This window comes from Vipera ursinii (assembly GCF_947247035.1).
Source record: "Vipera ursinii genome assembly, chromosome: 4".
NCBI lineage: Eukaryota > Metazoa > Chordata > Lepidosauria > Squamata > Viperidae > Vipera > Vipera ursinii.
This window is the reverse complement of record NC_139514.1, coordinates 35,618,399-35,762,577: the sequence shown is the minus strand read 5'-3', so window position 1 is coordinate 35,762,577 and position 144,179 is coordinate 35,618,399. Positions and strand designations below refer to the sequence as shown.

The following is a 144,179-nucleotide window of genomic DNA, read 5'->3' as shown; positions in this document are numbered from 1 at the left end:
CCAACTCACCCAACAAGTTCTGAGGAAAAATAGAAATAGAAAGCAACATGTAGGCAACCCTGAATTGCTGAAAGAAAAAAAAAGAGAAATACATCTAACATAACAATAAATAAAACGTACAAGAGCACTTAGGATCCACCTATTTATTTAATATTTTTATCTGCTGTGTCCTTAAATCTTCACACTTTGCCATTGAGAATATTCTATTTTGAGGAAAGCACACTTGATTCACAGTATGATGAAACTAATCAATTATCTGCGGACACAGTACATAGATAGAGCAGACTCTTGAAAAGCAAAATTAGAAATGGAGCTGCAGTGGTTGGATTTGGCTTTTCTTTGCCAGCTCTTGCCAGTCATAATGTTTTCTTCTTTTTGAAATAAATGCAAATGGGATTTGAAAACAGAATAAAGATAATCATATATTGTTCACCATTATAACTAACACATTAATCAGAAACACTAGGTAGAAGAACCTATTCACTTCATTTGCTTTGAAAGCATCATCATTAGCTACTGCCAAGAAACCCTGTCGTTCTTTTATTTCTTCTCTGCAAGGCTCCAGTAATACGCATCTCTTCCTGATAATGTGATCTATAATCTCTTGTCGGCATCTTCAAAATTTCATTGTTGAATGGCTTTAGTCTACAAGAATGTTTAAACAGATATCTTAAAAACATGATGGGTGGACTTTATGTGTGCTTTCAGATCAAAACTGTGTTTATCCTCATGGAATTTTATGTAGGCAATCATTCAAATATTGTCTTCTCAGATTTGTAGTTCACTGCTACTTCCATGTTAATTTCCCCATCGTTTTGCTTTCTATATAAAATTTGTTAAGAACAAAAAATGTAATAGCTATGTAAAGTCTTTTGTTTGGTTGCTCATCAGGAAGCCTTTAGGTCATGGAAGTATTTGTTTTCAAGAACGGCAGTGATTTTGAATATCTACATCTGATATTTTTATCATTGTATCTTAGTTACAAATTTCTTAATCTACTTATTTAATAAGCCAATTCTTACAATATGTATATTAGACATCTATTAATTGAACCAAGAAGGAAAGTTCAAGTGATAATCAGTGCTTTTTTTGTAAAAGAAAAAGGTGACGGAACTCACACATGTCATACAACCCGCCTTGCCTACCCTACAAGGTTCCATCCAAAAAAGGTGCCAGAACTCCATTCTGAGCGTTCTATGAGAAAAAAGCCCTGGCGATAATAATGTCATTCTAAATATTTATCAATCACGAAACAGCCACTCTAAATAAAAAAATATCTTTTTATTATGCTGGTGCAGCTAAGTGACAGCATGATCTCTGGGAGTAGGAAATATTTCACAGCCTTATTTCCTTTTCTACCTGATATGTCTGAAAGCACAAAATAAGGAACAGAGATCCATAATAACATACACATTTCAGGACATCTTTTTTCTCCCTTTCACCACAAATATTTATGTAATAAATAATCCCACTTATAGAGGCAAGAATGTGCATAGAATTTCATTAAAAGTCATAATTTAATTGTAGTAGGGTGACAGCATTAGTTCCTGTGTCATCTTCTGAAAAATGGTTTATGTTTGAGCTTAATATGCTTCATTGAAGACTGACTGAAAATCCTACAATATAAAATCCCCTGACCCTATTGTGCATACAGTTCTGAGGATGAGAAGTGAAATGTTTTCAAGGAAAAACTAAGGAAGTCCAGTTGCCTTTTGAAAAGCACCTTTGGGGCAACCATGGACAACTATGACCTGAATGACTGAGAATCTCCATAAGATCATTTTTTTTACACATTTCATCAGTAATTTGTTAATATCCTTCCATTTCGGTGTGCAGCTATCTTCTCTCTTCTCCATCTTCCATCCAGAATCGATTACGTGCTGGGAAAAGACTGGGCTTTTTTTCTCATAGAACGCTCAGAATGGAGTTCTGGCACCTTTTTTGGATGGAACCTTGTAGGCTAGGCAAAGTGGGTTGTATGACATGTGTGAGTTCCGGCACCTTTTTCTTTGACAAAAAAGCACTGGTTTTACAACCATAACCTCCCACTTGTGCACAGAAGACAATAGCATTTGTTTGAAGCCATAATTCTGAGTACCATAGATTGCAATATTATAATCTTGGTATCTCTGGCAAAATACCTTAAAATATGTCATATGTTCAAGTTAAACATAGAAAAACATTGACACAAAGACATAGATGCATAAAACCTTCCAGTGCTACTTCATTAAGACTGTTTTTTTAAAGTTTAGTTTCTTTTTATCCTGCTTTTATTATTTTTATAAGTAGCTCAAAGCAGTGAACATACCTAATACTCCTTCAATCTCTTATTTTCCACACAACAACCCTGTGAATTGACAGAGTGACTGGCCCGAAGTCACCTAGTTGGTTTTTCATGCCTAAGCTGGGGCTTAAATGTGTGTCTGGGTCAATAATTAATAGATTAATAATGTTTCTTATAGATAGGGAAAAAACAGCCCTCTATTGTTAAGTGAAAAGGTGCTAAAAAGCTTTAGTTTGCAATCACCTTTACTGCTAACCACACACACACAAAATCTTTTCCCCCCAAAAAAGTACACATAAAGAGAAACATTCCCAGGTGTTTTGTCACACGCATACTTTCACATTCAGAGTGAATTGTTACAGGTCATCAACTAATGATTACTACCTTGACAGACACTCATAGAGAAACCCAATTGTTCACAATTTACATAATTGTATTGCAAAAAGAGAATTATTTTTCAAATATCTAATTAATAGCTGCTACAGAAATGCATAGACAGCATTTTTGTAAACAAAGGTCATCTAATTGTTTGAATTCAAGTCAGTACAATGAATACAATCTTTCAGCATTCATGCCATCAGAATGAAAACAGGAATTACAAAGATTCTTAACTTCATAAAGTATGATAATTGGCGTATGTTAGTTCATGCCAGCTCTGATTTAGATTGGGACAGTGAAGAACATAGCCCCTAATAAATTCCCTCAAGAAACATCACTAGAGAATGCCTTTTAACCAAGATTAGTTGGTTGTCTGCTGTTGAATATTTCTTTCCTATCCCAACTGTGGAGCACTGCCACTGCATTAGCTAAGCCCTTGAGTATGGAGCTTCTCCAGAGCATAGGAAGCATAGAAGAGACATACAAAATTTATGCACTGTGGAGAGAAAGTAAGAAATTATTTTCTCTCCCTCTCTCTCTCCCTCTCCCTCTGTCTTTCTCTCTCTCATGATAAATTCAAGATGGACAAAAGAAAACAATTCTTCAAGTAAAATAGCATTTAGCTGAATGGGGAAACTGAAATCCAAAAGCTATTCTCATAAGCAGCTTTTTGAAAAAGGTTAAAACACTGATGAAATAAAGATTCTTATTGCCTATATATTAACTTCAGAATCAGACAGAAAATGCACCTAACAATTAGTTTCTACAAAATATTAATGGCGAGGCTTCCAGGTTCAGATTCTGCTTATGAGTTTGCCATAGGCATCTGGTTCATATTGCTGGAAAATAACATGGGACATATGAACTATTTCTTGATTTTGAAAGTTTTCTGCTCAAAGTAACTTCAATTAGACAATTTAAATGAGCTCTTAAAACCTGACTCTTCCCTTAGAGCTTCAGTTTGCTTTTTATTTTTTTGGATTGTTTGCTTTGCATTGTTTCCAATGGTTTTATATTGCAAATTGTGATGTATCATGTGGCCTATTAAATAAAACAAATATCCTAAGATTAGAAGAGCTCTCAGATTTATTCTATGATGGCCACAATTATTGGATTACCCTGGATGGGATTCTTGGGAAATAGAATAGAATAGAATAGAATAGAATAGAATAGAATAGAATAGAATAGAATAGAATAGAATAGAATAGAATAGAATAGAATAGAATAGAATAGAATAGAATAGAATAGAATAGAATAGAATAGTTGGAAGGAATCTTGCAGGTCATCTAGTCCAACCCCTGGCCCAAGCAGGAGAGCCTACACCAGTTCTAATAGATGACAGTCCCGTCTCTTCTTGAAAGCCTCCAAGATAGTAGATAGTCAAAATAGTTAAGAAAGCAAATGACAAATTCCTAGACTCCAGAGCTCTCTCATAAAGTTTGAGTCACTTTCTCGTTCTTCAATGCAATTCCCCCTTTATCTCTTACCATCTTGCCTTTCACCTCCCTATTTTGAAGATGCTTGTTAAGGAAAGCCCAAAGATGCTGATGAAGAACTGGGCAGGAGAATACTACTCTTAGGAGGAAGGAAAACTTGAATATCCACCTTCGGGAGGATTGGTCGCCATCAAGATATGCAGTGATGAAGTTCACTGCCTTTGAAGGGCAGCCTCACCAATTGCTGCACCAATTGACCTTCCACTTAGCTTGCTTTCAGATGCAGAGACAAGTTCAAATGCCATAATTTCCAGCCATTTATCTTGGGGTTCAAAAATCGGCATCTTGAGCTTCTGGAGTATGGTTACACAAATGGAGAAATTTTAATTCTTTCAGCAGAGATTCATATCAATATTACATTATTATCACTATTGTCTTATTTTTATTCTTTGTTACCATTACCATTAATATGTACTTTAGAGGGTTATAGTACTGCAATATTTAAGAAGTTCTGAACTGAGACATATTGCTAAGGTGAGGTCAAAGATTTGTGATATAAGAATGGCAAATATCATTATTGTGGTATCAACAATAACTGAATTGCAAGCATCATACATGTGCAGTTATTTGTCAGAAGGACACTGATAGGCTAACTGGCCTTGAGAAAGATTACTACACTGCTACTACTAACACACCTTTAAGATCTGGATTGCAAAAATCTGGATAGTTACTACATTGCAATAGAGTAATACATAAAACAGATATGGAATTTTTCTAGTCCAGATTTAATTACCCAATTAGCAGTAGAAGGGCAGGTGGATGAGAGTCACTATGCCAGACTGAAGCCGAGTAGAATTTCTGGCCACTTTCTGAAATGAAGGTTATAAGAGTTATTTCTTAGAATGCCTCTTTATTTTTATGTGGAAGTAGCATTTTAGACATTTTTGCCCTTTAATTAAGGATTATATTCAGGTAAAACTTAATACAATTTCACAAAACTAAAAAAATTTGAAAGTTAAAAGGCAGCTTTTTGGCTGGAAAACTCAAATTATATTTCAAAAGTTTATTGCATCAATTTAAGGCATTGCATTAAATTACTAATTAAATACCTATAACTATATTTGGTAATGATCATGTTGTAATTAATATCAGTTCTGATAGGTGTTGTATAATGTAAGTTGTATCTTATGATACATGATTTATGAAATTTCATATGTGAAGCTTGCTAACTTCAAAATTAATTAACAGTTGCTAAGAAATTGAACATATTCAAATAAATATTGGAAGTTTCAAAAAGCAAACACCCCCCCCCCCGAATTCTTGTTAAAAGAATTTCATTTAATTTTTATGGAGTTTCATTAGCATGTTCAAAGATAGAATTTTATCTCATGTTCGAAAAAATGAGATGAGGATGGAATGTCTATGAGGTTTCACTGTGGATTTATAAAAGGTCATGTTACATCCAGAGAATGTGCTGCATATGCTCCTTCATCCCAGCATAATGGGGATGTCAAAAATAACATCAGCTGTTTATGAAGATACATACAAGTTCTTCCCACTAGCTCTTTTATTCTTTTAGGAATATAGCTCATCACTTGAAATCAACTTTTCTAAAACCAAGGAACAGCTGGCAGATGGTTTCACTCAACTGAAACTTCTACGTGACAAACCTTTCACCAATAATAACATGTAAGTATTCACAGATGCCATGCATGAATCTACAATTTCTGTGAGCCATCAGGGGTGGCATTAGCTTATAATGGATACACAACTGGCTTAATTTAAAGATTCAGGAAATATTTGCATAATAAGTTAGGTATTTGATGAAAGCTTGCTCTAAGGTGTTGATAATTCTTGTAGAATTGAAAAAAAAAACATTTTAAGCCTCTGAATCCAACTTCCTGTTCCATATAGGGTGCTAAGTTAAAGTATTCCTCACAAATGTTTATCTAACCTTTGCTTGAAGATATCTCAACAAGAGCTACTATCTTTCTAGGTAGTTGTTTCTGTTGTCTAAGTCAATAGATTCTTTGTTCCTGTAACTTAAGACTATTGAGGTTGCAGGCTACACTCTTGAGATGGTAGAAAACAAATCTTGGTGTCATCTGGTGGTTTTATATCCCCAACTGCATTTTCTCAAGACTAAATATACCATGTTCCACAGTTTTTCTTCCTAAGGCTTAGTCATCTGCTCATAAGTTATCCTTCTTACATATGTTTAGTTTCTCTGAACCGTCCCTGAATAAGTTTAATAAAATATCAAAACACTAAGTGCTGCGGGAGCTATAACAGGAGAAGACGGGAGCACCATAGTTTCTCTTCTCTTTTACTCAATAAGAGGTAGAAGGAGAGACAAGAGCAACAAAGTGGAGAGTAATAAGTGTACTGTTGGGAGACTTGAAAGAACAGGTTAGGGATATATTATCATGGAGAAAATCTATCTATCTGGTCAGTAAGAGTCTAAAATGACTTTTTGGCACATCAATCAATCAATAAGAACAACACTGCTAACCATCAAGGTTACCCTATGTTAGTTCATTATTGGGGAGGGGAAGGCATGACATGACAGCTGAAGACAATGGATAATATCCAATAAGAACATTACATAAGAATAGTGCCTAGACGTTTACATGGATTCTTGAAGTTTGCTTCTTAATAACCATAATAAAAATGATCTGAATATTTTTGTTTCGTATTACTGCAGAAAATCTGTATGAAATTATTACTTTGAGATTTATTGCCAAATTTTGATAACTCGCTTTTAATGGTAGCATTTGGTTCAAAGGTCCTTGCTGCTGTAGAGATAGCTGGATTCTTCTGTCATAACTGTGAAAGCAAAACATGGGAGTAAGATTCCCAGTATTATGTAAATAATACTGTAAAATACAATTGCAAAAATGTAGTTCAGAATAATGCACTGCAGTACAATCCAATAAATGTCTATTGTGAAAGAGATTCAGATGACCTCTGTAAGAGTTATTTCCAGGTAAGCATGTGTAGAATTGTAGCATACACAAATATACATACATTGAAACTAAGGAAAATCAAACAAACAATGTGATAGCTGTAGGGGATAAAGCTGATAACTTTCCTGGAAATATAGAAAAGAACCATTAACTAAGGAAAAGAGGCTAAAATGTTTTGTTTTTTTGAGTCCAGAGAAATAAGACAACTAATATAATGCCCCTAACCTATGAGTCATGTTAAGGAGGAGAAAGGTTACTAATGATTCAGATGCTCAGGTTCAACCCAAACATCTACACCTGGAAACAAAACCATCCAGCCCATAAGAACAATGCCAGTTTCAAACAGAAAACCAAAAGGCAAAAATACAAAAAGACTAAGCATTTAACACACGCTGGCTTACTCAGGGGTACATTGGAGTCTCATGTGATTGCTGCCTGGGATCAGGGCTAACAGAAGCATGCAATGTTGAAAGTACTATATTTAAGAATCCCCTCAAATACAGTATGGTACTGAAATAATGAATAATTTTGCATGCTTTGCATTTTCCCCTTAATTATAAAAGCCTTCTTGAACACTTTGATCTTTGCTGATAATGATGATATCCTCCCCCTGCCTTCCCCCCCTTGATTTCTATCTTTGATGGATGGGAAGAGTTTTGGCTAATCAAATGTAGATTGATTTTGGATCTTGTCTCAAGAACTCTTTGCTTCTGTTTTTTAAAACCTTGAACTGCTGTCCAATTACCCTTATAATAATTTAAGATAGTAATCAAATCATGCATCCATTTTACACTCCATTTAAATTCACTTTGGGTGATAGGAGATTTTTAGATTCTACCCGACCATATCCATTTATTAATGAAAGAGATGCCACTTGCAAACAGATCAGCTTTAATAGGTGGCAGATCCTCCAGAACAGATATGAGGAAGGGAGTAAAGAGGAAAGACTTAATATTTGAATGTATAAAGCAACATAAGAGTTACTTTGATTTGCTAGTTAAGAAAAAAAACCTGGGTTTTATCCTGCCATAGACACAGAATCCAGGTGCATGGTCTTGGATTAGTTACATTCTCTCTGTCTTGGGGAAAAAAGCAAGGTTTTTCCCTGTTTTAAAAAGGCAATTTGTAAAATATCTGGGCAACTTGTTAGAATGGAAATAATACAAACTAAAAAATCTACATTAACATATTCAGAAGCAGCAAATGGCAGATAAGAGAAAATGTGCTCTGTGCTTTAATCGTATTTGTTTCATTTATCTGACATACAGGATACAAACCCAAAAGACAAAACATAAATCAGAAGCTTAGACCTGATGCATGGCAGCTGAAATCTGTTTTTTTCTTATTGTTTTTTTTATTAAAGAGTTTTACAAAAAAAAGATTTTACAATACATCCCCAAAACCCACCCACCCCAAACCACCCCCTTCCCCCCCACTTCCCAGAGCTAAATACAGGGTTATAGTTATCTGTTTTATGATGGTACATATAAAGAATTTTTTAAAACTTAAAGAAATGCCAGGAATATTTTCACATTTTTGTATTGTGCAAGATGGAATGAAGCTCCTCTTCTGAAATATAAAATGCAGTTTTAACCACACTTGTACTTCCTTCTATAATAATCCGTGAAATTTTCCTTATTATTACACTTCAAGATATACAGTACATTTAACACTAATATCAATATTCTCCAGTAAAAGCAAATCAGTAGGAACTTTATAAAAGTATTGCATTCTTGTTTCCAAAGTTTACAGTTGAGTATGTACAGTAAATGTTTTAATCCAAACTCCACATTCATCCTTGCATTGTAAATCTGATGGACCTAGGGTCACCAATGAGTAAATGGCAATCTAAAGTTAATTCTCCCAAGTCCTATTTATTGGTCAAGCAAGAAATTCTTTCAAATTTTACCATCAGGATATTGCTCTTTGTAACAAGAGTGTTGCAATCAAACCAGGGAACAACTGTTTACTGTGGTCAAGATACCACGTGTGTATCTATTGCTTGCAATTAATTGTCTAGCAGTTGTGGAATCACAGGGCCTAGCAGGATCAACCAACACCTGCTATAATCCTGGATTTATGAATTAGAAAGCTAAGTTTCCATTCTAATGTCCTGCAGTACCCAAGACTGACACTAACATAGATACTCTAGCAAATTTTAAGAAATGTAAATGGTAGTTCCTAGCCATTTTTGAAAGGCTACTGCTGTCATTATGAAATCAGTGTAAAAGGGTTGATCAATATATCAAATATCAGCCTTATAAGATTGACCAGCCCATTGGAACAGTTTGGAAAACTAAGTGTACTTCTCCCTTTCACATTTTATTCTCATGTGAATTGGGATGAATTAGAAATGGGCTTGACAGAGATTTTTTCTCAAGTCATCTTCTTAGAAAGGACCCAAGCCTCCCTTGTTGTGAGTCTTGGTAGTGGCTCTTTCACCTGCCCTTTGAGGCATTCCCTTTGTCCTTTACAGCAGGGATCCAACTATGGGTAACATGGCCAGCACCTTCTCAGAACAAGATGAAATGCTCTGAGGGATAGAATCAAGATCACTTGACATGTTAATACCACTCTATAATGCCTTGGTAAGGCCACACTTGGAATATTGCATCCAGTTTTGGTCACCACGATGTAAAAAAGATATTGAGACTGCAGAAAGAGTGCAGAGAAGAGCAACAAAGATGATCAGGGGACTGGAGGCTAAAACATATAAAGAATGGTTGCTGGAATTGGGTATGTCTAGTTTAATGAAAAGAAGGACTAGGGGTGAAATGATAGCAGTGTTCCAATATCTCAGGGGCTGCCACAAAGAAGAGGGAGTCAAACTATCCTCCAAATCTCCTGGAGGCAGAACAAGAAGTAATGGATGGAAACTAATCAAGCAGAGAAGCAACCTAAAACTAAGGAGAAATTTCCTGAAAGTTAGAACAATTGATCAGTGGATGCTCCAACACTGGAAGAGATTGGACAATCATTTGTCTGAAACAGTATAGGGTTTCCTGCCAAAGCAGGGGTTGGACTAAAAGACCTCCAAGGTCCCTTCCAACTTATTCTATTCTATTCTATTCTATTCTATTCTATTCTATTCTATTCTATTCTATTCTATTCTATTCTATTCTATTCTATTCTATTCTATTCTATTCTATTCTATTCCACGAATTGTAATCTGGCATCTTAAAATTAAGGAATAGAGGTTTGTTCAAATTTATGAATGCCATTGCAAAAATTGTTTCTGGGGGGTCTCTTTGTAGCCTTGATAGGTTTTGATTAAAGCAGCTACTGTTTGAAATCAGCTTCAACTAATTTTTAAGAACATGTATGTGTTTGTTAAGAAATAAATGATTACTGAAAAACTAAACTGAATTATTGCAAGAACCCAATGATTGTACGAGATACCAGTATCACACAACCAAATTTCCATTTCTCAACAAATTATTAAATGACTGAATTATTTTACAATAAATGTTACTAATAAAAAGCTATAATGATGACATAAATAATGATGACAATTTGTAAATTGTGCAGCAGAATTATTAACCAGTAGGCTGCAATAATGAATCTTAAGCTATGAAGTCAAAACTTTAAACTATTAAACTATCAATTAGTACCATGCAAAGAAATCTGAAACCAAAATCAATTTTAGCCAAGTTCTCATGCCATGGTGATAAATCAGTCCCACCAAATAAAATTGGTTTAATTATTGAATCTGCTATACTGGATGAGCATGGTAAATAATTGTACTTTAATTACAGAGCAATAATCTACAGAATAACAGAAGGCAACTATAGCTGAGAGACATGACAAGCAAATAAGAGGAACCATAAATTATAATCAATGCATAAAAAGGGAGTTGAAACAAATACATTAATCCATTTAAGTAGTCTGCTGTCAAATTATTTAACCACAGTTGATTTTAGAAATCTACTCATTTTTTTAAAAAATGGTATGACTGGTAATATATCATTTTCCTGCTAAGTAAATATAAGCCTAAGACCCAAATACTCTCTCTCTGTATCCATCTTTATTTGAAGAATTTTTCTTTAGAGATTAAGTAAGACTGAACACAAAATATCTAAGCCTAAACAGAGTTTGGAAGTGATTAGTAACTTCTGGATTCAATTTCATTGTTAAGGATAACCGTAACAATGGGTTTTACAATGATATTTCAGTTTTGTTGTATGATTTTAATGGGATGTATGACAGGCAGGCAGCCATGCTTTGCTGCTACCTGGTTTCATTTGTGTGAATCCCTGGGGTGGGTATTGGGAGAAAAATAACTGGGAAAAAATCCTCTTTTTTAAAGGAGTTGCTGATAGGAAGTTGGGAATAGAAAATGGGTTTCTTCTCATAAGGCAGATAATTATTGGAATTTACAAAACAAAGGGATAAAAGCAACATGACATGGACTGTATTATTAAACAAATGAAAGCAAATATACATGTCTCAGGATAATGTTGCAGGACCCAATCTGGGTCGGTCACCGCGACCAGAGGTTCAGTCTTCCCGAGCTTTTGGACTCATGGAATCTTCTCTATATCAGAATGTGACACTTGGAATATGTGTGAAGACCACACTTGATGATTGGAAGAGTTTCGTGATAATCCCTTACAAAATAAAAATTAGGAATGGAAAAAACACAAGATGAATTTGTTAAGTGAATCTAGGGAAGTTGTTGTGTTCTGACTGAAAAAATATGAGTTGGCAATAAACAGAATTTGAAGTGCAATGCCAGTTTATGTAAGCAGGCAGTATACAGACTTTTTTCCTTTCAGCAAGACAAATGGATGAATGTTAAGAAAGTTTATTATATATTTATTTAATTAATTCCAATATTTACAGCCCATTTTCCTATGGAAAAGGAAGAACAAAGTAAAAAAGAGACTGCAATATATATATATAATAAACAAAAAAAATTACAATGGCAAAACAGCACATAGATTGAGTGACTATGAAAAAGTAACTCATACTTCTAAATAGATTTTATTGCTGAGCATTGCAAAGTTTGAACAAAAATAAAAACATACATAATAATGATAAAAATGAACTACTTTAAAAAAAGATCTATATAGAGTATAGAACCCACTTAGTCTTTTAAGAAATTATTAAACCTAGGCTATAAAGAAACATGATAGTATAACATATCAAAAATGAGCACAGAATATATCTCTTGAATTAACTCTAAGAATTGGAGTGTTCTATTTCTATTTATGTAAAATAATTCTCTTAGCCAAACCCTAACCTTGATACAACTAGAGTTCTTCATAAAATGTCAAAATCCACATTTTTGGAGTGGAAATGAAGATCACATTTTCTGCCAGCTGAATAAATAAATGTGATAAATGTTTCAACTGTTTGGTTGTGCTAAGCAGGGGTGTCAAACTCAATTTCATTGAGGGCCACATCAGCATTGTGGTTGCCCTTGGGAGGCCAGGTGGGTGTGGCCTGGGTGGGTGTGGCCTACTGGGTGGGTGTGGCTAGAGTGCGTATGGCCTACTGGGTGGGCATGGCCAGCTCTACGTCGTTCGCATCAAGGGTGCCTATGGGGGCCTGGGCAGGAGTGGGACAGATCTGAGGGTCTCTGGCAGAAGGGGGGTCTCTGGGCCAGGGCCAAGGCAGCGGGGACCATTCCCTCACTGTTCCCAGGATGGCTTCAGGGGCCACATGAAACCACTTCGCGGGCCGGATCTGGCCCCTGGGCCTTGTGTTTGACATGTCTGTGCTAAGGCATCCAAACCATATTGTTTTAACAGTACATAAACAATACAAATTTTAATGATACAATTTTTAATTGGGCACACTACAAAGTAGGTGTAAAAGTATGTGAGAATGACCTTGTGAGATGGGGTGGGGGAGGAAGGGAGAGATGCTTCCTAGGAAACAATCAGATAAAAGATGGCATAGCCCTTAGCTGCATAATGGACAGAGAAGGAAACATAGAAAGTAAGCTAACTTTTCAGGTTGTAAAACAGACAGTGATGATTACTTACTTTAAGGCTACCTTAACAAAATCTTGCAAGTATTATCAGATTTGCAGGATTCTGTTAAAGTAGTCGTAGAATTAGCAAATCTGGTCTATCTGAAAAAGCTGACAAGAGATGATTCATATAAATTACACTGAAAATGTAACCTCTCAAAATTTCCTAAATAGCCATTACTATCAATTGATTCAAGCTGTGAATTCCTTGATAATTTCTGGAATCCATTAAAACATTTTCCTCCTTTTCCAATTAAAAAAGTGAACAAGGATATTTTTTATGGTGAATCTGGGCAAAAATGTAACCACTTCCCTATTAATACCCAGATATGTCTAGTAATTCAAACCTGGCAAAGTCCTTCTCTCTTCACTGTAAACTGACCCAAGGACTTGCCAAGGAGTCATCTTTCTGAAGGAGCCCAAAGGAGCACAACAATAATAATTAAACATACATCCTCATAAGGTACATCAATTTTGTCAAAGTAAATCAAAGTTATATGTTGTCATAATAACTTGAGAAAGTTTATTAATAGCAAGTACCCTTCTAACAGCAGATTAATCTTATGACTAAAAAAGGATAACACATGCACAAAAGGCAGAAGTTAGTTGGATTAGAAAAGTTTAGTATCCTCAAAATGAGAGATTTAGGAAAAAAGATATGAAATAAAGAAGAGAATCTTGAATTAGCCTAATTGAGCCACATATGCTTACTGCATGCAGCTTGCTCACATGGGTTCAAAAACATGGGGGAAAAATGAAGAGAGAGACTGGCAACTAAATCCCAAATTCAAATATGTAATTGAAAATCCAATTTATTCAAACTCTTTTTTAAAAAACTTTCCCCTTCTCCAAGATGCCACCCAAATCTCTCTTAATGCAAAGAACTGTTTCTTTGAACTGTATGTGCAAATTCCACTTATAAAAATGGAATTTTTATTTTAAGTCCTTATAAAAATGAACATACTCCATTTTTGCATTTTGTATTCAGGCACTCACATTTGAGTGTGAAAGTTCTCATAAGCATTTGAAATGGGTATATAAATTACACTGCACTACACAGCATTTGAAATGGGTATATAAATTACACTACACTATTAACTTTGACTCAATCGAGTTGCTATTCTTCTCTTAAGAACTCAATTCAGGAGACAAGACCACGTGTTTGAAGACCTCTTGATAACTGAGTCTTAAGGTGATATATTGCACATTTTGACAAGATTCAGTTACCTCTAATTACTATACTGGCTTTAGGAATTTTTTCCCCACTGGCTGTTGAATCTAGTGGTGTTTTCATTTTCCAGAACTGAAGGTAAAAAATAGTTAGAGGATGTGTCAGTTATTTACACTGTTTTTATTAGTTTTTTTTAATTACAAGACATAAGATAAAAATGTATCTAGTAAAATGCACATGGTAATAGGCGAAGAAAGCCAAATAGGAAAGAAATGCATTAAATCAGACTTTCTTTTTCTTAAATGACTACATTTTATTTAATTTGTCAGAAACCAGCTTTAAAAAATTTAAAATCCACATGTGTTCCTCATAATTTTTAACTGTAAGGGGCTAACATCAATTTATTTAAAAATATATAGAGATTTCTCTCCATTTTAACTAGAGTGAAACATTTTCCCTTTCTCTTTTCATAGGGCAAACATTGTGTTCCAATATCAGCCTTTCCATCTCTCATTATCGCCTGTGAATTGTTTTTTCCCCCTCAAAGGAAACCAAAGGTAATCTGTACTGTCATTATTTCAAATCAGTTTCTGCATCAGATGATGCCTTGGCTTACCCAGGACACATCTCAAAAGAGCAGCAAATGAAATTAAATGACACCCTAGAAAGATTGGATGATGTGGCTATTCACGATAGCATGTTCTGAAATCTGGGCCTGAGAAATAAAAGCAAAGTTCATACAGTAGTTAGGAACAATTAAAATTGCCTATCGATAAATTCATTAGAATGGTTTTCTTTTAAAAGAATATACTATATGTACATTAAGATTCTTTTTCCCAATTTTGTCTGTTTAGCAGCAAGGATATTTTTGTAATCCAAATCTGAGCAGGGACTCTAGGAAAAGTGGTCCACTTCCAGTGGAAACTGAGACATACAAGTCATATCATTGAAGCCCACTTTGCATTAGTGCAGGACCTGTCCTGCTATACAACTTATTTCCCCATGGCTTTATTGCAGGATGACCTGATTGGTTCAAAGCTGAGAAGATTTTTTGTTGTTCATAGTTTTTGACATTCAAAAATAGCTTCCTAAGATAGTGCAGAAAAAATGGAGTAAAATAATCACAATACATTAAAAGTTTGAAGAATAAAACAACCTTGAGTTACCTATAGAAAAAAATAAGGGATATTAATACAAAAGATACGTAGAATACTAAACCATAAGAACCAAAAATATTTACTGAGGCTCAGATAAGTCTTTAGAGATTGATTTAATCTATTTATGTGGCTGCCCTATATAGTGTATAACTCGGGCTAATATTCATTATCAAAAAACAGTGAGAAGTCCATAAAACAAAGTTTAAAAATGTAATCTCAAGCAACATCATACAAACTCATGAATGCCATTTTTTTTGGGGGGGGGGGAATCATTATATGGTTCATACCAGTTTCAGTCCAAAAGGCTGATGAAGAAAACAGTCCATGCCTTCTGAAAAGCAGGAAGGGTCAGGACCAACTAATTATCAATTCCCAGAGACAGATCTTTAACCAGCTTGATTTGTTCAGGGATTTCAAAACCATTAGAAGCAGTTGGATAAGTGAAGACTGATAGATAGATGGATGGATAGATAGATAGATAGATAGATAGATAGATAGATAGATAGATAGATAGATAGATAGATAGATAGATAACTTTTATTGTCATTTTTACTGTGGGCACAATGGCACACATTAAAAATGAAATTTAGTTGCTTGCTCTCAAAAGTGTACACATACATAACACACATTTAAACATGTTATATACAACATATGTATATACCTACACCCTTACATATAAATAACATATAAATATTAATCACTGTCCATATTGAATACATAGCAGAAAGAGGGAGTTTTAGAGTTCACAAGATTAATACTGTATGGAACAAAACTGTGACTGAATCTGGATGTTCTGCTTTGAATACCACGAAGCCTCCTCCCAGAAGGTAGCAAGGAAAACAGGTCATGAAGAGGATGTGTAGTGTCCCAGACAATTTTGCGGATCCTGCTCAAGCAGTGCTTATATGCTATGTCCTGGATGGAAGGGAGTGAACTGCCAATAATCTTTTCTGCCATCCTCACCACTCTTTGCACCACCTTCCTGTCTGAAGCAGTGATGCTTCCAATACAAATTGTAATGCTGTATGACAGGATGCTCTCGATCATCCCTGTATAGAGAATAGTAAGGGCAGTGGAAGGAAGATGTAATTTTCTCACGCAACAGAGAAAATGCAGGCGCTGCTGTGCCTGCTTCACCAGTGTCTCACTGTTGAGCAACCAAGCCAGCCTATACTTGTTAACTGCACATTGAGGAATTTGATGCTGGAAACCATTGCCACAGGTGAATCATTAATGCACAGAGAAGTGTGGCTGTGCCTGCCTTTTCTGAACTTGACAATGATCTCTCTGGTTTTACCAATGTTTAAAACCAGGCTGTTTTTCTTACACCACTTCACCAAATCCTCAACCTCCTTGCAGTTAAACACCCTCACTGTCATCTTGAATAAGGCCCACTACTAGTTCAAAAAACATAATCAAACTTATTGTTAAATTATTATTTTGATGTTATCATTGAGAATAGCAAATCTCTGTCACTTTGCTTCTTGAAGATCTACTATCTGAAATCATCACTTGGATTGTGCTTTTGTAATGGGGGAACAATTTGACAGCTCTGCTAATATTAAAATCACGCAAGGAAACCCTTTTTTTAAATTGTTGAGCTCTTTTAAAAAAAATCACTCTGATAGACAGTGATTGGATAAAGAATGAAGAACTGTCCATGTTTCAATCTATAACCTTGCCTTTCAGCCCTTGAAATTGTCATTAGATTATTTATCTCATTTACGAATGCCTGAAGTGTCTTTAATTAGTGTTTCAATTATCATTTAAATATTTGTACATCAAGTTGAATAAAAAGCAGACAGCTGTTTTTTGAGGCAAGTGGCAGTGGCATCAGCAATTCCCCAAGGGTTAGCTTGTCTGAAGGTTAACAATTCAAGCAAAAGCCGTTAATCAGCATAAGTACTTTTGGCTGGAGACATCCACACTGAGAACAAATGCCCGGTTTCTTTGATCTTAATGAACTAAGATGCATTTCACATATCACAGCAGCTGCCAGATTCTAAACTGCAGCAGTTGCCAAAGACAAGGGCAAAGAAGTCACATGGTTCTCAGTTGCTTGATTGTACTTGCTGGGTTGCCCTCATTTTTTATCTGCTTGCTTACTACTTTTTCTTCAGGAGTTTAGATGGTATATGCTTTCCTCCAGTTTTAGCACTAATATTAGTCCTGTGAAGGAATGAAAGATAGTGAAAGACCCAAAAGCAACCAGTGAACTGGCTAAAGTCCGGATTACCTACGGAAACACCTGAGGCCGGCGTCAACTTCCCTCCATCCAGTGCGCTCCCACAGAGAGGGCCTCCTCAGGGTGCCTCTGATCAAGGAATGTCGATTGGTGGCCCCCAGGAGGAGATCCTTCTCTGTGGGCGCGCCAGACCTTTGGAACCGCTTGCCGGTTGAGCTCTGGACGGCCCCCGACCTTCGCTCCTTCTGGCACGATCTCAAAACCTTTCTCTTTGAACAAGCTGGCCTGGTCTGATGGGTTGGGGTTGGGTTTTATAATCGGTTTTAACTTTTAATATGTATTAATTTATTACGGGCATTGTTGTTTAATTATTTTTTAATTTTTGTATCCTGTTTTATTATGTATTGCCCTGTTCACCGCCCTGAGTCCTTCGGGAGAAGGGCGGTATACAAATTAAATTATTATTATTATTATTATTATTATTATTATTATTATTATTATTATTATTATTATTATTATTATTATTATTATTATATTATTATTATTATTATTATTATTATTATTATTATTATTATTATTATTATTATTATTATTATGGACTTTAGTTCATTATAGAGCTGGAAGGGACCTTGGAGCAATTCTAATTCAAACCCTGTGCAAGCAGGAGACCTTTAAAAGACCTCCAGTGATGAAGTCCACAACTTCCCAAGGCAAGCCGTTCCACTGATTAACTGTCCTCACTGTTAGGAAGTTTCTTCTTAATTCTAGGTTGCTTCTCTCCTTCATTAGTTTCCATCTATTGTCCTGCCTCCAGGTGCTTTGGAGAATCAGCTGATTCCTTCTTCTTCTTCTTGCCTTTCCTAGCCCAGCATCTTAGGACTATATACCACATTGGTTCTCAGTGATATCTGTAATGATATCCCCAGTGCTTTTTTTGTAAAAGAAAAAGGTGCCGGAACTCACACATGTCATACAACCTGCCTTGCCTACCCTACAAGGTTCCATCCAAAAAAGGTGCCGGAACTCCGTTCTGAGCGTTCTATGACAAAAAAAGCCCTGGATATCCCATACTACTACTGTAGGGCTTAGAACCTACATTATACAATTGTTAGAGAGATGGGTTGAATAGGGAACAGCCTGACTTCTTTAAATTCTTGCTCAGATACAAACTGCAGATAGATTAGCTTATATTAGCATTTTTGTCAATAGAGTTGAATGAGAAACATTTGCTAACTTAATGCCCTTTAGGTCTGAACATTTGGAAAATGTCAAGGCAATCATTCAGACATTTGGTTTAATGTTCAAATACTAGTCTTTTTGTGGTCACAACTAGTCCTTCATTTATCAATATTTAAGGGCTAATATTGAATAGTTAAGGCTGCCATGGGGTTCAGGGATGGTGATAGCCCTAGGGAACACATTTTTTTTAAATTTGGAACAGTTGTCTCCTTACGTATATCAGAAAAGACAAATTTTGCTTAATAAGTGAACAATGATTTTTAAATGTATTATACTTTTCAATTTGCCACCAACCTGTTTTCATTTGCTTAACATATTCAGCACTTAGCTCTACATAATACTTATTCTTCTAGTTCTATTATTTATCTCAAGGTTCCAGATCCATTTATCACTCTGCCTTGAAGTGGAACTTTTTTTCCCCAGGACTGGTTGCCCTTGATACTGCATAATGGCACTAGCTCCAACTTCCATACAAAGCTCTCTTTTTAATTCTTGCTCATCTCTTTTCTATTCTGCTGCACTGGCTGTGAACATAACAAGACATCTGCAGACAACTTGGAGCATGGGTCTTTTTCTCTTAATTCCCTTTCTCCTTTTAGGGCACAGCCAATCACTGCTGAGCTTCTTGCATCTTTGCACCTCCCCTAAATGCTCTCCCTCTTGGTTCCTAGGATAGCTCTCCAATCTAATTTTCATGAGGTTGTTTCAGGTTGTGATTGCTTCTCCTGACACGTCTCCTGACAGTATTACATTACAGAGCCTTTCTAAAGGTATGATAGTAAAGCCGGCAGGACAGGTTTTATTACAAAAGAGTGCTTTATTCTGCAAACTGGGTTGATATACAGTAAATAAACTGGGATCTTGTATTAAGCAGGTTGTGAGTTCTAATGGGCTATATGTTTAGGTGTTATCTCTTTATACATTTGGGAGTATACAGGCTTACATATTAATTTTACAACTGAATCTATTTTGAAATTAATAATAATAATAATAATAATAATAATAATAATAATAATAATAATAATAATAATATAGAGTTGGAAAGGACCTTTGAGGTCTTCTAGTCCATGCCCTGCTGAGGCAGAAAACCCTATACCATTTCAGACAAATGGATGTCCAGTCTCATCTTAAACACTTCCAGTGTTGGAACATTCATTGTTCCACTGATTAATTGTTTTAAATGTCAGGAAATTTCTCCTTAGTTCTAGGTTGCTTCTCTCCTTGACTAGTTTCCATCCGTTGCTTCTTGTCCTGCCTTCAGGTGCTTTGGAGAATAGCTTGACTCCCTCTTCTTTGTGGCAGCCCCTGACATATTGGAACACTGCTATCATGTCATCCCTCCTCCTTCTCTTCATTAAACTAGACATACCCAATTCCAGCAACTGTTCCTTACATGTTTTAGCCTCCAGTCGCCTAATCATCTTTGTTGCTCTTCTCTGTACTCTTTCTTGAGTCTTAACATCTTTTTTACATCGTGGCGACCAAAACTGGATGCATTATTCCAAGTATGGCCTTACCAAGGCATTGTAAAGTGGTATTAACACTTCACATGATCTTGATTCTATCCCTCTGTTAATGCAGCCTAGCACTGTGTTGGCTTTTTTGGCAGCTGCAGCACACTGCTTGCTCATATTTTCCACTAGGACTCTGAGATCCCTCTTACAGTTATTACTATTGAGCAAGGTACCACCTATACCTGTGCATTTGGTTTTTCTTCCCTAAGTGTAGATTGCCTAAATGTAAATCTTAGTATTCTCCTTCTAGATGCTCATTAGCTTTTCTAACCAACTCCCTTTTCATCTTCAACCTTCTTCAGATTTACCCAAGAATTTCATGATATTTTCTGAAGCCTCTAGGTCTGCCACTGTCATTATACTTGCCAGACTTTGCATAACAAAGGGTTGGAGAAACAAGACTGTCCCCTATCATCTTCTCCAATTTTCCTCCCTTCCCAAGTTCTCAGCCTGAATCTTTTAAAGTTACCATTTAATTTAATTTGACTTGGGCATTACCAATCTTCAAAACAACTTTGGGCCCCTTACAACATAACAAACAGAATACAGTATGAAAAAGGAGGAAAAGGCAAGTAGACAATAAGTTTAAAGAAATAGATAACAAAATGAGAAACCTGGCCAACAACACAGAAAACACATATACATACCCCACAAAGGATATGAGCCACCTAGTCTAACCATGAGAGAACAGCAGAGGAGCATTCTTTAAGATCCTCCAGAACATCATCAGGTTCTCAGAGGCAATTTCATTCCAGAAGACATGCACCATGACAGAGAAGACACACTTCCTAGGTCCCAAAATATGACTCTGTAAATGCTGGGCAGACATCATGGGAGATAGGCATTGTTCAAATAACTGAATCCTATGTTATGTAGAGTTATAGTTATAACCAGCACCTTGAATCTTATCTAAAGGAAATTTACTGAAGTGTTGCTCACTGCTTTTTAGTTTCTCACATGCCTGCATGCAGCCTCATCCAGGATTTCCTCTTTAATCTTGGTTGCCGTTACCTAGGCACTCCAAGCATTTCTTGAAATCCATGCAGACTCTTACTGTCTCTTCTCTCAGGGCAGTTAGCTTCAGAATCCAAGCAGCTGTTGTATCTAATTCAGAAGACAAAAGAAGCAGCTGTTGCTGAATCTTTCTGTTCCCCATAACCTTGCTTCCTCCAGGTTCTCCTTTGCTCTGGAGCTTCTCTGTATCACCTTATTTTCCACACATGCACATAGCTATTTTGGTTCCAACAAAGGCTCTACTGTGCGTAGTCCTTCATATTACTGCTTTGTTTTGCTTTATCCTCTGGAAGTTTTCAGGGTATTTGTGTGCTGGATTTTTTGGGGGGATTTCCTTTTTTGTTCTCTAGCCACTGCCAACAAGCCACTCACAAAGAGTTGCCACCGTCCTCCTAAAATAAACCATGTGCCTATTTCAAATCTATCAATTCCACCTTCTAGAAAAGTACTTGCTTCCATGTAGCTCATGTTCCTCTGGGGGGAGATAATCACAAACAGCTGATGTCCTTGGAGAGACAAATAGCAGACTCTGTCCTCCCAACATAAGATAAAGAATGAAGCATGCTAGCAATCAAATCATCCATTGCTAAGCTAGTTGTTCTTATCCTCCATATGCCTAAAGGCTGTATCTGTTTTTTTATCACCTTTTAAAGTGACTTTACATTTTTATATTGTTTTATATGTAGTTTTATCTGTATGTTCAACTAAACCAAATCTACACCTTATGTGCCTGTCTCACTGAAGTTGGCTTAGTGAGATTGGTAGCTCTATAAATTTGAACTATATCCATCCAATGTGATTTCCCATCATAAAATCAAGATTAATTTAAAATGTACTACTTATTTGCAAAGTAGCAAATAATACTTTCTCCCCCTGTTCAAGAATGGTGGCTCATGGTCATGATAACATAACCCCGCAGAGGTCCACGCAGAGGTAGAATGGGACTGTCATTTTCTTACAGAGATGCATGTCCCTTTGGGAGTAACCTATTCTATTTTGGATCCAACTGCTCAATGTGTTAGAATTACTTATTCTTCTTATATTCTTTTTCCTCTGCCTTCTGATTCTATCCCCATATAATACACTGCTCAAAAAAATAAAGGGAACACTTAAACAACATAATGTACTGTATTTAATAGTAGGATGTCTTATTTTCTGTTCCCTTTATTTTTTTGAGCAGTATACATTGCCAGACCAATAATTTTGCCAGCTATTTAAAATGACCACATGTAGAAGACTGTGCAATCAGGTAAAGTGACTTACAAAATTAAGCTGAGGGCTGAGTGTGGACTTAGGAGTCACAGATTTAAGGAAATGTCTTATTTTGAATCCAGAGATAGTACAAAAACAATGCTATCGTAGCCTGTCTTCCCTTCTCGATGGCCCAAATATGCAAGCATCCAAACCGAGGAAACAAAATGAGACATTTTGATTCCTATAGATAAAACAGACTCATAAAATGCAACCTATAAGAAAATCAGCAGAAACTTCAGACATTTCCAGAAAAGCTAACATGAGATGAGAATTGTCCATTTTCACGAAACAGATGGAGTTGTCAAATCCCAATAACATATTCGTGCCGAACATCAAACCTACAGAGAAAGAAAGGATAAACTTGTGCAGAGACTGCTGTGCTAAATGAGCCACTTTAAAAATGACTCACATTGGAATACAGATATTTGCTTAACTGAGCTGCAATCAGACAAAAAAGTAGCAGCAATTGCATTCCTAATTGAAGGACCTTTTGCAGCCTGCAACTGCTTTCTTTCGAGAAGGAATATTTGCCCTCATCCAAATCAGTGACATATGGAGAGGACTTTTAAAATGTGTCAGACTGGAACTAGCAAATGGATCTAGAGAAGCTAATCTCTGAATTTCACTGATTTTAAAATGTCTATAATAACATTTTTGGAGAAAAAAACAACCCTTTCCTTGATTTTTTTAAAAGTAATTTATTTTAATTGAAAATAATTAAACATATTTACAATAGACACTGTAGAACTTATAAGATGCTAACAGGCAACATTATAAATAAGGTTGATAAAATCTGGAAAAGCCTCTGTTTTAATGAGCATTTCCTTTGGCTACACTGTTGGTTCCAGTATGACTTTGTACAATAATTGAGCTCAAATTCCAGTTAGATGAGTAACCAGCTTTTCTTCAGTTATTTTTTTATAATAAGTGTGTGTTCCAAAAGTGATGGCTAAAAGAACAGAGACTATAGTTAATCTTAAAATATAACTAAGAATCTTCAGTGACATAAATTTTTGAATGATCAAAAATTAATAAAATTAGAAACTACAGTCATTACCACACTAAATAAGAATCAGGCATGTTAGTTTGCAAAATAGTATCTACGGTACTTAAGAGATACTAAGTTCTGGCAGGTTATAAGTAGTTTTAACTGAGTAGAAATGAATTTTGCTTGTGCTTAGGGCATGGGTAGGCAACCTCGGCTCTTTTATGACTCATGGACTTCATAGCTGACTCAGGAATTCTGGGAGTTGGAGTCCATGAGTCATAAAAGAGCCAAGGTTGCCTACCCCTGGCTTAGGGCAACCTACCAAAGATGTTTCAAGCAAGGAATTGTGGGAAAGGTATTTATGTGGTGTGGGTATGACTAATGCTGTAACCTAGGTTATATTTTCTCTGTTTTACTAAAATAGTGTTACAATCAAAACAATGATGGCTAGTAATTTTCCTGGCTGGGACTTATAGCAATGAATATGAACATATTACCCAGGATAAACTTGTTCATTTTAAATAATACAAATCCATATCCCACGCAAAAATCTACAGGATTGGCAAAAAGCAACCAACAGATTTATATGGAGTGAAACAACAAAACTAAAGTAAGATTACTAAATTTGCAAGACTCAAGAGAGAGAGAAAGTTAGACTAGCATTTTTCAGACTATATTATATAAAAAGCTGTCTAACCTGGACAGAACAGACAGATAACATTTCCTAACAGCATAATATTAACTATCAAAGAAGCAGGTTAACCAATGGGCTTCGTAAATATCTATGTTATATAGAAACAACATAAGACAAGAACTTAAAGAGATACAAGGAAAAAAATTGTTAAAAATTTGGAATCCCTTGAAAGTAAGGCTAACCCAAATGATTCATACTAATATCACCATCAAACCATTTTTTTAAATTTCAAGGTTAATTATAATAAGAATGATCTGATCTTAGATGCCAATATGATACATTTTGATTTGAGAAATAGACTAAAGACACATAAGAATTGCTTAATGAAGGTAGGAATCCACATGGTTAATGTAACTGGAAAAATAAAAAGCAATCTAAGTGGCAGAATTTGAAACGCTTATATAGAACCAAGGCCATTTATTATGACATATTTATAAATTGTTACTGAAATATCATAGGGAGACAGAACAAATCAAACACTTCATGATAAAAAATGGATGGAACATTTTAAAAAGTAATAACAGTGGAACAATAGGAAAAACTGTGCAAAAAAGCAATAATATTTACATCAAGGCACAATCTGGTGGACAAATCATACAGCAATAAATCTTGGGAATACTATGTCAAAGAAGGAACATTTTACTATATATAGTGGCCATGTAAAAAGACTTAAATATTGGAAACAAATATACCAAAACACCAAGAAAATTCTGAAAATAAAATTCAAATTGAAACCACAAATATTTTTACGATGCATGATCCTAGAAAGTACCAGTGATAAAAATCACAATTTATTAAGATATTTATTGACAATGGCATGAATTAATCTGGCATGATGTTTCATTTTGTGCCTTCATTTACTTCAGAAAAAAGAAAAAAGAGGGAACACAATACATCAAGACATTATATAAAGGCTTCTCTTCCTAAGCAAACTGTTGAAATACTTCCAAGCCAGTCTGATGCTGTCTTGAAATAAATATAAAGAAATATTATACATATTTTAGTTCACCAATGTCACTTTTGAGGATATTCAGGGGGAAAAAACCAGTTCTTTCCTGAATTCTCTGCATGCCCATGTCTGCATACACCAGGAAATTGACACAGCATGAGAATTCACTCCATAAGCAATAAACAGTTGACAAGCCATAAAGACATATTGTGACAGTCCACTGAAATAATTTTGAATGGGTAGGACAAGATGATGTATATACACTGTGTGGAATACTAAATACTGAAACAAACATGGTATTGAGTGAGAAATCTCTACCAGTATTGGTATTGAGCCTGGGAATCTCTACCAGTTTGGAGATATATTGTGAGGTCAAGGTCAAATATAATTTGTAATACAAAGAGTCAATGACAATATTGGAGCAAAGTAAAATCAGGTATAACTAACAGCGCTTTAGTTTACCTCTCTTGATTAGATCATTTGTTATAACCTGCAGTGACAGCAAATTTGTGACAAACTTTCTTAATTTGTGTCCCTCTCATATCTGTTGTGATTCAGGGCAAGCCTGTGGGTCCGGCAGCCGGCTCGAATGTCTCGGATGACTCAGATGAGGGGGAGGAGGTGGGTGTTGAAGATGAACTTGCTGATGATGGCTTGGAGGCTTCGCAGAGCCCCCAGCCAGGGCCCTCTTCTCAGCTGCGCGAGCCCGAGAGTGCGGATGATGATGACCCACAGCTGGCCCTGTTCAAGGACGCCTGACGCAGGAGGCAGTCAAGCAGGAACAAGCAGAGAAAGGCTGTGGGACTCCTCGGAAGGAGGCACAGGGAGGCCACGCCCTGAACTCTAAATAAAAGGAGTGTTTGGGGAAGGGCTGGTTGCTGAAAGCAACCGTTCCGTTTGAGGATTCAAGTTCCAGTGTTTTGTTTCTTGTTCTGTTGTTTGTGTAATAAATCTTGGCAGACGCTTTCCAGCCTCAGACGCTCTCCAGTCTCTACTGTTTATACAGGGGTTGCCTTTCTGCAAGGCCGGTAGCAGGCTGGTTCAGAATAATATCCAAAGTAGGCAGGTTAAGGAGTAGGGTGCTTTGCTCAAGGACCCCTACTGTTAAGGTAGGTATCAGGAGGGATTTGAACCAGGTCTCCCATATCAAAAGGTGACGCTCTAAGTAATGCATTATCCAGCTGCTTGAATATTTATTCCCACTGCCATTTTGCTGATCTAGATTGACATTCTCTGCTGTCAATCCACCTTTTCTTTTCTTCTTTAAAGTAAAGGTTTGCCCTGCCCAGTTGTGTCCAACTCTAGAGGATGGCGCTCATCTCTGTTTCTTAGCCAAGGGAGACGGCATTGTCTGAAGATATTTCCATCGTCATGTGGCCAGCATGACTATATCCAGAGGCAGATGGAATGCTGTTACCTTCACACCAAAGTGGTACCTATTTATCTACTCATATTTGCATGCTTTCAAACTGCTAGGTTTTACATAGCAATTCAACTCCATTTGGTTCCGTAGACATTTTGTTGTCTATAAATAAAAATATGTTATTTTTATACTTCATTTAATATTAAATGCTGCATCTATATATAGAAATGCAGAACCTAAACCAGCTTCAATAGACTAGTTTTGAAGCAGCAAAGACCACATTTCCTACTGAAACCTTTTGAGAACAATTTGAATGGAGGATTTCAGGCACTCTGTCCAGGTGTTGCTGTTCTTGATTTTAGCTGAAAGAGTCAAAAAAGAATACTAGAGCAGCTGAGCATGTTTGTATTGATTTTAGGTCTGCAGTGAGATTTGCAATCCCTTTGGGGCATTGTTTCCTTTTCTGTGTAAGGTTGCATTTGAGGTGGATGGCAACATACCCATTTATACTGATCCCAGCCATATTAAAACGAAATTATCAGTTTAAAGTATCTTCTCAGCAGGGTCAGTGAGATATTTCCTGACAGTTATATGACTATTTTTTTATTATGATACTAATATGTCTCTGTCTTCTTCCTCTGTAGCCATTCCATTCCATTTTATAGTTTCTCTCCTTACACTGATTCAATTTGCATCACTGAGGTTTCCCCTTGGAGTTTATTGTTCAACATCTGCAAATTTCAGAATGCTGGTGCTTCCTTTTTGGGCTTGGATAATGCAATGTTGGCTACAGTTCCACAACCATAGAATAATAAATCAAAATTAGAAGTAACAAACATAACAGACTGTTGGCTTATAAATATTAAGTTAAATTAGTGTTAGAAACCATCTCTATTCTTTTTAGATATTATATGAGATAAATAATATCTTCACTGGTAGAAACTTGTTTCTTATTCTTTTTTAAATTTCAGGATGACAATAGGAATACCTATTATTCTAATATTTTAGTTAGATGAATCTACCAATGCTCTTGAATTTCTACCCCCAAATTAGCATAGTCTATTCCCAAGGCAGCCAATCCTACAAAGACTTTATTTCTTTGCATCCTTTTCTTGAAGGTGTGAATGCAAGACTAACCGTCCCATGGGAGCTGTATAGAAATATAACCTTCTACAAATCAAGTTCCTTTTCTACAAAGACTCCAAATACAGCCTGACATTGGTTTAGATATGCACTATGACTTGCATAGTTATTTTTACACAATAGAAAAGAGACATACTGCACATGTTAACAACTCAACAGCAAGTAGATGCAATGACTGAACATTAACAAGCTGATATATTTTTTCCTTCAAATTCTCTGATTCTCTGTCTAAGGAGATTAAGCATTCTGCTACCTCATTGCTTTTGCTTTTAAATTACAATGACTTTTGTTTAATTCTTGAAGGTCAATTTCAAAGCACAGAACTATAATTACAGGGAGACACACAGGCTGAAATAGCATGTCCCACACCAATTTCTTTGAATTCTTATGACAAAAAATGCCAAGGAAAGGTAATTGTAATTTTTAATATTTTTTAAGAAAGTAAGGTGACACAAATTGTTTATAGTAGTACAAAAATGTAAGAAATAAACAAATGTGTCAATAGAGTTCACCCCTTTTACTTCTCTCTTTCACTCTCCCACTATCAATACAGGGAACACCTATAATTTTGGTTAAATTTGCTTAGTGATCTCAGTAAGTGAGTTAAAAGCTGATGTAGATTGTAGAATACCAATTCCTGAATAAGTTATCCGAACTTAAGAATTATAGAAATTAAAGTAGAAAGATAAGTATGATTAAGCTATGCCATTTATTGGGGTGGGAATTAAATAAAATTAAGGTAAGGGAATCTAATGAAGTAGATAGGATTGCTGGTTACATGTACATGATGATTATTCTTTGAAAATATATTGTTTAGAAGGCTTGTTTATACTGATTTCTTTTTTAAAAAAACCAGCAACCACATATAGTTTTATTCCTCCTTCACTCTTTCATCTACTTCAGATATCTACTTCACACCAGCCCACTCAGGAAGATTACAGATAGAATGGATGAAGACATTAATGATAACATGCGGCCAAAACATGGCTCCATGTGTCTGTCTCCTTTATATACTGCTTCTAGGCATAGTTAAGGAATTCCTTTAGACAAAGTTATTGCATGAATCACTAAAATCAAGCCACAAATGTGTGTGCTTCAGCTGTAAGTCAAAACAAACATATCAAAATCAAATCAATCTACAGATCTGCGCATTATAACGTAACATAATGTAATATAACATAATATATACATTTTCATATATTTAATTTGAATTATTACTACAGGCATGTATACAAATATAATTTGCTATATATTTTTGTAGAATCATCCTCTACATATTCATAAATCCAAGATAAAGGCACTGGACTGCACCTAGTAGGCTAAGTGCTAATATTCAATGAATGAGTGATAACCATTTGATAGGAAAGCAGTGTCGAAATGATCAGAAGGAAAGAACTGTACATCCATAAAGCCCAATCTCTTCAGTGCTGAATATGGAGTGAAAAGAGAAAGGATTTCTGGAACATAACTAGAAATACCAATTTTCTTGTCTTCTATGCTTGAAGGTCACATCTGAATAACTTTGTAGTTCTGCTGCACACAGAGAAAATAAATTTCTTGTTTTTTGGTAACAACAACAACAACAATAACAACAACAACAACAACAACAACAACAATAATAATAATAATAATAATAATAATAATAATAATAATAATAATAATAATAATAATAATAATGTTGGAAGGGACCTTGGAGGTCATCTAGTCCAACCCCCTGCTCAGGCAGGAAACCTTATACCATTTCAGGCAAATGGCTGTCCAGTCTCTTCTTAAAAACCTCCAGTGTTGGAGCATTCACCACCTCTGGAGGCAGGTTGTTCCACCGGTTAATTGTTCTAACTATCAGGAAGTTTCTCCTTAGTTCTAGGTTGCTTCTCTCCTTGACTAGTTTCCATCCGTTGCTTCTTGTCCTGCTTTCAGGTGCTTTGGAGAATAGCTTGACTCCCTCTTCTTTGTGGTAGCCCCTGAGATATTGGAACACTGCTATCATGTCACCCCTCACCCTATTACAATGTTACAGTCTTAATTTTGAGCTCTTATTTCAAGACAATGAGGCATTTTTGCTTTTAGGTTTTTTGCCTTTAGTTTTTGCCTTTAGTCGTTTTTTTGCAAAAAAACAAACAAACTCTGAGCTTCCCATGTAACAGCTTATTTTCTGAGCTGAATGTGCTAATAAAAGGCATGTAATGCTATTTTAATATATCATCAACTAGTAAAGGAAATAAAGCAATTCAATTATTTCTGGCAATTGAACTATTTTGATTCCCAACTCCAGTGTGAATAGGCATTTTCTAATTTTGCTAAATGATGAAATTTTAAACTACTTTGGACAGACTGGCAAGCATAACTGAATCAGCATATTCATATTTATTGGCTACTTTAAGGATATAGATGTATTATTAATTTCCTGGCATCAAGCTGTCAGAACTGAAGAAAAACAAAGAAAGCTGGGTTTCTTGCCATGGAGTCATTAGTAACATTTCTTTATAGCACTTGGACCTGAAAACTGCCCTTCAGGCTACCAATTTGTGAGTTTAGACAGTTGTGTAGAGGATGGGGCAGCTGTGACTTTGAAACCTAATAGAAAACTATTAAGCAAACATCCAGACTTCGTGAAGATTCCCTAGATTAACTGTGTCTTTGGGCCAACAACACCTTTCCAATTCAGAATGCTTTTTCATTTGCTGAATTGCTCTGGATTAGAGATGTATTTTTTAACATGGTGTCCAAGTTACATGTTATATGTTAGATCCTTAATTAGCTGGTAGGACTGTAGTGCATGCAATTACTTTGGAAGATAAATTTTAGTGAAGGAAGTTCTACAGATATAGCAGATAAATGTACAGGTTTCTTAATGGATTCCATTGACTATGTCTGCTCTGGAGTGAATAACAGATTCAAATAGAGTCTATTATGATGAAGAAGGCAAAGAATCTAGGACCCTTTTTGAAATTTTAGAAGTAGAGAAAGTGGATGTAATTACGGTATCTATAGACTAAATTTTGTCATTTATCTATATACATCTCCCTCTTGGCTCCTTCAGGTGGCTAGATAGAGGCTGAGCAGCAGGATCAGGGAGAAAGTCAACCCGTCTTTGAGGATGAGCATGGTGCCACCTGCCTTTAAAGAGGTGGTGACAATGCAAATTATCCTGTATAAGTCTTCTTTCAACTCAGTTGTATTTAACAACTTTCTCCAAGGGGAAGATTATAGACTGTGGCAAATCAGCTATAGAAATCCTATAAAAATGACTTGTCTGGATCCTATTTAGTCAGGATTCAAGTCTGATTAGGACAAAAATATAATTGATTAGTGGCACCCAGAGAGAAAGTCTTTTTGGACATGGATGTTAATGCATGTACAAAATAGACAGAACTATAGTTCCTTTTTATTTATTTTTCACATTTCTGAACCATCCATCCTCCTCAAAAAGTTGTGATGGCATGACTGCCATTTTACCATCCTGCCATCTTGTTTCTTTAACTGCAGTTGGTTGTTTTTGTAGATTATCTTTGTTAAAAATTAGATGGAGGGCTGTTCCCCACCACTTCTTTATTAGAACTTTTATTAATGTTCAATACCATTAACCATATTATCCTGGACCATCTCCAAATGCTGAGAGTTGGGAACACAATTTTTCTATGTTTCTCTCTTACATAAGTGGACAATTCCATTTGGTTTTAATGGAGGAGGACAATGTTGAGTGCTTTGGAGCTTAAATGTGAGGTTTCCCAGGCTTGGCTGTCTTTGCTATATTATTTAACATACACATGAAAAAAGTGGGAGAAGTTATCCATTGGTTTGAAATGAGGTGTTATCAATATGCTGATATAACACCCAACTGAATATCACCATGCTAGGCTATGTTGGACACATTACCGAAGTCTTGAAGCATCAAGAAATATCAGATTTCTTGTTTTTCTTAAAACATATAGGGAACGGTTGCTGGAATTGGGTATGTATAGTTGAACGAAGAGAAGGGTGAGGGGTGACATGATAGCAGTGTTCCAATATCTGAGGGGCTTCCACAAAGGAGAGAGAGTCAAGCTATTTTCCAAAGCGCCTGAAGGCAGGATAAGAAGCAACAAATGGAAACTAATCAAGGAGAGAAGCAACCTAGAACTAAGGAGAAACTTCCTGACAGTTAGAACAATTAACCGGTGGAACAACTTGCCTCCAGAAGCGGTGAATGCTCCAACACTGGAAGTTTTTAAGAAGAGACTGGACAGCCATTTGCCTGAAATGGCATAGGGTTTCCTGCCTGAGCAGGGGTTTGGACTAGATGACCTCCAAGGTTTCTTCTTCTTCTTCTTCTTCTTCTTCTTCTTCTTCTTCTTCTTCTTCTTCTTCTTCTTCTTCTTCTTCTTCTTCTTCTTCTTCTTCTTATTATTATTATTATTATTATTATTATTATTATTATTATTATTATTATTATTATTATATTTTTAAAGTTCTAGTACTGTGTCAGGATGTGTCAGACAATATTAAATATTCCGGATATGTGGACCAGTGTTGTCTCCCACTTTATGTAAGTCCTTTTCCAGAAATATACATAGCTCAAATCCTCCTTGCTATTTGTTAGCAAATTAAAGTCATAGTATTAAGCATGTTTTGAGCCCTTAGTTAAGCTGGGCATCCATAATAGGTAGCCTGCATGTTGACTTATACTGTTGCTACCCAGACTCTATGGATTTGGGCAGTGCTTTTTTTGTATAAAAAAAGGTGCCAGAACTCACACATGTCATACAACCTACCTTGCCTACCCTACAAGGTTCCATCCAAAAAAGGTGCCGGAACTCTGTTCTGAGCGTTCTATGAGAAAAAAAGCCCTGGATTTGGGTAGGTTATAAATATTGTTTAAACAAACAAACAAACAAATCTTATCTTTCTTTGAAAAAGAAAGTCTATCCCTCCTTCTGAGCAAACATCATTAGCAAAAATGATTGTTTGATCTAATAGCCAGGCATAATATCAGTTGTCATGAACTGATCAGAGATACTTAGATTTATTTTATTTTATTTTATTTGAAATATTTTTTTAAATCCTTTTTTTGGTGGGAGGAGTAGAATATCAATGCAGGGTAATTATACTCAACAGTTGTGAGATTTTAAAAAATCCCTTTAGCTACTCAGAAATCACTGTAATGTATATGTCTTCTTTGCCACTGATATTACAGTGGTGTAATGTTGATGTTGATTTACTTTCTATGGCAATAACAAAAAGAGCATGAGAAAGTAAATGTAATGTTATGTCTTTAACTTTGAGCATACAGGGGCCAAGAAAGTAGCTCCAACAAACTGCATACACTGACATCCTGAGATCTATGTTAGTAAGTCAGTAGCAGTTTCTGTGTTCATCAGATTTAAAAAAAACCAACAGAACTTGAAATGCACCATCATGACCCTCACTTTCACTTTTTTGACCACACCCTGAGGACACTCTTGGCTGACAGTTTCCAACCTTTACATTTTCCAATTTTTAAAAAATAAAAAAAATCCTTACCTTTACCAATCTTTCCCTTTCAGTTTGTTTTTTGTATGCAATGAATATCTGCTTTGGAGTTAGAAAGGATCATTTTTACGTATTTTGACAGTAATATAGAGTTACACAATTTTTATTTAGTTGTGGGAAGGTCAAAATATTTCTAAATCCTGTTTCTCTTCAATTGGACTCTTTGAACATTTTTTACTTTCTTATTTGCAACCAACAAGCTAAAAAACATCACAACTGCACTATTCAATTGCCTGCCACCAATTTCAGGCAGGGTCAAAAGCCCCCTCAAAGGAAATGGGTGACTGCTTTTTGACTGCATGTTGCCAAATTCTTTAGGAGTAGTAGAGGGCATACTTTTCAAATCACATCACAGAGGTATTTCTAACAACATACAAGCTTTGTGAAGCAAGATAAGATAATATTCTCTATTGGAGTTAATCCAAGTTATTGTAATGACTTGCTTAGGCAATTTGGGAGGAAAGAACAAAGGGAAAAAGGTAAAGGTAAAGGTTCCCCCGCACATGCGTGCTAGTCATTTCCAACTCTAGGGGCCGGTGATCATCTCCGTTTCAAAGCCGAAGAGCCAGCGCTTGTCTGAGGACGTCTCCGTGGTCATGTGGCCGGCATGACTAGACGCCAAAGGCACACGGAACGCTGTTACCTTCCTACCATAGTGGTCCCTATTTTTCTACTTGCATTTTTACGTGCTTTCGAACTGCTAGGTTGGTCTCTATTTTGTACTCCCAGCTCTTCTATTAGATGTCAGCCCTACATTTATATTGGACTAAAATAGTGCAAAAGGTTATTTATACAGTGAGACTATCTGATCTCTTTCAGCTCAATGAGCACTACTTCAATTAGTGCTCTGTAAATTACTTCAACCTAAACCTAGAAAGATGGTTGGGTACAATAAGTGGCAACATTATTATGTTACCCTGCTTCCCAATTCTTCATTATTCTACTTTACAAAAGTAATACCAATGGAAAACAAAGTCCAATATAGCAAGTGTTAAAAGGGCAGGTTACACCTGTTCACCGCAAAATAAATCAGATGAAGCTAAAAATATTCTGAAAAGGTAGGTGGTTTCATGCTTTTGAGACATTGTAATATCCAGATAGATTCATTGAAAGATTCAGTTTAAAGACAATCTGACTCAAAAATGAATTCAATCAAGTATTGAGAGATTTTCACATCTGTAGCTGGTATTGTCTTAAACTACAAAACGTACACAGACAAATCTATGCAGTAGTCTGTTCATGCCCAAACATACAGTATATATTTCAGTCTAGGTTCTTCAACAATAATACATGTTCGTAGAATACTTGGTAAACATGACCAAGTTCCCATTAGATCAGGGGTCCTGGACCCATGAACCATAGCCCACTACCTAGCTGTGGCCCATTCAGAACAGGGTTGTGCAAGTGGCAGGTGAGCGTGCTTGCGCCTGCAACTTCACTTATGTGTGCAGAGGGTGCTTGCACTCATGCATGCAGCTCCACTCATGTGAGCAGTGGGAGCTTGTGCTTGCACAAATGGAGCTGTGCGTGCATGTGTGCATGCCACTTGCCTCCCCTCTATGCAGGGCCATCAAGCCGGAAAGGTTGGGCACTGCAGCATTACATGGTCGAACAATATTTATCAAATTTGACCAAATCTCAAATTGTTCTGGATTTGCAGTATATCAAAAATAATTTTCATATCCGTATGTTGATAGTCAACAACTCCTGCTCAATTCACCAAAAGCTCAGAGCAATCTGTTATCTGCCAGATGTCTTTGACCATGCTTTTTGGAGATGATGGGAGTTTTAGCTCATCATTCCTGATAATACCATACTAAAGAAGTCCAGTATTAGGGCTGGTGGGGGAACAAGGAGAAAATGCTAGCTGACGAGTAGGAAAGCAGAGATGAGAGTTATGGTAAGAGAAAGGAATTAAGATTTTTTTTGTTCTTATACTTTTTAGCTTTCTATATGTAATTTATTCTGTTCTATTTTTATGATTTATAATTTTTGTAGCCCAACATCCTTATGCTCATCTTTGACAATAATGAAGGTTTGATTTGATTTTTTAAATCAGTGTATAATCAGACACTGTATTATTATTATTCACTATAGTTAATGCACAGTTAAGCTTCAAAGACTGAAGCTTTGATTCAACATTTCTACTCAGTCTGTCCTACTATAAGAGAGAAAACTCATGCTTAGAATTTAGCAAAGGCATTAATGCCTTGAGGGGCTTTTCTTTAGATCTTAGAATTGTACTAATTAGTAGGTAGATGATTGATCTGAACTTCTTTCAACTCATTGACTTGATTGAATTGTAAATGAGGACTTTCTTACTGTGCCATTTGATCTTTGAAAAATCTCAGTTAGTGTGCTGTTGGACAACATAAACTTATTATTTTATAACTAAAAGAGTAACATCATTTGTCCTCAAACCAGGGCTCTGCTAAAGATGCTGAACTGCAGCAAAACATCTGCTCAAAATTAACAGTGCAGTGAATGTGAACCATGTTTCATCTTATTAATTAAAGGCAAGTAATTAACAAATATACAAAACTGTAGTGAAGTGAAGTAACAGTTACAAAACACATATGACTCAGTACTGCATTCACAATATATTTCATGCCCAAAATATCTTTGCTTCTGCTTATTCACTGAGCAATCTTATAATTTCCTTTTTTCTCTCTCTCTTTTTCTATGATCATCTCTTACCTATTTACCTGAAAGTCATGAGTTGTGAGATGATGGACAGCCTCATGAACATCTTGTAGGGATAATAGAACAAAGAGTGTAATAATGAAATAGTAGCAATTTCATTACATTTTATTTAGTCTGCTTATGACATCTCCATCGCTAGGTTCCACTAGCCTTGTATTTCCCAAAATAAAAATATTTTTACAGTTGGATAACATCAAGCATGGACAAGTTAAAAAGGTGATCAGTAAAGAATATATTCAAGATGAGAAAATCAAATGGTGGATGCACCATCAAAGTCACCAATTATTTGGCTATACCAGTAATATGATACACTTCTGGAATTATTAATTGGACAGTTTTTTTTATTTGAACTGGACAGTTTGGCCTGAAAAAGAAGGAAACAGATAGGTGTTCACTGTATATTACATTCCCTTAATGTTATTGATAGATTCTACCTGCCCTACAGAAATGAACAGGAGTTTACTAAATAAACTGTCAAAGAAGAAAAGTGTATATTGTATGATTATATAAAAATCAGTCAAGAATAAGCCTTGATGCAACTTAAAAATAGCAACTTATGAAATGTACAGGAAAGAAAAAGTGAATATTAAAATAATGTAAAAAAGTGAACAGAATGGTGGCAAGGACAAGCATTACACAGTCAACTTCTCCAAAAGACCAAGGTGAATGTGGATAAAAATGAAACCTGGCAATGACTTACAACTGGAACATTAAAAAAATAAAATAAAACTAAGGCTTAATTTTGGCTGCACAAGAGCAAGTATTCAAATTAATGCAATAAAGGTCAGAAATAAAAAACCATCAAAGAATTCAAAGTACAGATCGTGGAAAGAAGAAACAGCCAATCATATATTCAGCTTGTCCAAGAAGATTGCACAAACTGATGATAAACAATGATATAATATAGTTGCCAAAATGTTTCACTGGAACATCTGTAAAAATTATCATGTACCACAAACAAAATAGTTGAAAAATAATTGAAAATGAGCTGGTTAAATGATTATCGGCTTTTTAAATACAAACAGATAAAGTCTTGGGTCATAACACAGAGATATAGCTGTGTTTTAAAAGAAGAAAGTGGATAATTGATGTAAGGCAGTAGAACAGAAGACAAAGAATTTGAGAACATCACAAACTCTCAAGATCTGAAGACAGTAATTGAAAGATTATTGTATAAACTGGTTGTGGTGGTCCCAATGATTATTAGTACTCTGGGTGCCATTCCAAAAAATCTTGGATGGCATTTAGCAAATCAGTGCATTGACAACTTTTCCATTTGTCAGTTGGGAAAGGCCACACTCCCTGGATCTGCACATATACCACATCACTACTTTATGACATCCTAAATTCTCGGGAAGAATTTGATGTATATGAATGTCAAAGCAGCTAAAGAAGTGTCAGCTGTGACTCCATGCTTATTTTCCAGACATTTCCTCTTTACAAAGAAACCAAAGAGAAAATATAGGCCACTGAAGTAAGTGGATTCTGTTGTAATATTCAGAAATTAGAAGCAAACAGTAGAAACTGACTTAAGGATTTCAAGCGTCAGTTTATAAAGCTTCACCAGATAATGATTTCAAAAACTGTTTGACCATAGAATATAATAAAAGAACTAATAGTTAAACTAGGCTTCAGTGCTTGATCTTTCTTAAAATGCAACCATGGGTGTTACTAAAGGCATTTCTGCAGTCAGATGTGGCTTCTTTTGCTTCTGAAAATGTTAAATAAATAGAGTTGAATTGAATGTACTATGCATATTGAAACTGCATCACTTCATTGTTGGGTTTATTTTTCCCTGTGTTAATAAAGATTATCTTTGTTATCTTCCACATTTAAATTAACTAGATGTTGTTCAAGTAAGGAAGCACTATACCAGACATGTCAAACTTGTGACATCACTTGACAACGCGCATCGTATCAGGACGGTTTTGCCATTGCCGGCAATGGGGTGGGCACGGCTTCCAGATGATGTGTACGGCCCGCGAGCCGGCAGTTTGACACTCCTGCACTATACTCATTCATATGTCTTTCACACCGTATCATCATGGTCACTCTACCAATCTTCCTATTTAAATCTGGGATATCGTATCAATTTTTTTTGCCCCCAACAGTACTTATCCTGGAAAAGAGATTGGCTTTCATACATTATTTCTGGCTACTTTAGAATTCATTTTTGTAAAATTGTCCAGCTTGCTTGGGAGTTGTAGACAGGTGTGTCAGTGTGTGTGTGTGTGGGGGGGGGTACATATTACACTTAGAGGCTATAGGAAAATGCATTATATTCCCCAACCTACACCAGTTTTCTTCTCCACCAAACTATCGTAATACATTGTTGTATTTATTTAGATACATATTCTCATTCTTCAAATATATTAGGTGACTTAACAACAATACAATACAATACTGGGCTAGATGGACTGATACAGTATTTGTTGCTTTCTATGTTCACACATTATATTCATAAACAATATAAACATGTTCAGTGTCGTAAGTGTAATGTGGAGCCATTATACTAGAGAAATCTTGATGACTAAAGGATCATATCAATCCCAAAGCTGGTATACAGGTTCCAAACCTTTATACAAACAATATTAGCACTGTTAACCCTGGCCCAGATTGGTTTGAGAATGGAGTTGTCCCTTGCAGAGTGTTACACAGAGGATTTTTTAAATTAATTTTATTAAATTTTTTAAAAGTAAATACAAACTTACCATAATTCAGAAAGAAAGAAAGAAAGAAAGAAAGAAAGAAAGAAGAAAGAAAGAAAGAAAGAAAGAAGAAAGAAAGAAAGAAAGAAAGAAAGAAAGAAAGAAAGAAAGAAAGAAAGAAAGAAAGAAAGAGGGAAAAAAAGTAAAGACAAAGGGGCAGAAATAAAGGATTAAAAAAAAGCCAAAACAGAAAGAAGGTTCCAAATTTATTGGTAGCAAATACAAAAATGATTATAAAATTACCTCTTACTCCATGGTTATAAAACAGCTCACTTTATTCTATTATTTGATTTTCCTCCCTAAAAAAAATTGAGTCTGTTTTATGCAAAAAGTCTACTTAAAAATCAGCTCCAGGCAGCCATATATGTAGATTGTCTTTTCTCTAATCTCTTTGTGAGCATAAAGAGATTAGAGAAAAGAGATATACATGCACACACACACACACATTTCATGGAATTCTTCTAGCTGTCTATCCATTAGTCCCAAAAGAAAAGCCTCTGGATTCAATTGTACATTAGTGCACAGAGGAAATTTTAGAGAATAATTGCAGTAAGATCAAGATTACAGTATTTGCAAAATGTCCCAAAGTCCAGAGATGGAAACTAAATGTATATAAGCTACAATATGTCCAATTATTTTAATAATCTAGAATACTCTTCCATTTTACAGGAAGCCACAAGGCACATTTATAGGACATTATGTAAGATGCAAAGAGGTCAAGCTTAGCTATTCAAGCCCTTTATAAATCTTGAGGAACAGCATGTACCCAATGATGATAATTTAGCAATTAAACTAATTTTTGTTAAATAATGAGTGCAACTTCTATATGGAATACAGGTAGGATTTTGTAAAAAAAATATACCACTTCTTGTGTGAGGTACTATAAGGAAAAGGGCGGTATATAAATCGAAACAAATAAATAAAATAAATAAATAAGTATGTAAATTCCCAATAAATAGCTTTCAGGCACTTCTATTTTAAAATATTATTCTGCTAAAAGGTGATGTAAATAAAACTGAAACTGTGCTGAGGCCTAACATACCAATATACTAAATTATTGCCTTCAATTTCATCTGATAAATGGAAGACACCTATTCTGCATATTGAATCACTGGGGTTATACATAGCATCACTATGATTATACACATCTGTAGGACCCGACTCTGCCAAAGTCTAGTTAGGCAGAGAATAACATGTATAGAAAACCAGAAAACTCCATCCTGGGTGCCAATAGGAATCTACTTTGATGTTCAACCTTCTATTTATACAAAACAGATTGAAATAACTAAATACAGGCATGCTATAATGTTAGTACATTTTAAGGTTTAAGCAATTGCAGTGTTGGAAAAGAATTGCATTTTTTAAAAATATAATTAATGGCTCTACCCATATAGAATGGGCAATGTTGAGACTACTGCTCACTTTTTTCTGTGCTGCCTTATTACAGGAATATCCATGTAGGCTTTTTAACACTACAATTAGCAAAACTGAGAGTGAGAAATCAGTATAGAGCCAAACCTGGCTCACCCAGAAAGTGTACAGAGTAGATTAGAAGTACACATTATAGAGGCAATGCAATTCTTTTCAGAGAAATGAAGATGGGATATGTCTCATCTTGGTGAAGCATGGATGTTGCATTTAGCTACTTTAGCAATAGCAATAGCACTTAAGCTTATATACCACATCATGCTTTACAGCATTCTCTAAGCCAGGGGTGTCAAACTGCTGGCCCATGGACCGGATGCGTCATGCCGAAACCGCGCCCAACTCATTGCCGGCAATGGAAAAAAAGTCACGATACGTCGTGACATGTCACGTGATGTTGCGAGTTTGACACCCCTGCTCTAAGCGGTTTACAGAGTCAGCATATTGCCCCCAGCAATCTGGCTGCTCATTTTACTTTTTTTTACTTACTTTTATTAAATTTGTATACCGCCCTTCCCCCGAGGGACTCAGGGCGGTGAACAGGGCATATATAAATAGAGAATACAAAAATTAAAAAGAAATAAATAATCGCCCAGATAAAAACAATAACAGTATAAAAACCCCATTAAAACCCTAACATCCCCCATCAGACCAGGCCAGCTTGTTCAAATAAATGGGTCTTCAGACCGCGTCGGAAGGAGCGAAGGTCCGGTGCCATCCGGAGCTCAACCGGCAGCTGGTTCCATAAAGCCGGAGTGCCCACAGAGAAGGCCCTCCCCCTGGGGGCCACCAGCCGACATTCTCTGACCGGAGGCACCCTGAGAAGGCCCTCTCTGTGGGAACGCACAGGGCGGAGGGAAGTTGAGTCCCTGAGGTACTCCGGACCCATGCCATGTAGGGACTTAAATACCATTACCAAAACCTTGAATCTCACCCGGAAGACAACTGGTAACCAATGCAGCTCGCGGAGCAAAGGTGTAACATGGGAGTACCGGGAAACTCCCAAGACAACTCTCGCGGCTGCATTCTGTACCAGTTGGAGCCTCCAAGTGGTCTTCAAGGGAAGCCCCATGTAAAGAGCATTGCAGTAGTCCAGACGAGAGGTCACGAGCGCATGAGTGACCGTACACAGGGCATCCCGGTCCAGATAGGGCCGCAACTGGTGCACCAGGCGAACCTGGGCGAACCTTACTGACCTTGGAAGGATAGAAGATTGAGTAAATTTTGAGTCAGTCATGATCAAACTCCCATCAGCAAGCACAGTTATCCTGCAATTCTTCATTATGACCACTCTGCCACCAACAGCTCCACTTTAGACCAATACTGCAGATGGCTTCTCACCTGTCTCTTCCAACTGTGGCTGAAATGCTTTCAGGCTTGAGAGCTTTGGGACATATGAGAACTGCAGTTAACGCTGAAGCAGTAGTTTCCTTTATCCTTCAGTGTTCATTGTAGAATGAGCCTTTCAGTCCTCCTACAAAATACAGGTTCTGCAGAAGGTGGCTTAGAGCACGGGTGTCAAACTCGCCCTGTTAGTGATGTGTCATGATGTATCATGACTTTTTTTGCATTGCCGGAACTGAGGTGGGTGCAGCCTCTGTATGATGCAACTGGCCTGTGGGCCGGAAGTTTGACACCCCTGGCTGTTCTGTTCTAGCCTACGACTGGCCCTGTTTCTGTGTCAGGGACAACCACTTTTTCCTTTTTACAGTCAATAGGCTGGAAAAACCCAACCCAAATTTATTTACAGTTCAAACAAAAAAGCAACAGAATAGTTCCTTCAATAAATGAATCAAAATATCAAACAAGAGTCAACAAACAAGGGTTAAACAGAAGTAGCAAGAACAGACCAGAATTTCTCTTAGAATGTATCCAAATGGTTGCCTTCAGCAACCAGCCTCATCCACACTTTCCCCTTCTATTATCAGTCACAAGGCGTGGCTTCTCACTGCCTTCTCCTCCTCTCACTGAGTTGCCTCATTGATTTTCTCTGCTCTGCTCTGCTGGATTGCCTTCTGTGACTATTTTGAGTCTGACACCTCGTACTCACACAGCTGAGCCTCATGAGGAATACGACTGAGGGGGCCAGGCTGAGAGTCCTGCAGAGCCTACCTCTGACACCAAAGGCTCTCCAAACCTCTCCTCCTCTTCCTCAGATTCATCGGACTCAGCTGTTGGGAGCACAGGCTGACACTGAATCACAACACTGGCTTAGAGGGTCTGCAAAGCTCAGTAACATAAAATTACATAGACATTCCACTCTTCAAAGCAAGATGGCCACATTGCTACATGAAGCAGCTTTGAGGAAGTGCTTTGCTTCAACCATCAGGGTGAAATGGTTCTTTAAAGTTTTGCACAGACTTACTAGAAAGCTAGTCAGGTTGGTCCCAGGGGTATAATTTCCATTAAGTGAATTCCACATTTTTGCTAGGAGCCACCACATTGCCTAAACATTACCTAAGCTTTCTTCCATGCTGTAGCTTACTCTAAATACATAATGATGTTATGTAGAGAAAGAGGGAAGGATGAGTCAATGCAGAGAGAAAGTTAAATAATGAAAGAATAACTCCAAATGGGATGAAGCAGCTGTGACTAGAAAATGCTATAATTTCCTGGCCATCAAACTAAGCAACAGAGTCCAACAGCTGTCTCTAATATAGAAAGGCAGCAGGCATGATTAACTTTTTTATTGCTTTAACATGTTTTCTTGCTTCTTAGAAACATCTTTAAATTTATCTTTGTGGGAAAATGACAGGATTATCAGTTTTCCTGGTTGAATGCATGGTTTTCTGGAATGAGCACAAGCCTAATGTGCACAATATGGCTTCCTCCTCCAATATTCACTCCTTGGATGTTTTTAGACTGAAATTCCTAAATCTGTCATTTAAAAATGGTTTGGAGAAAGTTCCGATAAAAAAATTGGGAGCTGCAGTTCCAGCTCATTCAGGAATAAGGGTTTGGGGAAATTGCTAGCTATTCATCCATTTCCTTTTATATAAAACTGTTTATGACTTTTAAAGAGATTCTGACATTTTCATCAGGACATCTCTTACCTGCAAATTATTTCTAGAAGCATAAACCAGTCAGTAAAATAATAATTGTTTCAACAGAAGAGAGTAGCTCAGGGTTGAATTATTGAATCCTCAGTGCTCTCTGAACTTGTTTATTTGCAGATGTAGGTAGCTTTGGGGCAAGTGAGTGTGGGATTTGCTCCCTGTTAATAGATAGTGCCTTGTCATGCCACTATTGGTGGGGATGTGATTTTCTCCTTATTGGTCCCTTAATTGGAGCATGGTTTTCTGCCTGAATTTTTGTCTAGTATTGGATCCTTGCTTAGCTCAGTGTTGGTTGTTGGAAGAGATGTGTTGTAGTTTTTTTTCTTTTCACTGTTTTTTTTATTGTCACTTTTGCATGACCTTGTCTGAATACCAGATTTCTAGGATGTTAGGGATAAGCAGTGATCAATACCAAACTTGGCTCTCTACCTCTTCTTACTTGTTTAGTTTTGGAAATCCACAACAAATGTAATAAATAAATAAATATTACTTTTGGATTTCCTTCCCCCCCCCTCTGTCAACTCCATACATACTTATGTAGGGGTCAGGTGGAATGAAACCTCTGTGAAGCAGAGGATTGCAGAGAGATTGAAGCCTCCTCTCTATGTGTGGAGTAGCTTGGATTACACCTAACCAAGTGTAACCAAAACTGAGTGCCTTTGCAGAACCACTGCATACAGTTATTGGAGAAAGAAGCTATTCTGTCATTACCATCTTTGGTTTTTTTTCTTCTGAATATCCAGACCAAAAACAAACAAACAAAAAAAGCTGTGGTATTTAGAAGGAAAATGAAGTTAAAAATTAGATTATTTGAATAGAATAATCTAATATCTCTCTCTGTGGAAAATAGGATGTTTTACGTTGTAGGACTGAAAGATCTAAGTCACTTTGTTCGGTATTCTCTCCTACACATTTCATTTTTTAAAAGTGACTAGAGTGGCAAAGATAAAGCCAGATAAAAACTGTGAAACTCTGATTATAGCAGTATAGCTTCTATTAGCCTGAATATATGCATCCATTAGACATGTAATGGCCAACTCATTATGTTTGGGAAATTATAGCTCTGGCAAAATTGCTGGCATTACATTGTAAGGATGTGCTGAAATTACATGGGACCACTTTCAACAATTAGTTCTGATATTTCCTGTTAGACATCCAATTACGTGCTTGGCTACATGCATTTTGTTGTTCTTACCAGATTGCTGACTTTTAATCTGCACCATGAATCAACATCAAACACTGGAATCAAACAGAATAACTAATCAAAAAATCTCCTATTTTTCAAAAAGAGGCAAAAATGAGTAAAACATGTTTAAGACACACAGCATATTCTTTTGTTGATTAAATTTGAATTAGTGATTTTGTGGAATTATTTTGTAGAATAGAACTTTGAGCATTCTGCAGATTACGCTAATATTTGTTTAGGCACTAGTGCACATCATTTGAACATAACTATAAAAAAAGTGACGTTAGAAGTTGTGGGTGCTTCATCAGTTGAGGTTTTTTTTAAAAAAGAGACTGGACAGTCACTTGTCTGAAATGATATAGGGTCTCCTGCTTGCGCAGAGGGTAGAAGATCTCCAAGATCCCTTCCAGTTCTATTCTGTTTGATTGAAATGAGTCATTTGCTTTTAAGTGGATGCTTGGAGTATGAAAGCACTTATTAGAATTGCCACTAATTTTATTTAGATGTACTCTAAGATTCAACACAGATTGGATGTTTACTCAGAGAAGCTGATCATTCACCAGTTTGTGAGAAATTCCAGGCAGGAGGATGTGTCTGTGTGTGTGTGTGTGAGAATAACTTTATATCTATTAGGCATCCAATTTGCTAAGAGGTATGGCGGCTCAATGGCTTAAAGATGCTGAAGATGATTTCTGCTTCAGCGGTTTGAATTCTAGCAGTGTGGCAGGGTGAGCTTCCATCACTTACCTTAGCTTCTGCCCCGTTACATGAACCTGCTTTCCACATTGATTTTGCTTGTCAGAAGCTCCCTAGGAAAGTTTCAAATGACAATTCCAGGACCCTGAAATGCTACAACCATTGTAAATGCCAAACGTCCAAATTCTGAACATTTTACTATTGGGCTACTACAACAGTCGTACGAATTGAGAACTCGTCATAAGTCACTTTTTTCAGTGCCATTGAAACTTCAAACAGTCACTGAACTAATGGTGTAAGTCGAGGATTATCTGTATTGGGCTACAATAGGAAAAGAAAAAGCAATTGGAAATCGAGGATGTGATCATTCAGCTGAAACTCCTTCTGTCTTATAATGGGTGTTTAGAGCCATCTTAAGTTCATTTCCAAACTCTTTAAAGCCCTGCCTCTCTCTGACCTGGTTGATTATCAGTAATCAATGCAGACCATATGCAATAATCAGAATGGGAAGAAGTAGAGCCATTTATTTCCATCATCTTTTTGACTAAATCTTAACATTGCATGGTCCTCAACCTAAGAGTCAAAGATTCTATAAATGACAGAGTGAAGGCTGTTTCATTGATGAACGGAGAGATAACACAGGATTTTAAATGAGGAAACAAATAATTCGGAAGTTAAAGCAACAAAGAAATGATAAAGGCATATGGCAGTTTCAACAAGTAGCAAAGCTATAAGCAGAGCTACAGACAACAGCTAAGGTAATTCCACTGTCTTCCACTGTTCTATGTAGCAAGGGCATTTATTTGGTGCTTAATGCACATTTTCAAGACTGTTAATGGAGACAAAAAGCCATGAAACACTTGTTAATTCACATGCTGAGCTGTTGGTTAGCATTAACAAGGAATTATACAATTACTATGAATAAGATCTACAGGGTTCTTTGCTATTTTACATGGCAGCAATTACATACAGAGCTTTAGAAAATCTTGGAGAAAATTGTTTTTGGATAGAAATTATGGCAGGAATAGGTGCCACTTTTCTAAACTAGATGCAAAACAGCTACACTTTATTATATTATTAAAAACTTAAAAATTCATTGCCCTGGTCCTAATTAGAATAACATTTATTTTAAGATGAATTTCACTTCATTTCATTGTTAACTAAGCTCTGGAAGACTGTATTCATAAAGGTTCATTTAAGTGTGTGTCCAGTCATTGTAGTTAGCTCAATGTGTACACTTAGTCTTCAGGACTTAATGCATAAAATATTTTTTTATTATGATTTAAATTCCATCATTCCTCCAGGATGGTATGCTTACAATTTGCTTCTTCCAATTTTATTCTGATACAATTCTGTGAAGTGAGATGAGCTAATTAATTGCTCCAAGGGTAGGCAACCTTGGCTCTTTTATGACTCATGGACTTCAACTCCCAGAATTCCTGAGTCAGCATAGCTGACTCAGGAATTCTGGGAGTTGAAGTCCATGAGTCATAAAAGAGCCAAGGTTGCCTGCCCCTGTCCTAGTCCATTACTTTAGCTGCTCCGTACCCAGAGTATCCTTTCCTATCAGTGTGTGTAATGTAGGCCGGTGTTTTTGGGACAAAGTGGTCCCTCAGGTAACCTTGGTCCTATGCCACATAGAGCTTTAACAGTAACCATCAGCATCTTAAATCACACTTCTGATGGGACAAAAGAAAAGATTGAATCCCAGCAAAATCAAATTGCACTTTGCTGATTATCAATCTCTCAGTTCTCAATTTGGCTCTTGATCTGGTTGCATTCCCCCTAAAAGGGCAAGCCTCTGAACTGAGGGTTCCATTAGATTCTGAGAAAATACTGCTTGTTCTGTCCTTTTAAAAGACAAATATTCTGAAGTCAAGAAGTAGAGGCACTCTTTCTCGGGACTGCTCTCACTACAGAACTCTTGAGATACGTGGGTCACCTATTCTGCTAATCTTCCAAACAGTTGTGGACCATCCTACTCAAAAGAACACTAGATGACTAATGGATCTAAGCTTACAGACAGGCAAAAATGTTTTATTATATTGTTATTTACATTTATACATTGACAAAGCCTTAAGAGTTTCAGCAGTTTGTAGATAATATTGATTTTATGAATTTTTCCCCCTTGGTTTTAATCTGTATGTCAACCAGTCACCATTGAGAGATACAATACACAAAATGTATACAATTAAAGGATAATAAAGTATTGAGAAACAGAATAAAGTTAAGCTAAAGAAACCTATATATAACAAACCAAGAAAGAATCAATGCTCAAATGTCCTCAGATACGAGTTCTGCTTTGAGCAATTTAAGGAAGGCAGTGAGAGTGATCAGAGGCTTACACGGAGGTTGCTCCAAAGAACCAGAACAGCTACTGGGAAGAATATTGACAATACTGAACCCCTTTAGATGACCTCTCCCAGCACATTAATGTAAATATTTAAAAGGAGGGAAAACAGTACACGAGTGACATTCAGTGATCTCCCCCCCACACACAAAGAAGGAAGGAGCATGACGACTGCAATACAGTGCCCCTAGTTCATTTGGAAATTGTTGATGTGGGACTTTTTCTTACTGTAAATATCATCTTTAAAGTTGGATAGCATAGGCATCAGATAAATAAATGAACAAACACATTCATACTGATTACTGTGTTACTACAGACTAGCAATTTAGAAGGGAAATAGGAAGTTAAAGATTTTGTATATTTGCAATAAAAACAAAATGGGATTTCCAGATTTGGAATTAGCCTTCATAAAGAGCTTATGTTTTTAAATGACAATTATTTTATTTAATTTTATTAAATAATTATAACACATTTCTAGTTCTTTGATAAATGGTTTTGGAGTGAGCAGAGGGGAACAAGTCAAATTATACAATAATAAGATGAATTAGAACTTTTCTTCTTAAAGTTGCTAGAAACAGTTAAGGTTGTTTAAGATTACTAATAGAGCTGCTAAGTGAGACATTAAGAAACTACTTTATCAAGGAAACAGTTTATGTGCAACCAAAGTCAGAGTTCAGTCAGCAGTCTTTTATCTAATATAGTTTATTATAGCCACTGTACATAGAATTATTACATATAGAGCAAATAGGTATTATCCTAAAAGATCATTGCTAATTCAACTTTGTTCTGAATTCTGCTCAATGGTCAAAATAAGGGGTTTGCTCTTGTGAAATGGGTATCTGCATAAGAGCTTTACTAACATCAGTTCTATTAGTACTACTGCAAGATGACTTCTTCCACCATTGTTATATGATATCCCATCTCCCCAATATTAATTCATGGTTGTCTAAAATGATTCACTCAGTGACTGTTCAAAGTTACAAGGGCACTGAAAAAAGGGACTTATGACTGTTTTTCACATTTACAACCATTGCAGCATCCCTGTGGTCATGTGATCAAAATTCAGCAACTGGTTCATATTTATGATGGTTGCAGTGTCCTGGGGTCATGTGATCACCTTTTAAGAACTTCTGACAAGCCAAGTCAATGGGGAAGTCAGATTCACTTAACAACCGTGTTACTAACTTAACAACTGCAGCGGTTCACTTAACAATTGTGGCAACAAAGGTCATAAAATGGGGTAAAACTTGCTTAACAAATGTCTCGTTTAGCAACACAAAGTTTGGGCTCAATTGTGATTGTAAGTTGAGAACTACCTGTACAAATTATAAGAAAATACAATGTACTTGTCAAAGATGTGATATAGATTTTAATCATTAATAGCTGAGAAGATTTCTTAATAGACTGTCTATTCTGGCATTATCCATAACATTTATCATTATTCTCAGTTCTGAAACATTTGCTGCAGTTAGAAACACAACTATTTACAACTCATGCCAATTTCTTGGACCATTGTTCATTGCTAGTCACATATTGGATCCAAAAAACAATAAAAATAAAGCAGAAATTGTATCTCCAAGATGTGCCACAATTGGAATGGAAGACAACATGATAATCAGCTTAAAATAAACAGAAAATGTTTTTTTAATTCTATAGAATTATTTAGTGTTATGATGGAAGAAGCTTATTCAGTGATGTTATTTTTTAACCAGTGCTATTAGTAGCTTTTTTTAAAAAAGAAAATTATTAAATTTATATGGCTGCCCATCTCATATACGGTACATGACTCTGGGCATCTAAGAGTTAAAACACGCTAGAACCAAAATTAGAAACAAAGAAATAGCATAAATCAGCCAGGAACACTCATAACAAAGGTTCACCCACTCTTTCAGGGCCCCGAGTTCCTTGTAAAAGGACCAGGATAGGGTCAAGTTTGATTATGGGGGGCAGGGAATAATGTCCCAGAGAGCGGGCAGCACAGCAGAAAAGCTTCTCCTCCTTGGTTGCAACAGAGGACTCTCTCCCATGGATGGAATCTGGAATACATCTCTCCTGCCAGATCTAACAGGATAGACAGCCACCACTCATTTGGTAAAAACAGATGGATAGAGCATATAATTTTCTGCAAATCATCTAGGATGTGTAATAATACCCTTGAGTTCAACAATATTTAATGCTTTGCTCATTTTTATACACAATTTTTAAGTCCAGTTTAATTTTTAATTTTTCTGCTTCAGTTTAGTTGATGCATTCCTCAGCTTCTAATTCAATGCTCCACAGCTGCAAACTATACTGAAAAATGGCATTTAGTGTTTCTTACAATTGCATACCAATTAGGAGCATTATTTATTTTAAATATTTATATGTAGTCTACTTACCTACAAACCTCCAAGAAAGCTTATCATTTAAAAAAGTGCAATAAACATTGTAGGAAAAAAAAGTGTTTAAAAGGGAGCAGATTCTACAAGAATAATAGTAAAGGTGTGGCTTTTGAAATTCTTTCCAATCCTTTATCAGCAGTAGTAGTAGGGGATCTGCTTGTATTTTCTTCTGTGTAATGAAATAATGTATTTTGTCTTTGCATTTTACTGCTTTTCCCTCAGGTTGTACCTGGATATGCGTGCACTGGGAAACACGAAATGGGCTGCAAATGTTTCATTCTGGATTACTTGTCTAGGTGGCCTTAGAGAGAAGCAGTCAGCAACATTCAAGTAATAACATCTTCATTAAGGAAAAGCTTTTTTTTTCTTCCAAAATTTCTGGCCAATTTTTGAACTTTTTACTTGCTGGATTCTACCACCGTATCAACATGAACCTGTTCTGTTCAGTTTTTGGAAGTGTCCTACTGACAGACAGGAGTCACATGTTCCTTTCCCCCAACTCTACTTTTAACAAACGTTCCATTGAAATGCAAATTTAAAAATTAATAGAATTTACCAATTGCAAAATCTACTAAAGAATTTAAGATTGTTTAAATATGACATAAAATGAACAGCAACTATGCTTAACAATGTGTACAAGCTTTTCTTTTCATATGACTCAAATCCATAAAATTCCACATTATCCAGTTAATTTCATATTACCCAATATTCCCAAAGTATTCATAATTATTTTAACTTATAAAGTTTTAAAATACAGCAGCAGATAAAATTCATTTTAAATTATTGTACTACCAGCAATGCATTTAGTTTCCATAATCTGGTGTGAACTTAATATGTATTAGTTCACACCAGATTCAATTATATCTATTCAAATACTCAAATTAAAACTCAAAGCCACTATTTCAGCTTGAAGCATACATTTGTGATAGGCCATTAGATACAACATCGTCTTACATACTAGTAGGTATAAGATTCTACTCAGCCGGGAGATAAGGTTGCACAAAGCTTAATGATGCTGGAACTGCCAGCCAGAAATGGTCTGCATTCTGGTGGTTTGAATCCAGCTCCGTGAGATGGAATAAGCTCCTGCTGATCAATCTCTAGCTCCTCCCCACCCAGTAGTTTGAAAGCATGCAATATTTCAAGTAGATAAATGGGTAAAACTTTGATGGAGAAAAACTGTGTTTGTATTTGAAGAGCAGAAGCTGGCGCTGGACTGTGTCAGAGAAGAGGCATCGTGACATAAACTGAGACCAGTGGAGGAGCCCAGAAGAGTCAGCAACCCGAGCATCGCTAGTTAGCTAGTGTAAAGCTAGCTCACCTCCTACAGTGCAACAAGGACAGGTGCATAAATGCTAAACAGAATGAACTAGCATTCTAGGCTACCAGGACTGCATTGTGTCTAGCATACGTAGATTTCCCTGATGTATGCCAAACGCTAAATAAATAAATAACTCTAGTCAGCCATTCCTCAATACTGTATGCCACCCAGTCACTTGCTTGGTGAGATGTGTGGCTATAGAAATTTGACAAATAAATAAATACTTGATTCCCCTTTTATTTCCCAAAGCACACATTTTATTCACACCCTCTTTTTCTCTGTCTGAAATAACACTGCTTTATTTGGGTCACACTGGACTGCTTTCTTTTGGGGAGAGTGGGAAGTTTTTCCTCTGTTTCCTCTCTTCCTCCTTGCTTCTCAGGGGTTACATTTCTTTCAAAACAGATACTGATTACAAGGTATAAGAAGCTTCTTGAACAATGAACATTGGGACTTCTTAGTGTCAAATATGTTAAGATAAAGGCTGAAGAGGAAACATTAGGAATTAGCATGTGAACAAATTTGTACGACGTTGTTACTGAAGATCAACATGTTGAACCATGATAATATGGTTCAACTGACTGCTCCAAAATGAAAAAAGAAAATGCAAAATTAAGTAGATCTACTAGTTGGCACACAAAATCAAGAATTAAGTAACAATAGAGTGCTGTGTCATTCATTTTTAAAAATATTGGGCAATGTGAAATTTGTGCACATGCAACTCATGTCTTGAACTGAATGCTGTGATATCTGCCCTTGCATCCAAAATGCCATTGCCTTGCTTACTCAATTTACCTAGTAGTAACAAGAACATCATAAGCTCTATTCAGCTTTAGGTATTATTGTAAATCTTCATTATTCTCATCTTGCTGACTATAGAAACAAAGAAAAGGTAGGACTGAACTGGTCCAGAGAGACAAAAATCAAAGGTGCTTTAGTGGATTGGGAGCATTTCCCAAAACATTTCCAACTTTCCTTTCCCCTCATTTGTGTATAATGAATGTATACTGAAACAATTCATTCTGACCATGTCAATTTAGAATAGTTGAATTAAAAAGCTCATCTAAGCATTTTGTCTTTAAATAAATTATATAGATGCAAATTCATATTCTTGATTTGTTTAATTCAGAATCAATATTACACTTTCAGGCTACTAAAATATGAACATCTTTTTAATATTTCAATAGAATGCCAGATAACTCCCTTTTTAATATATCAAATTAATGTTTTTTTGATAATGTACATTATGTTCTGAATTCTCTTACCTCCCTATATCTTTTCTATACATTTTTCCTAAGATTTTGTACTGTAAAATCATGTAGGCAAATAGGTAACCTAATAGTTACTATAGCACTGTTCATGCCTTTTAACTGAACACCAGTAAACTCATATAATTATGTTATCCTTACATATACTCTGTTAGTACTTGATTTATATTTCAAAGTTACTTGTAATTTATTCTATAGTTATCTTTAGCAATACACTCAAAACTGTTCAAAAGCTATTTGCATTTCTTAAAAACTCCATGAAACAACATCACAGTAAGAAAACCAACAAAAAAGCAACATAATGCAGGTGTCTGGATCTACTTTTCTCTCATTACCCTGTTACTATCAGCATGAAAAAAACTTCCCCATTTGTGTTTGCCAATCTAAAAGAAGAAAAGGCACACTAGGTGAAGTTAATCTTAAACTATATTGAAGAAGCAAGCAAAGTAACTGCTTGATGTATCTTGCAGTGGGATGTAAACACTGAATGTGGGAGCCTTTTATGCCTATAAGATTATATACTATTGTGCTAGGATTAGCACAGAATAGTTCATGCAGAAAACACAGAAGAAACACTGAATGAAATTGGGCTGCCCATTAAACTGTTTTCCACCCTCAGTACAATGAAAGCATAAACAAAAACAGCTTTAATTCCCGTTATCCTTAAATTTTGCATATATAATTCTTTCTGGAACACTTAAAAGTTCTCTTTTAATCTCCGACTGTTATTTCCAACATGGGCAATACACGAGTTTTTAAAAATCATTTGTATTACAACTAATCCTAAGTTTCAGTCCATAGTTAGGGACAGTACTGTATTTTTTGAAGATATGACAAGATATGTTAGACAGTGGCAACCCTAGACATTAGCAAAAGGGAACAAGTATAGTTAATATATGAAGAGGGCAGCACTTATCAACATTCTGCATGAGACACAAACCATTTTTTTCTTGAAGCAAAGCTCTGTGATTAATGCTTAAACTAATATCAAAAGAACCTCATGTGGCCTTTCCTTACTACAAAATGGAATAAGCAACAACTATGGGAAATGAGGAAAAGTTAAGTATTGGGAAGAAGATTTCAGGTAAATTCAGAAGAATAGGTAGAAAAGATTCTAACCATTATTATATGCCCATCTAATTAATAGTTAATAAATTGACATTTCTTAAACTGCATAGAGAATGGTTGATGACATATTTTAAACATTTATATTTTTTCACACAAAAAAGCAAGCCACTAACTTGAACACAGATAAGATTATCAGAAATTATATAAAATTATGATTAGACAAAGTAATATATCTTTCAACATCAGTTCACAAACGAGAGATTGAATCATACATAATGTTCCCTGGGATTGATATATATTCTTCCATTGCCTGTATTTGGATGCTTCTGATTGAGCCAATCTTTGCAATTTCTTTCTTTCAGTGCTGGGTACATTTGTTGATCTCTGTCTTGAGATGCAGGGTTTTCATCTTCATAGCTAAATTGGCTGCAATTTATCATTTTCTAGGGGGAAAAAAAGGACAAACGGGTATCATAAATCAATCTTCTTTGACCTTCCATGTTTCACTTTTATTTTTAGATTTTGTTCATGCACCACAATAATACTGTTATTGGATTAGGTGGCTTTTAAGAAGCTTAGGACAACTAATGACAACTAAGAAACTACTTTTTTCTCTATACGAGCCTATCTATCCTTGCATTTGCTAAAGAGTGCTCTCCCAATTTCAATACTTCCTGATTTCTCTTAGTAATGCCATCACAAAAGGCATTCTTAATTAGGTCCATTAAATAATTTGTTTCCAAAGACAAAAAAAAAAAAAGAAAAAAGAAAAAAAGAAGGTTCAGACCTTGCCAGGATACAAAAATCACACCAGGGTGCAACTCCTTAAATCAAATGCATATTTTCTCTGGGATCATGTGACAGATGCATGTTCCTGGGAAAGGCAAATCTTCCTTAAAGAAGTTGCAATGAAATGTTATATTGAAAACTGAAATGGCGCACTGCCGTATTTTCCATTTATAATTTTCATCAGGGAACCAATCTCACCATTGAGATTAGGAGGGCCATATCAGTTAGACATCTAATCCTACCATCAGTTATAATTTTTAACTTATTTTAATACTACTAAGATCACTAATATGGCTTTCTGTCATGAATTTCTAGTAAAGCCCCTAAAACTTGTTTTTTTCCAGCAAGCCAGGGAATCCTCTTATAAGGAGCCCATGCGTTGGTTGTATTATGTGTAATATTTTCCCACATGGTTTTGTTTCTATTTGTTTATAGTTTTAATTATTTTAATAGTTTTGTATCATGTTTTAATAGATACACTGCCAGAGTTACTTAGTCTAAGCTGGGTGGCTATATAAACTTGACAAATAAATATTTTTGTTATTAGAAGCTAATAAAAGGTCTTTTTAAAGATTTTCACACAAAAATGAAAATTTAAAAAATGCAGAAAAAATTATGTATCAGTAAGTTCAATAAATGAATACTGTTAAGATACTTGGCACTCAAAATTGGGTATTTCAAATTTGATGGCTTGATTAAAATATTTTGCACACTATTCTTCATGCCTGTTTGGATTTTAGTAAACATAATTGTAAAAATGTAAAATTATCAATATTAAAGTACTAATTTATAACTTTATCAAAGCCTTTAAAAAATGGCTTATTATTAGTAGTACATATATGTCAAATCATAGCTGCCAGTTCTTTAGGTGGAGCCAGCTTTCATTCCCATTCAGTTCTTCCCAAGAATTTAGGATGTCATAATGTATTGGCGTAGTATATGTGTAGATATTAATCTGCACTTTAAATCATTTTTAAATTCTGACCTTGATTGCATTAATTTGAAGAGTTTGCTCTTTGGCAGCCAAAATCAAACCTTTCTTCCAGCTGTCATTGCCAGGTTTTATCCTTATTCACTTTCCTTTTGTAGAAATTGATCATGTAATGCTTTTCCTTAATCAGCATTCTGTTCGTGTTATTATAATGGACCAGTCAGCTTGATGTTTTTAGAGATGATACCTATGAAGTCCTTCCAAAGAATCTGCAATACGCAGATGTTATTTGATGGTATTAAAGATATTGTTCCAGGATGTATACTGTTCCAAGTAAAGCTGTCCTTTACAATTGATATTACTATCTCATCTTTTAGATATATAACTCAGGGCAGGAAATTCTCCTACTCTTCACATATAAGCTCATCTCTCAATAAGCTGACCTTCAACTTTTTTACTAAAACATTGTGCTCACCTGTGGATAAACTGAGCCTTGAATATTTTAATGTTTAGAATTGGTTTAACAACTTTTCATAGTATTTACTTAAAAACTGGAGTCAGCTTATCCATGGATAGGTCTACCCATGAATACATATAGGATATTATGTGTACTTTTGATAAGTATTGCCATATAACCTCAATTGGGGTCATATTTTGCCATCTAAAATTATCTTATTTATATGGGGTTTTTTTTGCAAATGTGCCAGTTACTAACACATAGGAAAGGTGTTTTCAGTAATACAAAAACTTCAGAAATAAGATATTGATGAAAAATATTACTTTGATAACATTTGCTTTACAAGCAATCCTACCTACTGAAAAAGTACGCAATTCCCATATCTTTTCCTTTGGGCTCCAGTTTTCATTCAGCCAACTGGCTCTCTCCAACGAGCTTGTCCCTTGCACACAATCCTGCTTGGAGAACTGATTTTGTAAAAAGATGTCTGGATACTTCAGTGGCCCATGGAGTGGGCTTTCATCCCACTTCGAGATCCAGGAGTTAGTCTGGCTAACAGTGTCTACAGCAGGGGTAGGCAACCTTGGCTCTTTTATGACTCGTGGACTTCAACTCCCAGAATTCCTGAGCCAGCTGGCTCAGGAATTCTGGGAGTTGAAGTCCATGAGTCATAAAAGAGCCAAGGTTGCCTACCCCTGGTCTATAATATGAATTGCCTGGCATAGTTGAGTTGAAATGTTGTTCCCTCAGCAATGGGGGTGGGAGGAAATTAAGCACATCTGGTGTTGCTGGTAGCTTCTACCCTTCCTTTGCTAGTCTGATTCTTTGATAGGAGAGAAGTGACCCCATTAGCGGCCACTTTTTCTGGTGCTGCAGCTATTCTAGGTAAGAAATTAATCTAGTACGCCTAAAAGCTACTCTTTCCAATCCTGACCTTCCATGGTTGGTTCACGTATAGAGTTCCTCTGACATATTAAAAGTCAGTGTTAGCTATGTAATTGTATCAGGAGAAAAACGGAAAAGATGGTGTTAACCAGACTTTATGAACATATTACATCCCTCAGTAACAATTCTTCAAATAGCTTGGGACAAACCAAGTGAGTCTTTCACAATCTAAAATTTTAGTTAATCAGCTACAGACTGATAGTAGGTATATGTTTCATCAACTATTATCTACAAATGAAAATAAGAATTCCAAATATGGGATATTATATACAGTAGGAGTACACTGAGTCTTTGATTTGGAACTGAGACCTTTAATTAATAACTTACTGCATTGATTATTTCTTTCTGAGAATGAGAAATCTCATAGGAAGATGTAGGCTTGTGTGTTGGTGGAAGATCAATCCTAAATTTAAAAAATGTATGATTTAGCAATTATCACTGCCTGATAAAAATAAATTCATATTAGAGTTGAAGTTAAATAAATATACCTCTTTTCTTAGGTAGTAGTGTAATTTTACATTGATGGAATCTTGCAAATTCTGTATTTGAGTATTCTTTTAAAGTGGTATAAGAAATATCAACCAAAACAACTGAAAACAATATAAGAAATTAATGAAATTTGAGAAAATGCACTTTAGAATTTCATCAGAAACATTCTTATATGTTTTCAAAAATTATAGGTATGGGTTTATTTATAATGCAACTGCCTCACTTCATTTAATCGTAACATCTTGGAATGATACTATCTTGTTATTTAACAGTAGATATAACCACTTGGCTGAAATACTTCCTAAACCAGTAAAGCAACACTCACTCACCTCTTCCATCGTCACTGTACTCTCCTTGTTCCATACAATGGCAACATGCCGTAAAAACTTTTCAAAAGATTGCTGCAATTCTGCCCTTTATACTCGTCTAAGAATTTCTCATCTTGTGAGGCTTCTTTCATTAGTTTTTTTTATGGATCAGAATAATGATTATGTGCAAAGAACTATACCCATTAAACATTTTTGGAAATAAATTACTAATTGCCCAACCATTTCTTATCTAATACAGGCAAGTAATATCAATGTCAATATTAGTGCTAACAAAAGGAAGCAAAATTCTGCAGTTAAAAAACCCTGCAAAAGCTAATTAAGGATTTGTGCCTAGACTTCTTTGTTGTTTCATCGTTTGATAATTATTTTTAATCTGTTTTTAACAGTGTATGCTGTTCCAGAAAATTTTTTGAATTGGGTAACTTTACAAGCAATCTAATTTCTGATGGCTAGTCACTTTACTTTTATAACAGATTACGTGCACATAGTACTGTAAGTTTTTTTTCCTCCCCATTTCTCTGAACTTTTTTGTAAGATATATAAAAGGCTAATTTTACATAGAATGGACAATTAGTAGCTGGGCTTCCAAACCCAATATGAATTCAGGATAAAAGTAAAATCATGTATTTATATCAAAGCATAGTTTATACTTTTACAAACCAAGAACTTGAATAAAGTTTCAAACAAAATAGCACAAACAACTTACATTTTGTCCAAATAAGATGATCGCTTTTTTCTAGAAGTCAGTAATACTATTATAAAGATGGTAATAATAAAGAGAGCAAGTACTGCTCCTATTACAGCCCCAGCTACAGCTACTGATGATGACTGCTTATATGGCACATCTGAAATGTAAGTCACCAATTGTTACAAACAATGTGGTTAATATATCTTAAATTATATAAATAAAATGTAGTTTTCTGCCTTTAAAAATATTTCACAGAAGCTACAGTTCTTTTTGTTGCATATGCATTAATAGCCTTGTAGTATGAAAAAACTGTTTATTTAGGTCAACAATTTAAATATTGGAAATAAAAAATGGCATTTTCCTTCAGTGCCAGGCCTAGAAAACATTGAGAAAATTGCCTTAACAAATTTCTAGTACATTTTAGCCTAGCAAAAGATTTGATTTTTAATATATGTACTGCATATGACACTGAAACATTTTAGAAATCATTATCTGAAAGTTTATCAACAAAAGTATATGAAGAACTAGTCTTATTTAACCAACCAACCTTTCTTGTTCTTTGCTAGCAAAATCACTGTTATTGTAACTGAATTATCTATTTTCTATCATTGTGTTTCTCCATCCATAATAGATATGGATTTTCACAAATTAAGCTATTTCCATAAATACAAGTAGTACTGTAATTCATTTTGGTAACAAAGTTTGGTGCTGCACTACGTAACTGTAAATATGGATTAACTTTACAGTATTGCACCTAAGTAGGTAAATTATAAAACAATATTTTTAAATATAAATAGGTAAGTTTGAAAATATGAGCCTAAGTAATTTATTAGAGAGCCTTATATTTATTAAATGAACACATAATTTTGAAATCATTTTTTCCTATCACTCTTCAGAATATTTCAGTACTTGCTCTAATTTTGGATTATTGAAATAGCATATTCTATTAAGCATTATATAGGCAACATTCCAGTAATCTAGTATTTTCAAATTTCATTAATATCAACATTTCTAAAGAATACTTTGATCTTGCAAAAACATCCCAAATTATACGAGCATATGCACAATGGATTTCATGTTGTTACCCAAGCTGATAAATGAACATCTAATGACAATTTTACTACAGATGCTAAACAGAGTTCAGACTGTTTAAAACTATTTGAATAATATAATTATGTGCAAGCTTCAAATTCAGCACTTTTGAGAAACTGGAATATGTGAAATAACAGATTGTTCATTAAGATTCAATTGACAAATTATATAATTCCATCTATGAATTTTTATGTTTTGTAGATAGTTCCTATTGAACATAACTGGCAGTTTTGTGTTCTTTAAAGTGAAATTGCTAGTGGCACTAACTTAATAAAGCATTCTGAAAAAGTTACCAACTTACTAAAACACAGATAATATGGAGCTTTTATTAATAGCCCACTTCCTATATTTTCTGCATTACCACTTTTGTTTCAAATCCAGGGAGAAACTAAATGAGAATGCCATTATATAAATTCAGAGGATAAATTTAACAATGGCTATTTTTCTATCATGATACTTCTAAAGTACATTTCAACAATTATTGTTGGACAATACAAATGGGAAAAAGCTATTATGCTCATGTCTTGCGGGTAGAATGTCTGGTCTTCTATATAGTCCAACTACAGAACTTGCTTTCTTTTTATGTGCTTGCAGATTATTAAAATTTTACCCATGGCTGACTTACACATTTTCCTCTTCAATTAAAATAGTCAAAAAATATTTGTACTAAGATTTTTTAACCTCATTAAAAAAACTTTTTCTGTGCAACTTAGTGTAAATTATGTAAAATTTAACTATATAAGTGGTTTCCAAAAGTATTTTAATACATCATATTTAATAATTTATGCCAAAATACTTGACACTATTTTTCTATATTATTCTAGTTTTCCCAACCTATTCCACTTGCTGAATATGTTTTATTTTATATGCATTTTAATCATTTATGCATATGACCTACATTCAAGAAGTTAATTTAACAAAAGATTTATTTGACACAACTATTCATACTTACAATAATTTTCTCTATTTACACCAAACATACATTAAGAAACACTGCAACATTGAACATTGTAAATCAATGAATCTGTTCATAATCAACTGTAAAACTCTTGATAAATTTAACAAATTATAAAAAACGGAGAATATTGGGTACTTTTAGATTTTTGTGTTACAAAACAGCATTTAGAGGGCATACAGAGCATATTACAATGGAGATGTTCCTAGGACCACAAGCTATGTTCAAATCCAAAGCAGGAAAAAAAATCCGTCAAAACAAAATCTAAAACCAAATTACTGCCTCCTCCAACCAAGCAGTTTAGAATCCACTGTTAGCTTAAACATCTGACCAAAGGCTAACTTTGATTAGAAACAATCTCTTCAGTTGGATGAAAAATCAGATTAAGTAATTACAAAAGACTCACTTGAGTTCACAGGAAATATGGTGTAATAATTTAACTTCCAAAAACAATGGAAAATTTGGTTAAATAAAATGTTAACACTTGAATTATCAATGTGAGAGATATGTGTAAAAAACCAGTTTAATGAATAACTACTAAGCTGTAGTCACATTTTAACTACTGCAGTCACATTTTTAAAGACATAGCAGCCAAATCACAGTGTACTGTCAAAACCCTTACTATGATTGCTGAAAAGCTCTACAATACTGTGGATCTTTTTGTAATGTTTATAATACTCCAAGTATATATTGGAAAACAGTTGCTAAGCAGCACTATTTTTTCATATATTCATGCTGTCAAATTCAACTAATATGTTAAAGTTACTTCAACCTCTTTAAACACATTCACCTTTTCAGTTTTATAATTAATGAAAAGAAAAATCCCACTGATTTCAATGGATTTTGTTTCTAAGCACATATGCGTAAAACTATTTGATTCTTATTGGTTGCACTGCATTATCCTCTGTACAATGAATTATATTCTAAATCTATTGACAGAATTTTTTAAACACCAGAGTTACTCTTTCTCAACAGATCATACATCCCTTTTGTTATATGTATTTGCTACTCCCATCTATTCAATTTGTTAGGTTAATAGTAAGCTTTCACTACATTTCTTTTGAAACAACAGACATTTCCCCAAATGTCTCATAGGAAATACACTATTAGGAAAGAATGTTTTCTCTTTAAGCAATATTGTTTGTGTTGCCTTTTCATTCTTTTTCAAAATATCCAGAATTGCAGCTTACCATATACATAAGTTACTCTTGCATTTAAAGTTGCCTCTCCTCTTTAAGAACTCTATAGCCCATGTATTTCTTGAAACACCACCAAATTCTGTGATAACTCAATGTTTATTTGTTAAAATGCACCTTCATTGAATGTAGAAGTTGCATCTGAGATTCAATGCAATTATAGGTTTGTGCTTAACAAATATTCAGTAGAATCGTGAGGGAAACTTAGTCTTTCCTGAACAATATTTAAGGAAAACCATTTGATTGAAACAATATATAATAAACCTTAAGAAAGGGATTTTTCTGGAAATTTAAGTAAAAGATTTGAATTCTTGTATTCCATTGCTTGGAAATAAGATGCAGTGTAAAAATATATATATAATGTTCCTGTTACATTGCAAGTTCTGTTCATTGAAATGTCCATTGCAGCAGGTTCAGTGCAACAAGTCATCTGTAAAAGGTACAGTATCTAATTATGGCAAGGCTCAAAAATGTAGAGGTATTACATTCTGTGCAGAAAACCTAATAAAGCTTTGAAAAAACTGTGCCATCAGATTATTTCATATCGTAAGTCATTTCTGTAAACAAAATGTGCCTTAGATCAGCTGATTCCGAATCACCATCATGTTGCCATTAGGTAGAACTATAGTTATGAAAGTTCTATCAAAGTAATTTTTATCATAAATTTACAATAACAACACAGCTGTTTCAATTCAAACTTTTTATAAGAATTTCATTTTTTAAATGTAGCAGGTTGTTCTTATCTTGTGCTATATGCCAAATAGAGCACTATATTTAAATTCATTTTTATGAAAGACAGTAGTACAGCATTGAAAAAAAAATCATAAAGCAGCTTCAGTACACTTAAATGAGGTTTTTACATTTCATTTGTCAAGTTAGAATATAAAAAGCTTGAAAATCAACTTGGAAAAGCTTATTCCTCAAGAAAAAGTATAAACAATCTGAAAATGATCAGCTAATGAAGGAACTTTATATAAAGTCAAGACATGAAAGTGGATGTTACTGTTACACATACCACTCCTTTCGAGATATTACAGAGCCATCTACATGTGAAACTAAGTCATCTTCATTTTCATCATAACATTCATCACCCAAGTATTTCATTCCCAGAGTTCCACTTTCATAGTAATCCATTGGTCTTTCATACCTGTCCTGGTATCTGTTAATAGTATCTACTTTGTTCCAGTCTGTTTTTTCAGTTTCTCCCATGTAGTCTTTAGTTAAGAGACTGTTCACAGGATGTTTTATTTCTTTTTTCACACTGTCAGGGTAGGAATCCACATCCTCAACCTGCAGGGTATCTATCTGGGACTCCTTTTGCATATCTGATGGTGGAATGTAGTTCTTAGCGAAGTAGTCACCACGGAACGTCCTCCTTCTCCTATACCAGACAGCTCCAACCAGGACACATACAAGTATCAGGAAAAGAGCCCCGCCCACTGCACTACCGATGATGGTGCCCCAATTGTCTTCCTGAATTTCTGGCCATGGTGATGTTGGAAAAAGCTTTAGTTTTGGTTGAGTTGCTAAACCTGTGTTGCCATCAGTTGAAGGAAGCCATGGAATCGTGAATGGTGAAGTGGTAGTAGTGGGAGGATCTAATGAAAGAGCAAAGAGATACACAAGACAGAAAAGGCAGAAAATGTCAATGCAAACTATTTTAAGTTAAGAGCTGATAAGAAAGCACAGTTGATGAGTAAGGAAGTGTACTTTAACATAGTTTTTCATTCTTCATTATATTATAAAACTATTTACCACTGGTGTAAAATACAATTATGTATAGCTTCTGGATAATATATATATATATATATATAAATTATAAATATATAATTAAAATAATGTAATATGGCAATGCTTCCATGTAGTTTAGTAGCAAACATGGAACAATTCCATTCCTTATTATTCTAGTCAGAGTTCAAAAGAAACTAATGAATGCCCTCATGGATTAGATATTCCTCAGAAAATATTAAAGAATGAAAAACTAAAAAAAAAATAAACTGCATGCTAAGTTAGCTAGATATAATTTAAACCTTGCCTCCAAAATATATTATGATTTATAGTTAGGATTTAGAAATAGGTGCATTAATGGTTCTTTGCTTATTGCAATGCTTCGGATATTCTTGCTGTCTGCTTAAATAGTTAATCAAACACAAAAACTAAACTTTAGAAATAATTCTAAAATTAAAATAATTTTTAACTTTTATATGAAACGTATGTAATGTCTACCTGACACAAAACATAGACTTTTCTTCTAGTATGGGAATGTTGTTTTAACCTAAGAAATACATATAATCAATGTGGAGTATCAGCATTGCTCAGGTTGATCAGGGACTAATTGTGCAAACTGAATGCAAATTTAAATTGAGCTATTGGAATTCTTTGCTGTATATAGATGATAAGTTAAAATCTGAAGATGTAAACTAGAAGCTATGCATATGAAGCAATAGCTCTGTTCTAACACTATATGACAAAAGAACTTTACTTTTATTAGTCTATGTTTATGACATTACCAATGTATGCAGAAAAATGGGTTAAAAATATGCTAAACATGCCAGGAAGTTTTGGATCTCTAGTATCTATTGAATATTAACAATTATGATTATGTGAAAATAAATTATACATATTATGGAAAGTGCAAAAGTTAAAAAAGAGGATGGTTATTTAGAGAGTTTTTAAAAGATTTCTGAGCAGCTGCATATTATTAACTATAGAAAGCTGTTAGTAAGTGTTAAGAATAATTTTTAAACCACATTCAAAGGTATCATTAGCAATGTAGGCAAGACAAAATCTAAGCTCAATGTAAGAAACTAAGGTATTTTAATTACTCAGATGATTATAATTGAAATTAACATATACTGAATATTTCAATTAATCCAATTCAATATTTCATTTAATTGAACAGCCTTTAGAGCTTATTTTTGAAATGCCTTGCTATCAAGTTAAAAAATACTGTTAGGTCTATAGCATATATAACTTATCCTTATTATGTAATTGGTTAAATTAATTATGCCCATATTAAATGAAAAATAAAACAGATGAACAAACATATTACAGAGATAAATGGATGGATCTATAAAATGTTTAGCTTTAAAAAGTGAAATCCACTGATTCCCATTACTATCTTACAACTGAAAAACAAACAAAAACTCAAACCCTAACCTTTTGCATTTTCTTAAAACAAAAAGATCTCAAAGGTTGTCTCAAGAAAAATTACATGATAATGATCTTATGAAAACAGTATTTATCACATGGTTCATCATTGCTAACAGTCTTTAAACAACCAAAATGATACCTATATATACGGATATAGTGTATATAGTACAAATGTAGACTAAATGAAATTGACTATATTATTGGAGCAAGGAGATGAAAACACTAAGTTATAACAGTCAAGACATTGCAGGGTTGACTGTAGAACACATCATGAACTATATATATACAAGTTTCAACAATTATTTGAGGGAACACCTGCTGCCGGCATCAAACGCCCTTCGCCCAGTGCGCTCCCACAGGGAGGGTCTGCTCAGGGTTCCGCCGGTGAGAGATTGCCGGCGGGTGACACCCAGGGATAGGACCTTCTCAGTGGGAGCGCCTGCCCTCTGGAACCAGCTGCCGGTGGAGCTGAGAACTGCCCCCGACCTCCGATCATTCCGCCGGGGCCTGAAGACCTGGCTCTTTGAGCTCTCGGGCCCAGGCTGAGGAGAAATTTTTAATTGGGGTTTTTAAGCGTACAGGGTCAATTTAATATTTTTTAATTTGGTTTTTAACTTTTGTATGTGGATTTTTAATTCCCTGTAAACCGCCCTGAGTCCTCAGGGAAAGGGCGGTATATAAATGTAACTAAATAAAATAAAGATACCCACCATTTTCAAGGAGAACATAAGAAATTGTTTCAAAGTCCTGATTCTCACTGATGGTCAATTAAAGAACAATATGAAAAGAGATGGCCAAAAAGCAAGAAATAAAATAAAGCAAGAATAGAAAGTAGAAATTGCCAAGAAGAGAAGCCAAAGCTAAGGAAGACAAAGAACTCAGGAAGCAACAAAGCAAAATATTTCAGAGTGTTGTCAGAAAAATAAGAAAAAATTGCAATGACATCTGTAAAGACATTTATTATGGGGAAAAAAACCTAGAAAAACAAGAACATTCTTGCATAGTGATTGCAAGATCAGGAGGAGTTCCAGCCTCTAATTGGTTTGTTAAAGGATGCCAATGGACAGATAGTAACTGATTCAAAGAACAACAAACTAAGATAGGAGTCTACTGAAATTCTGTATAGTAGAGATGTCAACGTTCAAGATAAGTTAGAAGATATTCCCTATTTATATGATCTTCTAATAGTATCTAATAGTATTTATATGATCTTCTAGTAGTAGAAGATGAGGTCAGATAGCATTATCAATTTGAAGGAGGTAAAAATTAATGGAATATTTACAAAATTACAGCAAATAACAAAAAGAAGAATCTATAATTTCAAAGCAAATTAAGTCAGCAAATGTCCAACAGCCTGAAAGAGATCGGTCTATGTACCAATCCAAAGAGAGATTTAACAGTGCATGCAGACTATCACATAATATTTTTAATTTTACAGGCAAGCAAAATAAGGCTTAGGATTCACCAATGCAAATTAGAGCCCTACATGGAAATAAGAGTGGCCAGAAATTTAGGGTAAAACTATATTGCTGATGGACATTAGATAATCAATAAAGTCAAAGAATACTAAAAAGAATTCAAATGCATGCTTCATTGATTATAGAAATTACAGAAAGGCTTTTAATTGTGTGAACCCTGTCAAGTGTGAAATGTCCTCAGGAAAATGGAATCAAGAAGCAAGACAAAAAGAATACTGACATTTTTGAATTTTGGAGAAAACTAACACCAAAAGCAAAAGAGAGTATAGTGAATAGCCAAGGAAACAAATACATAAACTTTAGAACACTCAAGGCACAAATAATTAGGCTCAAATTATATTTTGTACACATTATGCAGAGACGCTCCCATTGAGAACATTGTATTGCTAGGAGAGAGAAATAAAGCCCAGCTAGGATGGACGTGGTTAGTGATAATGAGCACGTTTTGGGGAAAAGCCAGGTTGGGGAACCATCATTCTGGAGAATGTCTATCTATGTGGTTACCTCTTTTGAAGGTCTTTCTATATGACCAATAAGAGTTAACATCGATCAGGTGGAACATAATCAATCAATCAATTAGGGCACTAATACACTTTTATTATACCAAAAGTGTATATTGTTAAGAAAACAACTACTTCCTATTCTTATATACAGCTCACATATGAAAAATTGGATAGGTAATGCAAAATGAAAGCCTGGATAGCTAGCCATTGTTTCCTACCAGTTTCTATTAGAAAGACTAAATGAAAGCAACAGAATTATGGCGCCTAATAGATGAATAATGTACTGTGGAGTGACTCCCTGGAAAAGAAAGCCATTTGAAAGACAGAAGGACAAAAAGCAAAAATGTCTTCCTCTATTTGTCATCATGATTCTTTGTGACTTTTAATATGGTATGATATGCATACTTGACAAATAAGAATAGTGTTTCATGCTTATGAGATAAAGTAGATCATAAAAACTTGTGATACAGTAGATATTATTTTAAGGAGCTCAAGAGTGTCTTTTTGTTATTTATAAATTGCCCCTTTAGAACTTGTTTGTGAAGTCCTTTTCATGGATTATTTTGTTTTGTCCCATTCCCTTATTTCCCCCCCCCCCATCAGTTATTCAGAATATATTTTACATATAGGAATTGCTATGACTTCTGTTCATATGAGGGGTATTTATTGCTCTGTAAATTAAGTGAAAAAACAAGTACCGTATGTAAATTATTTTTCATTTTTACTGTAAATTGCTTTGTCTATAACACAGAATTATTTTAGATATGTGGTAGGGTAAGTTATCCTAATGATTTCAATAGCACTTATATACCACTTCATAGTGCTTTACAAACCTCTCTAAGTGGTTTACAGTCAGCAAACTGCCCCCAACAATAACTCGTGGGTCAAAATCAGGCTCACCATCACACAGATACTGTGAAACCTCATTGCTGATTAAGAAACCTGGATGCAGGCACACCTGACTTATAGTTCAAAATATTTAAAAGGAAGAAGTGTTAAACAACGGGGAAGGAGGCTACTGGACATTTTCTGGAGTTGAATTTGTATGGTGAGGACTGGAGATATTGTGTATCAAAAAAGAAACGGAAGATGAACTGTTAAGATGCAACAGGAACAAGCAGGACGAGAGAGAGATTTACAAAGATGTTTAACCCGTGGAAAGGACTACAACTTAAAAAAAAATATTTATGAGAAAAGACAAAAAAAATGTGCCAGAATTCCCAAAGCTCAAGAAGCAATGTTTCCCTCTTCTGTTCCCTTTCCACTGCCATCTATTAGTGACCCTCTAAGTCAGGGGTCTTCAAACTTGGTCCTTTTATGACTTCTGGACCTCAACTCACAGAATTCCTCAGCCAGGCACACTGGCTGAGGAATTCTGGGAGTTGAAGTCCACAGGTCATAAAAGGGCCATGTTTGAAGACCCCTGCTCTAAGTAAATGTACTGAGAGAAGCTGCTTGAGTAAGGGAGGAAGCGAAATAGAAAAGTCTCTAAACAGCTCTATTTAAGGTTGTATAAAACTGTGATATATAGTTTGTTACGCCAAGGTCACTTTTATCTATTGAAAATACACACAATTTACTTACTTAAAAACACCGCAAAAATAACCACTGCAACTTAGAAAACCAGGGGCTAGGTTACCTAATGAACCATCTTCATTCAGTTACATCAATTCAGGCAGTGAAGAAGGTATGTGGCGGACCCATCAGCCAAATAGTGAGGGAAGAGAACTTTCTAGCAGCTGTTGCTCCTCTCCTGGCCTTCCGTAAAGGCGTAAAAACATGGCAGATGCACACACAGCTGTGAGGTTGATTGGTGCCATCAAAGCCCTTCCCCCGTCTTTTAATAATTTAACATCCATTGCCTCTTTCAAATTTCACATACTCTTTTAAATGTTATACTTTTAATATTTTAGTGTACATTTCCCAGAGTTCTTCTGTGAGGAAGATGGGCAAACAAATTAATAAATATATAAATAGTACGTGGTTCTGAATAGGAATTCATATATATGCATAAAACAGAGGTAGGATTATGCAAATAATCTCTGCCATACTTAAATCTAAGGTTAAAAAAGAGAAGAATGCATGCTTGGTAGACAAATGGGCGGCATGCAAATTTCAGTGTAATAAATAAATGGGGACAGCAACATACCTAGAGCATACAAATACTCCTTTTCAAAATCTTTCTTCAAGAGATTAGCTAGACTATGTAGGATTTTTCATCATTATGGAAACAGACTTATGCTTAAACAACTGAATTTCCCATTATTATCTCCTTGTCCATTCTGAGAATACTAGTCTATTACAAGGAATCCTCTAACTTACTAGAGCAGATTGGAAACGCAAAGAATATGGTGGAAATTAAAATGCTGTTTCATATTTAATGTATTTAATATCCTATTATTATACACTGATAGTAGATAGTAGTAGCTATCTAAGAATGGGTAACATATCCAAAGTCAGAATTTCATAACTGCCACCCAAACTGAAATAATAAATATTCTAAATATTTATTCTAAATAAATATTTCAATAAATAAATAATAAATATTCTAATCTGGGACCATTTCCTATTAAAGCTTAGCATAACCAGTATACTAGAAAAAAGTCATGTTCACTTTTTATATGTAAAATTTTACTAGCCCCATAAATATGATCTGTTTTAAATTATTTGATTTATAATTCATATTCAAGTTGCCATAATTATTAAATTATTAACAGATCAGGAACTGAAAAAAACACTTTTAAAATATTATTGAAATAACTTCACACAATTTCTTTGAGTAGAAGTGTTCCGCTCAACATTTTAAAAAAGATTTGTGCTGCAAACACTTAAATTTTAATTAAATTGAAACATTTGATTTTATTATAGATCTGCAAGAATATGTGTTATAAATTTAACTAAAACATTAATAGAAATCTTAACTCTAATTAAAAAAAACTTACAGTTATACAATTATTCTTTAACATTTCAGGAATTACCTATGAAGATATTTATCCTTCCCTCCAAATAAATTTCCAAGAGAGATTCAGAAGGACATTGAAGTGTACAATATAAAAGCAGCAGCAAACAGACAAGACAAAAAGATCACATAAAAATTAAGTAAACAGGTCACAAGAATAGATTTACTGGATTAGGTCAAAGGTTTAAGATACATTGCCTTTGATTCAAGAAGCAGAACACAGCCATTATAATCAGAACTGTTTAATAATGAAATGTCATTAAGAGAACTTAGCTTCAAATTAATATGGAGAGGTAAAAGAGAGGGGGGAAACCCCTTCCCACTCACTGTAAATAAGCCATCATTTTCTAATTTAAATTCATGTATTGTAGCTTTTTTTAAAGAGTAGAGAAAGAGTAAAGAAAAAGTAGCCTCGCATTATTTTTATTTCCCACTTCTTTATGAAAGAATGCTTGCTGACTTTGCAGCTAATATCACAGAATCATTTTCTCAATTGATCCTTTCTGCTCTTGTATCACTAATGTATTATCTCCATATTTTAAATTCCTAAAGACATTACCACGCATGGAAGCTGATTCAATCATCTTATCACGCATTAAGGGATGCTTCTGGCTTTCAACATTTTTTTGGCTTACAGATGTGAAAGCCTTATTTTCATCATCCCAGCAGAGGGGATGCTGTTAAAAGAGCAACAGGGAAAGATTTCTGTGATTCCTTATCGTTACTATGTAAAGAGTGGGACTAGAGCCCAATTATGTTTTTGATGGCATCATTTACTACGTGATGTTTTTAGGTCTGGCTTAGCAGTAATGGATCTCTTTTTTGATTTAATGGAAAATGATGTTAAATTATTTCAGTCTGGTGACATATAAAACCCAGGGAAGCTCACCCACTCTTACTATTGGATTTGCATTTTGAAATAGTCTATAATTCTTTCTCTGGTCTCATGTTTTGCTTATATCTCACTGGGAAATAGAATAGATGAGATAGATGCTGATTTGAGCAAACAGGAAGAACTACTAGAAAAAAATGTTAATACAGTTTAAAATTTTAAAGGATATTATTGAACAATACATTACATTATATCCAGACTTTATGGATGAAAATTCCGCACATAATTTTTGTTTGTCTAACTTTCAACTCATGCACAAAGTCACTTAACTTTCTAGATAGGCAGAAAATTGGTGGAAAGGATCATGCTGTTTTCATGAGACGTATATCTTATTTGTCTGGAATCTAAAATAAATCATTAACTTGAAGATTTAGCACAGGTTCAAAATAGTTTGCATTATGGTATGTCATATTTTTTACAACAGTAAAATAGATCAACTATATCCCTTCAAATATGTAAAATATTTTATTTTTATATGTGCAAAATTCTGCATGTTTGGAAGTTGAAAGTCCTCTTTTTAGTCTAAAAGGCCATTCAAATATTGTCTTGAGCATAGAATAAATCAGTTTGAAACTGAAATGCTTCCATAATATTTGAAATGACTCATTTCATGTTCATGCTCATTTTCCACACCCAATTATCCCTATATTTACTTAAGTAGTGGAGCTGAAACTGAAATAGACTGGATTCTTAGCAATTGAAGTAAAGACAGAATTAACTCTTGGTACTAATCTTTCTCATTTCATATTTCAAGTAGCCTTATGCTACACTAGCTTTCTATTCAGAGTATACACACCATTTGCGATCTGCTTCTTGTACCAGTACTGTAACGATAATTATAGCAATTCTGTCAATGTTGTGTAGATATACACATATCTTATCATATTTTTTGTTCAAATAAACCAGAAGTCATGCAAGTAGAACAGAGTTCCTGGCATTTAATTTCATTTAATGTATAAATAATTTGGTAGTTTTGTTTTTCAGGCCAATGTATAAAATTTTAAATAATTCTTTGATACAATGTATTATTTGTTTAGAGGGACGTGGTGGCTCAGTGGGTTAGGACGCTGAGCTTGTCGATCAGAAGGTCGGCAGTTTGGCGGGTCGAATCCCGAGTACCGCGTAACAGAGTGAGCACCTGTTACTCGTCCCAGCGTCTGCCAATCTAGCAGTTCGAAAGCACATAAAAATGCAAGTAGAAAAACAGGGACCACTACAGTGGGAAGGTAACAGTGTTCCGTGCGCCTTTGGCGTCTAGTCATGCCGGCCACATGACCACGGAGACGTCCTCGGACAAGCGCTGGCTCTTCAGCTTTGAAACGGAGATGAGCACCGGCCCCTAGAGTTGGAAACGACTAGCACGCATGTGTGGGGGATCCTTTACGTTTACCTATTATTTGTTTACTTCCCTTGTTTATCTGCTACTTCCTATAAAACATTTTAAATAAACGAAAAATAATTGCAATATACTGAAGAATATCAAACATAAATATAGAGCAAAACATTAAACATATTTAAAATAAAAGATCTGAAAAGAAATTTGTTTTTGCCTTTCAACAGGAAGGGCTAGGTGAAAAAACCCAGATCTTTGGCAGATAAGTAAATTATGGAGTAGGGTCCATATCTTGAAAAATGTTTTTAAAAATCAACTATATTAGACAATACTGATAGAACATTTAAGAAAAAAGTAAAATGTAAAAGGCAAAGGGGGGGAAAATAACCAAAGGGGAGGGGAAAAACTTACCTAATATGTAAATAGTCTTTTGATCACTTTTTTGACCAAGTGAATTGGTCACTTTACAAATGTAAGTTCCAGTATAATTGTAAGACAAAGGACTGTTGAAATGCAAAGTATTGTTGAAAGGCTGTAATCCCTCAGGCCAATGTCCATCCAGCCTGAATTGTAAAATATTTAGAGCAATATGAGCATTTTGCAAATATTTCATTTGGAATATTGATTATTCTCATTTTCCAAAACAGAAATATATTCACTTTCATGAAACCAATGATTGTAACCACTAAATTTTATGTTACTAAAAAAAGAATTCAACAGAATCATTAGTTTGTCATGAAATAATACAGGACAAGCAAGTGCTATTCACAAAGATGTCTAATCACTTCCAGAAGTGTTATCTAGAGTATATGATGGGTACACCAAAGGGAACACCAAAAATTATACAAAAACATAATGTATAAAACCTTGTTAATGGAAACCAAACTACATATTTTACATATTTTAAGAAGCATCTTTATAGTTAGTTATTACAGCATTCATATTCTGAAATCTGTTCCTCAGCATATATTGGTATGGATGTATATGTATATGCATATACATATATTATCTAAAGGATAGGAAAACATATTGAAAAAAGAAGAAACCATGCTAGCAAGTCTTTCATAGGAATCTGACACAGAGTAAGGGGCAGTCATGGTTAGGTGGGCTTTTGCACAATTCTGTGCCAGTTGCACCCATTCTTTGACCTAGGAGCTCTGCTCGCAATATGTTACCAATGTGGGCCCTCAATGGCAGGCCTTTTCTGTTGTGGTACCCACATTATAGAATCTCCCTTAAGACCTGTTATGCAGCAAAGCTGGCGACCCCAGGGGATAGGCAAACTTGTGAAGTGGCTCTGATACTAATTAACTTTCCTCCGTCTATTATTTTTGTTTCTTAATTAATTCTGCTTTTATAGTTAATTTTTCAGATAGATGGATAGATAAGATAGATAGATAGATCTATTCCCTGGCTAGTTTCTGTACATAGAACATAATATATACAAAGATGCTTAAACCAGGTTTGAATGGACCTATGGAGTGCTTTGGCTAACTGATAACAAGCTAAAAGCCACCATTTGAATGTTCCAAAGTGCAAAGGTCATTATTTTGAAAATGGCAACCAGGAGATACAAATTGATCTAACTTAGCTAAATTTAATTTATTTTAAGAATGACTTACCGACTCCATGTAAACTCCATTGGTAGTGGATTTGCATCAGCATTACACCTGAGCAAAACATTCTCTCTTCCAATATACCAGTTTCCATCATATCCAGTTACTGTAACCTCAGGAGAATCTACAAACATACATAATTATAAGCATTTCCATAAGCCATTATGGAAATACTTAAAATAAGTCCAGAGTAAAATATAAAGAGAAAGGCAATTTTAATGAACAACGCTTCATTTTATAATTTCAAAGGCTATCAAATACTATTTTATCTCTTAACTCCCTAAATCAAACTACCTATATCAATACTTCTATGATAAAAACATGTAAGTTGGTTCTTAACAATTCATAACTTTTAAAATGTGATATATAGAATTAAAAGTAGATTTTTTTCACAGCAAGTCTGATAAAGTTGATCATGTTTTTATCAACACCTATGATAAAAAGGAAGCAGGTAGTGATTTTTTTTATCTATAAATGAAAATAAGAAATTGATTGATAACTTAAGATTCAATTTTTACAATGCAAGGTCCAATATCAGCAGAAATAATTAGTTGTAGTCAAATTACCTTCAGTATATGCTAAACAGTTTTATGTGTTTGTTCATAAGATATGTTCCATATTGTTACTTTCAAACACAATTTAACTTATCTAAGTAAACATTCTGAATCAATTTCATTAACTGAACACTTTTAAGATTTTAGTATGTTTGACCTGAATATTGCATCTCCAAATCTGGATAATTAGGGAATTAAAAGGACAGCTGTAGGTTGATTTGCAAATTAATTCATAAGGCGTAAAACAAAATATATACTCAAAAGCACATAAACATGTTTAAGAACATCAAAGAAGACAATTCCAAATGAAAGAATGGGAAATTCGTCATAGCCCCTATTATTACTGTGTTTACATGCCCATAATAAAATACACATTAAAAAGTCAGTTGGGTCAATTTTTATATAACTTAATGTTTATGTTTTAAAGATCCAGTTTGGTGTAGTGGTTACTGGGCTAAAAACTATTTTTAGGTACAAAGCCAGCTCAGTGACTTTGGGCCAGTTACTCTCTCTTAGCCCTAGGAAGTAGGCAATGGCAAATCACTTCCCAAATCTTGGCAAGAAAACTGCAGGAACTTGTCCAGGCAGTTTTCAGGTGTCAACAATGATTAAAAAGCATTAAATAATAATAATGTTTCAATACATTTCAGATCCATTTGAAGCTGATTTCATGTAAGATTATGCTAACATTCATAACTTGAAATAAATTTACAGAAAGAAAAGTGACAAGCAGGGTTGGCAAGTGAGGCCCTAAAATACAAACCTCCATTTTACAGTGCTTGAAACCTTCTCTGAACTACAATTGTTGAAAATCAGAAGAATGGTCATCATCATTCTGATCCATGAAATGTATAAAAGAACAGATTGGAGTTTGTGTTTGCATGTGTGTTATATTATCCTAAACTAAGAAAAAATAGGAATGTTTTTCTCACACTCACTTGTAAAACATGACCCATGTCCAAGTCTGTCCCAAAAATATAGGTGTGCATACTGAAACAAAAAATATGTCCACCAATATATCATTACTTACATTGAATATCAAGCACATAAAGCATTCTTATCTCCTTTTCTAAGGCTGGGTGTCTCACAATACAAGCTATACGTCTTCCTCTAGCAAAGCGGGTAGGAATAAGCTTGTACTGGCTCTGCACTGTGACTGTTTCATTTGGATATGAAGTTGAAGTTGATTCCATTTCACCAAGACCACCTTCCCAGACAACCTCTGCAGCTGGTTTTCCAGTAGCTGCAGTACAAATGGCTGCAACTGTCTGATTGGCACCATCTATTAACGGATTTGGTCCCTTTGTTAAGCTCACAGTTGGTTCAACTACAGAAAAAAATACAAAAATAAAATAAAATAAAATACATTAAATACTTTGAAAACTTTTTAAAACAGAACATGTGGAACAATTTCCAGCTTCATAACATTCTCCTTTGACTGTAGTTTCTGTACTACAGAAACGAACCGTCTTATAAGAGGTGGATGGGCAAAATGTTAACATTAGTTACATGACTATGGAAAGTTATACCATCCATAAGAGACCCATCTCCCTCTAAATTTATAAAAAATAGATAATGTCTTACAATATTCATATGATGATTCATATTATGGATATAGCTTTGGATAAACTAATCAATAATTCAAATTCTGTTAGATATTGAAAGGGCTCTGATATGAGGCAGATTGAATTAATGATGGATTTCTCTCATCTTTTGTTCACTAGATTATAATCTGATATCTTCATCCTGTGACTAGAGTTATCTATCATCAATGGATTTGACTCTCAACCCTTCAAATTACATCTGACAAGGATTGTCCTTATCTACTTTATTCTTTAATTTGATTCTTGACTTCTCCTGTTAGACGGTGATATAGATGTGTGGTGGCATTTGACAAATATAAATTGCTCTTATTTGCCAGTAATATCTTGGCTATCCTTGGCAATTATATAATTAAACTTGTTGAAATACAACAATATTGTTTATATTCTGTAAAATATACTACTATTTGGAATAAATCTATAAATGCCATTCTTTGTATATATTATTGTAGGAGATTAGAATTTACAATTTCTATATATTCTATGGAGAAGCTCTATATAGTCAGTAAAAACAAGACCAGGAGCTGACTGTGGCTCAGACCAGGAGCTTCTTGTTGCAAAGTTTAGGCTTAAACTGAAGAAAGTAGGCAAAAGCCACTCAGGTATAAACTAAATCATATCCCTGATGAATATACAGTAGAGGTGACAAATAGATTTAAGGAATTAGATCTGATAGACAGAGTACCTGAAGAACTAAGGACGGAGGTTCGCAACACTGTACAAGAAGTAGCAACTAAAACCATCCCAAAGAAAAAGAAATGCAAGAAAGCAAAATGGCTGTCTGAGGAAGCTTTGCAAATAGATGAGGACAGGAGGGAAGCGAAACGCAAGGGAGAAAAAGAAAAATATGCCCAATTGAATGCAGAATTGCAGAGAATAGCTAGAAGAGATAAGAATGCCTTCTTAAATGAACAGTGCAAAGAAATAGAAGAAAACAATAGAATAGGGAGGACTAGAGATCTCTTTGAGAAAACTGGATCGATGAAGAGAATGTTTCATGCAAAAATGGGCATGATAAAGGACCAAAATGACAGGGACCTAACAGAGGCAGAAGAGATTAAGAAGAGGTGGCAAAATTACACAGAAGAACTATACAAGAACGAGCTTAACGTCCCTGATGACCACGATGAGGTGGTCACTGACCTCGAGCCAGACATCCTAGAATGTGAAATGGGTCTTAGGAAAGCTGAGCAACAACAAAGCTAGTGGAGGTGACAGTATTCCAGCTGAGCTATTCAAAATCTTAAAAAATGATGCAGTAAAAGTGCTACACTCAATTTGCCAGCAAATTTGGAAAACTCAGCAGTGGCCACAGAATTGGAAAAGATCAGTTTACATTCTAATTCCAAAGAAAGGCAGTGCCAAAGAATATTCAAACTATCGCACCATTGCACTCATTTCACATGCTAGTAAAGTTATGCTTAAAATCCTACACGCTAGACTCCAACAGTATGTGGATCGAGAACTACCAGAAGTACAGGCAGGATTTCAAAGAGGCAGAGGAAATAGAGATCAAATTGCCAACATATGCTGGATCATGGAGAAAGCTAGGGAGTTCCAGAAAAACATCTACTACTGCTTCATTGACTATGCTAAAGCATTTAATTGTGTGGATCACAACAAACTGTGGCAAGTTCTTAAAGAGATGGGAGTACCAGACCATCTTATTTGTCTCTTGAGAAACCTATATGCGGGTCAAGAAGCAACAGTGAGAACTGGACACGGAACCACTGATTGGTTCAAAATTGGGAAAGGAGTCCGGCAGGGCTGTATACTGTCACCCTGCCTGTTTAACTTATATGCAGAGCACATCATGAGAAAGGCAGAGCTAGATGAATCAAATATTTCCGGGAGAAATATCAACAAACTAAGATATGCAGACGATACCACTCTATTGGCAGAAAGTGAAGAGGAACTAAAGAACCTCTTGTTGAGAGTGAAGAAGGAGAGTGAAACTAAACATTAAGAAAACCAAGATCATGGCATCCGGCCCTCTCAATTCCTGGCAAATGGAGGTAGTGACAGATTTTATTTTCCAGGGCTCCAAGATCACCGCAGATGGGGACTGCAGCCAAGAAATTAAAAGACGCTTTCTCCTGGGGAGGAAAGCCATGGCAAATCTAGACAGCACACTAAAAAGCAGAGACATCACCCTGCCAACAAAAGTGCGTATAGTCAAGGCTATGGTCTTCCCAGTTGCAATGTATGGCTGTGAAAGTTGGACCATAAGAAAGGCTGAGCGCCAAAGAATTGAAGCCTTTGAACTATGGTGCTGGAGAAGACTCCTGCGAGTCCCTTGGTCTGCAAGGCCATCAAACCGGTCAGTCCTAGAGACCTTCTGTTTAGAAGGCCAGATCCTGAAGTTGTAACTCAAATACTTTGGCCATCTAATGAGAAGGAAGTACTCACTGGAGAAGAGCCTAATGCTGGGAAAGGTTGAGGGCAAGAGAAGAAGGGGACGACAGAGAATGAGGTGGCTGGATGGAGTCACTGAAGCAGTAGGCGTGAGTTTAAATGGACTCCAGAAGATGGTAGAGGACAGGAAGGCCTGGAGGAATGTTGTTCATGGGGCTGTGATGGGTCGGACACGACTTCACAACTAACAATAACATATATTCTATAAAATTCTTGGATTCACTTCTCTTCAGAAGTTTATCACAAAATACTGAGTTAAGTAGACCCAAACATATTGATATAATTTCAGTGAAATTTAACTTAATGGTCATTAACTCCCATTAATTCTTTAAAGTAAGATTAATATTTAAGTGAATATTATATCAAAATTAATGTACTTTTAAAGAATTATTTCAGTGTTAATTTTCATTACATATTTCATACAGACTGATAGGGTAATGAAAATATTACAGCAGGCTAATGTCCCCAGAACATCTTTGACCAAACTGCAATTACTTAATGAGTATAGCAGCTATAGCCTGTCAGATTTTCAAGTATATCACTGGATTTTTTGTCAACAACTCTAACATTCTGGAATGAGACTTATTTTAATTATTTTCTTCTCTGGAAAATAAACATGTAACACCTTTGAAATCATGGTAGCTATTGCCAATTAAATATATTAAAATCAGAATTGCAATTTCTTGCTTTGAAAACTGTTACCATACTTGGTTATTGAGCTATTACAATTTGATTTTGGATCACATAAGAAGTTGACATTGTGGCATAACTTAAATCAGAAAACAGTGGAGAAGTTGTTCTACAATAATGGTTGTATTAAACAAAAGAATAATATTTTAAATTCAATGATTTTTTTAATGTTTTTTATTGTTGTTTTGAGAAAGTTATCTTTTGGCTTTAATTTTCTTGCAGCATATGAATAGCAACACATATAATTAAAATGACACTAAATGAAAGAGGCTGGCCTAGATGCTTCCTATCTCACAGTTGAACAATTTGACTGTCAAGTTTCCTTTAATCCTAAGAAAAATAGTTTTAAATACAAGTTTAAGGACATAGAAATTATTTTGTAGTAAATAGGGCAGAATAGTAAATAGTAAAATTAATAGTAAAAGGATGCTTAAAAGTTTGATTTTGGAGTGTTACAAATGTGCAGATGATTTAAAGTAAAATTTTGGAATTAATCATAAAAAGTCTCCTCATAGAAAAATGATTTTGTTTTGAATTCTCTTTAAAAATGATAGGAGGAAACTTTGAAGATTGGACCACAGAGTGAACTAGAAGGGACTGAAGATTACAATTAAAGGAAATAAATATTTAAATTTTTCTTTATTGGATTTACAAAAAAGGCTTGTTAAAAAGAATTTTGTGAGGAGGGACAAAAATATGAAAAGAAATCAAGTTCTAGGACATTATTTGAAGGGATTAAAGATCAAGACTGTTAAATGAAAAAGAATATAAACTTCGTCTATTTGATCAAAGTCAAAATAGATATGTTTTTATCTCTGGTAACCCTTAATGGAATTTTGCTGAACAGGACTGAAACAGCAAAGCTTTAAGAATTTTTGAAATAATAACAAATAAAATATTAAAATTAATACATAGGTAATAACAATAAACATTTTAAGTACATTTATTTTCAAATACTTCTTGTATATATATATTACTAAATACAGGTGATGACAGAAAGGATGGCTGCTGTCCTGATACAATTATGCTTCTTTCAGGATTCATTTCATTCCTTGGAGTACTAATTGGACATTTGCTCGGGCAAAAGCTCAATGTCTTTGCTGACCAAAGAAATATCACTGCAAATAAATGAGCATTAAACAATCTCTGATTTGAGAGTGTCAACTGTGCAAAGGCATCATGCAAAGGCTAACAATGCTGCTCTTATGCTAAACCCAGTGGATTTGATCCCAGATATGTCGTCTTTGACTTCCTTGATTGTTTTAAGAACTGGTTTCCAAATAGTGAAAAGCAAACTACCTGATATCATATCTAGTATCAAAACAAGGAACAATTATTTCTCCTGCCCAAGTGAATAGCTTCTAGACCTCTACAGTAGAATGGGCAGAAGAAAATTCAGTTCTGCAAAATAAACAGAACTGGTATTTGCTATACTGTAGTTGCTACAATTCTTTCATAATGGCTTTTTAACATTTCTGCCAGAAATCTGCAAGTTTTTATATTCTTGTCATATATTTGTTCGAATCTAGCTTTCTAATAAAAAAGCCTGAAAAATATAAAGATTCCTCATTATTCAGCACAATGAAAGGTGAGGTTCCTGACCATGTGATATTCTTTCACTTCCTATCATCTCTGTTCTCTTGTGCCTGTTGGGTATGTTTTCACATGAGCATGTTGAAAGATGTAAAAGTAGGTTGAAGTAAGAGAGGTAGGTTTTGCTCAATGAACTTCTGAAAATAAAGATCACTGCTTCCCATCTGGTCCTGCTTGTCCTATAATGAGCTGATTTAATATTCTGTACAACACAGTGCTAGAGACTACTTTGCTCATGGAGAGATAGGGCTGAAGTTTCCATGCTGTCTCAGTAGACTGGACGAGCCTGTTCTGTTACCTCGGTCTTGGACTACCATTACGTTAGACTTTCCTCTGTCTTCTCTGTTATACTGGGGTACAAACCCATTCCTTTTACATACTGTTATGTCTGCTACTCCTCAGTTTTACTGCTTCTATTCTGGTGAAAGACAGCAAGAAAACTGACTCATATTGTTGAGTGAAGTGAAAAGGTTTTCTTGTCCCATTGTCAAAAAAAGAACTAGATACAAACATCAATACAAAATAAATATCAACATTTCATTGCTGCTAATCAACAGTAGATTTATCATTCCAATGTTATAATTTCAATGAAAAATAATTCAGTAACTTCCAAATGATATTCAAGCAGTAACAAATATGTCATGCAATTAATACTAATTAAAATATTTAATAGAAATAAAGATGACACTAGAGAAACAACAGTAAAATTTAACATAAATATGAGTTAATTTAATTTAATTTAATGAGAGAGAACCAGGGTGCATCTTAGCATTTGAATATAAAAGTGGCAGAAAACAAAAAACCCAACCTTTTCGTCATATGGTAATTACATATACAGAAATCTTATTCAACAGCCACTTAGAAGTGCACAATGAGGCATTATGTTAAATGTATTATACAAACTTCAGTCACACACCATGAATATTTTATCCATATACCTATTTCTGGAAGTAAAGTAGACTATGCTTCATGGAAGCTGATTAAAAATAAAAGTTTACCTCTTGAAAGTTGCCACAAGATAACCAACCATGTGAACACCACTAGGCAGACTAGAAAAATCAATTCCACATGAAGGCTAAAATGACTTTTATCGAGATTGGCTATGATAGCAGAATCTTGCAAGAATGATTGTGCTATCCTACCCTTCCTTCTTATATCCCAGTGAGTTAAGACAGGCATCTGCCTAAGCTGTTTCCAAATTTATTTCACTGGATAAAAAAAAAAGGTTTTAGACCTTTTGTCTTAAGTAATTGTTCCTGCATATCTACATCAATAATCTCTGCATTTTTTTTACTCTCTACACTAATATAGCCACCTTTTTGGAAGGATATTATTAACAAAGGCATATATGATATTATTAGACAGTCACATATATTTTACTTAATAGAAATGCTACATATAAATAAATATAACTAAATATTTATTTATATGTAGGAAATATGAGGAAAAAAGACACTACTCTCTTAAAAAATACAAAACTAGAGTGAAAATACAGCACCTGATGTATTATCAGACTCGATAAATAGAATAAAGGTTGGTTTTTTTCAGAATTTGTACTTCTACCTAACCTTAACCCTGCCCTTAATTGAAATTTTGATTACCTCATAACTAATTTCAAGCCAATTTCAAATATCTTTTTTAAATTTAGTGACATAATTATTATGTCTCCGCTTTAGAGAATTTTCAATTTAAATGATCCAGAACTATTTCAAATTGTCTTTCAAACTATTTGAGGAAGACAATTTCAGCTACCTTATTAATGAATACTGGAAGCCTAAAGGTTTTTTCTGCTTGTTTGCTTTGATGCTTCATATTATAATTTACAAATCTCAGTTAGTGAGGAGAATACAGGTAGTACTCATTTAACAACAATTGGTGCTGCATTTCAATCATTAAGTGAAGTGGTCACTAAGTAAAATCACAGCTGTGCTTTTCAGGCTTCTGGAAGTCAGAAGCATAAGTACTGGTCACAAAGTTTTTCATCACCTTAGTAACTGTGAATGGTCACTGTATGAGGCAGACGCTGAACAAAGACTACCTGTACATTTCTTCATCCAAAAAGCAATGACATTTAGAAAAATTTTTTTTAGGATTTCCGCACCTTCCAGGGCTTTTATTTTCTTTTACTGACTAGATCTAGGACCGTGGTGGTGAACCTGTGGCACGCAGAGTCCTCTCTGTGGGCATGTGCGCCGTTGCCCCAGTTCTAGGCCTTCAGCTGGGTTTTATAAAACCTTTTCGCTTTAGGCCTCCGCCACCGTGTGCAAAAAAAAAAAAAAGGTTCAATCAATCAATTTCAACTTCTCGTGGGGAAAAAAAGATCTCGCAAAGTTGGAATTGATTGATAGAACTTTTTAGTCCCACCCAGTCTGCCATTACCACCGTGGCCATGCCCAATGGGCCACGCCCACCCAATGGGCCATGCCTACCTAATGGGCCACACCCACCTGGCACCCAACGATACATAAGTGGGTTTTGGGTTGCAGTTTGGGCACTTGGTCTCTAAAAGGTTCGCTATCACTGATCTAGGAGTTCACAGATCTAGTTCTGTCCTCACTATGCCCCACAGCTTTAGCGCCGAGGCAGACACAGCAAAAACACTAATTTATTACAGAAAAACACGCCTTCATGAACAAACCAATTCACATATGGTATATTTCCTAGAGGAAGAAGTATATTGATATTTGAAATATGGGTTAAAAATTACTCCATATATTTTATTTCCTCTTCAAAAAAACTCAAAAGGTTGAAAAATTATAGTCACATCCACCCAAAGGGGGACCCCTTGCTACATTTTTCATTGTTTTCATATTTCAAAAAATGTGTATCTGTTGGCAGTTCTCTTAAATGAAAAAATAAATCAGAAACTTCCTTTTCCAGATACGATACATATTAATCATTCTGCTCATTCACTAAAAGATCCAAATTGTGTGATGAACTGAATACTCCTGCTGAAGTAATTATTTCCAAATGTCCCTGAATATCTGCTTTGGAAGGGAGATATTTAGATCTGCAATAATTGCTCTATACCTTCCTTCAAGAGGGTATGGGTATCTCCATTGGATCTCTATTATACAGAAATCAAATATACATATATAATAAGTTTTGGATATTGTTCATGTTAGTGTTTTGTTTTAAATTTTGCTAATCCTTGACCAAATAAATATTAATGATTCATGGTAAGGTTATCAATTTTAATTTTGGCTTTCAAACATTTTGGATAAAACATTTATAAAATAAATATAAAATAGACTTACCCAATACAGCTACAATTGTTGATGACTGGGAATTTCCTAGAGGGAATGTAGCTGCTTTGCATACATATTCACCAGAATCAGAAAAGGTAACATTACTTAAGATGATAGATGCATCAGTTAGTGAAGTGTTTTTCAATAATACTCTTCCTTCATATTCTCCTTGAACAGAAAATCCATAATCAGGATGATGAACAGCAATGTTCTGAGCAGTTTTCCCATGTATCTTTTGCCATGTAATCTGTGTTAATGTTTCGTTGATATCAATTATGCACTTCAAAGTAACATTCTTTCCCCAAACTGCTTTCACATGTGGATCAACTTTTGGTCCAGCTAAGGCACCTAAAAAAAGAGGGGGGCAATAGACAAAATACTAGATAAGTGATATGCTCCACAAGTATTTTTGTAGGAAAATTTGTCTTAGTTGGTGATCCTGTTTCAGTCTTATGTGCCAATCTGCTTAGATATTAGATGTCAATAAATCTTTTCTTCCCTCCCTTTATGGGAGTTAGAAGGGCATTCAATACCAAAACCTATGCACATCCTGAAATAAGGGGGGGGGGAAAACCCCTTATGTACTGCTAGGGGGGAAAAAAGAAACATTTATAGAGGCTCAGCAATGATTACAGACCAGAGGAAAAGTCAGAGTTTCTGAGACTCCTTTAAGATCATCAGGGTGGGAGCTGTACAAATCTCTGCAAAGATGCCATTCTAAAGGGCAGGCACTGTGTCAGAAGAACACTTTCTAGATGCCACTATTTAATCAAAGGAACTCTATCCCTTCTGCCTGATCATATATGGTGTGGGCAAAACTACAGGAGATAGACAGTTCCTCAAATAGCCCAGGCCTTATGCTAAGAAAGGCTTTACAGGTCTGATCTGTCTGATCTAGTGGTTAAGGCACCAGGATAGCTGGATGGCATTTAGGCTACTCTCAAGCCATGATATTAGGCTTGAATGACAAGCTGGATAGTCAACTCCTGTTTTAACCAATGCATCAATACGTGGTTGATCAAAAAAAGTAAATTATACATTTTTGAAAAATGCTAGGACGAATGTATGTTATGTACACATGCATACATACAACATACATATATGCATTGAGAGCCAGTTTGGTCTAGTTATTAAGGCACCTGTTAGAAACCAGGAGACCAAGACTTCTAGTTCCACTTTAGTCATGAAAACCAGCTGGGTGACTTTAGGCCAAGCATTCTCTCTCAGCCCACCCCACCTGCTGTTTCCTCCTATCATTGGGAGATAAATAGGAGGATGGAGTAATATTAGGTATTATTATTATTATTATTATTATTATTATTATTATATTATTATTATTATTATTATTAATTATTATTATTAATTTAATTTCTATACTGCCCTTCTCCCGAAGGACTCAGGGCGGTGAACAGGGCAATACATAAAAACAAGATACAAAAATTAAAAATTATTAAAAAGTAATTAAACAGTGCCCATAATAAATTAATACAGATTAACAGTTAAAATCCATTTATAAAATCCAACGCCATCCCATCAGGCCAGGCCAGCTTGTTCAAAGAGATGGGTTTTAAGATCGCGCCGGAAGGAGCGGAGATCGGGCGCCATCCGGAGCTCGACCGGAAGATGGTTCCAAAGATCCGGTGCACCCACAGAGAACGCCCTCCCCCTGGGGGCCACCAGTCGGCATTCTTTGACCGGTGGCACCCTGAGGAGGCCCTCTCTGTGGGAGCGCAGTGGGTGGAGGGAAGTTGACGCCGGCCGCAGGTGCTCCCCAAGGTATTCCGGACCCATGCCATGTAGGGCTTTGTAGGTCATTGCTAACACCTTGAATCTCACCCGGAAGACAACTGGTAGCCAATGCAGCTCGCGGAGCAGAGGTGTGACATGGGAGTGTCGGGAAACTCTCAACACAACTCTCACGGCTGCATTCTGTACCAGTTGGAGCCTCCGAGTGGTCTTCAAGGGTAGCCCCATGTAGAGCGTTGCAGTAGTCAAGACGAGAGGTCACGAGCACGTGAGTGACCGTACGTAGGGCATCCCAGTCTAGATAGGGCCGCAACTGGCGCACCAGGCGAACCTGGGCGAAGGCCCCCCTAGTCACAGCTACTATATGGTCTTCTAGGGAAAGCTGTGAATCTAGGAGGACTCCTAAGTTGCGAGCCCTATCTACGGGGGGTAATAACTCACCCCCCATAAAGAGGGGTGGAATATCCTGAATGTCCCGAGATGCCGGTACGCACAGCCACTCAGTCTTGTCAGGGTTGAGTCGAAGCCTGTTCCTCCCCATCCAGACCCGAACCGCCTCCAGGCAACGGGACATCACGTCGAGGGCATCACTGGGGTGGTTTGGGGTCGAAATGAAAAGCTGGGTATCATCAGCATACTGATGTTTGCTATCTTGACTTATTTATAAATAAAAATAAAGGTGGGATAAAAACTAAGTAAAATATACCGACAGACAATATTTTCATTCCAAAAATATTAATCAATTGGAGGTTACACAGAAGCTCCTATTTACACATGGAAAGAATAGAAAGAGAAAATAAGGCTTCTACTATGCACAAAAGTAATTAAACAATGCTCAAAAAGCATCCTTGAAGTGGAAGCCCAAAGAATATCAAGCTACCTCTGAGATCGATATTAGGAATCCACATGAATTTGGTGAAACCAGCAAACTAGATCAGCTAATGACTGCTAAGTATCGAAAGCGTTTATTATTTTTCCACCAGTGTTTTTCAAGGGAGATACTGAAAGGTACACTACACAGACCTATTCTGCTCATATGGTTTGTACCATGTCTTATTACAGTTACTACTGAAATTTTAGAAGTTCTTTCTTGGCTCCTCTACTCAAGATATTCCCTAATCATCCAGATAACTATATGTAATTTTCCATATCTTCTATTATGCAAAGGACTTCAAAACAATGTACTCAAGTTGCTGAACTGGCATAACTGGCACTTAAAACACAGGACTATTTAATTAACACACAAGTAAGCTAAGGAAAGATAAATAAAACAAGATTACAATTTTTCCTGTTATACTTTCCCTCTTATTCTAAACAATTGAAGACCGGAAGTATTAAATACATTAAGCTATATTCACTCATCTGTGTTACCGTTTAACCCACAGGTCGGCAACCTGCGGCTCCGGAGCCGCATGCGGCTCTTTGAGCCGTCTCTTGCGGCTCCCAGCCGCCCGGTGCGCGCGCACCTCTTCCAACGGGCAGTGGTGCGCGCGCACCTCTCCAAATGGAGAGTGGCACCGCCCGTTTGGAGAGGTGCACGCGCACCTCCCCGAATGGGCGGAGGTGCGCGCGCACCTCCCCAAACCTTTGGAGAGGTGCGCGCGTACCTCCGCGCGAATGGGCAGCGGTGCCGCTCTTTCAGGAAGCCCGCCTCGGCCCGTCTGTGAAGCTGCCGAAAGCGGCAGCTTAGCAGACGGGCCGCGGCAGCTTCCGCAAAGAGCGGCGCCCCTGCCCATTCCGAGAGGTGCGCGCGCACCTCTCCGAACGACCGGAGGTGCGCGCGCACCTCCCCAAACCTTTGGGGAGGTGCGCGCGTACCTCCGCGCGAACGGGCAGCGGTGCCGCTCTTTCAGGAAGCTGCCGCTTTCGGCAGCTTCCTGAAAGAGCGGCGCCGCTGCCCCTTCGCTTTCGGCAGCTTCCTGAAAGAGCGGCGCTGCTGCCCCTTCGCACGGAGGTACGCGCGCACCTCCCCAAAGGTTTGGGGAGGTGCGCGCGCAACTCCGGTCGTTCGGAGAACGGGCAGCGGTGCCGCTCTTTCAGGAAGCTGCCGCTTTCGGCAGCTTCCTGAAAGAGCGGCGCCGCTGCCCCTTCGCTTTCGGCAGCTTCCTGAAAGAGCGGCGCTGCTGCCCCTTCGCACGGAGGTACGCGCGCACCTCCCCAAAGGTTTGGGGAGGTGCGTGCGCAACTCCGGTCGTTCGGAGAACGGGCAGCGGTGCCGCTCTTTCAGGAAGCTGCCGCTTTCGGCAGCTTCCTGAAAGAGCGGCGCCGCTGCCCCTTCGCTTTCGGCAGCTTCCTGAAAGAGCGGCGCCGCTGCCCCTTCGCTTTCGGCAGCTTCCTGAAAGAGCGGCGCCGCTGCCCCTTCGCTTTCGGCAGCTTCCTGAAAGAGCGGCGCTGCTGCCCCTTCGCACGGAGGTACGCGCGCACCTCCCCAAAGGTTTGGGGAGGTGCGTGCGCAACTCCGGTCGTTCGGAGAACGGGCAGCGGTGCCGCTCTTTCAGAAAGCTGCCGCTTTCGGCAGCTTCCTGAAAGAGCGGCGCCGCTGCCCCTTCGCTTTCGGCAGCTTCCTGAAAGAGCGGCGCCGCTGCCCCTTCGCTTTCGGCAGCTTCCTGAAAGAGCGGCGCCGCTGCCCCTTCGCTTTCGGCAGCTTCCTGAAAGAGCGGCGCTGCTGCCCCTTCGCACGGAGGTACGCGCGCACCTCCCCAAAGGTTTGGGGAGGTGCGCGCGCAACTCCGGTCGTTCGGAGAGGTGCGCGCGCACCTCTCGGAATGGGCAGGGGCGCCGCTCTTTGCGGAAGCTGCCGCGGCCCGTTTGCTAAGCTGCCGCTTTCGGCAGCTTCACAGACGGGCCGCGGCGGGCTTCCTGAAAGAGCGGCACCGCTGCCCATTCGCGCGGAGGTACGCGCGCACCTCCGGTCGTTCGGAGAGGTGCGCGCGCACCTCTCGGAATGGGCAGGGGCGCCGCTCTTTGCGGAAGCTGCCACGGCCCGTCTGCAAAGCTGCCGAAAGCGGCAGCTTTGCAGACGGGCCTTCGCCATCGGGCAACCGGGAACCGGTTCCATCTCATTTTTTTAAAAATGGCAGCCGCGTGCGTCCGCGCATGCGCAAAAAACCTTTTTGCGCATGCGCGTGCATGGACACACGCACGCGGCTCCCTCTTTTTTTAATTTGTGATGGAACCGGTTCCCAGTGGCTCTTTTTCTTTTTTAGGTTGCCGACCCCTGGCAACCTAACTTATATATATCAGACTACGTGACACTTTCATGAAGCCCTACTTTAGAAGAGGACAAACACTATAATATCTACATGTAGAATTAATTCATGCAATTAATTTTAATCATATCATTTTTAATTTAGATTTTATTATTACCGTTTCCTACCTTTTTGTTTATAGAGACTCAGCAATGATTACAGACCAGAGGAAAAGCCAGTTTCTGAGACTCCTTTAAGATCATCAGGGTGGGAGCTCCCGTCTCTACAACTCATTTTATCAGGATTCTAGTTAGGACTGTTCCCCCCACCCCAACTTGTATTTGGCAATTTGCTTGTAATCTTAAAAGACTAAACTCTTTCAGGGAGTGCAGAATTATTAGGCAAGTTGTATTTTTGAGGATTAATTTTATTATTGAACAACAACCATGTTCTCAATGAACCCAAAAAACTCATTAATATCAAAGCTGAATATTTTTGGAAGTAGTTTTTAGTTTGTTTTTAGTTATAGCTATTTTAGGGGGATATCTGTGTGTGCAGGTGACTATTACTGTGCATAATTATTAGGCAACTTAACAAAAAACAAATATATACCCATTTCAATTATTTATTTTTACCAGTGAAACCAATATAACATCTCAACATTCACAAATATACATTTCTGACATTCAAAAACATAACAAAAACAAATCAGTGACCAATATAGCCACCTTTCTTTGCAAGGACACTCAAAAGCCTGCCATCCATGGATTCTGTCAGTGTTTTGATCTGTTCACCATCAACATTGCGTGCAGCAGCAACCACAGCCTCCCAGACACTGTTCAGAGAGGTGTACTGTTTTCCCTCCTTGTAAATCTCACATTTGATGATGGACCACAGGTTCTCAATGGGGTTCAGATCAGGTGAACAAGGAGGCCATGTCATTAGATTTCCTTCTTTTATACCCTTTCTTGCCAGCCACGCTGTGGAGTACTTGGACGCGTGTGATGGAGCATTGTCCTGCATGAAAATCATGTTTTTCTTGAAGGATGCAGACTTCTTCCTGTACCACTGCTTGAAGAAGGTGTCTTCCAGAAACTGGCAGTAGGACTGGGAGTTGAGCTTGACTCCATCCTGAGCCCGAAAAGGCCCCACAAGCTCATCTTTGATGATACCAGCCCAAACCAGTACTCCACCTCCACCTTGCTGGCGTCTGAGTCGGACTGGAGCTCTCTGCCCTTTACCAATCCAGCCACGGGCCCATCCATCTGGCCCATCAAGACTCATTCTCATTTCATCAGTCCATAAAACCTTAGAAAAATCAGTCTTGAGATATTTCTTGGCCCAGTCTTGACGTTTCAGCTTGTGTGTCTTGTTCAGTGGTGGTCGTCTTTCAGCCTTTCTTACCTTGGTCATGTCTCTGAGTATTGCACACCTTGTGCTTTTGGGCACTCCAGTGATGTTGCAGCTCTGAAATATGGCCAAACTGGTGGCAAGTGGCATCTTGGCAGCTGCACGCTTGACTTTTCTCAGTTCATGGGCAGTTATTTTGCGCCTTGGTTTCTCCACACGCTTCTTGCGACCCTGTTGACTATTTTGAATGAAACGCTTGATTGTTCGATGATCACGCTTCAGAAGCTTTGCAATTTTAAGAGTGCTGCATCCCTCTGCAAGATATCTCACTATTTTTGACTTTTTCTGAGCCTGTCAAGTCCTTCTTTTGACCCATTTTGCCAAAGGAAAGGAAGTTGCCTAATAATTATGCACACCTGATACAGGGTGTTGATGTCATTAGACCACACCCCTTCTCATTACAGAGATGCACATCACCTAATATGCTTAATTGGTAGTAGGCTTTCGAGCCTATACAGCTTGGAGTAAGACAACATGCATAAAGAGGATGATGTGGTCAAAATACTCATTTGCCTAATAATTCTGCACTCCCTGTATACAGGGAGTGCAGAATTATTAGGCAAGTTGTATTTTTGAGGATTAATTTTATTATTGAACAACACCCATGTTCTCAATGAACCCAAAAAACTCATTAATATCAAAGCTGAATATTTTTGGAAGTAGTTTTTAGTTTGTTTTTAGTTATAGCTATTTTAGGGGGATATCTGTGTGTGCAGGTGACTATTACTGTGCATAATTATTAGGCAACTTAACAAAAAACAAATATATACCCATTTCAATTATTTATTTTTACCAGTGAAACCAATATAACATCTCAACATTCACAAATATACATTTCTGACATTCAAAAACATAACAAAAACAAATCAGTGACCAATATAGCCACCTTTCTTTGCAAGGACACTCAAAAGCCTGCCATCCATGGATTCTGTCAGTGTTTTGATCTGTTCACCATCAACATTGCGTGCGGCAGCAACCACAGCCTCCCAGACACTGTTCAGAGAGGTGTACTGTTTTCCCTCCTTGTAAATCTCACATTTGATGATGGACCACAGGTTCTCAATGGGGTTCAGATCAGGTGAACAAGGAGGCCATGTCATTAGATTTCCTTCTTTTATACCCTTTCTTGCCAGCCACGCTGTGGAGTACTTGGACGCGTGTGATGGAGCATTGTCCTGCATGAAAATCATGTTTTTCTTGAAGGATGCAGACTTCTTCCTGTACCACTGCTTGAAGAAGGTGTCTTCCAGAAACTGGCAGTAGGACTGGGAGTTGAGCTTGACTCCATCCTGAGCCCGAAAAGGCCCCACAAGCTCATCTTTGATGATACCAGCCCAAACCAGTACTCCACCTCCACCTTGCTGGCGTCTGAGTCGGACTGGAGCTCTCTGCCCTTTACCAATCCAGCCACGGGCCCATCCATCTGGCCCATCAAGACTCATTCTCATTTCATCAGTCCATAAAACCTTAGAAAAATCAGTCTTGAGATATTTCTTGGCCCAGTCTTGACGTTTCAGCTTGTGTGTCTTGTTCAGTGGTGGTCGTCTTTCAGCCTTTCTTACCTTGGTCATGTCTCTGAGTATTGCACACCTTGTGCTTTTGGGCACTCCAGTGATGTTGCAGCTCTGAAATATGGCCAAACTGGTGGCAAGTGGCATCTTGGCAGCTGCACGCTTGACTTTTCTCAGTTCATGGGCAGTTATTTTGCGCCTTGGTTTCTCCACACGCTTCTTGCGACCCTGTTGACTATTTTGAATGAAACGCTTGATTGTTCGATGATCACGCTTCAGAAGCTTTGCAATTTTAAGAGTGCTGCATCCCTCTGCAAGATATCTCACTATTTTTGACTTTTCTGAGCCTGTCAAGTCCTTTTTTTGACCCATTTTGCCAAAGGAAAGGAAGTTGCCTAATAATTATGCACACCTGATACAGGGTGTTGATGTCATTAGTCCACACCCCTTCTCATTACAGAGATGCACATCACCTAATATGCTTAATTGGTAGTAGGCTTTCGAGCCTATACAGCTTAGAGTAAGACAACATGCATAAAGAGGATGATGTGGTCAAAATACTCATTTGCCTAATAATTCTGCACTCCCTGTATATAGTTTAATTTGTTCCTTGACAGCAACATAATTTATTTGCAGTGTAACTTGCCTGCTTAATGCCTGTTAAAGGAAGCTGAATTTAATTTGTCTCTTAGTCTAAAGTGGATAAAAAGTAAAGGTTCCCCCGCACATACGTGCTAGTCGTTTCCGACTCTAGGTGCTCATCTAGGGGCTCATCTCCGTTTCAAAGCTGAAGAGCCAGCGCTTGTCCGAGGACGTCTCTGTGGTCATGTGGCCGGCATGACTAGACGCCAAAGGCACACGGAACGCTGTTACCTTCCCACTGTAGTGGTCCCTATTTTTCTACTTGCATTTTTTACGTGCTTTCGAACTGCTAGATTGGCAGAAGCTGGGACGAGTAACAGGCGCTCACTCTGCTACACGGCACTTGGGATTCGACCCGCCAGACTGCAGATCTTCTGATCAACAAGCTCAGCGTCCTAACCCACTGAGCCACCGTGTCCCTAATCTAAAGTGGATATTCTACCATAAAAAGGGCAACATGTGGTAGGAAACTTTCCAATGTCTGTAAGTGAATTTAATTGTAACATTGCATAGAGAGATTGCAAATTATTGAGCAAAATGTTGCTCTAATCAAACACAAAAATGACTAATATAGAAACTAAGAACAGATATATATATATACCCCCAAAAGAGATCCAGTGCACCTTAGGGGTTGAGATGTGGTTTGAGACAATATCTCTAATGGCTTATTACATCTATGACATATTCCCTACACTTAAGTAGAATTAAGTTCAGGTAATCTTCACTTAGTGCAGGGGTGTCAAACTGCCGGCCCACGGGCCAGATGCATCATGCCAAAACCACACCTATCCCAGCTCCGGCAATGGAAAAAAAGTCACGATATGCTGCAACACGTCATGTGAGGTTGCGAGTTTGACACCCCTGACTTAGTAACTGCCTCAAACAGCGACTGTTTAGTTATAACTGTGCTGAAAAAGTAACTTTGCAACCACAGGTTCACAGCATCTCTCTGTCATGTGTTGCCATGAGAGGCAATACTTTTTGTCCTGTGTAAAACTGTAAATATAATCATATGATTTTTCACTTAACAATCACTTCACTTAACAATTGAGTTTCTGGTTCTAACTGCAATCACTAAATGTGAACTACCTGTATATTTGGTAAACCATCATGACAGCCAAGGTCTATGGGTTAGATCATTGTTTAATTTTTTTAGTCACTCAGTGCCTTCTTCTCACTTTTAAAAAATATACCTTTGTTTGTATAGGGCTGTATGTACCTAATTTACTGTATTAAAAGTTAAAATTGGCATATTTGCTATAGTTACTTCTTTTCATATTTGCTTGATGGGATTTCAATATTATATTGTTTTTCAACATAGGATGATAAATAATTTTTATTTTGTGAACCCGAGAGGATCTTGGGGTGGCCCCACAGCCCTAGGACTATAATTTAATGAATACTAAATTAAATAAATTTAACTAGTCCTCCAAGCTGGCAGAGATTTATAGCAGTCAACAGTTAAAGCTAACCAGAGTGATTTCTCCACTAGTTCCTTCATTCATCAGCTCCAGAAACACAAAATACTAAATTTAGCATGGGTCTTACTGCAGGTATGAATCAGATAATTTTTGGTACTGGTACATAGTAATCATGTCTGACAAGAACTCCTGAACCACTTCTGACTATGCAACTTCAACAAAATGTAGTTTTCAGTACTGTCCAGAAACATCCTTACAATACATATAATGTATATGTTATTATGTGAATTCTATGCAATGAGCATATCAGCAAAACTAGCTTCAGAAACTTAATTCTAGAAATAGTTCTATTGACTATAAGCACTTCTATAGATAGTCCTCAAATTATGACCATTTGTTTAGGAACTGCTCAAAGTTACAAAGTTGCCTGAAAAAAGTGAGCTCACACTTACCACCTCTGCAGAGTCCTTGTGGTCACATGATCAAAATTCAGATGCTTGGCAACCAGCAAGTATTTATGATGGCTGCCATGTCCTAGGATCACATAATAGCCAATTGTGACCTTCCCAGAGGACTTCTGAAAGCAAAATCAATGGGAGAAGCCAGATTCACTTAACAACCAAAGCAAAAAAAGTTGTAAAATTAATCACATTGCTTGGCAAAGGAAGTTTCAATCCTAGTTACGGTCATAATTCAAGGATTACCTGTACCACATATGTATCCAAGTTTTTTCCTGCCCTATAAGGTAGATCAGACTAAGAAACATATGCCTTCTAGGGCAGGGCTTCTATTTTAACATCTATGATAATATAATCCTTCAAGTCTCAAAGTGCTTCCCCTTTCCCTCCCTTCTTTATCTAAGTGTGAACTAGGGAGAACCCTGTCTGAGATTTTTACTTAAACTGGTTTCTTGGAATAGGTTCAGACACTACTTGCCTGTTGCCTTTGTAGCTGCTCTTCCTCCTGTCCTTCTAGGCCATGGGTGTCAAACTCACCGCATCACGTGACATGTTGTGACATATCACAACTTTTTTTGCATTGCGGAGCTGGGGTGGGCATGGCCTCCATATGATGCAACTGGCCTGTGGGCCGGCAGTTTGACACCTCTGTTCTAGGCTATTTCTTATACACTCAATAGCAGACATGTCAAACTCGCGACGTTGTGCAACGTATCAGTGCTTTTTCGCCATTGCCGGCAATGGGGTGGGCGTGGCTTCCCGATGACGCATCTGGCCCATGGGCCGACAGTTCGACACCCCTGCCCTACAGTTATTAGAGTAGCTGACATCTAATTCATTACTGTAACTAGATAACAATTAAGAATTATGATAATGTCCAGTGAGTGACATTTAAATTAATTTTATGTCATTGGCATGTTAGGGATACAAACCCACAAATTATTTTTGAAACAGTTTGACACAGATGTTAAATTACATGGGGGAAAGAAACCATCTTCCTAAACAATGGCTGAAATTTCCCTCCCTAGCATTTCAAGGAACTGTCCCCCTGGCCAAGCCAAGATGTAGCAAATTAAAATTGACTACTGCTGTCCCAAGTAGCCAAAACCCTGCCTCACTTTTCCAATAAATTTGTAACAAGATTTTAACAGAGCAATGATTGATTCTTACAATTTCCCAAGAAGACTGTCAAGAAATTATGTCTCTTAATTTCTGGAAGTTCTAGATGTCACATACTCAAGAGACAAAGTTTTAGAAAACACATACACACTTTAGACACAGATTCTAAAGGTTAGTGTTAGAACTGAGGTGAAAGGTGTTTAAAAAACTGAATAAAATTAATTATTTTCTTTTAGAATGAGTAAAAAAAGGCAGTATGTAGCAGGGATATTTCTTATAAAGGATTATTTAAATTTAGTTGGGTCTCCCAAGGGCCATTGCTATTTTCAACATAGATAAAAACATCAAGTTTCTTTATTGTTGTAGTTTCTCCTGCTCATTTTTATATAGCTACAAAACTTTCCAGAATCTATATTTTAGTCCATTATGCTGAGTGTTTGAACTGACTTATCTTTTTTAAGTTTTTCCAAGCCACAGAAGTGTGGAGTACATAAACAAGTAAACTGCAGGCTCATGTTCCATCTCTCATTAGACACAGCTAGCGGAGGAGAGGAGGAGCAACGTAGAGGAAATCAGTTTAACACAAAAACCAAGGAATACTTTGGATAGCAATTTTGAGAGTAATATAGGTTGGTAGCCACCAAAAGATTTGGAGAAAGGACTTACAGTGGAGAGTTAACTACTTTAATTAAGCAAGACAGTAACTAGTTAAGATGCTAAAACCCTTTTGTCTCTGCTTTTTAATTTGTTTAAATTAAATGATTACAAGTATTGTGAAAGAGAAGACAGTATAGTAGTGCTTGACTGCCCTGTTTAATGACCAAAGTTATAATGGCACTGAAAAATTAACAACCAGTCCTTGCATTTACATTGGGCACTGACTGTACACTACTGCAAACAAAGGAAACTACAGTTGAATGTGTTTTTTTTAAAAAAAATGTATCTGCACAATCAATCATAGAACTGAGCTCAACAGTGAAGCAATAGAAACTGGTTTCAAGTGAACTACACTACATGTCTTGGTTTTGCACCATAGTATAGCTATATACAGTACCGTATTTTCCGGCGTATAAGACGACTGGGCATATAAGACGACCCCCCAACTTTTGAGATGATTTTCATGGGTTAAAAAGTCGTCTTATACGCCAGAAAATACGGTATCTTGCTTCTTCAGGCACCTCTTGCCTTTATTTAAAATTAATCTACTCAGACAAAACAACCTAGCTAGATATGCTTCTTTATTGCAGACAAGAATAAAACTGTATACACAAAGATGATTTGCTCAGAAATCAAGAGTTTTCGTATAGGTCTTCATTCAAACTTGAGACTAAATGCCTTCCATCTTGCAAACTGAACGGCTATGTGGCTTTTTCCAGGATAGCTTTCAAAGCCACTTGGTTTATGTTGACATGTGGATGTCTGGTCCAATGATTTCAGCTTCATCAGCTACAGTATTTACAACTCCTCATTTTCTCAAAGCACTCTGTTCTTCAGAATTCAAGTACATCTGGTAATGGGCAGAACTTGGCTCAGTGAATTTGTCATTTTAGAGCACAAAAAGCCTTAGATATGATTTTTATAGCTGCTGTTTGAAGCATCACAGTTCTCTCTTGCCACGTTGCACATTGTTACCTCTTAGTAATGAAGTTGCTTAAACAAGAGGTAGGTGGAATAATATTCTACACAATTAAGTGTTGAGGAAGTTCACATTTGATCTTGTTAATTTACAAGTTATCTTCAAATTATCTTGCAATCTTAAAGTACTTCTCTATAACATTCAAGGCCGGAAATCACATTTTTTTCAGAAATGATTTTAATGCAAGTTCCTGACAGCCAGCTATTAAATATGCAACAGTTCTACTATCATGTAGTAGAAATGCATCATTTCAGGGTGGAGCAGCACTCACACATGCTTGTATCTAGTAACATGAAATGTGCTGATAACAGCAGCATTAGATGTTGCCTTATTCCATTCAGACAACAGTGTGAGAGTAGTAAGAAGCAGGTGTGACACACCTCTTTGGATTGAATCACTGTTAAAGGACATAGTGTAGTGATATTGATCTTGTGTCAGAAAATTATACAGTGTGAGGATTTGAAGGGATCTTTGAGACGATCTAATATCATGCCCAGGGTAATGGTATGCGGGAATGACCTCTGGCCGGACAGCAGTAGATGGGACAACAGGCATGAGATACCTCCGGTTATTGAAGGGGGATGGTGTAGGAAACATTTCAGAAGAAACCTTTCCTAGTTTTCCAGAGTAAAAGAAAATGAGGAAAGAGATACTTGGAAGACACTGTTGATGTAACCAACCAATAGAAATAATAATAACAACAACAATAATAATAAAAAGTTGGTCACCTAGTCCAACCCCCTGCTCAGGCAGGAAATCCTATACCATTTCAGACAAATGCCTGTCCAGTCTCTTCTTAAAAACTTCCAGTGTTGGAGCATTCATTGTTCCACTGATTAATTGTTCTAACTGTCCTGCTTTCAGGTGCTTTGGAGAATAGCTTGACTCCCTCTGCTTTGTGGCAGCCCCTGAGATATTGGAACACTGCTATCGTGTTACCCTCCTCATCCTTCTTTTCATTAAAGTAGACCACAGGTCTGCAACCCGTGGCTCCGGAGCCGCATGCGGCTCTTTCAGCCACCTCCTGCGGCTCCCAGTCCTCTGCCATGTGCAGTCCAAAAAAAAAAGTGGGACTAAAAAAGTTCAACCAATCAATTCAAATATGCAGGGTAGGTGCATATCTCGCCTTGGCTCCACTCTTTAGTCAAACCCTGTTCTGCTCATGCGCGCATGTATGCGCATGTGCACACAATTTTTTGCGGCTCCCAGTTTTTCCTTTTGTGAGGGAACCGGTTCCGAGTGGCTCTTTCACTGTTTCAGGTTGCTGACCCCTGAAGTAGACATACTCAATTCCAGCAACAGTTCTTTATATGTTTTAGCCTCCAGTCCCCTAATCATCTTTGTTGCTCTTCTCTGTACTCCTTCTAGTCTCAACCTCTATTTTACATCATGGTGACCAAAACTGGATGCAGTATTAGTACTTCTGGTTGTGCTTCATCTCTGGTCTACCTCACAGGGCTAATTTTAGTTAAGTAAAATGATCTACTACAGCATCCCTGGCAGATGGCCATCCAGTCTCTATTTTAAAAATTCCAGGGAAAAAGAATTCACCACTTTCCTAGGAAGTCTGATAAACAAATAGAGAGGAATCTGGATTTTTCTTGTTATGAAATCCCAATGTTTTTGCTTTGCGTATTTGACTGAAGGAGAACGCCATTTGTTTACTTAAAGTCATATACAACAAAATACTAACAGTTAGTAGGAAGCCCGAAAAGGCTCTGGAAACTAGTATCTTCCACCATGCAGAATAGCTTATCTAGTTATTTTATGATTGCTACTGGGCACTATTTGATTAATTGTATCCAGAATCTCCTATGTCAGGGGCCGGCAACCTTAAACACTCAAAGGGCCACTTGGACGCTTTCCCAGAGGGAAAAAAACACTGGGAGCTGCAAAGCTCTCACGTGCGCATGCACGCTTACACACGAGGGGAGCTTGAAGAGTTTAATTAAAAAGAAATAGAGGCTGCTGTGCATGAGTTCTGTCTCTCTCTCTCTTTCTCCCTCTCTCTAAGATCTTCTGCTCACCTGGCAAGCTGGCTTCACAAGCTGACACACATTCTTATTGGGCTGACTCTCCTGCTCTTGAGAGCTGCTGCTTCTGCTTCCTACTTCCTGTGGAGACGCAGCAAAGGCAGGAGCCCCGCCCAATAAGCTTGTCAGCTTCTCGGAGAAAAAGCGTGAGGCCACTCTTTTTTACACACACACACACACACGCACGCACACACACACACAGAGAAGGGAAGCACAAGTGCTTCTCTCTGTCTCTCTCTCTGCGAATGGCAGAGGACAACTGGCAGCCGCAGGAGAACGCTGAAAGAGCCGCATGCAGCTCCAGAGCCATGGGTTGCTGACCCATGTCCTATGTCCTTCAGCTATCTTTCTTTTTACTATCACAACTACTGCTTTATTGTTTTGGAATCTTTCTTTGGCTAAGAATATATATTTTATATTGTTCTTAGTTGATAACACCAGTTTGAAAGTGCAGAAAGTACTCTATTTGATTTTTATCCTGCCCTTCTTCCTTTATAAGTAACTCAAGGCTGCAAACATACGTAATATTCTTTTCTCCCCTTTCCCCCCATAACAGCCCTATGAGATGGTTTTGGTTGAGAGAGAGAGACTGGCCCAAGGCCACCCAACCAGCTTTTATGACTAAGGGGGCACTAAAACCAGTTTCCTGATTTCTAGACTAGCATCTTAACAACTACACTAAACTAGTTCTTTAAGTTATAAGATTATTGGTGCTGTACGAATGTGGCAGCATTCCTGATGCTGAAAATGTCCCCAATATAAATAGTCCTTGTTTAGCAACTACAATTGGAACCAGCAATTCCATTACTAAACGATTTGATCATTAAACAAAACATCATGTAACTGCAATGGACTTATTCCACTTGCCATTTAATTGTTAACAAAGTCATCATGTGATCATGACTTGTGATTTTAGTGCTTCTCCATTGATTCTGCTTGTCAGAAACCAGACATGAAGCACTCAAATGGCAAAAACTGACTATGGGATGTTCATAACCACCTGCTGGTTGTGAAGTACCCAGTCTTGATCAGCCTAAACATTCCAAATTACATATAATTCTGAAGCAAGTGATTTATTAAACTTAAAACAGATAAACATGCACTGAACAGAATAAAAAAATAACTTTGTGACATTGCTCAGCTAATGGGCTCAGACACAATTAGATAACTTGACATGTGGAGAAACAATAAACATTTTTCCAATATTCTGTCTCAAGATTAATTTGTATAACTGATCTTCAACAACTACTTTCACAAGTATCAGGCATAATCTTAATATACATTAATAAAATATTCAATGTGTATGGCCACCCATCTCACTAAGTGATTCTGGGCGGCTCATGACAGTTAAACAATAATCCAATCAAAACAAGCTAAAAACCAATATACAAACATAAAATGTCAATAACCAGTATAAAACAAAAATAACCATTGTAAAAGTCAACAACCATTGCTGGTCCGTCCCCCAAGCACAGTGGCAGAGCCACGTCTTTATGACCTTACTAAATTCTGATAGGGACAGGGCCAATCTAAGTTCTGGGAAGATGATCCATATGTTTTTAGGGTGGCATTAAAGGGCAGCTTTATAGTTAATTGTGAACTTTCTGGAAATGTTATTCCACTTTCTCTCTCTGTCTTGTCTTTATAGTCTGTCTGATGCCAGGAAAAAAAGGTTATGTAGAGATTAGGACTGGTCTCATCACTATGCTGGTTCATTTCCATCTTTATATTCTAGAGAAAAAAAGGAAGTCATTCATTTAGAAGGCACTGGACCTGCATGATGGAAATATAAAATTATGCAGGCACTTAAATAATAGACTACAACCCTTTTAAACTTTGTTTGAAGATAAAGAAATTGCTTTATAAGTAAGAAGAAAGAAAACAGCAGAGAAAGAAGTGGAAAAAATCATGAAATATTCTTGACTAAAAATCATGAAATACAAAAACCTGCAAACAGAAATAGAACAACTATGGCAAAAGAAAGCAAAGATAGTACCAAAAGCAATAGATGCCTTGGATGCAATACCATAACATCTAGAACACCACTTGAACACCATCGCCATTGACAAAGTAACCATTAGTAAATAACAAGAGGCAACTTTACTTGGAACAGTTTACATCCATAAGGATACCTTTAATACCCACCAAAAACAACATCTGCCTATCCCAGGCCTTGGGATGGACCAATGATGGACAAAAATGCCAAATCCAGTAAACACCTGGCTAAATGTACAACCAACCATAATAATATGCCACTCAATTTATTTAATATCAAAGTATTCTTTCCTTCTATTTCCTAGGCTGGAATGCCCTCTTGTGGCCAGAAGTGTCTCCTTTAATCAATTCAATGAGTTCGCTTTCTGCAGAACTCTTTTCTAGTCTGACTACTTTAGGTATATCATATCTTGACTAAATAAAGGAAGAAGAAACAAATCAATTTTCTTCAAGAGAAAGTGTTTACTTACTTACTTCCTTACATCAGCATCCTTCTTAAACCAATTCCCTAATAATGAGCATTTAAAGTGTGCTTCCAGATATACTGATGGTTAGGAATTCTGCCATCAGATATACAAAGCTTATTGATCCTCATACAGGTGTCCACGATTACCATGACCCTTTTTCACCATGTTTCTCTAGGCCAATAATAATGACTACCAAGAGAAGACAGAACATAATTCTTAATCATGTAGATTTAGACAATAATTCTTTAAGTAGAAAATTACAGTTCATTTAAAATATAGCTACCAGATTACTGCTATGAACTAGGTCAATGATTTCTTAAACCGATATGCATACAGTGAGATTCAAAAGTAATCTTGATCGTTCACACTTACCATGGATTATAAATATCGTAACAAATGCCTGTAAACATATTCTTCTTTGAAAAAGTGAGTCCCGTCACCACAGTAGGATTCAGGCTCTTTGATGAAGTACCGGTAGTTGATGGAATGTATGACATAAATGATTGATAACCAGAGAACCAAATTATAATACTACAAAAAATGTAGTTCTCCCAGTAACAAATCTAAGGATCTCAAACACTCCTTTCACAAACAGCAGCAGTGAAGGCACCTCCCACATTCTTTTTCTACATAATCAGCTATATGTAACATTTTCTATAGAGGAATATGGATATAACTTCGAAGAAGACATACAGTAAAAGAATAGTTAGGAGAAAATAAAGAGAAACTCAGTCCTCAGAAAGGAGAAGGCATGAGAAAATAATGAATTTAAATAATGAATGCATGAAATAAATAATCAGACCTTGTATTGATTTCATATAAGAGAGGCTCAACAAAAACTTGTTAAATTCTATATATTAAAGTCTACAACAATTAAACATCATTCCTACATCCCTTGTATTGGCTGTTCTCTAACCTAACCTATCTTAAAGAGCTGACAGTTTCTTGTAACTATAGCAGTCATAAAATTCCCTCCTGTGGGAATTTCTATTTCAGATTCCATTGCCAATCCTTCTATTTCAATAAATTATTCTATTTTAATAGGACCATTTTTCTTACCAATTTTGATACTGCTGTCCGAATTTATGTTTTAGAATGATTATGATATAAACATTAGTAAGACAGCCAGCAGAAATAAAACAATACAGTAGTAATGTACACTCTGATAACAGCAAACAAGGCAGTCATATTCATTCACTACACTGATTGCCTACCCTTCCACAGAAAAAATATCTCTAAAATAATCTCAACAGAACATTTTAAGTTACATTCTGTACTTATGATAAGCCATATATCAACCTGCAGATAACAGAACTACAACATTAATAATAAAAGTATTCCATTACAGGCTAATGGACATGGCATTTTTAAGCAAGATCTGACTGTGGAGACCTACTTTAATGTTTGCAGAGAAACTAATGTGCATGCCTAGTATCTCTTCCATATGATTTTTTTTCTTCCAAATATAGCTCTTTGCATTCACATTCTTTTTCCTCAGCTTTTTCAAGGGGCACTACCAATATAAGTAACTATCTCTAGATACCAGTTGGAAAAGAAAACATAAGAAATGAATGATGGTGACAGTTCTGTTATTGTTAATATGGTAAGAAAACTGGCTATGGCAGGGGTAGGCAACCTTGGCATGCTGAGGAGAAAGGGAGAGGTTTCCAAGCTGAGCCATGCTGGCTGAGGAATTCTGGGAGTTGAAGTCCACGAGTCATCAAAGAGCCAAGGTTGCCTACTCCTGGGCTATGAAAAGGATAGGGGAAGAAAATGGCTGTTTGGGAAAATGCCGCAACTACAGATGCAAGTTGGAAATAGTGAAGCTATCAACATATGAAAAATAGGCATACCAGAACATGCCCGACGGAAACATGTACTTCGACTTTTGGTTTGTGTCACGGCAAGATTGGATGCAGGAAGGCAGGATTCTGCCTTCCGCGCCCGATTTTGCCCTGCTGGGGACCCTAAAAAGGGCCTAAAATAGCCCCAAAGAGGCGATGAAGAGGAGGGGTGTCTTGTCGATCATGGAAAGATGGCGGTCTTTCCGTTCAATCCAACAAAAGCCCTTCAAACCGGCAAGGGAAAGACCGGCTACATTCCTGTGGCTGGCTATTAGCCATTGACAACTGAAGAGGAAAAAAGCACTACTTAACACATTGTCAACAGCATGTCTCGAACTGCGTGAGAATATTGATCCTTTCTTTACTATTTTATAGCTGAATTTCCTGGGAAAGGCTCCCAAGAAACAAAAAACCTCATAATGTAAACTGAAGTGGTGTTTTAATTTTATGGGGGACAAAAAAAACATACAATATTGAAGTGGAAGTAACATAAAGCTAGTTTTGATAAATTTGAGAACTGAGATAACTGTTAAGATTTTCTCCTTGAAAAAAGAATAAAAAAACATTGAAGAGAAATATAAAAAACCAATCCTTTGTTTTAAGAGTGAAAAATGGACTTTGAATGACATCTAGTGGTGGATTTGTATTTAGCACTATAATTTGCTTTGCTTGGTGATTCTTACCCTGGGAGAACAGCTGGCAATAAAGGAAAATATTTTGGCATACTTATCATTCTGACCTTCTCGGATTATAAATACCTACTGAGATTGGATTTAATTTCAGGAGCTAGTGGGAGAAAAAAAAATGACCTTGGACTACACCTGTCTGGGAGAGACCTCTGACCAGTTTTCAGAGAGGTTGAACATTTTGAACACTTCAAATATTGTGGATTACAACGTTGGCTGATTGACAATTTTGAGGATACTTGAGACAAGGGATTACTATAAAATATTGCCTTCAGAACTGAATCTATACTTGGATTATAAAGGATTATAAAGGATACATATAAAGACCAGAAAACCAGTCTCCAGGAATGATGTCTCAAGAAAAAACAAACACCTTCCAGAAAGAAATATATTCTATGCTACAACTAATCCACCAAACAATTGTTGAATGCAAAGAGGATAGAAATCATAATGAGACTAAAAACAATTTAGATACAAACAAGCAAATCTCCAAATTAAATCTACAACTAGAAAGCTCCAAGATAATGACCACAAAGTATGAACAAATAATCCAGAAATCAGAAGACGAAACGAGGAAATTGATTGATTTATTTATTTATGGGACTTATATTTAGAGATGGAAGAGACAAAAGAACCACAAGACTTAGCTATAACAACAAAAATACAACAGACCTTTTACCCCTTAGGTCTGCAAAATATATCTGATGGCAAAGAAAAAGATTTTTAAAAAGGGAATATGTTAAGAGAAATGTCACAACTTGAGAGACAAGAAATGAAGAGAGAAATGGGGGGAGAGAAAGGAACTGGGAGTTGTTTAAGGAATATAAATGGGCAGAATTCCCCCCCAAAATTACCCTACCCAAATTGTTTTCCTCATGCCAAGCAATTTTAAAATAGGAAGAAAAAAGGAAGAAAATTCTTGGGCGATCTAATTGCCCTGGCTTGGAAAGCAACCTGGCAAAGAAAGAAAGCCAGTGTCAGATTTAAAAAACAGAAGACTTGACCTTCTAGAGTAGGGCTTTTCAACCAGTGGTACTACCTGTGGTACATTGGCACCTGGCAGGTGGTATGTGATCCTAGAAAAGTGGTACCGGGGGAGGGAAATGAGCTGAACCGGTGGCAGCACCACACAAGCCTGAACGAGAGATGGCTGGATCTGCAGGGCTGTCAGGGCTCAGTGAAAGAGCCAGGATCAGCACTTCTTCGGGGCTGTCAGGGCTCAGCGGAAGCGCCAGGATCAACGCCAGGCTCCAGCTGGAGCTTGGCGCTGATCCTGGCACTTCTGAGTCCAGAAGAAGCGCCAATCAGCTGGAATGTTGCAGCGTCTCTAGAGTCTTTACATTCAGATGCTTGGCAACTGATTCATATTTATGATGGTCACAGTGTCCCAGGGTCATGTGAAGTGACCAAAACCTGCTGCAACCACCCAGCAGACAGGGGGAATAAAAACCAAACACACCCCACCCCTCTGCCAATCCTCAACAGAAATGCTCACAACAATGAAAACCTTGGACAGAAGGAAGAGCACCGCCGAGCAGGCAAGCAGGTGTCTTGCTTGGCTGTGGCCTGGGGGGCACTTTTTTCAGTGCCACTGTAACTTCAAACAGTCATTAAGCGAACTGTTATAAGTTGAGGACTACCTGTACTTCATCACTTTTTTGATATGGGAAATATGAAGATAAGAGGGTTGATTTGAATAAAACTTTCAGCTATATAATTAATATTGAGGAAATCATAATTGATAAAGATATTTCAAATACAGATGGGAAATCAAACTTTAACAAGAGTACAAAAACAGGATACTGATTAATGAATTGACATTACTGACTTATGAACTGATATTATTATTTGTAGGATATTAGTAAAATATGATGAAGATGCTTATATCTAACTTTGTATACATTAACAGTACCAAAAATTGTAATGGTGTAATGAAGGGAAAATGGAAAAAATATGAAGAAAGGAGGATCAGGGGAAAAAATACTGGATTGTGTAGTATTGGAACAGATTTATATTGTACAAATTAACGTTAAATATTTGAAGTCAGACAACATTGTTTACTAAGCACTAAAGACTGTAATTTTTTTAAAAAAATAATAAAAAATTATATAAAAAAGAAATGTGTTCCCTCCCACATTGCATAGAATTTTAATGGCAATTTTTAAAAAGATTTTTTAATATTCATTTCTGAAAACAGCTTCATGAGAGATTAAACAGAAAACTGCAATAGGGGATAAATATCATATCTGGTTTGCAGCATCTTTGAGGTATATAGTGTTGAGCCAAGCTAAGAAGGAGGTGGATGGCTGAAGAAGAAAACAAAACAAATTTCTATTGTCAAATGCTTCTCAAGATACGCTCTAGGAATAAAATTCACCTTCAAGCATGTAATATCTCAGACTTTGTGAAGAATGAAAACTGAAATTGCTTGTAAAGGAACCAACAGAAATTGCTTTTATAGGAACCAAAGATGTCCTGTTTGAAGACTCAGTCACAGATCTGCTACATGAAATGTTAAGATTGCAAAAAAAGGTTTGCAGAATAAAAGATTGCACAGAAAAATATCCTGTAGTATCCAGACAGATTCTTTTTAGAAATGAAGAAGATGCTGAAGGCTAGTATTCTGCATAAGTATTATTCATTAAATTTGTCTTGATGAAAGAATTTCTAGTAAATTCAAGTGAAGTAGCACAGAAAGCCCACTGAATTTCATTCAAAACAGTAGTAATATTTTGATTCAAAATTATTGTCTCACGCATTTTGTATTCAGTAATTTTGCAAATACAGGTAGTCTTTGAGTTACGACCAAAATTTATGTTCCTAAGTGAAACATTTGTTAAGTGACTTTGCCCCATTTTACAATTTTTCTTGCCACAGTTGTAAAGTGAATCATTGCATTTGTTAAGTTAGTGACATCGTTGTTAAGTGAAACTGGCTTCTCCATTGACTTTGTCAGAAGATCCCAAAAGATGATCAAATGACCTGGGACACTGCAACCATCACAAATATGAACCAGTTACCAAGCCTCTGAATTTTGATCATGTGACTGTGGGGATTGCTGCAATGGTTGTAAGTATGAAAAATGGTCATAAGTCACTTTTTTCCAGTGTTGTTGTAACTTTGAATGTTCATAAATGAGCTGCTGTAAGCCGAGAACTACGTTTACAATATTAGAACAAATGTATTGTTTCCATATTATAAAAATATTTACATGTATAATTATCAGAAATATTTACAACATAGTTGAAAAATTAAGTTTTTATCATTCTCACAATCCAGATCATTCATTCATTCATCAAGATTTGGAGTAGTTTCCCTAAAGTCATTTATTGGACAGGTAGAACAAAGCCCAAATCATAAATTTGCTGTTTCCCAAATTACTTCCTTAGGTTTAATTTTATATTAACATAAACCTTATTGAATCAGTACTTCTTTTCCTTAAAATGGCCAGTTTTATTGCTAGCATTTCACTAAATAATATGACTTCCAGAACTTCAAATTTAAGACACAAGTGTATCCTGGGACATGAATGCAACACCTGCCTTTAACTTCTTAAAGCAGATGCATCTTGTCTGGGATAATGTAGTCACTACTGTGGAAAACGGGAAAAAATGGCTATTTTTCTTTTATGCAAGATTTAGGCCCAGGTAAACTAAATCAGGCCTCATGGAAAGTGTTGAACCAAAGTCTGTACTATGCTCAGTTTTACAATTTGAAGGAACTATTTGTAATCTAAACTTCAAGTGTACTTTACTCAATATGATTTTGCTAAGCTTGCTTGCTTCAAATATATTTAAAACACAAGGACTGGAATTGTAAGAAATGGGCAACTGAAAGTAGTTGATGGGTGGGGTTCAGATGTACATGGATATGAGGAAAGTTATGGTCAGCAGAAAGTCTGCAGAAAGTGCAAGTTTGCTGACCATCTGTCTACGGTCTTAGTATGAAAAAAGGTATAAGTTTGGGACTGAATCTGATTGATTTACCACTGACCAACAGCCGTCCTTCTTGGATCTGCTATGCCATTGGACCTCATTGCAATGGATTTTTAATGTAAGTGATGTTTATATGTGTATTCCAAATTATTACTGAAATAAATCTCTGAATCTTAAAAGAAGTATTGCTTTGTGTTTTTGTTTCTTTTTTTCACTGGGTTTTCCCACGACACTACCAAATAACTAGAAGAAATACACATTTGCTATAAGGAGTTGCAGAAAAGTTTCCCTCTGCACTGCAGCTACATGGTTTGAGGCATATTTTAGTTTTTGAATGTGATATATAGCACATACAGTATCTATACAAGTACTCCTCAACTTAAAACCATTTGTTTAGCAACCATTCGAAATTGCAACAGCTCCAAAAAAGTGATTTACTCACACTTACCACTGTTGCAGTATCCCCATGGTCTCATGATCAAAATTCAGGTACTTGGCAACCAACATTTATTTACAACAGGGTCATGTGATTGCCAACTGCAACCTTCCTAGGAGGGGGGATTCCAACAAAGTCAACGGGAGAAACCGAATTAGCTTAATGACCATGTGATTTGCTTAATAAATTCAGTGATTTGCATTCTGACTTCAGCAAAAAGATTTTAAAATCAGGCATAATTGTGGTCTTAAGGACTACCTGCAAAAGAATCATTCTTTTTTATGCCACTGCAAAAGACTTCATCTTCAGTTTTTGTTTATATATACAAAGTATTACAGTAATCAGTGCAAGGTTTTCTCTACAAGGAGCTTAGTTCCAAAAATCTTTACTCAGAAAGAGTAGAGATAGAAAGATATGTAAAGAGCTGCATGCACTTTCTCAACTATGATTGAGAATGTATGATTCCATGCATGTATGATTCCATGCAATTCAAGATATAGACTGATCACGGCCACCACCTCCCAATAAAGGTAAAAGAGCTCTTGCTAATTTTACTCGGCTAGTCATTGCCATTGCCGACTATAGCAGGGGATGCTCATCTCCATTTCAGGGGCCATTGAGCCAGCAATGTGCAAAGACATTTCCACAGTATTGTGGCCAGCAAGACATCATGGAGCACTCTTCCCTTTCCACCAAAGTGGTGCCTATTTATCTACTTATTTATCTAGTTGCATGCTTTTGAACTTTCAATTTCTGTCCTTCCTCCCAATACTAAACTCACTTTAGAAGTTTGGAGCATTTATTCTTCACTTGCGATTACCTCATATTGATATTCAGATTCAGTAACAGCAATTTTAGTGATATTGCTCATATATACTAGAAACATGTTTGTGGGCACAGATAGACTTCCAGACTGCATAATCATAATACTGTTTTTTTCTTCAATATGAAAGAAACATTCAAAGAAAATGAAAAAAGGTACAAAATACAATAAATATTATTAGAAGCACAACTTTACAAAGAATGAGGAAATTGGTATATTTGGCTTGAGAAAAGGATAAATGTATTTAAAAGGGGATAGTATGCCATAGAGGAAGGTTTTTGTTTCTTGTCATCTTCACAAGCACAATATAAAATAATGGTCTTAAATTACAGGAAGGCAGACATCAACTGAATGCTAGTAGAGATTTCTTAATGATAAATACATAACTAATTACTCTTTCCTGGTCACATTAAAGTATCATCTGTTGGGAATACTTTAGGTTGGGTCCCTGCATGTAACAGAAGATCTGATACAGTATAATAGATTACAAGGTTCCTTCTAACTTTGTGATTGTACGTATATTTATTTTCAGATATTTATCTGTAACTTGAAGTCAGGTTGAATACTCTGCAGGTAAATGCGCGGAATTTAAATTGAAATTCTAGTAATTGTGAATACCCCCACCTCAAGTTTTATCCCCTATACATTGTTTTTAAAAAATGGGAATACAGTTTGACAAGAATGGTTATTTAAGTATTCCTTTTCCAATGAATTCACTCCATTTCAATGCATTCAACTCACACCTCAGCCTCTCCTGATACAACTAATTCTCACTTCTATACAGGAAAATGGGCAAGTTTTTATTTTTTCAACAAATATTCTGTGCAATGGAACATGCACTAACCATTAACTTTATGCCAGAATTTCAAATCATAAAAGTTATCCAATCACTTTTTCATCTTTAGGAATCATTCTAGTGAAATATATTACTTTTTCTAGGTTTTCACAATGAATGCATAATTACAATTATTCTTTCAATTTGCTTGGTAAACCACAAGTATGTCAGTCTTTGTACATTTTCAGATCCATATTCTTTACTGAACACAACCCAAATCCAACCACACTGTGTATGGTTGGATTTTCAGCCAGCATAACCTATCTAGAGACAAAAATCCTCACATTTACATCCTCAACCAACATATCTCTAATATCATAACAAGCGTTCTTGTATGTGTATCCATACATACATTAAACGATTAAGTCATCATGTATTGTTTACTCTGGTTCATGCTGTGTCTTTAACACAGCTTTCTATTTATTCTCAAGTATACTTTATTTTCATGTTGCTCTTATCACATTCAGCAAATAACTTGGATTACCATCTTTGCACAAAACATAATTCTATCTATCCATTTTGTTTTCTATAAATTAAACATGCCATACATTTTCTATAAAATGTATACACAGATTGTCAAGTATTTCAAATGGTATAGAAGGTCAACTACAATTTAACCTAATTATTTCAGAGGAGCAGCAATGGCTTATATAAATAGTAGCGTATAATCCCCTAATTGCATATAATAACTATTAAAGTATGCATGTGAATAAAGGTCAGTTATCCCAACTCAAAAAATTCTTACCTTTTGGCAGCTTTATTGCTTTCGGGAATTTTCCAGGAGCCAAGAAGCCCAATAACTAGAACCCTAAGTCACAATCCCTGTTAGCGCCTAAATGCCCTTCAATTATGAGGCATCCTATAAACCAGGGGTCCCTAACTCCCGGTCCGTGGACCGGCACTGGTCCGCAGCATACCAACAAGTGAGCTGCACAAACAAGCAAAGTCCATCCTCGGGATGCAGGTAGTGTTCAAAATCACACCCCTTCTGGTCCGTGGAAAAACCTTTCTCCATGGCACCGGTCCCCAGTGCCCAAAAGGTTGGGGACCTCTGCTATGAACTGTTAAGTACAGATATGACTCCAAACTATGTCACTCTTAGATGACTCAGCAGCAGCAGTAGAAAGGCCTGCATAGGTCAGCTCTCCTATGGATAGCATATCCTAAACAACTTACTCTAGGTTTATTCAAATCAAATAATAAAGCAGCATATCATATCACTCACACATTCTAACTTAATCCTTGCCTAGGCAAATCACTTCATATAAATTTCATTTTTGAATAGGAATTCTGCAACAAATTTACCTCAAAATTCATTTTTGTCTCTTGGTGACATGCAAATTTTGTTTTACTTGATAAAATAATTAACATAACATTATTTGGAGTTCAACAAGTGTTTTGATCAAGTCTCATGTAATACTCTTGTAGAAAAAAAACAAGATGAATAAAGCTGAGAAATATGTCAGCTTCATACTTTTTCATAATAAACTGCTTTTTATGGTGGTTAGCTATAAGCTAGTTATATGCACTTATAAACAAAGCACAACTGACTGCCAATTTACTGCTTGTATTATGAAAATCTTGCTAGAATAAAGTAAGCAAAGAGCTAAAAAAATCATTTCCAGAAACTGAGGCAAATTTCAGGAGTCCTGGAATGACAATAGACTGCTTACTAGCCTTAAAACAGGTCTGAAACACTTAATAAAATTTAATAACTACTGAATGTTGAAAGACTTCTTATGTTCTGAAGAAAACTACAAAATAAAGGATATATATGGCAACTGTGGGATTATTTATTCATTACAAACACAATGTTAAGGATATCCTTGCTTTACTCCATGCCACAACAAATTTAATGTCAAACATAACTCCTGTTAACTTATCAACGTTTAAAAATGTTATCCAAATGTATTTTAAATTATGTTCTATTGAATTCATTCTGATTCTTCTTCTAAAGATATCCCAGCAGAGTGGAGGTGGAATTAACTTTGTAAATCACACAATGAGTTCAGCTGTATTGATCTCAGCTTACACAAAATAAGCCATGAAATGGATTAAAACCTGTTTGAGTATAGCATACAAAAGCGTAATGACTTGTTTTTTTCTTTATGTTGTGTTAAATATAATATTTTTCCCCAACTTCAAATAAATTCAAGAAAAGCTTTCTTAGTCTCATAAATAATAAATTTGTGTACATTGACCATTTTCTAAGGATGTATTCAGCTTGATTATTCTTCTGTCTTAAGCTTTTTCCAATATCAAATCATCCTGTCAAACCTCAACATATTTTAACTAGTAAAACATACTCTTGGAAAACTCAAGAGGCATAAGTAAGCAATGATTTAAAAAACCAGATTAGCTTTCTATCATATGAAGGACCAGGGCTTTTTTTCTCATAGAACGCTCAGAATGGAGTTCCGGCACCTTTTTTGGATGGAACCTTGTAGGGTAGGCAAGGCGGGTTGTACGACATGTGTGAGTTCCGGCACCTTTTTCTTTTACGAAAAAAGCACTGTGAAGGACTATGTTATTTCCATTCAAAATATGTGTTTCAATCACAAGTCACAATCACTATTACAGTATTAAAGCATGATGTGAAATCAGTATGCTCACTCCTCACCTTTTGAACTAGAATGATGCAGCCATTTAACTCTTGTGGTAGTAGTCTTCATATGCCTAAGCTTACCCAAAGTATTCACTATAGGATGTTATCCTCCTTTTCATACCACAACTCTATGGCAGAGTAGGAATAACACAGAGAACTAGGAACTATCCTTTGTCCTTCATATTCCAGCTACAGACGACTAGAAAATTAATTTGCAATTCCATTCTTGCTCGCCGGAAACAAACTCAGCAGTATTTACTTTTGATTAAGCTCGCAGAAGATCAGATAAGACAGCATTAGTACTACACAAGTTCAATAATCTTCAACATGCTGTTTTCTGCAATTACTTCACACAAATCCACCTTTAATCCTTCCAAAGTAGATTTAGGGTATTTTAATGTTTATTGTTTGGCTAGGTCTTCACTCTTTTTGAGTTCTCGAAAGTACCAATACCTGCTTTTCCACCACTGATAAAATCTAAGGAGTTATATTTAAGACTAAAAAGATTCTGAAAGGATGAACTCGAAAGTCCTACACAGCCGCGTCGGCTTCAGCACCTGCTAACAAACATCAAGCTAGTTATTTGCCAATCCTAATCAGTTAGTGAGGGTTTTTTTTTCCTCCTGTCTCCCGCCCAATCCCGAGAAAGGTAGGGAATCCGGAATGGAATGTCCTGAAAAGGGCGGAGTCCAGCTATATACTGACATCCGCCTGTCCCCCACCCCCCATTAAAGCTACCCTCCCTCATCAGCAGAGACAGCAAATGCAGCTTCCAGCTAGCCCTGCCCGTCACGGTCCTCCCAGAATGCTGGACGTAACGGTCTCGGCGGCGGCTCCAAGTGACAAGGTGGAATCCCTACGAGCTCTAACTCCCAGCAACAGCGCCGACAACAAACCATAACAAGGCAGCGGGACACACACACACACACACACACTTCGCCCCCCGCCCGCCCGGAGGCGCGCTTCTTATAGAAACGGAAGCCTGAGGCAGACACACACGAACGCGTACACACACACACACACACACAGTCTCTAAAGGAAAGAATTGCAGGCTTCGACGCTCTCGCCAACAGCTCCTACCAAATCGCCGCCGGAAAGAAGACGCCTACCGAGAGAGAGAGACGCTCACGGCGCGACAGTCACAAATGTTGATCAGCAACAGCTCGGATCCTGGTTAGTCTCTAGTCCGCAAAGTGATGCAGCCTGCATTAGCCAAGTTTCGCAGCTTCAGGCTGGGAGTCAGACTGAAGAGAAAAGCCGAGCAGGCAAACTCTTTTCTCACGCACACGCACCCCCTTCTTCCCACCTGGTTTCTCCCCCCTCCTCCCTTCCCCTCCCCTGGATTCGCGAGCTCTCCGCCCGCACTCGCGAATGCCAGGGCCGGTCCAGCCCAGAAGCAGCCCGGAGCGGCCGGCTCCGTACGAGACCCCCGTCGTCCCCCCCCCCCCTCCGCCGCTGCATTTACATGTGGGTGAAATATTAACGCAGGGACGAAACGCCTTCGGAAATGGGGAGAGGGCGAGCGGGAGCGCGCTATTCTTCTCGGCCCTTTCTGAAGAAGTGAGGGCTTTTCTTCTCGCCTCACCGCCGCCCCCTTTTCCGACCGAAAACTTCGCTGGCGGAGCGGGCAAAGAAAAGTTTCGCCGAAGTCTCGCCCGCCACTCCGCTCCCAACAACAAGCCCCTTCGGCCTCCACGTCGAGACGGACTTCGGGAGGAAACTGGTTTGGTCCGGCGAACCGACGCCCCCTTCCCGGAAAAAAAAAAAAGTTTTTGCGCTACTCACCGCAGCAGACGCGGGAGAGGAGCAAACCCAACGACAGCAAGCCGGGTAAGGCAGGCATGGTTCGGCGGCGGCAGCAGCAACAATGCCGGGGCAACGGGGAAGAGGAGGCTAACTCGCGGCCGGGCGGAGCGGCCGTCTCTATGGACCCGGCCATGCTGGAGGCTAGGAGCTACTCCCAACCGCCGCCGCTACGACTCCCCAGCGCTCCCACTGACTACAGCCTCCCTCTCCTCTTCCCTGCGCCGGGTCCGTGTGTCACTGTGAGGGAAGGCGCCGCCCCCGCCGCCCCTCCCTCCAAAGGAACGGGACACACCACCCCGCCTGCCAGAGAAGGGGGGGCGGAGGAAAGGCAGACTTTTCCCCATGCGCGCTGAGCCACGGCGCGCGAAGCTTCTCCCTTCTTGAAGGCCATTCCCTAAGGAGCTGTCCCCAGTCTGGATGACGTAGCGCCTCCTGGGAAGCTGGACATCTCGGAGATGTCACAATGTCTTTTTCTTCCCCCCGTAAACGTTATTGGTACGTTCCATTCCTCCCCCTACTCACTTGTACCAACCCAAACGGGGGGGGGGCTGTGTGTGGAGGGGGAAAAATCATTGCTTTTCTTTCTCTGGCTTTTTGCTTCATCCACATTTTTTTTTCTTTCTCCGAGAGTATTTCTGTGCGTTCTTTTGTTTCTGACGGTAATATAGTTCTTTGCCGTAATTTCCTTCTTCCATCTCTTTTCGTTACTTCCCCGTCCTTATTTTTCCCAGCCTCTTCATTTACTCTTGGCATTGTTACTGTAAATCCCTGGCGATGCTGGAAAACTTGGCTTGCTGGCAAATGCCTTTGCTAGCTCACTCTCTGGCTTTTCCCCTGGGATAACGTGTGTTCTCCGACCAGCTAAAAGACCCGTGAACAGAGTACGGCAAATACACAGCAAGAAGGAGAAAGAAAACGAAGATCGGGGATTTCTCTGTCTCGATGCAAATCATCATCAGCTTCCCCATCCCAAAGCCAGCAGTTCTTCGCCACCAATACCATGTAGCCGTGACACGACTTCCCATATTTGCCTGCCTCAGGAGTGGTTCGCCACACTAGCGCCAGTGGGATTCCTTCCCGCCCCATCCCGCCGATTCAGGGGGACGATTTTGCAGGAACCTGGCGAGAATTGTTTTTAAGGGTGGAGTTTTGCACTGTTGCCTTGCTGGCTGATAATGGACAACAATTGGAGGAGAGAAGAAGGAAAGAGTCTGGCTGACAAAGTTAGCATGAGGCACCCTCACTAAATATGCTGTTATCTGCCAACATAATTGCCAGTGAAATAGATCAGGTTCTGTGGTAGTAATTTTGCAGTTTTATATCCATTCAACAGAAGCAAGGAGAAAAAAATAAGGAGACAGTGACAATGCAAACTTTAGAAGTCTTTATTTTCGAGGGGTGGGGATGGAGTTGTTTTCCTTTCTTACCTATCCGCAACAACTGGCCTTTCTTAGGGTCATTTTTGTCGTCTACTTGCCGTGTACTGGTAAGGTAGCCCCAAAGCTCATTTTGCAGAGTCCATTAAAGATGTGTGGTGGTGAGCTGTTGCACTGTGGAAAGAGATTAGAGTTGGCAGGAGTGAAAAGCAGCATATCATGTTCCCAATCCTCTTAGCCAATCAGATCTCTTTAGAAATAATGGGGTTTGGAAATGAGGAGATGATGGAAGAATGTTTATGAACGTGTCTTGTGTGTGGCTTTGAGAAAATGGAAATTGACACACACTGAGACCCTGATTCTGTAATACTTAGACCTTCCAGAGAGATCTTTTGGACTATAATGATTTGTTCTTTATTCTCCACCTTTTGGAAAAAAACACACCATGTAATACAACTAATGATGGCCTTACTTTGGATATGAATATCTATATGAATATATAGAGAGGGAATTCTGCATGTAGAAAGATTCAGATTAAATGGTTTCATATCATATATTGCATTGTTTTATTTATCACAGTATGTACTTCCTAATTCAGAGTATTTATTTAGTTTCACTATGCTAAATTAACCTAAGTGTCAAATTTGAAAGAAAAATGGCCAGCTTTTCAATTTTGTGTGTATGTATCTTAATGCTGTGGGTTTTACATATGTGGCTTAAATATGTATGTAAATATTTCTTTTGAAACTTGAGTCTTCAAATATTTCACCACATGTTAGAAAGCACTTTCTTAGTAAATATCTCAAGTGTTGAATAGAGCCACCTTGGTATATTGGTTAAGGTGCTGGCCTGGGAACTGGGAGACTGTGACTTCCAGTCCTGATTTAGGCATCAAAATCGGCTAGGTGACTGGGCTTTTGGACTTTCAGCCCAACTCAACTGACAGGGTGGTGGTTGTGAAGAAAATAGGAGAAGGAAGGAGTAAAGCACTGTGAAGCGGTATATAAATCTAAGTGCTATTTCTATAGTTATTTTTAGTTGGTGTTAGTCACTTTGAGTTATTTATAAACAGTAATAAAGGCCGGATAAAAATCAAACACACCAAATAGATTTTTAAAAATGGGACCTATTTTTTTGTAAGATGACCAGTGCATCTAACGCACCTGGAGAGCACTAGGTTAAAGAAAGGCTTATATTGATAGGCCTCAGTTTGTGTGAGTTGGAAGGAAAGTTTCCAATTCATCTTTTTGAGTACAGATTCCCCACAGGGCTGTGTTTTGAGTCCGTTATTATTCACCTTGATGACTGCTGTGCCAAGTCTGCTACAAACCATATTGTGAAGTATGCGGATGACAAGGCAGTGGTGGGTCTTATCCGGGATGATAAGAATTCTTATAGGGAGGAGGTGAAGGCTTTGGTGGACTGGTGCAATAAAAATAACCTGATTTTGAATGTTAATAAAACAAAGGAGATCACTGTTGATTTTAGAAAGAGTCTGAATAGTCGTACTCCACTTTGTATCAGGGCTGCAGTTGTGGAGGTGGTCAATAGTATTAATTTTTATTTTATTTTTATTTTATTTTAATTCCATTTATATCCCGCCCTTCTCCGAAGACTCAGGGCGGCTTACAAGCTTAGCAGTAGCCTTCATTCTATGTATATGCCTGCTTATTAGGGCTTTCACACACACACCCCAAGCGGCATTATTACAAAGTCAGCTTATTGCCCCCAACAATCTGGGTCCTCATTTTACCTACCGTGGAAGGATGGAAGGCTGAGTCAACCTTGAGCCTGGTGGGACGCGAACCTGCACTAATTGCAGGCAGCTGGTGTTACTTAAGGAGGCATTAGCCCACTGCTCCACCAAGGCTCTTTTAAGTACCTGGAGGTGCAGATAATTAATAATCTGTCTTGGTCTTTTCATACGTTATCTTTAGTGAAACATGTAAACCAGCGTTTGTATTTCTTGTGTTGGATGAGGACAGCACATCTTTTTTCTCCTTCTGTCCTAGACACATTTTACAGAGGCACGATTGAGAGCGTTTTAACAAATTGCATCACTGTTTGGTTTGGTAGTAACAGTGCCTAAGATAAAAGGTCCATGCATAGAGTGGTAAGGATAGCTGAGAAGATTATGGAAAGCTCGCTTCCCATTATTCAGGATACTGCTTATAAGTGCTATGTGTTTAGAACTCGATGCATTATTAGAGAACCCACACACCCACTTCACAGTCTGTTTCTGTTGCTCCCCTCTGGGAGGAGGTTTCGAAGTATTTATAGCAGAACTATTAGATTCTGTAACAGCTTTGTTTCTTATGCCATCCGTCTTGTAATTTCTCAGGATTTGTTTTTACGCCATGTATATGTATACATTTGAACTAGACTGTGGTGTTTTTCTGTGTCATGTATGTGGGTATATGCATTATGGTATTTTTTGAGAACTGAATACAATTTCATTTTAATGTATGCTGATTGGAGTACATTTAAAGTGACAATAAAGTTTTTATTCTATAGTCTAGTGTTAAATTGTCAATATTTAATGGCTTGGACAGACAGGGGAGGGATAGGGGGATATTGTTTTTATAACCTTTTATTTTTCCTAGAAGTTAATTGCTATCCCTATTAGAAACAAGACTAAACTGGGTACAGTATATTTGATGCTGCAAGGGTTGGGTTTTATGTGTGAATGTTTCTCTCTGTGTTATGCATGCAAATTTTCACTTGGAGCTGTGAGCAGCCCAAGGCAGGGAAGCCCCTAACAGAAACAATTTAATCCAAATTGCATCAATTCCTTCTGCTTACTTTGAACATGCTGTGCTTGAAGGACAAAAGTGTGCAGAGTCAAAAGCAAAATCTGTAGCGTGAAGTACAAAGAAGACTCTAAGTATCTGAACCTAAATTATAGATTGATAGCTGTAAATTGGAGTGTTTTGCAGCTACTAGTGTTTTTACTTTCAGGATTCCTTCCGGAAGTTCATATTATTATAATCTAATTTTGTAGCTGATAAAGTGATCTCATCCCCTTTCTTTTAATAGAACATTATTGGAATAATGTAATATATTGGGATTATTCCTAGTTCAGATTTATGATTGGGACTGTGTTTCAACACTGAGTAAATGTGCTTATTTCTGGCCAAATTCTCAGCTTTTCTTCCTAATATACTATTTTATAGGAGAAAAAGAAGATTATTTTATAGGAAAGTATAGTAAGAGGTTTCTCATGCTGGAGCTGTATGGAGCTATTCTTTCATTCTTCTAAAGAATCCTGATTTATTTAGATGTGTTTTAAAATGTATTTATTTTAAGTTGTAAGCTTCCACAACTGTAAATATCTGGACACATCCCAGTATTCTAGTACATATGCATCACAAAGTAATATTCTATGAAACATTTCTATAGGGAAAATAATCTTAAATTTGATAAAGCATTTTATATAATGTAAACAAAGCAACATCAACAAGTTTAATTCTGCAGTGTTTGTGAATTTAAGTAGTGGACAAATTCTAAATTTATCTCTAATAATGGTCTGCTTATCAAAATCCAGTTATATATTAAAGATATTTGCTAACAGTCCATAGCAATTTAGGAGATCAGAAAAAAATATTACAAGGCATGTTAGTAGAGATTGTTTTCTGTCTTCAAAATTGCTTTAATCTAGAAATTATTCATAACCTAGCTAGCCAAACTTTGGGTGGGTTTGGACTATACCATTTTTTTGGAGAAGTGAATCTGCTATAGGAAGAACATTTATGCAAAGCTTCTTTAGGGATTAAAGTCTGTGTGTTTTCACATATCAAAATAGTAAGAAAATATGCCACCTATTTTGAACCATCTTATTGATAAGGTCTGAGAGGAATGTGATGGGTGAAAAAAGTACTACAAAGTACTATATCATCAGATCAAGTAATATATTTAGGACTTATCACATTGGAAGAGTAGACACTTTACTCTGTAAAATCATGCTTTGATATCTGACAAATATGCTGTAGTGATAGAATTTATCTCACTAAGGGATGTCAGAGCTTCTTGACTTGACATTAATACAAGCTATTATAAGAAAAGGTCTATTGAGAGATTGATAGAGGATTTCTATTCTGATTGTACAATCCTAGTCATGTTTCTTGGAAAACACAACATACTTAACTCAAACATTCATTTACCTGCACATACTTCCTTACTACTGTATTTGACAGCTTGTTTGGAGGTTCCAGCAGGGGAGCACAGTTATCAAATATTCTTGATCAAAGCTTGGTACATTCTTTCTTTCTGGGGTGGTCATCTTCTTCCACTGATGCACATGAACGCACATGGAGCAATTACGGAAGGAAAGGTACCTGTTTAGTTAACCAGCTCATTGATATTAATTCTCTCGATCAATGGGATAACAGGTGTCGTAGCCAGATAGCCCTCACATCCATAGTCAAAAACCTGGTAAGATCTTGGCTAATCATTTAATGCAGAAGAAACAGGGCAATTCCAATTATTAGATGTGAAAAGGATGAAATGTATAAAACTGTAATGTATCTAAACTCACTTTTTAAATTTTATTTAGAATTCTATAGCAAATCAGAGAATGTATTGAATGAAGATATAAATGCTCGTTTAAATAAAGTTAATCTATCACAGTTAGATGATACACAAAACTTAACTTGCCTGATGTAGAGATCAAACAATTTTAAAAATTGCAAGTGGTTAAATACAAGGATTAAATGGATTCCCCATTGAGTGATATTCTAGACCTGCCTTAGGCACAAAACCAGCTAGGTGACCTTGGGCCAGTCCCTTTCTCTTAAGACCTTGGAGGGAGGCAATAGTAAACCCATTCTGAAAAACTTTGCCAAAAAAACCTGCAGGGACTTATCCAGTCAGTCACCAAGAATTGGATTGAATGGGGGGAAAAAAACCCTGGGCGTAAAACTGGCTGAAAATTTGAGCCTTCTGGTAACATTTTTTTTCTCTGTGAGGGACATGGCAGTTTCTAAATTTGACATAAATACCATAACTTCTCCATATTATTGAAAATCCATCTTGTCAGCAGGTAAAGAGGTTGAGTTAGAAGTGATATCCCAACTTAATGGCTTAGTGCAATGCACACCTCAAACAGTTGTGATTCATTCAATAATAAAAATGGTTAACCAATGTATCTGTCAAGTTTCCGACGTATGGGCTTTTCAGTGACTCTGAGACATTATTTACCTTAAAAGTCCTTTATTAGCCTAATACACTGGCAAATGCTTGCTCAAAGGAAGCTGGAATCTGAAATCTCCACCCCTTGCACAATATATTAAAACACAATTCTCCACCTTTCTAATGTTGTCATTAATCATATTCTCCAATTTAAAGAATCAGTTTCCCTTCCGTTAGAAAACCCACCAAGGTCTTATCTTCTCTAATTAGAGATGGCCTTGAAAGGTGCAATCCTACTCGTCCCCCCTCCCAACCTTAAACTAAATCTCTTAAAGCAATACACAACTTAACGTATGTAATGGCTACTTCTTCATCTCTTGTCAAGCAATAACATTCGATGTTAGCAGCGTTGACATCTGGCCCCCTTACAAAAAGGACAGATCCTGTATTGTAAACAAAACACAAGTTAGGAACTGGCTTTTGGTTTGTTAGGGTGTTTCTCATAAAACCTTTTGATAAGTCTGTCAGCTTTCACATCAGTAGATTTCACCCAAATGACTTTTGACAATGGGTATCCCTTCCATTGTACTAGGTATTACAATTTTCCCTTAAAGATTCAAGAGTCAAGAATATGTTTCACTTCATAATGGGTCTGACCTGCTACCATGAGGGGTCCAGGTGCTTTCTTAGGGGGAGGTCTAAAAGTGGAGGTTCGAAAAGGTTTCAGCATGCTACAATGGAACACCGGGTGAATTTTCCCCCAAAGTCTGGGTAGTTTCAATTTTACTGTGACCGGGTTGATGATTTTCACAATGGGGAAAGGCCCCAAGAATTTTGGCCCCAATTTCTTATTGGGTAGTTTAAGGTGTAAGTATTTGGTCGACAAATAGACCTTTTCCCCAACTTGGAATGTTCTTTGGGGACCTCTCTTTTTGTCAGCTTGCTTTTTGTAGGTCTCAAAAGTCTTTTTTAAGGCCACCTTTGTATTTTTCCAAACTTCTTCCAACCCCTCATCCAATGATCAATAGTCTGGGAAGCGGAGGGTAACTAAGGGTTGAATTCTTTCCCTGTGGCTACACGGAAAGGAGTGTAGCCGGTGCTGCTATGTACTGAATTATTGTAAGCCACCTCTGCAAAAGGGAGGAGGTCAGTCCAGTTTGTTTGTTGGTAAGAGACGTAGCATCTAAGGTATTGTTCCGCCATTTTGTTGGCAGATTCTGCAGCTCCGTTAGTAGCCGGGTGAAAAGCAGTTGATAGGCCTTGAGATGATCCTATTAATTTAAGAAAGTTTCTCCAAAATTTCGCTGTGAACTGCACCCCTCTGTCTGAAATTATTCGCTTAGGGGTGCCATGTAGTCGATAGATATGTTTTAGGAACAACTTAGTCAGGCGTTGAGCCGATGGAAGTCCTTTGCAGGCGATAAAGTGAGCCTGTTTTGAAAATAGGTCTATCACAGTCCAAATGACAGTATTTCCTCTACTGTCGGGTAGGTCTACTATAAAGTCCATAGCTATTTCTTCCTATGATTGAGAAGGTTCAGCCACCGGTTGCAGTAACCCAGGGGTCTTTCCTGGGATTCTTTTCTTGGTGGCACATACAGTACAGCTCTTGACATAGTTTTCTATGTCTCGTTTTAGTCCCAGCCACCAAAATTGCTGGTGAGTGAGATGTAGAGTTTTTAGATATCCGAAATGTCCAGCCTGTTTGACATCATGGCTGTGTTTGAGGGCATTAAGATGAAGAGCTTCAGGCAAGTACAATTTCCCCCCCCCCTTGTAAGCCAGACCATCCCTGCATGTTAGGGATGTCTGATTGTCTTTAAACCATTGATCAGTGAGGAGTTGCCGCTTTATTTTCTTTACCCTGCGGTCATCAGGATTAGGGGTCCTGTGAGGTGTGAGTTGGGCTGCAGTTTGTGGACCGGGGATAATTGCCTCATGAACTTCTTTGTGCTCGCTTTTGTACTGTGGCAATCGGGAGAGCGCATCAGCTAGGAAGTTTTTTCTTCCTGGTATGTACTTTAGAGTAAAGTTAAAATGGTTGAAGTACTGTGCCCATCGTACTTGTTTTGGGGACAATTTGCGGGGAGTTTTTAATGCCTCTAAATTTTTGTGATCTGTCCATACTTCAAAAAGCACCTTGCTCCCTTCTAAGTAGTGCTGCCAGTTTAATAGCCCCCACCTAATAATGAAGGCCTCCATCTCCCAGACTGTCCATCTCCTCTTGCTTTCAGTAAATTTCTTAGAGGTGTAAGCACAAGGTTGCAGGACCCCACTTTTATTCTTTTGCAATAACACCGCTACGACTGCCACGTGCCTGAATTACAAAGGGCTCCCCTGGGCAGGGGTGCTTTAGGACTGGTTCAGCCGCCAATAGTCTTTTTAAATTCTCAAAAGTTTTCTGACAACTCATAGTCCATGTTAGCAGTTGGCCAGGTTGCGGTTTTCCCCCTCCCTTGCCTGTTTTGAGTAGTTCTGTAAGAGGTAGAGCAATCTCAGCAAAAGAGGGAATAAATTGACGGTAGAAGTTGGCAAACCCTAGGAAGCTCTGGAACTGTTTGCGGGTTTTGGGGGGGCTGCCATTCAATTATGGTTTTTACTTTGTCTGGGTCCCTTTTGATACCCTCATTGGAGATTCTATAGCCAAGATAATCTAATCGGGTTTGGTGAAATTCACATTTCAACAATTTGACATAAAGTTTGGCATTCAGTAGTTTCTTTAACACTACTCTGACCAGTTTTATGTGGTCAGTCATATTCGTGCTGTATATCAGGATGTCATCAAGGTATACTAGGACCCCTTTGTATAGGTGTTCATGTAGGACCTCATTAATCAACTGCATAAATACGGCTGGGGCCCCCTGCAGTCCAAATGGCATGACTTTGAATTGGTAGCTCCCCAAGGGGCAGTTGAAGGCTGTCTTCCACTCATCCACCTCCTTTATTCTTACCCAGTAATATGCTTCTCTCAGGTCTAACTTGGTGAAGATGCTCCCCTTTGCCAGGTGGGTTAGCAAGTCTTTCAGGAGGGGGAGAGGGTATTTATTTTCCATACTCACAGCGTTTAGGCCTTTATAGTCCACACAGAGACGTAGAGTCTCTTTGAACAACACAGGGGTTCCCACAGTAGACTTCGCCCGCTCGATGAATCCCCTCACTAGGTTTGTATCTACATTTTGCTACACCTCCTCCATTTCAAGGGGGGACATAGCATACATTCTTGGTCGGGGGAGTTTGGCTCCTGGTAACAGTTCAATGGAACAATCATTGGGATGGTGAGGAGGCAAGGTATCGCATTCCTTCTCACTTAACGCCTCCGCTAGGTCCTGGTACTCAGTGGGGATGAGCAGCTTGCCAGGTGGCCGTAAGGCAGCCATGTGTGCTTGTTCATTTGGTGGGCTAAAATCCCCTGTAAATCTGTTGAATCAATGTGGGGATCGGGCCCTATGGGTAATCTCACAGTTCTCATTCCTTTTTCCCACCAGATAAATGGCTTCCATTTTCTAGCCAGGCTAGTCCTAGGATCACAGTCTCAGACATCTTTGGAGCTACCAGGAAGCAAATAAAGTCCCAGTGCTTGCCTATTTCCAGGCGTAAGGGCTCCGTTAATTGCGTTACTAAAGTTCCTCCCATTAGGAAGCCATCAGCTTGCTCGAACCTCACAGGTTTGGAGAGCGGCTTGGCCTGTATGCCCATTCTCAAGGCACATGACAGGCTAATGATGCATCGGGAGCAGCTGGTATCAAGTAGCACTTTCAGGTCTACTTGTGCCCCTGACTTAGGCATTATGAGTTTAGCAGGCAATAAAAAATGTAGGATGTGTCGACTCACCATCATGTCGTTCTCCCCTTCATTGTTGCTGTCAAAACTGGGTAAAGTGGGGGTGGGTCTGGTTGGTGGGCCAGCGTCCTCCTGGGTGGGGGACGTAACCTGGGTAATGGGCTCCTGGGTGGCCCAGTTGGACTTTTCTCTTGATGGCTGATGTGTGGGTTTCTTCCTCATTGTTGGATCTGGTCTACTCTGCTGTTGTGGGTAAGGAACTGGGAAGTTTGCTGCTCGATGTCCCTGCTGTCCACATCGAAAGCACTTGATTGGCGGACCTGTAGGTGGTCTATGTCTTTCAGCCGTAACAGTCATTGGGGGTTTTCGGGGGGTGGTGGTAGCCATCTGGATCCTGGTTTTGGTGCAGCTTCAAGTGGGGGAGGCTTTTTATAGCGGGTGAGCTGGACATCTAATTTCACCGCTGCCTGGTACCATTCATGCAGCTGGTCGGGTACAGCTAGGTAGATACATGCCTGAGAATGGTTGTCTAACCCTTCTCTAAAAAGATGAATTATTGATTGCTCAGGCCATCTCTCTATCCAACCTGCCATCTTTCTAAACTTCCGCACATACTCTAGGGCAGGCCGGCCAGCTTGCTTTATCTTATGGATTTGTTCTTCCGCTTTGAGGGCAATGGATGGGTCCTCAAATCTTTCCCTCTGCCCCAGGAAAAAAAGGTGGGGGTCCTCCAATTCAGGAGCCTGCTCTTTATATAAATTGTTCAGATGCTTCTCCCTCTAGGTTGGATGCAATCACATTGACCATCACACCTGGGTCCGGGTAAGAGTGACCCCAGCGATTCAAGTGATAGTGTACTTGGTTGAGGAAAAAAATCAGTTTCTCTGGGTCCCCATCGAAGGTTGATCTGAAGGGTGGGTTCATCATTGCTTGCTGGGGCCCCCATTGCTGCTGTCCCCCCATTGGTTGTTGGATCAATGGTTGCTGGGGCCCCCACTGCTGTTGTGCCCCCAGTTGCTGCTGGCCCCCTCCTGGTTGCTGATTCACCGGCTGCCAGGGCCCCCACTGCTGTTGTTGTGTCTCCAGTTTCTGCTGGCCCCACTCTGGTTGCTGATTTAATGGTTGCCAGGGCCCCCCTGCTGCTGGCCCCACTGGTCCTCCTGTACGTTCAGGGGTTGCACATTTGGGTCCTGCTGCTGCCACCCTTGCTCTTGTCCTCCCACCAGCTCCTGATCTCCCACCAGGCTTCTGCACCACCCCCAGCTGTTGCAAGGCTTCTATTAGCTGGGGCAAGCTCAGAGGTTGGTGGCCTTTCACTTCTGGGGGCTTCCCAACCTTCCATTGCTGCAGAGGCCCCAGGCTGGGGTCCTGTGTCTCTATGGGTCTGGAAGGCTTGGCAGGGGACTCCTGGGTCTGGCAGGCAGTCTGATCTGCAGACAGGATTTTCCACTCACCTGAGTATTCAATCTCAGCTGGCCTGGCTGCTCCGAGGCACCTGGACTCTCCGCTGGGCTTAATCCACTCTGATGACCAGACCAATTCTCCTGGTTGTTTGGGTCTAGCTCCCAGCTGGGAGGATTGCTGAAACTCTTTCCCTGATGGCTTCTTTGCTCGCCCTTCCCCCACTGGGGTGGCTGCTGGTGCCGGAGAGTTGGCTTCAGGCAATTTTACTCCCTCCATTATGGGATCTTCCCCAACTTTTTGCCAGACTGCCTCCCAAACTTGGAGACAGTGACGGGAGGTTGGGACTCCCTAATTAGTTTAAAAAATAGTGTAGATTCCAGTTTGGTGTCAAGTTTCCGACATATGGGCTTTTCAAGTGACTCTGAGGTATTGTTTACCTTAAAAGTCCTTTATTAGCCTAATACACCAGCAAATGCTTGCTCGAAGGAAGCTGGAATCTGAAATCTCCACCCCTTGCACAATATATTAAAACACAATTCTCCACCTTCTAATTTTGTCATTAATCATTTTCTCCAATTAATTTAAAGAATCAGTTTCCCTTCCATTAGAAAACCAGCCAAGTCTTATCTTCTCTAGTTAGAGATGGACTTGAAAGGTGCAATCCTACTCGTCCCCCTCCCAACCTTAAACTAAATCTCTTAAAGCAATACACAAGTTTAACATATGAAATGGCTACTTCTTCATCTCTTGTCAAGCAATAACATTTGATGTTAGCAGCATTGACAGTATTTTAGTATGCTGCATGAACCATATTAATAAAATAGTTCAGGTTGGAAATTAAAGATATCCCAGTTTAAATATTAATTATAAAAATAGTAACATAGAGGAATGGTATTTGAAGTAAACGATGCAGATTACTATGTTCTTTTATGATATAATACATACAAACTTATTTAGAAGTTTTCTTATATAAATGTCTACAAAGCAACCGATATAGTATGAAGGTCACATTACTAATAATCCCCATAAGGTATGGACCCTGGACACCTTTTGGGTATTATCTTTCATTTTATATCTAACAATGTTAAATAGGGTGTATTGCTTTCAAACCTTGAAAAGAGAGGGAAGAAGGAAAAGAAAAATAGACTAAAACAAGCTTGATCTTTTTTTTCTAATGCATTGCCTTAAATAATGATATCACAATCATTTTTGCTCAAGCCCGAAGAATAGTGATTAACATTTCATCATATGCACTGCACTTTTTATTGTCATGTGTAAATCTTGCTCCCAGATATTTTCAGATATTGAAAATGTGAGTGTCAAGCTATGAAGATCCTTTGCATTAGAATTGTCATGCTGCTTCTACCTTACCTACAGTTACGAGGGAGGAGGGAAAGGGTTTGGAATGCACAGGTTGTTTCTATCAGTGTGAGAGTTGAGGTCACTGAAGAGATGTTTTGGCGAATAGAGACTTTCTTCTCATAACAACCATTTGAAGACTAATTGGACAATGTGACCTGAACTGTCAGAGATGGGAGGGAAGGTTTTACTCTTTTGATTATCTTTTCTCCATCATATTGCCAGAGCTTGTTTTCTTTCTACCGTGATGGTATGCTATGCCTAATAAAGTTTACATTAGAGATCACAATGTCTCTGGTGTGCTTACTTTGTTGGGTTTTTCAACCAGAACCTTGACACTAAACCAGCTCTCTTTTAACCTCAATTTTAACTAAGGGGGTCCTGAGCCCCTACCCCCTTTCTAGCAACCTCTAGAGGGATAGCGAAGATTCAGGCGAAGATGCCTGGAACAGAACAAAGCTGGGTCAGAGTCAATCAGCGAGACTGCAACTGGAGCCAAAAATGGCTTCAAAACTCCACTAGCCTTGATGCACCCCAACGTACGAGAGGAATGGAAAGAGCCACCATTGACCCTGGAGTGGACGGGTGGGACGGTAGCATTCAGCCAGCCTGAGTTGGGGAAGTGGTGAGAGGGAGAGCAGAAGACAGCCAAAGCTGAATTCCCTCTGTACTATCCCTGGCGTTAGTACGGCTGAGAACAGGAGTAGTGGGAGTGAAGAGCCTTGGAATGGGCAGTGCTGAGGGAGCAGTATTCGCCAACATGTGGCAGGCAGTTGATGAAGCAACTGAGGCAGAAGTTCAGCAGGGGAGCCATACGGAACTGGACCCTAACCCCCAAATGGATTCTGCTTAACTTTCAGCACCAACCCCAGTCCCCTCACCCCAGCCCTCAGCAGGGCAGCAGCCATCATAGTTGGAGGGACAGCTAGCCCACAGCCATGGATGTCCCTACAGCCCGGTCTCAGCCCGGGACCAGGTGCCCATGGTCTTCCACTGATGCTTGCCCCTCAGCTTGGAGCAATGGGCTGATGGTTGCCAGCAGCTCCCATGTGTGGTGCTCTGCCATGGCTGTACCCCTATGTACCCCGATGGTGGGGGTTACCAGGACCTTGGGCTGTACCGAGGCCACCCCTCCACTGACAGCCACATTTGAGGGGAACTCTGAAAAGCTGGTGTTCCTTCTCAACCAAGTCTGGACGCATCTAGACCGGCATGGAGGAGAGCATGCTGATGACGAGGTCTGGGTAGACGTTGTGGCCAACCTTGAAGGGGAGGCAGTGGAATGGGTGACAGCTCTCCATGACAATAGAATTGGCAGATCCAGATGCGTTTCTATGCAGACTCAGAGCCCAGTTCAGCGACCCCTCTAAGACCTGACAAGTGGAATCTGAGGTTTGTAATATCAAGAAGGGGAGCAGACTCATAGCAGAGTACCTCAGAAAGTTCAGGCGAATCACGGGGAGGCTGAGACACTGGCCAGAGTAACTCCTGATGCAATACTTCCAAAAAGGGCTGAGTCATGACCTGTTCCATTTATGCCTAGCCTGAGGAATCCCACACCGGCTTAATCATTGGTACCAGCTTGTCACTATTGTGGAGTTAGACCTGAGGAGTACAACGGTTGAGGAAGATTTGAACTGTGGCTGAAGAAAAGTCAGAAGAAGTGCACACTAGGGAAGAAGTAGTTGTTGTTGTCATCTCCGGTTCCTGTGGGGCCTTCCAGTTGAGCCCCCATCATGTGTTTTTGCTGCAGCCAGGTGGCCATTGGGCAGCAATGTGCTCAGGATGAACACCCAGGGTGGGTCCTGCTGCCCCTCCTCCCCCAACGCCAAATAAGTCATCGAAAAAAGGGAAGGAGAAGTTAGCATTAGCCCAGGTCATCGAGGTCTCCTCCCCTAGAGAGCGAAGGGGAGGGAACTCCGATTGAAGAGGAACTGCCAATGGCCGTCTATGACAGCAACAGTGAGGGAGAGGATTACCCAGTGATGAGTGGACCAGTCAACCACCTCAAAGTTAAAATAGACATTGCAGCACCTCACTCAGGGGTGAGGGGTGGTGGTAAAATTCTCATAGACTTGGGCTGCACCCATTGCTTGATTAGCCAAGCCAACAATGCAGAGGTTAGGACTACATGTGAAGAAGCTTAGGAAGCCCATGAAGTTTGAGCAAGTTGATGGCACCTTGATGGTGGGGAGGGCAGCTTCCCATTTAACGTAGCCAGTGGAACTTAAATTTGGGGACCAACAAGAGACTATTTGCTTCATGGTCACCTCTAGAAGGGCTGAGGAGATGATCTTAGGCCTGGCTTGGTTAGCAAAATGGGGGTCCTGGATCTATCAGGAGAAAGCCTCAAAGTGAGTAATCATGAGGAAGCAGAGCCTGAATTCCCTTGCCAAAAGAAAAGAGAAACCCGAGCAAGCTCCCTAAGTCAAAGATGTTTTCCATGATTCCGAAAGAGATGAAGGAGCTGAGGGAATACATTGATAAGAATTTAGTGAGAGGGCTCATCCAGGCTGCAAAATCTTGGGTGGCAGCACCAGTTCTGTTTAAAGAAAAGAAAGATGGATCACTGATCACTGTGTGTTGATTTCCGTGGGATTGATGAAGTGTGTGTGGAAAATATGTATCCCCTCCCCTTCATGAAGGATATGTTGGGGCATTTAGCCAAGGGGAAAGTATTCACTAAATTAGAAGCCCTAAGCCGCCCACACACACACACAAGCTCTCACCCAAACAAGTCCAATGGGCACAATACTTCAAATGATTTGGTTTTGAGTTAAAGTACATCCCGGGGGGAAGAATTTCCTTGCCTGAATGCCTCAGTACAAGAGCAGCCAGGAGGAGGTGGTGAGTTCCATCATTCTTACCAAGCAACCAGCTGTGCAAGCTATGACCAGGTAGCAGGAGAAGAAGAGGAACTCAATGATGTTTTTGCCCAATGACTGAAGCAGGAGCTACTGACCGATGAGTGGTTTGTGGCTCATCAAAGAGAACTGATCGTGAGGGACGGGCTGATGTGGAAGGGAGACAAACTGTATGTTCTCAACAGTTTCCGACTGCAAGTCCTGCAGTGCATCCATAATGCTAAGGAGGCTGGTCACTTTGGGTTCTTAAAGACTGCACCTTGCTAACTGTCAGTACTGGTGGCCAAAGATGAAGAAGGACATTAAGAGTTATGTGAAGAGCTGTGCTGTTTGTGCAGCAAATAAGAGACTACTGGGGAAGAGCCCAGGATTGTTGCAGCAGGAGGCTGACCCATCTAGACCCTTGGAGGAGATAGCCATGGATTTCATAGTGGAGCTTCCAGAGAGTGGGGGGAACACCATGATTTGGACCATTATAGACTTCTCCAAGCAAGCCCACTGTCATGGTTCTGATGAATGAGACAAATCAAACAGATTGCAGGCATATTATTTATCTAAAAAGTCTTAGTAATGAAACAAAACATCGGCACTCATGGAGGGATGCCAGAATCTGAAATCTCCTCCCCCAAACCCATCATAACACACACACAATCCCCGCCCTTATCTACATGTCATAAATCACATTATCCAATTAGTTTTACATATGAGGTTTCACTTCCCATTCTGTACGCGGCTTTTTGCAATCTTCTCACAACTTCCAGGTGATTCCTCCCTCCCAAATGAAGCAATTAAAATAACAGGCTGTCTCTTATATTGTCAGTGCAAAAACATGTGACTGTTTGCAGCATTGACACCCACTTTATTGCATGTTCTGGACTTCCCTCAGCCCAGAAGCTAGTGAAGATGTTTTTACAGTACATTTATTGGCTGTACAAGAGCACCTAAGTGCATCATTTCAGACAATGGGGTCCAATTCACTGCTACGTTCTGGAGAGAGCTTGTGGGGATGATTTCCCAGAGACTTACTTCAGCTTTTCATCAAGTACAAATGGGGCCGCAGAACAAGCTAATGCAATGGTGGAATTGCTATTACTGTATATTGCTATGTCAACTACCAGCAAATGAACTGGACAGGACATTCGCTGTTTGCGGAGGTGGCATATAACAACACAGTACACAGGAGCACTGGTTTCACTCCATTTAAACTATTCACAGGGGTGCAGTTTGTGCCAATGCCAGAATGCCCGCAGGAGGCTCCCTCCTTGAGCACCTTAATTGAATGGGTTAGGGTGTTCCAAAGTATTTGGAGCAATGCAAAGAAAGTGTTAACTAAAGCAGCTGAAAGTAAAAAAAAACAGGCTGATAGGAAACAAGTTCCCAAGGGGATGTTCCAGTGGTGGGATTCAGCCAGTTCGCACCACTTCAGCAGAACTGGTAGCTAATTTTTTGTTGCCCAGGCCCAGAACGGACTTCCGGAAGCAGCATCCACACAGAGAACAGGATGCTGACATATTTGAATCCCACCACTGGGATTTTCCATATAGGAGATAAAGTATATCTGTCCACTAAGTATTTCAATTTGAGACAAACTTGCAAGAAGCTAGGTCCAAAGTGCATAGGGCCTTTCCTTATTGAGAAAGTTATAAGTCTGGTGACAGTAGAGCTCAAGCTACCTAGAATACTGGGAAAAGTACATCTGGTATTCCACTGCAGCCTAGTGAAGCCATTCCAAGGGTCCACTATGAGTCAAGTGGGGAAGGCAGTTCCAGCGGCCATAATGGTGTGTGTGTGGGAGACACACTATGAAGTCAAGTGGATTCTTGACTCCAGAATTCACAAAGGGAAATTGCAGTACCTAATCCAATGGAAGGGCTATCTGATGCCAGAAGCAAGCTTGGTTAAAGCAGATCATTTGGTAAAGCGATTCCATACTAAATACACCCTGAAAGCCAGGGCCAGGGCAAGAGAAAGCTAACAAGTAATAATGCACTTTCATTTTGTTTTCCAGATTCCTCTAACTCTGTAGGGGGCCAGCCTGTCAAGGTATGAATTCTTTGTATTAGAATTGTCATGCTGCTTCTAACTTGTTTACAGTTACGAGGGAGGAGGGAAAGGGTTTGGAATGCACAGGTTGTTTCTATCAGTGTGAGAGTTGAGGTCACTGAAGAGATGTTTTGGCGAATAGAGACTTTCTTCTTATAACAACCATTTGAAGACTAATTGGACAATGTGACCTGAACTGTCAGAGATGGGAGGGAAGGTTTTACTCTTTTGATTATCTTTTCTCCATCATATTGCCAGAGCTGGTTTCCTTTCTACCGTGCCGGTATGCTATGCCTAATAAAGTTTACATTAGAGATCACAATGCCTCTGGTGTGCTTACTTTGTTGGGTTTTTCAACCAGAACCTTGACACTGAGACTCAAACACTCGCTCTGGGTGCTCTGCTGAAGGAGTTTGCTCAAAACACCTAGCAGATACCTGACCTTAACTCAGATCTCTAGGAAGAAGTGGCTTACATGAAGCTTCAAACTGGAAGCAGAATAATCCAGGATCCTCTGAGGTTGTGGACATAGGATTAAATCCCCATATGATAAGAATCTTATGTCTGATTCACAGAGTGGGATCTTAGAAAGACTCAGTTCTAGAGACCTGAACAGGTAATACTTCAGGAGTTGGCATTTGTGACTTTGTTTCTGACCTTCTTTAGTTGTTCTTACCAGTTCTTTTTCTCTGGTCTGACTGCAAATTGTCTAAAGTAAAACCTGAAATCTCCCCGCTCAAATTGTTCTGTTTCAACAAATCCCTATGTGAACAGAGGCTGACAGTCTACATAGTACAAAATAAAACATATTTATGCAAATTTCAAAATCAGTTGTTTAGAAAATAGTGAATATGGCAAGTGAATTTTGAACAGCATTCCAGTTGATTGAGATTATTTCCAAAATATATAAATTAATAAAGCCCCAAGCATTAGGTTTACTATTATCCAGATAAACACAATTCCACACAGGAAAAAATACTAGCTCTTACAGCTCTCATATTGTGATTATGGTTCTGCCTACTTTTAATAGCCATGGGCTCCTCTAAGCAGATGTCTGATCATTTGAACGTGAAGATAATTCACACTTATAAAGCACAGTAGGGCTATAAAAATCTTTGAACACTTCCAGCCCTCCATTTTCAGTATGAAAAATATTGTTAAGAAATGGAAGTTACATGACATTATTGAAATCAAAGCAGGAACTGGAAAACTAAGAAAGATAACTCCTAGAATTTCTGAAAACCTTCCAGATCTGCAAAAACAACCCCCAAAGATCACAACAAACCAGCTTCTGAAAAAGTTTAGCTGACGCCGTTGTGGTTATCCACAGTCCACATGCAGCATTGCTCATACAAGAGAAAGTTGTCAGAAGGACATTTTTTTTCTATGACCTCATCACAAAAGAGAGTATGCAAAGTAAGACCTTGATAAGCCTGAAATATTTTGGAACAAAGTGTTTCAGAATGATGAAACAAAACGTGAACTTGTTTAGCCACAACCACACAAAATATATTTGGACAAATATATTGGACAAAAAAGGGTGAAAATTTCAAGAAAAAAACACCTTGCCAGGGATTAAAGACAGCTGTGACTGTGAGTTGTGGGGCAGTCTGTGGCAAGAAAATAACGTGCTGGTGGAAGAAATAATAGCCTTCTTCTAATTAAGTTTTGTCTTGATTCTTCAAAATACAACTTTGGCTTCCAAAGAGAGCCATAGGAAATTGCTGTGCCTGCAACCATTGCATGAACAATTCTGATCCTTGTAGGTATCAATTCCACTCAGGCTTGACATGACTCACTTTTATAACTACCTTGTTCTGTACTCAGGATTTACAATAGTAACATTGTTTAACACTCATAGACAACTAATACTGGTTCTCTCTCATTCTATCCATACTGAGAGTTCAATATATATATATATATACCCCAATTTAGTGCAGTTTAGAGGTTTGGAATTTCAGGTCTCTTAGATGCACATTGAAGATCAACAAATATGAAGGGCATCAAGGCAATGAGGCCATGTTCTCTAGGTGGATCAGAAAAGAACCATGTGTTTTTTCTGCACTTTGGCCAGAACATCTCTGCTCATGGAAATATATTTGTTTATATATACAGATTATATAGCTGCTCATCAAGACACACAATTCTGGGCAGTTCACAAAAATAATAAAAAACAGTCCATCCCCCTCCACCAATGCAACCAAAATTAGCGCCTCAACCATCCTTCACACAAACACCCAGCAATACTTTTGCCAGATCTAATCTTGTCCTATTCTAATACTTGGCTGAACAGCCAGGTCTTTATATTGTTCTACCAGGCTGAAAGATGGGAGGCCTGCCTCATGTCAGGGGGAAGGATATTCCATGGAACAGGGCTGCTATGGAAAAAGCACACTTCCTAGGTCCCACTAGATGGCAACAGTTAAGGCAGACATGTCAAACACAAGGCCCGGGGGCCGGATGCGGCCCGCGAAGTGGTTTCATGTGGCCCACGAAGCCATCCTGGAAACAGTGAGGGAACGGCCCCCACTGCCTTGGCCCTGGCCCAGAGACCCTCCTTCTGCCAGAGACCCTTAGATCTGTCCCACTCCTGCCCAGGCCCCCATAGGCACCCTTGATGCGAATGATGTAGAGCTGGTCATGCCCACCCAGTAGGCCATATGCACTCTAGCCACGCCCACCCAGTAGGCCACGCCCACCCTGGCCATACCCACCCGGCCCCCTGAGGGCAACCGCAATGCTGATGCGGCCCTCAATGAAATTGATTTTGACACCCCTGAGTTAAGGGAATTGATGAGATATCCAGGTCTAGATGAGATACCAACCTTTGTCCTAGGCATGATTGTGATATTTTATAGAAGGAATTGATAGAAGAGGCAAGGGCCCAATTCATGATGTAAAAAGAGTTTATGAATAGTGAAAGCTCTGGAGAATCTAATAAGTTGGAAAAGATGTGGCCAATACATCTTGTATGCCTATGAATGTGAACCTTTTTGGATTCTAAATTTGGTAGAGAATCCTCTTACAAAACCTAATTCCTTCCAGCATATGACAGCAATGTATCTATTTCATGAGTAAGAGTTTTGATTATATAGTTACATAGCTTCCTGGGTTTCTCATAATATTTAAAATTGCAGCTTTATGATCAGTATCGAAAAAATATATTGATATCATCAAATTTACCAACCATTTCTAGGGCCAAGGTTTTGAATAAAACAAATACAGAGTTAGATTCCAATCCATTAACTACATAGGGTTTCCCCCAAAAGTCTACTATTGCAATTATAGACTAAAATAAAATCACTATTATGTGTATGACACTAGCATTCCCCTGCTGCTACTGATTATGGAGTCTGAGTAACTCCTCTTACAAATTACCATAGGCATTTTCTCTGTTTTAAACTTCTATTAAAAAGCCCCAATTGCCTTGGTGCATGATCATTAAAACACAAAATATTTAATAAGGCAAATATAATAGTTATTGGGCTTTCACAGGAACAGCTGCTTGACAGAGATTAGCTTAGGAAGGGGTCATTTTATGTTAGATATTGATATTACAGTAGTGAAAGGAGTGTATGTAAAGTAGAAATACATTATTTCAATTCAAAGCAGAAACTGCAGATATTTTCACATATTGCATTGAATGAAATTAGTTGCTGAAGCTGGTTCTTGTTTACATCTACTGGTCTCTTTGCCTCTGGCTATTCCTATAGGTAAGGACCTATCTGCCTAAACCACTTTTCTGACTCTAGTCCCTCAACACACATTGGATTATAACTTCCAATAACTTTTATCATTCCAAATCAGCTCTTTGTTTCTTTATTGAAAATATATAAGGATGTTGTATTGAAGGAAGAATTTGGAAAGCTCCACAGATTTTTCTACTGTTTTTTTATTGCTATCCTATTATTCATCAAAAGCAAATATATAATTATATTCTAACTTCTTAAATTACTACATTCTTCAGCAGTGAAATTATTCACCATGCAATGTGTAATGCCCTTCCATTTGTGAAGTACTCCAGCATGATGAATCTGAGTAATATGTCATGACCGATGACTGGGTATGCACCATCCTTCCCCTTTTCCCTCCCAACTCTACACAGAGAGGCTGACAGGTCAAATCATAGTTCTTTCACATACAGAAACAAAAATGCTTGCTTGGACTTGAAATGACCACTGCTGCTGAGGGTTCTAACGACAAGGCAGCTTCTGGGCCTGATGGCAGCATGTTTCATTCAATTTCTGTGGAGTCATGAGTAATGAATTATGGTGGCTGTGAACCTGGGCAGGAGTCTGATTGCTATTTTATATTGACCAATGGAGCAGTGCTATTTATATTGGTGTGCTGTCCAGATCATGGTTGAATTGTCGTCTCTTATATTTTCTGTTTACTGATACTATCAGTGAATTAATAACCTCCTTTTCTATAGTGCCACCATATCTCTCTACTTCATCAAGAGTTGCAGGTGATATCTAAGTTTTTAAAAATATAAAGGAGAATTAATGTAAGCATTGTCTTTGACAATACATATTTTGTAAATATTTTTTTGCTTTAATTGCCCTTTTTTTTAAAAAAAGTGCTTGTAAAGAGTGTGTGTGTGTGTGTGTGTGTGTGTGTGTGTGTGCATTTCAGAAGTTGAATGAAAGAATATGTTAGGAATAGTTGTTGATATTAATGAACTTGCCCCAAGCAAAATAAAAATAGTGTCATTCCACAGGAAATGTTCTTTCTAATACAGTTCAAAGGTTTTAGATAATCATTGAATTAAACCTTTAAACTACTTGGAATGAGGTGTGGTTTTCTGTTCAGCTTATTTTTTCTTAGTTTTCTTTGCTAGATTTTTTTTTACTTTTAGGTTACCTTCTATGCCTTTTTCTATATGTGTTCTCTGGCTTAATGTAAAATCAGCAGATATATTGCCAAGGAATGGGCAGTCTGTGATGCATGGCCATATTCTCTTTCCAAATTGCATTTTTTTTGGTCATAGGAAATTCCTTTGTCCATTATTGCAAAGTTTGGCTGTGCAATCTTCCCGTAGAGCTTTAAAGGAACTTATGTTTAGCTAAAAGAAGTCTTCTAATATAGGGAGGCAGTAGATCAGCCTATCTCCTGAAACTGCAAATATTCTATCACTATTCAACAAAAGATTGAACAGCGATTTACCTGGGATAGTATAAGAATTCCTGAACTGGGCAGAGGGTTTGAAATAAAGACCTCCAAGGTTCTTTCCCATCCAATGGTTCTATGATTCTATGGCTAAGACAGAGTAAATAATATAGGCTTATCATAGTTTGTAGGAATACATTTATTTTTTATTTATTTACCAGATTTAAGTGGCCACCTATCTTACAACATATGACTCTGAACAGCATGCAATCAGAAAACAGATAAAGTGCCAGACAACTGAAGTATGGCAAATATAGTCCTTATTTTGAAAGGAATATGTGGAACCACAAACCAGTCAATTGAATTCAAAACTTGGGAAGGCTTTGCAGCAGGTAATAAACAGTTTGAAAGAGTGGAATAATTACAGAAAATCATTACAGATTTTTAAAGAATATGTACCGATATACTGAACTTATCTCATTTTGTAAAATTTGTAATTCCTTAGTAGATTGTGGGAATGAAAGCAAAATATCATGTGCATTGTTTATTAGTAAACTAGATTGGCATATCTGACACAAAAATCTCATTCTAAGAGTGTTTATCAATCATTTTTCATCAAAATAAAATGAGATTTTGCAGAACAGGCCACAGGTTTCTCAACATTTTTACTAACAAAGATGATAGTGTATAAGGAACATATAACAGATTTTCAAATAACAGAAAACTGGACTGAATAAGTTAATACCATAGAAGACAGAAATAAAATTCAAACTTTCTTGATAACTTAGAGAAATGGGTTGAAATAATAGAATTAAATTTTAAGGAACTCAAGTTTAAAAGTGCCTCATTCAGAAAGCACAAATCAAATGTAAAGGCAGTTCAGCACTTACGCTAAGGAATAGAAGTTGTAAAAAGGATCTTGGTGTAGTAGCTGATTGCACACTGAATATAAATCTATAGTATGATGCAGCTGAAAAAAACCCGAAATGTAATTTTAAGCTGCATCATTGAAGAATTGGTTCCAACTATACAAATAATGTGAATAAGGGAGTTGAAATTCTGGAAGCCTTTTAACACCCATACAGTATATTAGTCAGAATAACTGGATGTACTGTGCTTTGATCACTTCGAATATTGCAAAGAGGTAAAAATGTCAAATACCTGACTATTTGACTCATGCCTCTTGTAATTAGCTAGTATACATGGGAGTTAGTGGAAAATGAAAGTTTCCGGAAGTAGTTCGTCCTACCACAGTATCCTGGGCAAAAAGATAATGCAGCAAGAATAGGAAAGAGAACACTTTACAAATCATAATGTTTGAAGAATTATTTTGGACTCACAGGTGATTTTCATAAGAAGAATATAAGTAATGGAATTATATTTTAAGTGCTTAAATTCAGTATTCAGTATTCTTTCACTTTAAAACATTAGCAAAAACAAATTGTATATTAGAAAATTTAGGTTGCACAATGAAGAACTCTCCCTTTATTTGGTCCCCTTGATTTTTTAGTAATTTGAGAAGAAACCAAACTCACTATTCACCCACTGGTATACTACATTTTTAAATATGTTTATATGCTGTCATCCTTGGCTCTTCCAAATAAGGATTTATGAGGTTGCCTAGTCCAGGGTATCTAGGAAGATTGTGAGATTAAAATATTCATTCAGAGCCTGAAAACTATCAAATATATGTTCATTTCTTTTCAAATAGATCTGGCCTACTAACTATAGAATGCTAATGAATTAATTCCTTGTAAGGTCGCAGAGGCCTATTTATAGTGATTTTATGAGTTATTGTTGATAGATCTTTTATGTTCCTGGCTTTGAATAAGGTCATAATTGTCACTTACAGTAAGTACATAACATGGCTTTGAACTTTGATACAAGTTTGTTACCTTTTCCTTATTACCAGAATTTCCTTATTACCAATGTGTAGAATAGTTTTTGTTCAGAGTAGTAATCCTGTGCCAGCTTTTAAGAGAAAGAGTAATTTGACTCAACATCTACAACTAATTTGTGTGAACATCTGTGTGAATGTTCCTTCAGTTTAATTTTATGTTAAGCCTAGATTATTTCTAGTCAATCACTAGTAAATCACTGTTCAATCTTTTCTTGAATAGTGATAGATGTTGTTTATATATATGTTGCTAATTCCTGATCTAGGAGCTAAAAGCACTGCAATCCCTCTTCCGATTTTGCCTAACAATCCTGTGAGATATATTGGCTGAGAGATAAGAGGTTGACCTGAGATCCCACCACTGACTTTCTTTGGCTGTAGGTGCACTTGAATGTCTTCCCCATTCTAATTTAACCATTGGATTAGTATGAATTATCAATAATAGTTATTTGTTTTATAAATGTTATTATTTATTTACATTTTTGGCTGCCTAACTCTAGTGGACTTTGGATGATGTTCAAAACTAAACAAAAAAAACACAACTAAAAACATTAAACCTTAACAGGCAGCCCAGACTAAAATAATCTAATTGACAGCAAAATCAACAAAAGAAAGCAGGGTGATTAAACAAATAACAAACCTCAACACCAGGGACCAAAGTCACATTTTTAAACTTTCTGGAGCTAGGAGACATGGTGCTGTTCTAGAGAGTGGAAACTACACTTGTACTTTTAGACTTAACAAGATTCTGTTAAGGTAGCCTTACAATAAAGTAGAATAGTTAATATAGTTGTGTTTCCTGTGTGGTTTACCTGGGAGGGCTGACAGTATCACAGGGGTTCCTATGCATTCATAGGATTTGATGAATTTTACAGAACAAAAAGAGCTGTTTATTTTTCTGTCTTATTAAGAAAATAATTAAGGTAGTCATCAAGGGCCATTTTGTTTTCTTAGGCTCACTTGGCAAGCATACCTAATGGTGTTGTATTTGTTTCTTCTCCAAAGTCTTCCAAAGTCTTCTTAACAGCTTGGGGTTTGAAATAGCAAGACATTTTTTTCTGTACTTCCAAACTTCAGTTTAAGGCAAATAAATTTATATAACATTTTCAGATTTTAATGTGAGTTTAATATAAGCATGTGCCATTCAGCTATTAATCTATTTCTTATTCCTTCTCTATGAGCTTTCAAGAAACTTTTCTGGATCATGCCCAACAATTCTCTTTAGAAAAAAACTTCTCTGGATTTTTCCTCAAGCTGACAAACATTCAGCAGTGTAAACACTTCCAATTCAACTCAAGTGTGCTAGCCCATATTATTCCTTATTAAAACAAGAGATATTCCATAATCAGATCTCTTTAAGTATATTGTACCAACCAATCATTACACCCATTCCATTTTCCCAGACTATTATTAATTATTTTTTTTATGATCCCACCTCCAAGACAGCCCATCTGCACCTCCTCCTTCTGTCCCAGAAAACTGAACTATGTCTTCTTTCTTTACAAACAAAGCTAGTACAGACTAACATGAAAATTTATTTTGGTGTCTACATTTGTGACAAGCCAGCAAAAAGTAATGGCAACCTCAGGTGGTCCAGGGTACTGGAGGCATAGCATGGTTGTTCCAGTATGGATTGCTACAAGAATCTGTCCCTCTTTCCATTTATTATGGAAGATTATCCATTTTTGGGGGGTTAAGTATCATCAATATTTATTATTTATTTAAAAACATTTTTGGCCACCCATCTTACCATAGGGTAACTCTGGCCAACTTACAGTTACATCTAAGTTAATACATGAAAAGTTAAAATCAAACATTAAAACCAAAGATACGTGAGGAGGGTGATGGGGAAGTAGGGGGGAGGTATCATTATCCTGTCATCATCCAAGGCCAAATAAAAATAGAAGACTTGTAAAAGACTTAAGCTAATGTTTGGAGACTGGTAGAGGCTGGAGAAAGAAACTAGCCTAGAATAAACCATAGTAAGATGTAAATGCTGATTGTATGTAAATATATTAACCCTCTGTAGCTATTAGCCTTGGTAATTACTGTAGACAGGTTTGCAACTCTCCAAGCAAGGGCAAGTCTGTGACTTGGAAGGCCTTTTGGTATCATGGATCATCCCTAAATCCTAACAATATGTGGAAACAGCTTCAGCCGGTATGCCATTTATGGCCCAAAGTTGACAGGAAATATGGTTACATTTCATTATGCCTTCATCACTGTAAAACTGGATTACTGAAGAAGACATCTGCCAAAATGACAGTGCTCTAAAATGCAGCTTACTTCTCTTTCCATTTTGGAGTTATGAAAGTTATATTTGTAAATGTTTCTGATGACAGGTGATTAGCAGAAATATCAATTACCTTATTTTGGTGCCAGAATTTGGGAGAAATAAAAATTCCACATAAAATTAAGAAGCAGGAATGTTTCTGTTTTCTCCTGCTTCTCTTTTCATGGTGAAAATTTCTTTCAGGTACCCCATTCCCACCATTCCCTATTCCTCCTTCTGTAGATACTGTCAGAATGCTGCATATGGAAGCTTTGAGTACAAAATTATATCTTTACCTGTCTGGCGGGGACTCTGGTTGAAACTTTGATTCAAATGGCAGATAGATACAGAAGAATTTTGGTTCCCAGATTTTAGACTGATCAATTTTGAGAGTCTGGTGATGGTACATGTAATAAATCATAACCTCTAAAGCTACAGCAACAAAGTAGATCACATAGGAAAAAATATAGTAATGTTGAGCAAAATATTAAAAAGAAAGAAGCTAAAAATGAGACAAATGAGAAACTGATTACAGCATTAGTCATTCAAATAAAAAACAAGTTATCAAAATGTGGTAGTTTGCCAAGGAGCTTTGAACCAGATCCAAGGTCAAACACGCAGGAAAAAAATCTCTTTTTTTTCTTTTTAGGACTCTAAAAACATTTAGCACGTGTCATAGTAAAGTGCATTCAAGAGCTGTTTCAATAGATTGTGTTAATTGTATTGATGCAGTTCAATTTTGGCTGCCTTCAAGACATACAGTGAGTCTTCCAAGTCTTCAAATCCTGTATTTTTTTGCAAGTTTAATTGTGTAAGCTATTAAGCTTGACCAAATTTCATCATATGTACATGAACACATACACCCACATATATGTACACGTACATATTTACATATGCATAAATTTATTAATATACAATATCTCTCAAATTGTGTAATACATACATTTTCCTTTCTGTTGCATTAATAATTATTATTTCTTTCTTCCATATTAGAAAAAGTAGGAACAGGGCACTAATTCACAAAAATTAGGCTGCCTTTGTGTCTCATTAATAACGCTGGATATAAATTAGTAGCCCTTAAAATCCAAAATATTTTATCCAGTATCTTGGGAAGAAAGTAGGATGAAAATGTTGAGGAAAAAGTGCTTTGATCTTTGTGTGCAAGCACCGTACCTCTCTGCTATTCATTAAAACAGCTAGACTTTTGTCTGATTCTGAAAAATATTGTAGGTGTTTTAAGATTGACCTATTGTGTTTGCACTTGCACATCTTCCAAGTTACTTTTGACTATGCTTTGGAATGATTTTGAAGTTCTTGTACCAATCACTATTTTTAGCAGAACCTAACTGGGGGAAAAGACAATGAAAGCATATTTAACACTGAAAGTTTGTTATATTTTATTCTTACAGTATTGCAATTAGTGGAATAAGTTAAGGCTAACAGAAAGTAAAGCCTATTAATTTTTGTGAGGCTAATTTCTCATGGACATCCTGCATATATGTCAGAATTCCTCATATAGCTCCTAGTTGTGGTTGGATATGGCCACAAATATGTTGGCTTACGAGGATCCCAACTTGCACAAAGTATTATGAATATTAAGTATAATTGGACTTGTTTTTATGTCAAAACTTAACTAGTATTGTCTTTTCATTAGTCAAGAATGCTGCTATATGATAAAGATATGAGTAAGTCTAGTAAACTGGATTACATCTTTTCTTTCTTTCTAAAAAGTATTATGGGAAATCTTCAATTGAGTGAAACCAGAATGAACAGTGAAGGCTAGTATACACAAATCCATATATTGTGTTGTTTCTGTTTTCATTCTTCTCCTTATCTGATGAGTTTAATTTCTTTGGTTAACTATTACTTTGAAAATAAATAGCACTACAGATTTGTCTGTAGAGATATCTAGAATAGTTTAGAGGAAAATAATAAATAGACAGATTGTAAAGGAATTAAACAACAAAGTTTCTTCTTTGATATTATTTCTAAAAAGATTGCTGAAAACATGTTGTACATATGTACAATACCCATCCTTAAGTTTAATGTGTGGTCCTACTAAATTGCAATATGTACATCACAGCAGAAAATAATGTTGATAACATTTTTTTTAAAATTTAAAAGATTGATTAGGAAACCTCTTAGCATCTTGTCCTGAAAATAAAACCCATTAACTTACAGCTAACCCATAAAATTAGTGCTGTAAATGCCCATTATTTTATGAGGTTTTTTTAGCTGCTGGAATGATTTTATCATTGTAGTAATGCTTTAAGTTATTTAAGGAATAAAATGTGCTTTCTTTTTTTATTCTACTACTGAAAATGCAAGCTACTTGTTACAAAACATTTTGTTTAAAAGTGCTCTGCAGACGGCTCTTATTAAATATTATTAAATCTTATTAAATATTAAGTCTAATATTTATACAAAATCAGACACAAGTATTTACAATTTGCTAACATACAATTTAATGTTGTGAGGGTAAAAAAATTGCCTTAGGACCATTTAGTATACTGAGTCAGCTGAATATTTCATCTGTCTAGCCACTGCTGTCAAATTTAATTGGCAGTGGCTTTACTTAGGTAGGTAACAATTAGATAAGCAGAAGGATTTGAACTTTGAAAACACATTGTAGATACACTTACAAAGTGGTTATCATAAAGAACTAGTTTCTTCTAAAATGGCTACCTGGGGTAGCATGGCCATAACCAAATATTCCTCTGGGACGGTGGCTGGTTGCTGTCCTCTCTAATAGGGCTACTAGATATTGACTGGAAATTTTTTAGCACCCATTAGATAAGAGCGAGATGTTAGACTTTCTATATCTATATTGTTATTCAGATTCTTGCAGGCCAGATCAGGTAATTCAACCATTAGCTCTTCGAGATGTCTGCCTGCCTGCTTGCTTGCTTGCTTACTTGTTTGTTTGTTTGTGACTTCCAAACAAATCTATCCACTGTTTTTATTTTCTAAGAATGTTTTTGGTAACTCTGAGGTGAAAAAAGTATTTCCACAAATAAAAAAATGCTATAGATTGTTTTTAAATATGCTTATTAGTTTTAAA

General features: G+C 37.3%; 1 protein-coding gene and 1 long non-coding RNA gene across 2 annotated transcripts; both read right to left on the bottom strand.

Annotated features, from left to right (window-relative positions):
- Window positions 1-52,258: 52,258 nt before the first annotated feature.
- Window positions 52,259-58,144, bottom strand: LOC310639627. The gene is made up of 3 exons (XR_014492363.1): window positions 58,032-58,144; window positions 56,835-56,910; window positions 52,259-53,828 (listed from the first exon to the last, which is right to left on the bottom strand). It is a non-coding gene; the product is annotated as an uncharacterized lncRNA (long non-coding RNA).
- A 3,802-nt stretch (window positions 58,145-61,946) lies between these two features.
- Window positions 61,947-114,291, bottom strand: NECTIN3 (nectin cell adhesion molecule 3). The gene is made up of 6 exons (XM_083361373.1): window positions 113,867-114,291; window positions 83,301-83,639; window positions 74,775-75,071; window positions 73,197-73,314; window positions 71,986-72,137; window positions 61,947-62,854 (listed from the first exon to the last, which is right to left on the bottom strand). The coding sequence occupies exons 1-6, from the start codon at window positions 114,018-114,020 to the stop codon at window positions 62,262-62,264; spliced, it is 1,653 nt and encodes a 550-aa protein (XP_083217499.1). The 5' UTR covers window positions 114,021-114,291; the 3' UTR covers window positions 61,947-62,261.
- Window positions 114,292-144,179: the final 29,888 nt, after the last annotated feature.

Bases quoted from the DNA above. Each gene is read 5' to 3' on its own strand.
- NECTIN3 (XM_083361373.1), bottom strand. From the start codon at position 114,020: ATGGCCGGGTCCATAGAGACGGCCGCTCCGCCCGGCCGCGAGTTAGCC. The intron at 83,640-113,866 runs GTGAGTAGCGCA...CTCTTTTTTTAG, and splicing joins CCTCTCCCGCGTCTGCTGCG to GTGCCTTAGCTGGACCAAAA. The intron at 72,138-73,196 runs GTAAGTCATTCT...TTTACAATTCAG, and splicing joins ATGGAGTTTACATGGAGTCG to GCTGGATGGACATTGGCCTG.